Raw genomic sequence first — 118,356 nt, 5'->3', positions numbered from 1 at the left:
ACACTGTCGGCTCAATTTTGTGTTTGCTAGTCTTTTGGGACTATCACAAAGCTACCTTCTCTGTTCAGATCATATTCTAAGGGGAAAAAAGCAAATCGGATGGCCTTTTCTTAAGATACAGACTGGACTTCTATTCAGTTAATGACAATGATGGTAATGATGTTTAGCCGCAATAGCACAGATGGCAGGAAGTAGGGCCTGTCTTGTAACAAAAAAACAGCTAAATCTGCTCCTTCACATAATATGCATAATCTAATTACACACTGCAATCCATTTTAAAAACTAGCAATTTACCAACATAGCACTGAACAGAGGAGCTGAAGGATAAAAATGGCCCCACATAATGGAGCTTATTTGGGTCTATACTCACAATTATGTGTTAAGGACAGAATAAATAATCAAATTTGCTTCCAGCAAGAACTACAAATTGATCATTCAGGTGCAAGCACTTTTTGTGGGCTTTCTCTGATTTACGTTCTCCTTTGTGGTAAGCAGAGTACTTTTTCTATTGCAGGGGACAGGCAATCATTCAGTAAAGATAGTCTGTGAGCTATGGAATGGTTGTGTGTGAAGGGAAAGTCAGATTAGTTTAATTCAGTTCCGATACTCAAGACGAAATCCTGAGCTCAGGAGTTCTGAGTTAATGTTTTTTTTGTACCAAGTATTGATGGATTTTGTAATTACAGTAAACAGATGAAATTGTCCCCAGAGTCTGTCTACCTCCAATTTACCCAAGGCATAAATAATAATGGCGATGTTTGGTTCGGCGCAAAAGAACTGACTGAGCCACTTCTAGAATCTGTTTCAAGGGGAGAATGCAACTGAGGTTTGCACACAACCCTATGGACTTCAGGGGAGACTGTGGACACCTGAGCAGACACGGCCTGGCAGGTTCAGAAGGAACTGCACACTTGGCCTAACCCAAGCGGAATTTACACTGAAAGGTATAATTTGCTCCGGATGTCTTCTAGGGTTGAGCTGTAGCACCAAAAGCAGGCACCATAGCTGATGGCCCTTGTTAAGCTCCTGTTGCTGGGACTTACAGAAGAGAATGACCAATTAGATCAGTCAGTCACTACTTAGGAAAAGCAAAAGTAGAAGTCCTCCAGTTATTTAATACTGATATGCTGCATGTTCTCATTAGAGAACACGATTCATGTGGGTACTTACTACAAAGAACTCAAGAACTTGTTAAATACAACAAAATGTGTATATTTTAAGAATTCTCCCTGAGTGCCACATTTGCACTCCTTTATTAAATTACACATCAGCAATCCCAATTTAAAAAAATCATAAAAGCTGATAAAATCTAAAACTTTTCAGATTCATAATGAGGCAGATGTATTCATTCCTGACAAAGTAGAACCAAGACAGAAGTTCTAAATGTACAGGTTGCTTTCAATGGAGGCTCCATTAGCATTAATTTTGCAGCATCAGGGGATAGGAGCCATGGTGAGGAGTCATCCTCCCCAATTGGAAAACCAGGGGCCAGTGACAAGAACATGAGGACTGAATACTGAGCATTCCTCTCCCAACAGAGCCGCAAGAAGGAAAAAGCGTACAGCAACACATCTAAGAACCCATCACATGTTAGTATGGCTCCATGGTCAGTGGCATCTGATGGACAGCAAAGCAGGATGTCAGGTTCAGAGACAGGATAACCCCAGGTGGGAATATGCTGCGGAAGGCTTCTTTGGGGCAAGTTCTCAATTGGAACTCTCCATGGTGCTGCAACCCCTGACCTGCCATCTCCACCCCACCTCCTGGGCTTGAAATCTGGGAGCATCATCCTGTTGAGAACCCAACACAGGCATAAGGGAGATTTAAAGGAACTCATTTCCAATAATGTTCTGGATGCTAATTAAACCTTTTCAGGAACATAGTTGAATGTCCATTTTCTTGCCCTAAGGGTTAAAAAAAAAGGTAAAAATATTTGAAGAATTTCCAACAAATGAGATTCCTGGCATTGTCTTCATTTGCTGTACTTCAGTTAACTTACTAAACTTTCAGACTCAGGTTTTGTCATAAACTTTATTTTGCCACGATGTAACCTGGCATGGTTAGTTTACCCAAACAGTACATAAGCAGGCATTTCCACATAAATCTGTCTGCAGTGATTTAGGCAACAATGCAAGACAGAAGCACTAGAAAACATGAAGTCCTTTCTGTTGTGATGTGAAACTCTTTCAGGCCCTGAGGTAATTTCCTCCAGTGGCAACCAATGCTAATGGCAATGTCCATTTTCATAGCTGCAAGGAGAGAAGCTTAAAGGAAGAGGAACACAAACCTAATAAAATACAGCCTTGCACATTTATTTTTGCAATTCTTCAACTGGTTGCTGATTGGAGGAAAAAAAGCAGTTAAGGTTCCATGGAGAGATGTGATCAGGGAATGTGGTCTGCAATGTTTGGAGCATCGCAAACAAACCCCAAAATAACAAAAGACATACTTCCCATAGGATCAGAATTGAGCAGGGCTTCTTATTCTACTATGACTAAAATGCTGCAAAGCCAGAAGAGTGCAGGTCTTATGCTAATGCTGAATTTATTATAAAACAAATGCAGGTCTTTGTTTTCATGCATGAACTGGTGATGCTTTTGGCCATCTCAGCTTCTAGAACAGCAGCCTTCAATCTGACCATCTTTACATGGTGGTAACCAAAGGTGGCTGTAATCCAACAGGTCTGAATGTTTGGAGAAGCTGGATAGATAGTTGAGCTCTATGATTTCCACAGTCACCAATTTTTGAAGCGGGGGCAATGATTAACTAGGAAAAGGACCCACATCAGTGCACCAGGAGGGTAGCTGATAGCTTTACAATTCTCTGAGAACGGCCAAGCATTACCATCAAAAACCTGCAATCTTATCTATTTCTCCTACACACTAGAGCAGATCAAGAGCTACACGGAGCCTTCTGTGGTCAAGTCACCAGAGCAGTATTTCTACTAAATGCAGCTGCTGTTTGGGAGGCGCATTACAGTAGCACAGAACAGTATCCCTTAGGTTTAAAATGTGGGCATAAGGCATTCATCGGTACATGGTGCTGTAAGGGCAGGAGAACAGGATTGGTCACAAAGGCCACATTTTAAAAAATATGTTAATTGTCCATGAGCATGCAGATCGTAAGGAAAACAATGTTTAAAACTTGTGTGCTTATTCACAAAAGATCCATTCTTTAGTCAATTACACAACCTAATTTTCATTAATTTAATTTACTCAAATTCATGATTTACTTGTATAATCCAGTTACAGGCAGGATCTGTTCCTCTGTTTCCCCCTAAACTCTGAAACTGCTCCCACACGGAAACCTAAAATAATACAATTTTGAAACCATTTTATACCTAGTGGCACAGCACAGTGGTGATTCCCCAAAGGCCCAACAAACAGCTATTGGGGAAACAACAAGAACAACAGAATCTGGAAAGAAAACAACATTAAGACTTGGGGGAATCTTTGTCATGTATTTTGCAAATGAGAAGCTGTCACCCTGAAGAAATGTGATATCCCACTTCAGAGATGGATTAAAGAGCTTGTAGGTCCTGGACAGTCTCATAACTGCAGGCCCTCAAGATAAAACCACGAATTGTATGCAATATATGGTTCCTGTAATAACGTGATGTAATCCAATTATGTATATTATAATTCAGATTTGGAGATAGTGAAAAATTTATTGGCTTCAGGCAAGTTTGGACAATGGATAATCCAGTTGGATCCTGCTTTCCAATTTTAATTCTTACTTCTCTTTCTGATGCTTTGCAAGATGCCTCCATGACCAGCCACTAGGTGGGACGCTTGGAGAAATAAAGAAAAGGACAGCCCAACACATCGCAGCTTCCGTGGCTGTTTTTCCTCAACGCTGAAGTTTGTTGTTGCTAAATCCACAGCATCTGGTATGTCTTCACTGGATAATCATGCTGAAAAGGGTCATCACAGTCCAGGTGATGTGGGGCTTTGTATCTCCTGATACCGAGTTCTGAAAAACGAGCTGATTTGTTAGTTTGTGTGCCTTGATGGGAATTTACACACAGTGGACTTTTGATGGTTCTTCTTCTCTCTCTCCCACTGAAGCCACCATTAAACCAAATGCTAAACAAAAAAGCCTGAGAAAGAAGGGGTGCCCTTTCTGTTGTGGTTCAGAAGGCTTCAAAGAGCCCATGTCTTGCATGCACAGATGGGAGCGACCTGCCTTCTTAATCTGCAGTGCTGGAGAGGGGAAAATCCAAACAAACGTAGGATGCTTCTTTACCATATCAACACAACTTTAACGCTGACTCAGACTAAAGCTGAGGCGGGGATGAGCAATGTGTGATCCTCCTGAAGACAATAAACCGCACTTCCCAGCATGTTTGCTATTGGCCTGTTGTGAGTTGTGATTCACTGTATTTGGCAATTTATCCACTCACACTTGGGAATCAGTAAGAGAGCCTTGAAACCACCATGGGGGTTTCAGGTGGGATATGGACCAAATGTTGGGAAAGAAACATTGAACACCAGTGTTCAAAATGAGAGTTCACCCAGCTCACTTTCCTAGGGCTGCCGTGTCTCAGCTGCAGAGATCTGAACAACCACTAGAAGGCTACAAAGTGTTTGAGAGTCGGTGTCCCTCTGCTGCCTTCTTGTGGTCATCCAGATTTCCACAGCCTGGATAAGGTAGCCCTGCACTTCCTCCACCACAGTATCATTTTCAGTAACAGGAATAATGCCAGGGACTTCCTGTTTCAAAAGGGCTCTTTCCCTGTGGCTGTTCCTTCTGTCAGGAAACACTGCGGTTCTCTTCACAGAGAACAGCTCCAGCTTGCTGGCTACGCTCACCCAGGAAAGGTGGCCTTCTGCAAATGCTGGCAATGGAGACTTTAGATCAGGGTTTCTCAACCTTAGCAACTTTAAGATGTGTGGACTTCAATTCCCAGAATCCCCCAAAGTGAAAGAAAGGCACTGAAGTGTTTTGATTATATAGGTTTGATTATATAGAGCAAATGAAGAAGGATTGATCCGAATAGTGAAAGGAATGAAGGACTGTTGTGGGATGAAGTTGAAGAGATCCATCTCATGCACTGTATGTACATATGTGTTTATCCCTCGAATAAACTTGGAACAGATTATGATACTGCTCTCCAAATAAAACCTGGTTTCGCTGCAGTGCAAGCAGCACTGTGCCGCCTTTGGAAACTCTTCTTCTCTTGCTGAGTGGGGTTCTTGAGTTGTGCCCCCCCCCCCAAATAGATGTCTGTGGCCCCATCAGCCTCCCTATGAATATCCCAGAGGTACCTGCCTGGGAAGCTGCTGGAAACGCATTCCTGGCACCATGGAACCTGGGCAATGGCTCCATCTTGGTGAACGTGAGCTGGGAGCCGATGGGTTAAACATGACACTGGTTGGCTCCAAAATGCATTTTTGCCTAAAGAAATATGAGCAAGCTTTGCCTGGTAGCACATCATGCTTTTATGTTGTAAATAATTGATGATCACTGAGGCTGTTTATTGGTCTTCAGGGTATTGCTGAGGTGATGGATCGTTCCTTCCTATGCAGCCTTTACATAATTTGGCATGTACATCTTGCTCGAGCAGATAATATACATATCAAAAGTGGGAAGTTATTTTTCCCTTCCTCCCCTCCCCCTCCTCCTCTTTCTTGCATAGGACACATTTTCTCTTAAATTTAGAGCTTGATTATTTTAGATTAGAACTAGAAACACAATACACTGCATGGCTTTGAGTCCATGGTTCTGTAACAGTATGTGGGAAAGACCTTGGGAGACAGGCGAAGAGATGCTGCCTAGGGAATGGTCAGATAACAGAGGGCCTAGCCCTCAGCTGGATAGTGGGTGGGGCAAGAGGCTCAGGAGGGACCCTCCCTAATTTCCTGGGGGTAAAGGAGACATTGGGGAGGATTGTATTTTCAGACTTGCAAGATTCTGTTAATGCAGCCTTGCAATAAAGTAGAATTAGCTTGCCAGGCTGTGTTTCCTGTCTGGTCTACCTGGGAAGGCTGACAGGTTCTGATGCAATCCCAGAAGGGTTACTAGCTGATTTTTCTTGCAGGAGGCATGGGCAACATTTGAAGGCCACCGAAGACGTTCTGTGGCACGATGGCTCTCAAGTGTCTCAATCTTCCTCTGAATCGTCCAACCCTCTTCTCCACCAAGATCCCCAAATTGTAACCTTGAAATTCAGTGATTTTGCTGGGAGAATGATCTGGGTGTTCTGGTAGGGCCATTACCACCTCACAGACTGATCTGCAAGTTGGCAACCCAGTTCCAGCACAGATATTGTATTTAGAGTTTCTTTGGATCAGATGTTATTAAAACCTGACACCTACAATTTGAAAGGCATTTGTCTAGGTAAGTGCCAATTTTTTTTGCACACTGCAGGGCAGTCAACCCTTGCTACTAGTTTACCCTCAACCCCAAATTGTACCCAATTCCACCTGTGAATGATGGCCAGGAATGGCAGAATTCAAGCCTGATGCCTTTGGCCCTTTCTACAGTGGTCATAACCTTCAGAATTTTAATCAGGAGTCTCTGTTAGGCAATGAAGATCGTTACATTCTGGTCTGGATCCATCCATCAATCCCGCTGTCAGCTATCCCCAGCCAGGAAGTATAAAACCTTTCCTGTCTGAGTGGAGATGCTGCACGAGCAGTAGTGGTTTCCTGACTCCACTCCACTGCTCTTCTGGCCAGACTCATATATTATGCTAGGGGATAATGTGCCTTATTCTGTTTTGGGCTAGTCTGGTGTGATCATACATTGCATTGCACATGACGAAATTTGCATCATTTGTGCAACGGCATCACAATGCATGTCCCGGTGGTGCCCCGGTGGACATTCTTGCTCCCTTCATATTTACACCATGTTAAATCTCCATGTTGCATTACACGTGACACCAGAGGCTTCTCCGTCCCTCACTGGGGTTCAACCACCACGCCACGCAGCAGGTTTCTCTCACCTGAACAGCTGCACGGAGCTTTAGCACTGTGTTTGGAAAGACCACGTTTTGCACGATTCTTGAGCAAGTCTTCTGCGGCCAAGACAGAATGACGCCGCTCACTTGCCTGGCACAGACGGAGGCATGAATTGCACAGAGCACAGGTGCCTCTGGATCAGGGCTGAGGGCTAGGAGGAAGCCCTATTAATTCAACAGATCTGGCCACCTTGCGGTGGGGGCTGCATTCTGCCCCCAAAGCAGGCAGGGCAGGTGTGCCTCAGGGAGATACGTGAAGGGTGCTGATGGAAGAGCCTCAGAAGGTGGGGAGAGAAATGAATTCTTGGCATTTTTAGGGAGCTGCCTTTGTTCAGCGATTGCAGTTCCACGTCTCTCTGCGCCTCTGGGTGCAACATTTGAGTGACGCGGACTTTGTGCCCGGCATACCTACCGACACCCCTGCAATGCATCTCATTAAGTCGCTCATGTCCCCAAGGCCTCTCCCCTGCCCAACAGCCCAACAATCAGGCACACCTTCTCCTCATTTGAAGAAACGGATGTTAAAAAAGCGAATTCAGCAGCTGAGCTGACAAACGGAATAAAGAGCTGGGTGCAACACGGGCAAAGCTTTTTATGGATTCACAGCCTAGCCCAGCCAGCAGTCCCTTCACACTGCAGGCACAGGAGATCTTTGAGGGTCGATGACATCTGCCAAAATCACAGACAAAGAGGTGGATGAGTTTCTTCTTTAGGAGCCTTTAGATACTCTTTTGAAGGGAACACTGAAAGTTTTGATTTCTTTGGCCGGATGAAATTTGCAGACCCAGTTGCCCTTCTTAAGAAAACTGAATTTTTCAACTTATTAATGCAGAATCTTTATTATTTGATTTGGGGACCATCTGGGGAGAATGTTGCATTGTCCATCACCTTGTTCTGTTTCTGTTTAAAATAGTCCAGAAGGCAATGAAAAATGCTTCATCGCTGATGGAATGGATAGATAATAATGTACCCAGTAATCTGGGTATCCTCGGCATTTGGGGCTGGGGCTGGGGTGAGGGCCGGGGGCCCAGCTGGAGTGTTGGGAGCCTTCTCGTGGGCACCCTCGCAAGCCAGCTGCCCAGATGTGGGTGATGAATCACCACCCGTTCAGTGCTGGTGGAAGGCAAACTGCTGCGGCTGCTTCCAACCACTTCCCTTTTTTCAGTCAGTGGGCTCCCTTCCAGATCAGGCACTGAGCTGCCGCTACGCCACAAATTTGCTTGCCTAAGAATTTCTCCAGGAATGTGGTGGAAATGTAACTGCTTGAAGCTAGTGCTTTGCTTTGCAGCAGAGTGTCTTCCTGTTCATATACAATACTGATTCATTTAAGAGAACCTAAGAGAATTAAAAGATCGGGCGTGACGGGAGCCTGGGAGACACAAAGGCCCGTGGGCAGCTTCGCACCTTTGCACTGCCTCCTTCCCGGACGTGGCGTTTGTGTGATGATGCACCTCAGAGATTGGGGGAGAGGTGTGAGGGTGGTGGTGGTTTCTAAATTGAGTTCTCTTCTCACCTTTTCCAGGCAGAGGATAGGCTTCCTTTTCACACCCTGCTGGGAATAACTCAGGCTTTTCAAGCGGAATAACCCTGCAACTGTGCTCCTAAATATTTCTGCACACAAATCCGGCGCAGACGGCTTCCGAGCGCCTTGCTTCAGAGACCGCTCCTGGGGCTTTAAGGAGGAAGCAGCAGAGGGAGAGGTGACAGAGTCCCGCTCCCCAACAGGACTTCTGATGGCACCTGCCACCCGGTTGAGCATAGCCATGGTCGAATGTCAGAGGTGGTTCTCCAGTTCTGCGCTGAGGACTCAGCCCTGAGTCCAGATGACAGCAGTGGCAAATGGTTGCCAAGAAGATGACCTGGATAGGCCATGAAGTCACCAGAAGGGATTGGATTCAAAAGAGAGCTTGCTATTTTGGCTCCCACTGAGCTGTCAGCAGGAAGTTTCTTTGGATGAAATGCTTTTGCACGTCCTCGCATCCTTCTTCTTCATGTTTCCATGGCAAAGATGACTTGTTTCTCTGCAAAAGGTCATTTCCCTCTTACCCCCATCACCACCACCACTTCTTCCTCCTCCTCTCTTCCTTCTGTCAATACTAAGCAGAAATGTGAGCAAGCATCCTCAGAAAGACGGTGTGGTCAGAACTCCTGTTAACAACTGGGAAGTGAATCCCACGGTAGCTCTCCAGAATCATAATGCGACGGAATCCAATACTCTCCGCAGGGCCAGAACCATTAATCACTTGATCTGTGTGATCATTAATGGTGGGTTTTCAAACTGGGTCTTTCACCAGAACTTCCCCTGCATAGGACTGAACAGTTTTCTAGCAGTTGCTCCTCTGGTTCAGAAAAAGTGGGGGCAGAGAGGGCGAGATGCCAGGACCTGATGCCCACCTGCCCATAGCTGGAGAGGTGATTCTGATGCGGGTTCACCCCAGCCTGGACCGTTCTCTTCAGAAATGGGGGATGATCTTCGGCTTTGCCCCTTAAGCTGCTACGGCCTTTTGATCGCTCAGTTAGTATCCATCGATCAGGGCTACCATATCTGAGCTGCAGAAAGCTAGACAGCCACGAGATGGCAGCAAGGGGATACAGACACTCAAGCTCCTGTCAGGGAGGTTTGGAAACACAATCGATTTGTATATTTGTAGTAGCAGCACCAACCACTCCCCGCTTGGAGGAAAGTGGCGGTGGGTGAGAAGGGCCTCCCTGTGGTCCTCCAGCTCTGCACTGTCTGCAGAGGAGCATGGAGAGCGCCATGAAGAAAGCTCAGCAGCTTGTATGCTGCAGGATGGAGGACATTCATGACTGTCCTGGAAGGAACAGAGGTGGGGGGCCAGCCTAGACCCTGGAGAAAATAAAATGCACAGAGAGGGTCAGTGTGGTCAATGCTGACCATGGCTTGCCAGATCAACAGCAAATCTCTCAAGACCCACCAGGAATGATCCTTGCGCTTCCCAACACCAGGGAAGGTATATTTCATCAGAATCAGCTGTGGTGCCTTTGAGCAAGCTGAGCAAATATTTAATTCCCTGCGACTACAAACATCGTTATTCTGTGGCTAAAGATGGAGGTCCTCGTTTGCTTTAGAGAAACGTTCCTTAGAAAAGCATGTGGCTGCTTCACCAGGCAGTGCAAGTACGATGAACACAGAGAGCCTGCCAGCCATGGATTCTCCCCAAGAAACAAAGTACACTTCATTTTCACTGCCACCCAGAGCAGCTCACAGCCTCTTGTTTCCATTTCGGTTGGTGTTTTGGTACCAACCAATTAGGAATCCCACGTGGATTAGGATGACATCACTGGGCCCCACAACCCCTCAGGTTAGCTAAGCACATCTGTCGGAGCAAACAAAGCCGAGCCTTTGTTTCCTGCTCAAGTTGGCGTGGCAAGGGGGTGGGGGGAATGGCCTTGCGGCTTCATCCTGCTTTCTCAAAAGCACTGCGCCATAGAGAAGCTGACAGCTAACCAACTGGAGCTGAGCAGCTGTTGTATTTCCATCCATCGCAGTTCCTTGGGGTAAGCCTGCCCACTTGGCAAATACGATGATGCCAGGCCGGGGCAGGCCCAGTGCTGCTGCTGAGAGGGACTGGAGATGGCAACAGCAGTGAGATGGGGCCCAGGTGGCACCAGTGGAAAGCAACGGCCAAGACCAATGCCGGTGTTCCTGTCTGCCCCAATGAGATTACGTAGTCCTGGCAGAGGAGAATCCCTAACTTCTTAGGGGTATCTCCACCCCTCTGTGGGCCTTCCCCAGTCTCCCTCCAAGCTGGGTGGGCTGCAAATTCTCTTCCAGAGGCTCAAAGGGACTTGGGATCCAACCTGTCCAGACAGCATCAGCCAGGGGAGGCCTCTGGTGGCCCAGCTCATGGGATGGAGTCAGCCCAATGAACAGGGCTTTACTACCATCATTGCTTTCTTCTGGGTAATGCTTTTTTCTTTTTCTCAAGACACAAGTTCTGTTCGGGGGTACTGTTTCCACAGAAATGATTTACAGCATCTGGTAGCATCACCCAGCTGTCCCTGAGTAAGCAATATAAATCCTGTCTCCACCGGGTTCACCCTCAGGTTCCCACTAACTCTGGCAAGAAGATGTCCCACCAACCATTTGTGGAGGACACATCCTCACGATCCCAGCTCTGGCCCACCTCAGAGGCAGCTGAAGTCCACCCTTAGCAGGTATGGTCTTAAGATTACACTTTCTGGTTTCCCCTGACAGAGGTCTTTTGGCCTATCCACAATCTCAACATCTCATTCATGGCCTTGGGGACGGGCAGCAGCTGGCACTGCCTGGTTCCCTTGGGACGCTGTTCAGGCCAGCCTTGCAAACACCGGGCCCTGCTGGTCTGGAAGGCAGGAGACGCCGGATGCCTCAGTCCCCAGGGGGCATCTGCTCACCTAAAGCCCCACTCAAGCATTAGGGCAGCGTTTCTCAACCTTGGGAAGCGAAGCTGTGTGGACTTCCACTCCCAGAATTATGCTGGCTGGGGAATTCTGGGCGACTCCCCCCCATCTTCCAGTTCCCAAGGGTCAGCAACACTGCATTAGGGGATTCTTCAGAAGAGGCGCCGGTCTTCTGGAAGACCTAAGTCCCGGTTCAACGACCTGTGAAGGAAGAGCGGCGGCCGAGCCCGCCTGGAAACGGCTCTCCTTGGCTCCCTCCCAAAGGAGTCCCGGGCCGGTTGGCTGCTGCTGGCGCCCGCAAGAGGCTTCCTTGGGCTCCTGCTCACGAGCCGCATGTCTCCGGCAGGGGGGGCGGGAGGCCGGGGCGGGCTGCGCCCTCCCGCTCCAGGGCCCGGCTCCGGGGACACCCCGGGGGTGCCCCCGCGGCGTCGCTCTTCCCCTGCGCCGCGGAGGGCGCGGCCGTTTGGGAGCTGCGGGGGGGGGGCGCTGGCAAGAGTCCCGCGCGCCCCTCGGGCAGGACCGGCTCCGGCTCCAGCTCCGGCGCCCGCCCCGCCCTGCTTTGTACGCTGCCAGGGGGCGGGCGGGGCGGCCGGCCCTCCCCGCGCAGCGCCGTGGCCGTCCTCCGCGCGCTCCCCTCCAGGGCTCCGGCGAGGCCCGGCCGGCGCGAAGGCAGGGCCCGACCGGGGGACGCATCGGCGGCGACCTGAGCCGGCCCCCGCGCCGAACCGGCCCCGCGCCCGACGTGCGGCCGGCCGGCCGTCGCGCGGCGCTCGCGGGCGCCGCTCCCTCCCTGCCTCGCTCCCCCGCCCCCTCCCTGCCCCGCTCGCTGGCGGCCGCTCGGCTCCTCCGCGCCCGCGCCGCGCGGCGGCGATGCCGGAGAGGCCGCCCGCCCCCGCGGGAGGCTGGCGCGGCGCCCCCCCGGCGGCTCCGCGGAGGCCGGGCGCGTGCAGCGGGGGCCGGGCGCCGCGCCGGCGGAGGGCGAGCTGGCCGAGCGCCGCCTGAGGGGCTTCGTCTGCCGCGGCCGGCCATGCCCCTGGCCGGGCTGCGGGCGCGGAGAGGGACCGGGGGAGGCGGCGGCCGCCCGCGCTGAGCCGGCGCCCATGTTCTCCTGCTTCTGCTTCAGCGTCCAGCCGCGCTCGCTCGGCGGTCCCGCGCTGCCCGGGTAAGCACACACCGCGCCGGGCGCTGACGGCGAGGGCGCTGGACAGCTCCGCGGGGTTCGCGTGCCCGCGGGCGGGGCCCGGGAGCGGCGGGGGACGAGGGGAGCGGGCCCCCTCGGGCGGCGCGCGGTGCGCGGAGGGGGCGGGCGGGCGGCCCGCGGCAGTTCCGGGCGTCGTCTCGAAATGCGGGCGCTCCCGGGGGAGGCGGCGGCGGCGCTGGAGTGCGGGGGACCCGCCGGCGCTCCTGGGGTGGAGGCCACGCAGGGCGGCTTCCCTCCCGGTGCAGTTTTTTGACCGGAGAGGAATAGCGTGGAGTTGTTGGTTTCCGGGGCTCCCTCCACTCCTAAAGTGTGTGTGTGTGTGTCTGTGTGTCTGTGTGTCCGTGCGTGCGTTTGTCCCGGAGCTGGGGAAAAAACAAAGCGAGTCCAGCGTGGTCCGCCGAAGGAGACGCTTCGCGTTGCGGGTCGGGGCTGAAATGCATTTGCCCCTTGGAGGAAGGAGACGAGCCAAGAACGGCAAAGATGGTTTCCGAGCGGTCGGAGAAATAAGAGGCTGCGGAGAGCGATTCCGCGCTGCTTTTCATGGCTCAGCCTCTGTACGGAGGAATCGGAAAAATGGGGGGAGGGGGCGCCGTAGTCTCATCCATCGGCATATCTGCCGCTCGAGCCCTGCCCACAGCTCAGTGGAACCTCTGTGTTCAGAGGCAGTCTACCGCTAATGACATGTGCTGCGGCCAGCGTTAGAACGGGCCAGCTGGCTCAGGCCAGGCAGAAGACAGGGAGGTGGGGATCTGAGGGCATCTTCTCCTTCCTTAACGGAGGAGGGGGGTGGGGAGACCCCCAAGTACAGTGCAGCGCTTGGACTCGGTTCCGTGGCACCCCTCCTGGCTCTGACTCTGCGACCCTTTTCTCCCTGGGCCATTTTTAGGTTTGATTTCTCATCCCTGACCTCACCTCTCCAAGAGGAGAGCCTGCAGAAATGCCACCGCAGGGTCAAATCAGGAAAACGATGCGAAGAGGAAGGAATTAGCCCTCCTTCCTGAACAGGGACCCAGCAGGGTCCGCCACTTTCCAGAAATCCAGAGGACTGCAAATGCTGGCATTCTCAGAGAGCAGGCAGTGCAGAGGCTGTCCAAAAGATGCAGCCTGGGGCTGTCTCAGGGCTTTAATTGTGGTCGTTAAATGATGCACTGGGGCCAGAGGCGGCCCCTCTGAAGCACCATCCTCTGTCAGCTAACGCTCCCTGTCCCCATCTCGGCCCCTGTGCTAGTGCTCAGTCGCCTTCCCTTAGAAATCTTCCAAAGCTTTTCACGGGCTCAGCAGGAAGAATAAATTCAAGTACTTTCTGCACGAGCTTTGGGCTCACTGTATCTACTGACCTTCTGATCTTCTTTTAAAATTCACTCTGAATTTGTTCTAGAGGGACACTCCCTTTCCTACCTTCATGCCTTGGTTGAGGGTGTTGTGGAAATGTTATATTTCTATGCCACCCCAAATATGCAAATATTGATTTGGGGGGCTTATTAATGCATGTGGGGACAGCACAGGGAAAGGGTCCAGCTCCCTCTGCAATTTCCACTATGGCCAAGTCTGTAGATCCACTATCGCTTTAGAAGTTTTTTGCCTTTGTCTTTCCAGGGAGGATCACTCCTGGGGGATCTCTTTATAAATAGAGTCAGAAAGTTCCCTCCAGGGCACACAACAGCTTGCCACCCAGGATTTTGTCAGGATCCTGGCAGGAGAGGGAAACTTTAAATTCAGAAGTTCAGTTTTGTTTTGTTTTGTTTTTTTTAAAGAATCCTGTACGCCTCTTTGGTGATGACTCATTTTTGCTTCTAAACCAGATCCTAATTGATTTCTGGAGTTGCAGAGGGATATGGCCAATGTCTTCTCTGGGGGTTCTCTGTTCCACAAGAAGGGGATCCTTAACAGAAAATCTGTGCTAAGAGGGGTGGCAACATTCCCCTGGGGATCAGGACTGCAGGCAACTTCTGCGTGGGACCTTACTGGATGGGCAGCATCCACCAAAAGAAGATTGCTTGAGCCATGAAGGGCTTTAGAGGTGACAACCAGCATTGTGGGTAATATCTAGAAGACCTCTGGTAGCCAGTGCAGATCCCATAGAGATGATGTTACGTGGGTGAACCATGATGCACCTGTTAGGATCTGGGCTCCTGCATTCTGGACAAGGTGGAGCTTCTGCATAGTCTTCAAGAGTGCGTGGGCATTAAGAATGACTTGCAACAGTCTAACTGTGAGATGACAACCCCTCAACCCCTCCCCGCAGCTTAAACATAACTTTATTCTGATACAGGTAAAACACATCCACTCAGTTTTCAAATGCAGCATTAAATCTTAACCACACTATTCTTTCTGTTGAATTTAACTCATCTTAAGATCATAACATACTTAATATTCTCTAAATCCCTTGATCATTGATTGGTTTATATGGGGTATTCAACTCCTTGTTCCAAATTCTTTCAGGTAAATAATATCTATCGTAACAATCCTCTTTAGCTGTCTGTAAAAGAAGATTGTAGATTTAGATTCCTTCAACACACATTTCATTCTAGGACTTATTATTAATTCAGGAGTTTTGGATGCAGCGAATACATCTAGAAAACTGCGAAATCAGAAGAGGCTTTGATCCAGATTCTTCTTGCAACAGCTTAAACGGTTGAAGAACCTGATGTCTGTTCGCCCCCGCAAATTGGTACAATTCATTCCCAATGGCTGTTCCTGTCTTTTCCTTCCTGGAAGGGGACAAATGAAGGAGCCAGCCGGAAATTAGGAACAGAAGTGATGACCTCGCAACTCCACTCAGGACCTCTGAAGCCAGTAAGGCTGCTGAGGAAAAGCGAGGGAGTAGAAAGGGCGATGTTTCTATCTTCATAAGAAGAATTGAAAATTTTCTGGAAAGAGACCGTCTCTTGGCACTGCTTAAAACATTTGTGAAAAACTGAAAACAGTGTTGGCTGAAGTCTAATTCATAGTTTCTCTTATGTTAAAAAAATTAAACACTTCTGGAATCTGGGACATAGCGAAGACACCATCAGGAGATACTTTTGTCCCTGACTGTTTAGTTTTTAATGAAGGAAAACTCAGATTTGCTGCAGAATCAAATGGATCTCTAGAACACAGCTATTTTGAGCGTAAGGCTCAGAATTAACAACCCCAGACTTGGAACTTGCATGAGGAGCCCTGTGAAACAGGCAGGCAGTGCAGCCTATTTCTTTTACCTGAGTATGTGGACTCCTGCATGACATGTGCCGGTGTGTGTCATGATCCTGACGCAGAGGGACCTGCTGCTGAAGTGTAATGTATGCATAATGCATTTCACAATTTATTTTGACCAAAATAGGATCTTCAACTCTTTGATAAAGACTAAACATCCTTTGATTTTGCCAAGAGGCTATACATAAATAAATGTTGGCTGGGCTGGAAGGCTGATTTGTGGTAATATCCGTTGCAACTGAGTTAGAAGAAGAGATGTAGGCTCGGATTCCTGGCTGGATCTAGAGGCTTGGAAGTTTCAGTGGGTGCGAACCGATGTTTAATGGCTCCATAGTGCTCCATCCCAGGGGTCCGAATCGCGGGGTTAACCTTTCAGCACAGAAGAAGGCAAGGGCGGACCGTTGACTGGCTGTACTTTATAGTCCCACAACGTGTGTGTGATCCGATCCTATAATAGAAGGTGGAGTGGGGTGCTTTGAAGCAAATGTTCTCCGTAGAGTCTGGGAAGCATTTTTAACTCAGAGATTCAGAATGGAGGAGTTTGAGGCAAGAGAGGGAAGTTCTTTTGTGCCAGCTTGAGATCTAAAAATATTGTGGCTCAGAATAGCCCTCGTTGTGAAAGCCTAAATAAAAGTTGCCACGTCACAATGGGATTAATTTCCTGCCCACCTCAAGGCACTGCCCCCTGGAACCCTGAAAGCAATGGGGCCTGCCGGCTGACGGGCATCGGTAAAGGAATAGTGAGAATGAGAATAGATACAACAACTAAAAGCACGATGTGACGGGCATCAGAAGGAGCAGAGCAACAAAGGAAGATGGAAGAAAATAATCTAGTCAGCTGAGATTAGCCATATGACCTCTAAAGCAAAAACTAAGCCCAAACCTTCTAATGCCCATGGCGACTGAGCAGAACTTGACAACGTTCCCAGAAACCTTCAAGGAACAGTCCCATGGGAATTCTGGGAACTTACAATGCTTTCGGTATTGCCATGTCTGGGGTCTATAGAAGCTGGTCAGTTTTTCCTGTACAGAATGCACTGGAGTATTGGTGGCGTACGATAACATTTGTCTCATTGGCCGGTGATCAGGTGTATAAACCCTTTTCTTGTGAGTGATATTATGAGGCCTTAAAATAGTTGTTACGGACAGGGAGGGTCTGCATCTGCTGCGGCATTTGCTTCCCGTTTATGGGTCACTAGGTCTGGATGGCTGGTTGGGCAGTTGGCCTGATGACAGTCACTTCCTAATGCTTGGCCGCTATAGGAGTTATCCATTCGATAAGCCTTTCCGTGCGGTAGAGCTGAGGAGCAAACGGGGAGATCTTCTCGGATATGTTTTCTAGGGCAGTGGGCTGTTTGCTCTGGTTCCGGGGGACCCGTTTTACTCTTCAGAGTGCTGCTGCAACAGCAGGTGATATTCTGCCTGCTGAGGCTTTCCCCTGTCCGGGGAGAGGAAAAACAGAGGATGCCTCTCCTGTCCAACTCTGCCAGAGTGTTTACAAGCCTGCACTGTAGTAACCTTCCCAACATTACTTTGCTGCCAACACAAACATTTAGAAATAGTTTTGGCATGTGATTGGCCAGCCGTGGGGTTGCCAGAACCCAGGCAGTTGCTCTACAGGGTCAGGAAATATGGGGAAGAAGGAGGAGAAGGAGGAGAAGAAGGGGAAGAAGGGGAAGAGGAAGAAGAAGATGACCACCATGGTTCCTGAAAGCTGAGAGACCCATCTACCCCTTCGCAGTACCATAGTTGCTCCCTGCAAGGATCTACAAGTGTCTGATCTGGAAGATAATTCAGGCTAGGCTCCAGGCCTGGAGGATGAAATCCGGCAGTTAATTCCAAAGCTGTGCAGCAGCAGACCCCGGGGAATTCTTCACTTGGCCACCGTGAACAAGCCGGCTGTAGAAGTTAATCTTCAGAGTCGTAGGATTGGGTGGTAGATTCCTTTACACTCTAAGATAAAGAGTGCTGGCGTATAAAGAAGCGTTAGTGTTGGCTTGGATAATTTGATGGGAAGGTTTTTCTGGGTGGGCTCTATTTAGGACACACGAAAAGGGGATTTTGTATTTTTCAAATAACCCCCTGGGACCTAAAATGAAATATCCAAAATGTTGCTTCCTGAAATGCTGAGGAACCCAGCCAGTAGAAAGTCAGTAATGATTCTACATCATGCTCAAGTTGTGGTGAGGCCATACAGGCAATACCATTCATAGGTATATTATTATTGTATTTTATATTTTAAGCAGAACTCGTTTTTCATTCCTCTTTTTAAAAACACTGGAGGGAGATGCAGGTCTTAGCAGAGATCTTGACACTTTGGACTCAAGCATAAGAAGTACAACTCTAAAACTCTGTCTTAATAAGAGATCCCTCCCTGGCAGTGTCACAATGCACTGCAAAAGGTGAAGCAAATCCTGCTGTTTGGGCAGAAAATGTGAGGAATGCTAAAAACAAGCCGGAGCATCTTAGGCAATTTTTCAGATAACTTGTGTGCATCCCTAGTTAAAAAAGAGAAGGAAAAGGAAAAACTGTCAGGTTGTTGCCTTGAGTCAAGGCAGGGATAGCAAGAAAGAAGTGGTGGATTCCTGCCAGAAATGTGATGCAGCTGGCCAATTTTCCAGAGCAATGTCTTCATTCTGAAAGGTTTCCAGAGGGGGGTTTGAGGCTGGCCATTAACCGTTCATATTCAGCAGACTGAACAAGCCTGCAGGTCACCCAGTCACAGTCCTCCCCCCCCTCCCCATTTCTATCTCATTCACTCCTCATCGTTTCTAAGTCTGCAGCTTGAGATTTAAAATAGCAGGGTTGTAACTCCTTTTTGGGTGCGTGGGTGGGAAGATGTATTTCCCCTTTTTCATGATGAGTCCGTGGCCATAAAAGGAGCTCTAAGGGGAGAATTCAGCCGAATTCCTCCGAAGGATTGAATGCATTTGTGAAGGCAAGTCCTACTTCTCAGCCTCATCTGTTGCTGCAGAAGGTTTCCTGGAACTACTCCATACTGCTGTCGAAATGGCTTGAGGGCCTGCAATACTATTTTGTAATGCTAAAATGGACTTGACCTGGTGAGTGGAGGGAGTGGATATTTGGAGCTAGTAGCCAGCCATTCTTGGAGCGATGGTGGACAATACTGCCCATGACGGAAGAACATCTATCTATCCATGCTACAAAGATGGACACCCCCGTTTGATCATATGACAAAATGTTTTGGGCTGATCCTGGTTGTGTAGGAACATCTACATAGTAACGGATAAAAGTAGCGTAGGCTTGCTCATCTCATGACCTAGAATGGTAGATAATCTGCCTGCTAAAATACCTGTATTTTGGGGGGTGGCCTCAGGCAACCGAACTAGGGAGCTTACAAGCACCTGGTGAGTAACTCCAGCTGGTTTTGGGGCTCTTTTTGGCTCAGTGGGCCATAAATTGGAGGGACTGTATATGGTCAAGCACCTGCTGCGACCACCTTCAGCCACTGGTTCCATCTCAGCCCAAAGGCTCAGGCAGCAGAGGACAGCAAAGGACGTTTGCTTGACCCCAGGAAAAGTCAACTGTCAGGTCCAGCCAGATGGCATCTTAACTGAGCTGGAATGAAACAGCTTTCAAACCGTCTCACCTTGGAGGTGATATTTAGTAACTTTTAAAATATTACACAGTCCTGCCCGGAAATGTTATTTAAAAAGGAACAATTTAGCCTTCTTTACCTCTAAAATAAATTTAACCTAAAAAGAAACAGTGAATGCATTGTTTCAAGCATCACCATTTTGCTCCCTGTTTTGGCAACTTAAAATTAGTTATAGTACCTTTTAAAATGTGTCTTTATTGTTTTATTTATTTTTCCCCCCAGAGATGAAAACAAGGAAAACTACCCAGACAAAGCTGTGGTCTTAGAGGAAAAGCAGGCAGTGTTCCAAGACACGCAGACCCCCTGCGATGGCACCTTAAGAGTTGGAATGGGGAACTTAAAATCCAGGAAGCCCACCTCTTTGCCAAAAACAGAAAATGGGAAAAACCACGAAGAAAGTCAGGTAATCATGAGCTTGCATGTTGATGCTGTAATTTCATCAATAACAGAAGAAAAGTCTCTGGATTAGATTTTTATTTCTATGACTTGTTACTGTCCTCTGGCACATGGGCTGCCGTACAGCAAAATGCAGCTAAGAAGCCTATACGGTAAATATTGAAAAAAGATAAAGACAATGGAAACCTTAAATTGAAAGCAGTGGAGATAAAACAAACCACCTTCATGCAGCAGAAGTGCATAGAAGTGAGAATGGTGTGTGACTGAGCAATTCTATGCACGCTTTCTAGGCCAGGAAATAAGTCTAATTAACTTCCAAACATTTCAGATCAATCTGGATGAGATGAGATGCATGTTTGTAAAATCCATTAAGACTACAAGACTTCTCTAGCCATTTTGGGATTTGACAGGCTGGAAATTGACTTGTTTGTGGGCTGATATTTTAGTCTCTTTTGCTCAGTGCTAAGCAGCAGTTTTTGTCTCGGGTAGAAGATCCTGAGCAGGAACTCTGATTGTATTGTGGCCAAATCGTAGTTTACTAGTAAGGCCAGTTATGGGAAGTATCTGAGAAAAACAACTCTGCAAAAAAAAAAAAAGCCGTGATTGACTTGTTTCTGTACCATGCTTGTTCGTGTTTTCATCACTCTTAGCGTGGCCATGTGACATTTGAATCTTTAAATCCTTCTTGCTTTTTCTAATCCTGATCAGCGCTGTTGGGGTTGAAAGGGCTCATTGCCTTTCATTAGCGAAGTGAAGGAGAGAGATTGATGACAGCTTATGTTTCTTAGCCTTTCCTACTGTGCCACAGAAAATGCCATTTCCAACAGTTACAGGCTGAGTTGACCATTCTGGTAGTTCTCCTTCCATCAGGATCCCCCTGAAACTTAGGCCATCTTCAGAGGCAGCCCTGCAGAAGTCAGAAATGGGGAGTTTTGCTGTTGTCACTCTGTGGCATGTGATGGCGTCTCTTGGGTCCTTTATTGGAAGGACTTTCATCCGTTCTTGCTTCTTGGGCTTTCAGGTTCAGCCTTGGTGCTAAGACTGGTGAGCTTTTCCCTTAGAGGAAGCTTATCCGTCCCACAACAGAGCTTGAGTGAGGTTGCAGAAAAAGCATGATACCTTGTGAAAAAGGTGGATGGACCAAGAAACCCTCTTTCTAAGGGACGGCCCTCTGAGGAGCCCAGATTTGGGCCGTTGGGTGACCCAAAAGAGGAGGGGGCGTTTGTTGCTTGAGTAGGTGCCCCTTGACCGAGGGAACATGGTGCCCAACCATTGTGTTCCTTGGCCAGATGTGCTGGACTACAGCCCCTGTCGAACCCAAGGTGACATGGGGCCAGGCGGTCAGGGTTTTCTTTGGAGGCTGCATAGAGCGCTGCAGTTGAAGTGAAGCCATCATGTTAAAGAAATTGGGTCTTCCTGACCTGGGTTACGACATTTGACACTCCTGTTCTTGAGGAGGTAGATGGGGAGAAAATAATTAATGATTAAAGCCACCAAGAAGGCGATTGTCACAGGGCTTGGGTGTGAGCATGGTTTGCTTTGAATCCTTGGCGAAGATAGCGGGTAAATAAGTGTGTTAAATTAGCTTCTGTTCTTTTGCGAAGTGGAAGGGTCTCCCCCTTCCTTCTCCTCTTACTGGAGCTCAGTATGAACATGTTGGGAGGAAGTTTCCTACCCTGCAAGACCCAGTCTGGAAGAGCTGCTGGACGCAACCAACTCCCTTGGCGGTCGGGGGCTCAGTCTTGATTTTCCAAGGAAGTTTGACCTATGATCAGTTGTGAACAGAGAGAACTAAGCCTGCAGGTCATGCTCTGACCTGCTTTATTTCTGTTTCACTTATCACTTAAGATTCTTAAGTCTCCAGCTGGATACTGTGCTGTTTTAACTTCTTTTTTTTGGGTGCGAAGATGCACTTCCCCTTTCTGAAGATGAGTAAGTGGCCACACGATGTGGAAGGAGAATCCAGCAGCATCCTTCCGAAGGAAGACCGGGTTGGTGAAGGCAAGTCCTAGTTCTCAGTTCCACCACTTCTTGCAGAAGGTTTCTTGAAACCAACCGTACTGCTGCGGACATGACTTGAGGGCTGTTAATGCTAGAAAGGACCGGCTCTGGTCAGTGGGTGGACAGGAGGTTATTTGGGAGGCAGCAGCTGGCCATTCGTGGAGGGATGGGGGGACTGCATATTGTTACCCTCATCCAGATGGAAGATCCCCGGTCTGTGAACTTTACCTTTGGCTTTAACTTCCTAGTAAGTTTGATCTGTGATTATTGAAGGGTAAATCGCCATGGAACTTACGATAGCAAAAGAGGGGTTGGAGAATATTTTAAGTAAACATGAGCAGAGAATAAGGGTTTATGTTCAGGTTCACATGTCATCCTGAGAAGTTCACAGATTCAGTATCAATTTATGGGGAATATGTAGATATACATCTGACTGCTTGATGAATGGTTGAGCATCATTTAAAAAATGACATTTGATCAGTGCTGTGTGCATGCCATAATTCCACAGGAAAAGAACAGAGAAAAAGCCAGAAAAAGCTCAGTTTACTACTGGGGGAAGAATATACTTTCTTCAAAGTCACATGCTTCATGTCAAAAAATGTAACTTGCCCACATGGCTGTGAAGAGATATTTGCAAGTGGGTGGGCAATGCCTACTGAAATATCTTAAGTTAGACAGAGGAGGTGAAGAATGGTTTCCACTGCTGAACAGCCAACTTCAGTATGTTGTGCAGCACTTGGATTTTTTGATTGATTTGCCACCTTGGAATAAATTATGCACCATGGGATTTGCAGAACCAAGAGTCATGTGCTAATTTGCAAGCTCTCTACAAATTGTAGCACTGAACTTCTGCTGATAGAGGAATTTGATCACAGAGACAAGGCTGGCAATCTCTTTCTTGTCTGGTACAAAATACACACAGGCCCTGTTCCCATAGTGTGCTTAACCTCTGACCCAATCACATCTCCTTAATGGTGGTTCAGCCAGCACACAAACACAGGCTCTAACTGGGTATGCAAGGTGGGTCCATTAACCAGGTTTAAGTGTTCTCACAACGCAACTGCCAGGGTAGTGTTAGTTCCACCTGGTGTAGGATTGGGTCTATCTGGAGTTTGATTTAACTCTGGAAATTAGTTGAGTGGTGTCAATTCCAAAAGAGCTAATAACAATTAAATGGACATAAATGCCCAACTGTAGTAAAAGATATCATGGTATAAAATGAGAGCAGATAAAACAAGTCAGCGAATTGTCAGTCAAGTACAACCAACCAATCCATGGTTGTTTTGAGCTAGAATCATGTGTGTACATTTCCTCTTTCCAGCTGGGTGATCCCACAGGTGTTTTGGCAATACAGCACTAGGAATGCTGAGAATGTATTTATTTATTTGCTTCTTTTTCAGGTTTTGCCACTGCCCATCTCCCCCGAAGAGAGGGACTCTGGGTGGTTTACAATAAAACTAGCACATTAGAGCAATAGCCACAAATAACGTCTAAAACATACATACAATTACCAAATATAAATATAAAATAAATATAAAACCCAAGCGGCCATAAGCCATTGTGACCCCCATGTAGGCTGCAATGAATGTGGTTCCCACTGATCTTCTTTCTCTGGATGGATTTCCTTCCCCCACTCCTTTGCACTGATTTGTTCTCTCTGGAATCCCTGCAACTGGAGGGGGTCACTAGACAACAGTGTTTACACATAACACCTTTTAGAATAACGCAACTCCTGATACTTAGAAATTATAGCTGAGCATTTTCTTTATGGGTTATATTTTCTATGCATGGCCGTGAATATGGGTCATGAAACGATTTGCTCTTAAGCTCTTAACTGGCACAGAGAAGCACTTCTAATAGGGAATAAGACTTCCTGGTTTGAAAAAGAGAGCAAATAGAATCTGCTCATTTTGGAACTAACTGTCAGGAGAGGGAGTTAAGACAGTAAAGAGACAAGCTTATGCAGATCGCTTAAGGCCGAGAGGTGAAGGACCTCTGTGTGAAAAGTTGTTGATTGATTCCAGCTAGATCGAATAAAGGTTTCCTAATGTTCAGTGGCTCAGCATTAAGGCTGCATCTGAGCCATGCCAAGGCATTATGGTCTGGAAGACTAGTGCATTCAGGTCCTGATCAAGGCATGTATTCAGATGAGATAATCCCTGAAACTTTCCTACCCACACTGTCTTCCTAGTTTCTCCAGTAAAGATGCAGAAGAAAAGTCTGGCTCCACGAAAACCACCAAAGGAAGTACAAACTATGTATGAACTTCGTCTCAGCACGTAACATGCATGATATAAGCTGCAGTTCTAGGGCTGAGCCATGTAAAATGATAATTCCTCCTCCCGGGCATGAAGCTTTCCTTGCAGAGGTTGACCTTCTTTCTTCAGTGCATGAAAATGATGTGCACATAAGAGAACTCTCAGTTTGGGGAAATCTGTATGTTGTGTGAATAACTAGTGCATTTTGGTTCCTGTCAACTAAGAATGTTGAACACTCAGATTTGCTAATGCTGGAAGAATGAAGGTAAGCGCAAAGCCAACCCAAACGTCAGGCCAAATGAACTTATGGTTGATCTTCAGCTTACACATAAACCAAACCTCTCCACGATGAATCATGCTGATTAACACTTTTGGCCTGACAAATAGAAGAGCAATATCCATGGAAGGGCGAAACCAACCTCTGTCTTTCAAGAGCATTGTTGTTTATTTGTTCAGTCACTTCCAACTCTTCATGACTTCATGGACCAGCCCACGCCAGAGCTTCCTGTCAGCCGTCAACACCCCCAGCTCCCCCAGGGACGAGTCCGCCACCCCTAGAATATCATCCATCCATCTTGCCCTTGGTCGGCCCCTCTTTCTTTTGTCCTCCACTCTCCCCAGCATCAGCATCTTCTCCAGGGTGTCCTGTCTTCTCATTATGTGGCCAAAGTACTTCAGTTTGGCCTTTAGTATCATTCCCTCCAGTGAGCAGTCTGGCTTTATTTCCTGGATGATGGACTGGTTTGATCTTCTTGCAGTCCAAGACATGCTCAGAATTTTCCTCTAACACCACAGTTCCAAAGCATCGATCTTCCTTCGCTCAGCCTTCCCTGTGGTCCAGCTCTTGCAGCCATAAGTTACTACGGGGAACACCATCGCTTTAACTACACGGACCTTTGTTGTCAAGAGCATACTTGCCTATTTTATGGGACCCATTTTTCTGTGCTAATAAACTGTGTGAATGGGAGGACAGACAACCTGGTGCCTTCCCATCAGCTTCATTTAGCGTGGCCAGTGGCAATGCCTGTGGGAGTTGTTAAAGGACCTCGATGCAGGGAAGACTCTTCTCATGCTGATTTCACCAACCTGTCTCTTTCCAGGTGAGCTGGGCTCCACTCACAGAATTCCCCATCAGCACAGGAGTGAATGGGTGGACACATCTGGAAAGCCGCAAGTTGCGAACACTACCCTAACATCCCTTCTTACACCTCTGCAATGTGTAAAGATCTCTAGCGGGTGGATGAATGTGGACGGGATGAAAGTGGTAATACAGAAGGCTTGAAAAAAGGGCTGAGTAAATTTAGATATATAGTCTTCTAACTGTTGTAAAGGTGTTTTGTTCTGAGGAATGAAAAGAGCACCGATGTTGCATACAAGTATGCGCTGAGAGGGCTCCCCACCACCTGCACATGATGATCTTCACATTTGTACCGAGCAAACAGGGAATGCACTTCTGATTTCCTTCCTGGTCTTCTTTCTTCTCCTCCCCTAGGCCCATTCAATTTTCTGTCCTCTCCCAAAATAGATAGTCGGCGTCAGTCTGGCACCCAATTAATTGAATGTATTTTTGTCCCCCCCCGCCCCTCTTTTCACAGGAGATGGGAAGTGCTGCGTCATGGCTGTCAGACTGTCAGAGGAAAACAGGGACATCAACTCGGGATTATGCTGAGAACGAAACTCTCAGATACCAGGAAACAGTCCTCAGGATTCAACCCAGGTATTCTTTTTTGCGTAAACGAGTCTGATGGCTTCTGTATACAGTAGACGAGGGCTGCATTTTTAGAGGCTCGCACACCATGATTCACCAAACTGAAAGTAGGTCGCCACTCACTCAGGTGGGCCTCTTGGGCGGCTGACAGCGTCAACCCCCTCCCCGTTCTCTCAGTTTTACCTTAGCGGCAAATGAGGTGGCATATTACGCTCTTGGTAGGTCACCACACAGAAATGTGGAATCATGTTACACTGACTTTTCCATTAGAACCAGAGCGGTAGATATTGTGCCCTTGAAAGAAAAAGCAAGGGGAAAAAAGATGAAAACTCAGACTCTGAATTAAGAGGAAAAAATGGTCTTTGAACATAGTGTGCAGGCATAATGCTACCTCACAGAAGAACGGGGGGAATCTTGATTTCTTTCAGAACCGTCTGGGAGTTTGAAGGGGATGGGGTGCTGGGGTGCTGATTTACCCTCAGACAGTATACACCAGTGTTTTTCAAACTTGGCAACTTTAAAATGGGTGGACTTCAACTCCCAGAATTCTCCAGCCAGCATGCTGGCTATGCCCATTCAGAAACCATTTATTAGCCTGCCAGACATTTTCAGGGCATTGCAATTCCTGCTGTGTTAAAATGTAACTGAGCTGGGTGATCAGTGAGAATTGCAGACTCTTCTGGATCCCTTAAGAAAAAAAATTATGCAAGGCAGCTCCACATCAGCCTTTCCTGCACTGGCAAAGCTTGCCTTCCTTTCACCAATCCAAGACTTCTTCCGTTTACTGAGGGAAGCAAGCCGAATATGATTTATGGGGTAGATAATGAGGATTAAGAAACCGCAGAGCAGATCAGACTGTTCTGTAATTTTAGCTGGTGCAGGCGTATCTAATCCAAAGTGCAACTTTTAATTTTTAGCTGGTATTCATTGAAACACTTACGTACATATGCCTTGCATTTGTTTCGGAAAGTACTGGCTTACCACTTTTGATCAGGGGAAACATCTCCCAGCATCATTCCTCAGTTCATCTATGACATTACAGAGCAGGACCTTTATTAATATTAGATTAATAATGTAATGAACAATTACTGTGAATGGATTTCTGTAAACTTTTAAACACTCTACATGCATTACAGAGGTACAGGTAATAACACTGGTTTCCCATCAACTAGCATTCCTATCCCATATTTTTTGAGCCAATCCCATTCTATCCTACTTGTCCTTTTAAAGAGCTATGCACAATCCAGAAATGGGTTAACTTAATGAATGCAGTGGAATTTCACCACAGTTACGCTGGTTTGCTGAAATGTCTGTTCGAGTGTGATTCTCTGCTTCTCCAATTCACATTTTGCAGGACAGATCAAAGTGCATTCATTTCACCAAACGATGCTGCTGGACATTTGCAAAAGCTCACTGAGGTAAGTCTATCAGGAGCCCTAAGATGCTTGGCCTGAGACGCTGTTACCATCCTTGTTTAAGCAAGTAAGAGTGATGCACGAGTGAGCACACGTGTGTTCTTCAAGCATCAAGTAATGACCTTGCTGTGCTAGGAGTCTGTCAAAGACAGGTTGGCAGGGAGGGTGATGGATGTCTCTAGGATGCATGTGGGTGTGTTAATGTTGCTGTGGTTACTGGGAGTTTGTGATTTTATGATATTTTTAATTAATATTATATATAGTGTGTAATTTATTTTATATCACTTTTCTAAACTGGTCCATTTCTTGGCTAAAGTGGCATAAAAGCACTTGGAGGTAAGTAAGTAAATAGGAGGCACACAGAGACCGTAATCTCACACTTTATAGAGTTGCTTCTAGCCAGAAGAGGTAAAACTGGACAAATCAGAGATCCAGAAACTCAGAATGCTGGTTTGGTGCACATTTCAGCTTGAGGCTGAGTGTCTCATACTGCATAATGGAAGAATCTTCTAAAAGCCACAGTCTCTACAAAATTAATGAGCAGATAAACAAAACCTTTTTTTCAGATTGGACTGGGTCATAAATATTGGAAATGTAATTTTAGCCTAGATAAACACAAGAAATGATGATTGGTTAGTGTCTGAATATTCATGCTTTCATAAAGGTCTGAAAAAGGTAGTGGGGTTGGTGCTGTACAGTTGATCATCTTTGTACTTTATAATAAGATTTATAAAAAATAATACTTTATAATAAAGTACAAATTGATGGTCTCCTTTTTGGGGTGTGTATTTAGCTGCATGGTGTATGACATGCTTGTGTGCCCATAGTTTAATTTTCATTCTGTTCTGAATATTGAAATGCTTTTGAAAACTCTGAAACTTTTTCAGTCTCTGAAGGTTTTATGGGATGCATAAGAAGAGTTTTGTGAATTTGAGTGAAGGGCAGAAGGATATGATGTGCAAAACTGGAAGAGATATCAGCATTTCTGGCCAGTAGAATAATAGCAAGATAAATATGTTGCTGAAAAGGTTTTCCAAGCGAGAATTTTTAGGAGAGTTTTCCTGGATTGACTGAATAGGGAAGAACCAACTGGAGATGATTGAGGGAACCTATCAGATGAGATCATAACTGACCCCGTCTTGTTTTCCTGGGCATAGCATAGTACCCTCAGTAACTTTCTAAAAATATATCTGCAGGATTCTCTGGGAAACATGTATAACAAAAATGGTATTGCCTTAGAATTGCTCTGCTATTGCAGGGCAGCAAAGATTAACGAGCGTAGATCACGAGGGCTGCAGAATGAATGTTCCCTCTGGACAAACACTCCTCCTTTGCTCCTCTCCAAAGTCTTCTCCATGGCACTGCAAATATTCTTCTTGAATTTAGGGCTTGAGAAGAAAATCCAGATTATGTCCCATGGTAACCTCAGTACTGTGCCAAGGGAAACAAAATCGTTCTGTATCTTGCATGAACTGTGAGATTATATGCATGTGCTTGCTTTGTAGACTTTATTCTGGTGGCCCAAACTGTCGGCAACAGCATGAAAGCACCCAAGTACATTTATAATTGCTGGAAGTGGAACCATACTTTTCTTATGTTCTTGAAATTTCGAAGGGGCATCAACAGTCTAGCCCATGTCTCTTAACTTAAAGACTGGAGGCTTTCAATATTTTTCTTAAACACTGAGAATCTTAGACTGATTATATCCAACCCTGATGACTTTCTATGCTTGTTTAGGTAGGATTATGGAATACAGGCGTGCAAGGACCATTTGGCCTGTGAATACGACTCTGAGGGTTTCCCCTTAAGAGCGTTAGAGTCTCTGCAGTTACGTCTGCTGAAAAGTCTCTCCCTTCAGACTATTCTTTATTTGAACCAGCCGTTCTGTTCAAGATGTTGTTTATCAGCATCAGTGGTGGAAGTCCAGAAAAGTTTTCCTCTAAACAGCTGCTAGTATCTGGAAGAAATGTGCCCAGCTGGTGGGGTGGGGTGGGGGTGGGGGTGGCGGGCATATCAGAGACAAAATAGAGCTTATTAAAGGACAGAGAATCATCCAAGGTGCCCACAAAGTGCTTGGACAATCCAGTTTGGTTATTTCACCAAACCATGCTTGGGGAAGCTCCACCACAAATCTGAAGCGTGGAGATTCACATTCCAGGGGTGGGAATCTGTAGAGTGGAGTGGGTTGTCAGTATGGAGTATGGGCTCTGGGAAAGGGACTAGGGATGCTCATTCAGTTGCAGGTATGATATATGTTTGAAGATGCATATGCTACATATGGTCAAAGACACACATGCATACGTGCTACAGAGCCTGTAGGCTTGTTGGGATCTAAACATGTAGAAGAACCCCTTCCAAGTCCATTTAAAGCAGCTCCTAAAGTCTCTGACTTGTGTTCCTTTTACAAATCTCCTTTGCCATTTCTTCATCCATTCTTCTTTTTTTTAAAAAATGTGCATACACATTTTCATTTAAATAAACATATTTTCTCTCAAAATAGACATTCTTATAATGCAGCTTTGCATATTTTTTGATCCTAACCCTGCATAAGGTATTTAGAGAACTGTGAATGCTGAATAAATAACAAATGTTTGATTTGCAAATTAATCTGGGAGTCGTGGATTGCCTTTGTTCACAGGGAAATTGATAAAGATCTAGTTCTTCCTATTTTCCCATCTCAGAATAGTGGTCCAGACTTGGTTTGTTTAGATTAAAGGTCTGGCAGAGTAAATGGGTGCAGATTCGACTTTCAAAGGTTCCCACAGGAACAAAAATATTGAGAGTCAGTCAGGGAGCTGTGGATGGCACCCTTCGAAGATGTCAGCCTCTCCGTCCTTACCCTTCATCATAATAAACTCTTCTTTATCAAAACAACAGTAGTTAGGATCATCATGATAGGCTTGAATTAAAAACAAAACAAAAACCCAAATCACTGTCTCCACAGTGGCCAGAATCAATAAAACATGCCTCTCTTTGTTTTATATTGCTGTTGATTTGTTTCAAACACAAAGGTAACTGCTAACTGAAAATATTTCCTTTCCTTCCATCTTTACAGATATTGACAGCATTCTTGATGATCGTGTTAGAAACCATAGCAGTTTCTTTCCAGATCAATCAAAATGTCTAAGGCTGCATTCTTTTTTATTTTATCTCCCAGGGTTACTTCTTTTTTCATTCTCCCTTGTTCTGAAAGGATGCTGTAGATTTTAATAAAGGCTGTGCAAATAGAGTCACTGATACATATTTTAGTGTACGCTGGCTTTACTGAAACCATGCTAATAAGACAATAGAGTTAAAAGACACTTAAGATCAAGTTCTTCCTGAGATCACTGTGCTTGGAGAAGAGAGCTAGATTTGACTTCTACCTTCTCCATAAACTTAGACAGGAATGGGAAGCCTGCTGCTCTCTTCACCGCAAGTCCCATTGTTCAGTGCCATTGATTCTGCTGGAAGTGAGGCTCTCAACTGTGGCTGAGTGGCAAGTTCTCATTGATAGGGCAGTTTCTCATTGTTTGCCCTAATACAGTGAATTTATTAACCATGCACCTGAGAAAGTCATAAAAAACAGTGAGACAAATATACTCAGACTGTGTTGGGCAAAAGGTGACTGGAGAGAGGTGGGATAGGATAATGATACTGGAGAGACATCAGTGAGGTTGGAGGTGAGCTGGGCCAAGGGACCTCCTCCAGGAGTTGCTGAACCCCCAGCCTCCTGGAGTTCCATCACATGTTTTGCTTCTGTCACACTCTTACGTTGAGAAGCTCAAGAGGTCTGCATGCATTTCCTGTGGCTTTATCCTTGCAACAACCTTGTGACACAGAAGTGATTGAAGGTCCCCCACTAAAATCCATAACTGAGGAATTTGCATTGAAGCTGGTTGTCCCCAGATTTGTGATAGGCACTCTGTCACACTCACTTTCCCTTTCACGAAGAGTTTGAGTCAGGCTGGTACTCCTGATGGTATAACATTAACATTCCTATTAAATCTATTCTGACAAGTAATCCAGAAGTGACTATAAAAATAACAGATGATGCTACGCCCCCTTAAAACTGCATTAGACTAATTGAAGTTATGTAAAATTTGTGTTGGGGGTGGCAATCCCATTATATAAAACATATTGCCAACTCTGGTGGCAGTGCCCAATTAGTTCTTTATCTGGGCTGAGGAAAGTAGAAATATTTCTGAGGAAATTAGAAAAGTTGTGCAACAACCCTTAGTAATTCATTCTAGTGTAGCTCTTCCTCCATTTCCATCGTATATGAGATGATGCAGCACGAGAAATGAAACCAGTATTTGTTAGCCAACAGATGTACTGCAGCAAAATGATGGAAAACAGACCCTCAACTTCCTTCAGATCAAACTATTCAGAAGTCTATGAAATGGTTGAAAAATTAAGATCGCAGAGACTCTTGAAGCATGTTTTGGTTTTCCTGCTTTAGTTATATTAATGAGGAAATTCCTCACAGATTACCTCGATCTACGCACACAGATATGCTCAGTGAGGAAGTATAGCATTTGTAACTCCTAAGATCACACGTGAGTTTAATGTATCCCCAAATTACACCTTCTTTTCCTCTTCCTTCCTGTGTTGCCTGTGTTCTCTTTTGAGGTTTGTTTTTTTTTAAAGGTAGTGATTTCTTGTGATGGTGGCTTCATTTTAATGCTTTTTCGATCACTATTCATTTATTTTAAAAAGGGATTATATAATGATACAATCTGTCTCCGCTCTTCTTAACATTGTTAGGGAACTTCAGACATAAAATAACAATGAACATTAAGGGAACCGGCATGTTTTCAAAGTTTTTGATCAATAAATCTTTCTTCACCTTTCGAAAGGGCTTTATCATTTGTCTTACGTGTGGTAGTCATGAAACAGAGTAAGACCTGAGAGAATTCTAGCCTGGCAGGTCTAAATTCAGTGTTTTGATCACTTTGGCTGGGTAATGGCCAAATTCATCTTAAAATAGTGTCAATGCATTTTTTATTATTATATCAACGTTCTCACTTTTTACCAGGTGGTGAAAGATACTCAGAGCTTATGAATTTTCAAAAAATGGAACATTACTGAATTAGTACTGTTAAAGCAAGCATTGTTCTTTTTTTATCAGAGTATTCTACTGGGGTATGGTTTTGTACCATAGTTCATAGAGTGACAGTGTTAATTATGGATCAAACATATGCAGGAAGTATATCTAATAAAGGAATGTATTTTCTGTTGATGGAGAACTTAATCATCGTATCTATCTCCATTCCCCTACTGTTAATTTCTGAATTTGCTCCTCATCATTTTCTTGGGATTTATGGGAGCAATGACACCTTTTTTTATGGAATGACCAATGATATCGTCCAATCTGGACCTATCACAAGATTGCACTTGTGAAGACAACCCTATTTCTTCAGTCTGTGTGGAATTCCTTAGTATCCTGACTTCTTTGGGAAGGAATGATAGACATGCAGGCCTCACTCAGGGACTCATAACAACCCCGCTGTCAGCCCTATGAGGCAGTCCTAATGGCTTCTGGATGGCTTCTTCAAGGTCATCTCCATAGCTCTCCACACTTGCTTGCACATAAAAAGGCAAGATTTTTTTGCTGAACTATACCGGTGGAATAATTTGTTCTGTGTTGAACCTGGGGCATGACAGCCAGAGAAGCTACAAAGAGATAGCTTCTGGATTTGCCTGTAGAAAGGGATGACAATCTGCTTATTTTGCTCTGGAGGCTGATGGGAAGGGGAAACCGTGCCTTAGTACTTCCAAAAATGGAGCATCTCTACCGAAGCAAACACAAATGGAATCTTTCCTTTCCTACCCTACCCTACCCTATGAAGGTGGCTGAAAATTTAACCGTTGGCTTTCTGCAAAACATTTCACAACATGCTAGAAAAAGGAATTTCATTTCCATATTTTATTGAATGGCAAGGGGTGGGCTTTACATCCTTAGCTTTAAGCGGTTGGAACAAAGAATTGCTGAAATTGTTCAGTAAGTTTTCAGTGTTTTTACTCTGAGACTGAGCATAGCTTCCAGCTTCTCAGATTGGCTTTTCAAAACAGATACTGGGCTAATTAAATCATCCTTCCTTTGGGTTATAAGTAATCTAGTTCAAGTTAATGGGATGGGGATGATGAAAGTTCATAAACAACATGGGGGAAGAGCACTTGTCTTGAGCTGAGACCAAAAGCAGCTGTTTCTGCTGGTGATGCTGGAAAGGCCTTGAGGAAGGAAGATGGGATCCTTGGGTTGCTCTAATCAAAGCCTGGTCCAGCATTCCAGTTTTTCCGGGTGTTGCAGCTCTGCAAACTGACTTCTCTGCATTTTTGCCAAACCAGGAAGACAGTCCTCAGCTGGCGGCTTCAGAGGAACCAGCCTCTTCCTCCACCTCAACCAGCATGCATGCTGACAGGGATTATTGTGGTGGTAAGAAAGTCTTTGGTTACTGCATGCCCTCGGGTTTTCATCGTAAAAGATCCCTCAGGACTTTGGTGTGATTCAGTATAATGGTAGATCTCTTAAAAGAGTGCCAAAAGAGAATGAGTTCAGGCATTATCTGAGAATAGAAGATCTATCACACTGTAAGCTTGGGGCATAATAAGGAAAAAAAGGGTATCTTATTTTATTTTGGGTCATATAAATATTGGGGGCTTGGGAAAAACAGTGTGTTGTAAAGGCTCAATTCCATCGTTTTCAAACACAATTACAATATATTTGAAGATTCTTAACTGTCTGGTGTCAGCTTCATAGTGTTACTTCCTCCCACCCTTTATGATGGACATTTCAGTTCCACCCATTTCTTATTTTTCAAACCATAAATTAAGTCTGGACCATTTCTAGATCTCCTTGGAGGAAAAAGACCCTAAACGTTTTCATTTCTCATTTGTCTTAATATCTGCACCTTGATTTTGTCACCTAAGCATGCTCCAGTTTGCATAGCGTTTCTGGAGATATCAGTTAGATAAATTCGTAGAAAAATTATGATTGAACAAATTTCCCTCCATCCCTGTTCCCAACATGAGTTTTCCCCAAAACTCTGTTACTTCAGTGCAACTATTGATTTCAGCCTGATCGCCTCAGCAGAGAATACAGAACCGAAGCATCAATTTTTGTAAACTTACTGACTGGGCCTTTTAATTCTGTACACAAGTTCAGTAGAATTGAGTGTCAGGAATTAATAGATTTTTTTGAGGGGGGTGCTTACTTTTCAAGAACTTGCAGTCACACAGATGGCATGATTGGCCTTCTGGATTCAGGCAAAAGCACATCACTGTGTGTGAAAAATAGATCATAGTTAATGATGTGGCAAGTACAGGCAGACAGGCTTAAAGTATGCCAGCAGTGCCTGGTTTCCATTGCTCTTTGGTGGCCTTTGAAGGCCAGGTCCAGACTCGGGCATGGCAGGTATTCCATGGCCTTTTCTCCTCTCTTAGTGGTTCTTCGCTCCTTTCTTTCTTCCAGGCCCATGTTCTTTCACACACAGAAACACCGAGAGATAAGTAAAATGGCCATAGGAGAATAGCTGATTTGCAATGCTTCCCTTCCTCAAAAACTGATCTACTTTCTCCCTAAGAATCCTTCAAATACATTTAGCAATTGTGCCATCTAGGAATGGATTTTCACACCTTAAAGTAAAAAGATCCAAGTGTGTTTCTTAGAGCAGCCTTGAATAGAGAGATTAAGACACCAAAATCCATTGCTGTCCTTTGTATTTGGGAGATCCTATTTTTATCCCAAATGTTCAAGGTAAGTATTGGTCAAACTTAATACTTCTGTTCCTGTTGATGTCATTGGCCATTCTCTCTCTCTGTTTTTAATAATGGTGGGTGTATCAGCCAAGAAAAAAAATGGGAAGGGAAATATTTAAGGCTCTCCAAATCATGCCCAGTTTTGAGGCTAAATGAAGTAATAACAGTAACAATAAAAAGTCAAGGGGTGAGCTGGGCACTGGGTGTCTAATGTATGGCGACCCTGTACTTTAATTAAAAAGGTCTGGAAAAAACATAATAATTCCCACTGAATGGATGGGCAGCAGTGTCTGGGTGATGCTCAAGACCCTTGGCCTTTCCCACCAAAGAGCCAAGTTGGCAATGCTGAGAACATCTGTGCTGGAAAGAACTTTGCATGTAGCGGTAAGCTCTGGATCTGGGCCTTTATGAAAACATCATGGTTTTCATGTAATTGTATTATCCCTTCCATACCGATTTTCAATTTATCTCTTGCATACAACGTTCTCTTCCAGTGCTTACTTCAATTATGGCAGGAGCGGAGTGCCAGCAAAGCCTATGCTTGTGTGCCAAAGACCCATCACTCAATCCTTCACATCTTAAAAGAGCACTAACAGAGGTCTGGGCAGAAGTCCTAAGAATTGCCATTTGCCATTGGATGTTTTTCTCTTGGCATTTACATACAGGAAAATATTTATTTGAAAGAAAGGAACTTGGCGTACTTTTTAATTTAAGGAATAAATCCACCTTACTGTATGTGAATTGTGCAGAGTTGATTGATCCAAATTATAAAAGCCATCAATTTTGAAATCAGGGGAATGGAAACTAGGTCAGATGCATTGTTATGCCTGCCAAAATGTAGAAGCATTAAGTATTTTAGTTTCTTTAAAAAGACTTATTAATAGCTCTACTTCTTTCATAAATGCTAGCTATTTAGTTTAATAAATCATTCTGGTGTACAAATTTAATATCATGAACAATTTGTTTTGCATGCTTTATACATTTTGGATAAATGGTTACAAGCTTTGCTTCTCTTCAAATTCATGGTCATGGGTTTGATATTTTGATTGGATCAGAAGAAAGGGATGTGCCTTTCCAACTTTTTACAGAACTCACGTATGCGTGTGTATGTATGTGTGTAAACAACACAAAATGCGAAATAATAAAAGTGGTGAAGAAAGAAAGAGGAAAGAAGAAGGAAAAGAAAGAAAGGAAGGAAGGCATAGAATTCAAATAAGAGGGTATTAATCACAATGGCCATTGGATGTCGTTCTCTGCGGTACAAATTAGTAGAAAGGAGAGAACAATTAAACCTAAAAATCTGCAAAGGCAATAAATACCCATCTGCTGCTGCGTCTGATAATAGCACAAATAGGGGGAAAACGTTTATTTATTTATTTATTATTCAAATTTTGCTACCGCCCATCTCTCTTCCTCCTAGATGGAAAACCAGAACGTGGCAATGCCTTCTTCGAGCATGTAGCCTGGCTATATATTTGGTAACAATAAGTGAACCAGCTGAGACGCGTTCTAAATCTACAGGTCGATTCCGAGAGTTGTGTCAATGTCAGTTTGTCACTTGTATCAATGCTGACCTGTGTTTATTCTCCTTAACTGACCTGATCGTAGGACAGGGTACATTTTTATTCTAGTCTGTTACGACAGGGTTTTCTCCTGGGCGTGGTGGTGGACCTTGAGTTCTCTGATGCTGAATTTGCCCTTAGCAACCTCTTGATTCTTGACCTTCCAGAGCCTGCACAGGACTACCAAGAAGGCCTGGCCGAGGCAGACCCCGGACGGGAAGACCAGGACACTTTAGGGACTTGCAGGCTGCTGCATCACATCACGGATGGAGATTATCCTCTATTGTCTCCTCGCTGCTCTATTTTCAGCCAAAGCCAGAGGTTTAACTTAGATCCTGAATCGGCTCCTTCCCCGCCAAGCGCTCAGCAATTCATGTTGTAAGCTGCATCAACCTTTTCCATCTTCCAAGTACAGTACAAGCAACCTTGTTTTTCTCTGGGGAAAAAAACTGTTTTCTTTTGGAAGGACTACTCTGGGGCAAGCAGAAGCTTCCTTGAAAAGAGACTGGAGTCCATGTGGGTGCCCCGGATTCTGTGAAGGCCCCCAGCCTCTTCTCCCAAAGCCACAATTCTTTATGGGGCTGGAGAACGGCTGCTAATTCAGGCTACACTGAGTTTTATAGAGGGGATTCTGCTGCCGCAAAGCCACTGCTCGTGCACCACTTCTGGCAGCTACCAAAGCTTGTTTTAATCAGCCAATAGTTACGAATTGGTTTCTCTTTACCCAAGGGAACAAGGTCTCAATAAGAATCAAACCGATGAACACCTCTACTGTAATGATTCCTTCAGCTGCCGACTGTGCTTGATCTGGTGACAGTCCTTACCATAACCTTACAAGGGAGCCAGTGCTGTGATTCCTGTTCTAAATCCCCGGAGTGCACAGTGTGAGAGCAGGGAGCAGGCAGCTGGAAGTTTCAGAAAAGGGTGGCTGAGATGATGATGCTGGCAATGGAAAAAGGGGTGTTGTAAAGGTTTTCTCATGTTCATTTGTGAAATGTGGGAGACAGAAATGATCCATTGTAAAAGAGCTGGTTATTTAAAATAAGTCATTCAATAGGCAGCAATATGCCAAATACTTTTACATTTATTTATGAATGTATGAACTGCTTTACTTGAGGAGACTCTAAGCAGTGTACAAAATCAGTGGAACAGTAAAACAAGAGTGTGCAATGATATGCAATAAAAGAAATGCAATATGTAATTACGGATTAATGCTCTTGCATCTCCCCGGTCCTACTGATTGAAGCTAAGACAAACCTAGAAATGTCTTGGATGCTCTTAGGTGCAACCAGGGAGGCTTCAACTTTGTTGAAGCTCCTACCTTCAGAATTCTCTCTGGAGTAGTTTTCTCCAGTAGAGATTCATACAGAGGTCCCACTTCAGGCCAAAGCATCCCTGTTCCAGCGTCTCAGCAGAGCCACCTGTCCAGAGAAGGCTTCTGCTGATAGTCACACACTTGACCACTCCAGGACTTGTGGCCGTTGGGGAGCTTTTGAGCATTCCATGTAGGCTGCCCGACCTGTGACTGGGGATGCTGTGGCTCAGCTGGCCACCATAATTATGTCTTTAGCTCTAGCTAAACCCTTTACTGAGTGATTGTATCTTCCTGGTCCTGCTATGAAATCACTTGCTGGCTTCTGGAGGTCACGTACAGTAGCTCTTCATGAAACAAGGGCAGGGCCAGTCTTCCCCTTCCGTATTTTTCCTCTGCTCTCCTCTCTCTCCCTCTTTCTTTCCCATCTCCCCATATAGTCATAGCACTCCTTGGTAGCTGGAGCCCTTTGGTAGAATGGCACCATAAATCAGCGTTTTCATAATTTCTAATGTTCCAGGCCAAGGAGTTCCTCCAGAGGCAGCTGTGAGGACAGCGAAGTGCCCCAGACCGTGGTACAACTTACAAAACACTTGCAAAGCCTGAAGAGGAAAATCAGGAAATATGAAGAGAAGTTTGAGCAAGAGAAGAATTATCGGGTAAGGAGCCAAATCCTGCTTAGGGGTTATGAGGGACTGAGTTGCTGCCTCTAAATGCAACGAGAGAGGAAGGAGACATTGGCCTGGTGGGTCCCAGGGCGTGCAGGATGGCTCCAGTCATTCCTGATGTTCTCAAGCACTAAAGCAACCTTTCTCAACCTTCTGACCCTGGAAGAACCCTTGAAATATTTTTCAGGCCTCGAGGAAGGAACCCCTGCCCATTCAGGCTCAAACAGAGGTCAGAAGTTACAAAATTATTATATTCGTTTCATGGGTAGGCCTGTATATATGCACTAACAGGGTTCTTAAACTAAAAATAAAGAATGAAACTTACCTCTTTAATGTAAAGTGGCCTGAATTTGAACTAATAATCCCCCAGGGAACCCCTAGTGACCTCTTGCGGAACCCAAGGGTGCCATGGAACCCTGGTTGAGAAACCCTGCACTGAAGCAAAGGCAGGTTTGAATTCTCTGAATATGTATCGTTGGAGACAGGACTCCTGCTGGTGTGTCAGCTGTGGGAGACGAGAGAGTGGCTATGAGTGACCTTATGCTAAATATGTGACCTTATGAAGGCTTAGCTAGCTAAGCAGTGATGTCACAGATGCCTAAGACTGGGTCATCAGCACATCTTACTACACCCAACACAGCGGTCAGCAACAGCCAGTTACCAGCAAAATTAGGAAGTAGCGGACTGTCTTCTTACTATGGAGACTGGCAAAAATCCCAATAATTAGTTTTCAGCCATTACACAGGGCCAAAGGGAAAAGCGCATGCTAACCGTATTGACTCATCTGGTAAGTGAGACTAAATGTTTTTAAACAAGGGTTGAAAAAAACAATTCATACTTAGGCTTAGTATGGCATATTTAAAGAGCTACAGTTGGCTGGATTCACACAGCATAGCAAGTAAATTGTGCTGGGGAATCATAATGGCTAGTTCCTGCTTCAGGTTACGTCAAAACCAAATTGACATTCTGTCTTACAGCAATCGGTAAATTCAACAAGAATGCCAGGTCCTTACAGACACCTATAGTAACGTTATCTGTAAAAACATATACATGGTTAAAATGTGGTGGGTAATATATTCTCAGCCTGGTTTTTAAAATGCAGTTTATCTAAGACCTCACTAATCCTAATGTGCAGATGTTTGCCTGGCAAATACAGAACGTTTCAGAAGAAGCATCATCTGGCCGCCCATTATCTTTCAGAAGTGCGGTGCTCCAGACGTCTTCCTTTGTTAGTTTCCCCTATATTTGATGTTTAGGTGGCACCACTACAAGTAGGAGGCACTACATAGTAAGAAGCATCATCTGGCCGCCCATTATCTTTCAGAAGTGCGGTGCTCCAGACGTCTTCCTTTGTTAGTTTCCCCTATATTTGATGTTTAGGTGGCACCACTACAAGTAGGAGGCAGCTGGGTATCCCCTTGACTTTTTAGACTTCTGCTCCTGTTAGCTGTGTCTGTGGGATGGGAAGGAGGACGTCAAGGAGAAAGAGTTTTCTGCTGCTGAACTGAAGTGTTCTCCACCCATTCTTGAAACAGTAGAAAACGAGACTGCCCCAAAATTTGATACTCCTGTAACAGATCCCCATTCTGCCTCTGTTCCCAGTCATTTCCATCCGAGGTCATGGGTGACAAGGGTTTCCCTGGACTGTGTAGGAAGAAGGAAGAAGGAATTACTGTAGCAGTGATACAGCTAAAGAGTGCTGAAATTGGTCTCACTCCTGGGCTGGGAACAAGATAAAGCAATGTCAGGGTGACCTACAGGAAATGTTTGTTCTGCAAGATGGGCAGCTACTGTATATAAGATAGATGATAGATAGATAGATAGATAGATAGATAGATAGATAGATAGATAGATGAAAGAAAGAGAGAGCGAGAGAAGAGGAGTAGCGGATAGAAGAAAGCATTTCTTGCTTTGATCCAGCAAGTCATACCTCCTTAACAGGTTGTCCTACAAGAGTATGGCTGTTGGCAAAGAAAAGGATCTTCACCCAGCCCTTCTTCAACCCTTAGAATGATTAGGTTGGCATCAGTGTACAGCAGAGGTGAGCAGTCAATCCAATTTTGATCTAACCTAGATCACCATCCAATATTATCTGGAAAGTTATTATCTGGCTCTCTAGACTAATAATACCAAAATGTACCTTGGCAGTGATATGTATGATTTAAATATTGATGTTGATAAGAGTAACATTAAAATCCAGTGTCTGAAGGTTGTATTTTTCTTCTCATTTCTCTGCAGCCTTCCCATGCTGACAAAATATCAAATCCTGAAGTATTGAAATGGATGAATGACCTGGCCAAAAGTCGTAAACAGCTGAAAGGTACATACGGCCACTGAGTCTAATCTGTTTCTCTGAGACCAGAAGCTGTAAATGTATCGTATCCAGCCTAATGGATGGAAAAAGGAAGAAATCTTTCTTGGTGCACTTGCATTCTCCACCCCATCCCCCAGGCTGGAAGAGAGGCCAGGTTCAACCCTATCCATGCAGAAAGGCATTTCATACCTATGTGATGTTAAACAACTTCTTGGGGAACCTCAATGCTAGCTACAACTGATTCTACATGAATCTTAGGTTCCATTTTAAGGGATCCTGGGAAATGCTATTTTCTCTCACTGATTTGCAGGCTTCCCTTTGAAGAGAAAAGAATTAAGTGCCCCTTAAACCCACACTGTCCTAGAGATGCAACCTGAAAGACCTGGTTCCAGAAGCCTTAAATGCCATCTGCTTCCAGGATCAGCCCAGCTCTCCATTGATGGAGCTACTGCAGAGCTAATAGCTTCATTATGCAGATGCCTTTCATGCATTAATCATAAAATGCTAAGTTTGATCCTGTGATACCAAATTAACTTTAAAAATGTGTTATTTCCCCATTCAATATGTCCCAAGTGTCAGATTTCCACCAGACAATAGGCTTTCTACATTTTCATTATAACCTGCATTGGACGCAGTCGGAGATCAAATATATTCCTCAAAAAACAGTGTGTCAGAAGACACGTAGTGTGGCTTTTTAATGACATCTTTTAAAACCTTTAAAAGCCTAGTAATCTGATCCATACTATTACTCCTTCCATTTGATTACAAAGGCCTGTAAAAAATAGATAAAGTGCAAAGAAGGAAATTAATGAGCAAAGCAGGAAGCTGAGTTGCTAAATTGGTTCCACCCTGCTGGTGCCACCACATTGGGAGATGGGGGGCACTGAAAGAGGCTTCAGACAGGATTAGTTACTCCCCTCCATTCCAGGTTCTTGATCTGTACTTCCCCTCTGAAGCCACAGTTTGCTCCACACAGGAAAACTGTAGGAAGAATCACAGGACATTGTCTATTGTTTGGCTATAAAGTGAATGGATTAAATATTGGGCTATTAGGTTTGATAAAACAGACAAGGTTTTAAGAAAGAACTGCAACAGCACAGTTCTCCAAAGTCTTTGGGGGGAATCTCTCCTAGCACCCCATAAAACTTCCTCTTATGCTGGAAGTTGGATTGGCAGCTGAACACGGAGTGTTTCCAGAGGCCATTTGGGAGTTGTAAGTTTTTGCATTTTTGATTTTTTATTATCATGTATTGTTCTGTCCTGTGTTGTGAGCCATTGAGAGTCTACTCATGGTCGCAGTGTGGGATAAATGTGATAAATAAATAACATGGCCCTGCTCTTGGACAAAATTGCAGAAATAGCAGGTATCTGCCCATATCATTAGGACCAATAGGACTGAAGTTAAACTACCAGTTCCGTCCTTGTCCCTCACTGTTCCCAGGAGCCTTGCCTACTCCCCACCCTCCCTTCTTCTCTGATGTCTTGCATTTGCCTCTCTGCCCTCCCCTCAGAAGTTTTGCTTGGTTGCTCCCTGTGGAGAAAACACAGCAAGAAGTTTCAACCCAGTTGAATCTTTGATGGAAAAACATAAAATATAATTAGAGCTTCACTCCCTAGCAAGTTCCGTTTTTCCCAGACGCCCATTTGTGGTCGTCAACTCAAGGAGGCCCATGACTCACGCAGCTTCAGGCTGTGGCTTCCATTGTGTAAAGGGACCTCTGTGTGTTTGCTTTCCAGTTGCCACACATGACTTCTAATGGCCCACAGTGAGCTTGGCTTACCCAATCATAGAATTATAGCGTTAAGAGGGACCTCGAAGGTCATGTAACTGGACTATAGAGAGATAGGAGAGAGGCTCATACTGGTGTGGGTCAGGATTGGGACAGTTTTCTTCTGCCTTCTCTGTGCCTTTAACAAGATTGTCCAAATACAGAAAGACGAGGCCAAAGGCAATGGCCCTGTTGTAAACCAGTGTGTAGGTAGTATTATCACGTTGCCCAAATATGGACCATGGCCGAGGTACAGAACCTTCACCACCATCTATGGAACTGTGCCTTCTTTTAGGTTAACTGACTTGAGCCTGGAGACCTCATATGGTCCGAAACTGAACAGGGGTTAAGCAAAGCCTTCTTCCCCCGGTAAATGTACAGTGCTTTGTGGAGAAGCGAAAGGGCTGTGGGAAGGATTAGACTTTTCTTACCCTATGTGGGGTGACAACCCCATCAGGCCACTGTGCTGATTTTCCCCCTTGTAATAGTCTCCAGTGGGTGAGGAGCAAGTGGCTGGTTGTGCTATAGGGGTAGGCATCATGAGTAAATTCTCCAGGCATTCCTAACCTTATTGCCTGACCTTTTCCTGAGGTCACGTTACATAGGAAGAGCAGGCTGACCAGAACAAGAGGCTGAAGCAGGTTCATGAGAGATCAGAACTCTCTCCTCTCTGCCCTGGGGGGCAACCAAAATAAGCAGTTTCCTGACTTGCTGCCACCTCCAGAGCATTGTTTTAGATCCTGTGGGTCACTGCGTGTCTCAGGTCTCTATGTGAGCAACCCGGGTCAGTGAGAGGGTGCAGCGTGTGCAGAAGCTGTAGGTTTCAGGTACTTGCTCAGGGAGGTGCTACATGAATTTTTCTCACAGAGCTGAAACTCAGAATGTCGGAAGAACAAAGCTTTCCCCTCAAAAGAACCCAAAGGAACTTTCATCGTGAGAGCTCCAAAGAGACCAGGAAGCCGGATTCAGCCGATTCCCCCACCAGCCCTTCCGTGGAGGAAACCATGGGTGCGGTGATGAAACAACTGAAGGAGAAGCGACAGCAGTTCAACCTCCCTGAGAACATTAAGGTACCTGGTCCTTGCCCAGCGCTGAGGTTTGCTAAGCCAGTCAGGTTCAGATCTTTCACTGCTGGACGTGCTTGACAGGCACATGGTGGCTTCTGCCATGTCCTGGCCCTTCACGAGGCTCCTGCGGAAGGCTCCCCTTGACTTGCAGACAGCATGTTGTGCACAAGCCTCCCAAGAGTGAAGACCCACAGTGGTATAGATTACATGAAACATCTGTGCAGAAAACTGCATGTTAGTGGTCTTCATGTGGCGGTTATAATGTTTGCTACGTTGGCACAGTGGGTTTCAAATCATCATTGTGTGGCCTATCTTGTGTCCAAAGCTGCATCTGGAGATTCTGGGGTTTAGGCAGAAACTCTTTGGTGCCTGGTAGAAGCCGTCATGATGTCAAAATGATGTTGCGTGCTCTGCAAAATGAGATGAGTATGTCATTGGTGGCACGATGCTACATCACATGTACCAGCACTTGCTTCTCCTGTGGTGCTTTCCCAATCAGAGTCATGCCTGTGATGTAGAACTGGAGAGGACAGGGGAGCTCAAAAGGTGATTAAAAGTCTTCATCCTCAAGCCATTAACTGAGCTAGCTGCCTCAGCGCCTCCCCGTCCCCCATTTAATCCTCTGTTTAGTCAATTCACAAGCTGTATTAGAAGCATGAATGTGAGGCTGGTTGTTTTGCAGCTGAGATATGGTACTGCTACATAAAAAGATGTCCTGCAAGTCTGACCAGTTATGGAATCACGTATGGTTCTCTTAGACGCCTCAACAATCATGCTGGCTTTTGGTATAACTGATGAAAACCCGCTGGCTAGGCAGAATAACTGAGTTGCAGCTTCCCTCCAGATTTGAGCTGCAAAAATATCGGTGGCCAGCAGAGAGAGCTAAAGGGATTCAGAAAACTCTACCTCTGTACTGCCACCACCTGGCTGTAGAGATTTGTGCAGCTCAGATTTAGTGGCCCCTGCGAAGTTACCATTTATCACTCCTGTACAACATCCCCTATTTAAGCACACATTCAACTCTCTTCTTGAAATCAGGAAGTTTTTTGGGGGGACCTACCTAGACTTCCACCTTGCATTTTCCTTACAGATAGAGATGCTTAAGTAACAAACCATATCTGTGGAATTTATTTGAGAGGGGGCTGCTGATGATATACACACCCATCTCCTTCCAAAAGATAACACTTGATTCTTAATTTTTATATAAATCATTCTTTTTTAATTAGGCTATGACAAAAAAGCAAATGGCTTTGGAAAAACTCAGTCTCCAGAAAAGCCTACTCTATTTTGAAAGTATTCACGGACGGCCTGTAAGTATTCCTTAGAAAGAGAGGTCAACCTCAGGTTAGCAATTACAAAGAGTTTTCAACAGGAGATGGCTTCTGAGCTTCCCCACCCAACATGCCAAGGTCAGTTTGAAGTTAGGCCCAGTATTTCAAGCATCTTTGGACCATGTCCTGTTCCAGAGGTTCTTGAACTATGTTTATTATCTATCTCTATCAACTCTATATAGCTATCATCTATCTATCTATCTATCTATCTATCTATCTATCTATCTATCTATCTATCTATCTATCTATCACCTATCACCTATCACCTATCTATCATCTATCATCTATCATCTATCATCTATCATCTATCTATCTATCACAGTTTCAAAGCTACCCAACTCTGGATGACTATGGACAACTTTCTGAACATCACCAGAGTGGGAGCCATATGGATCTCTGGGGGGATGCTGCTCCAGAGGATGGGCACAGCAACAGAGAAGGCACCCTTCCTCAGTCCCAATATATGAGACTGTTTTATTGAATGGTCCTGAAGCCCATCCACTCTGCTCAATCTCATCACTTCCTTGAAGAAGCGTGTTGTGTTCCACAAGTATAGGGCCACCAGATGTTAGTACATTTTTTTTCAGTTAGCCTGAAAAAGGTGTGCAGTTGATATACCCATTCACACTAATCAAAGATACCCACTCATTCACTGATGGCTCAGATGAAAGGGCCAGAAAATACTTAAATTAGTTAACTAATTAATTCTACAAATTAAAGCCAGTTCCTTAACATTTGAAAAGCATGCTATAGAGCAGTGTTTCTCAACCTTGGCAACTTGAAGCCCACACATCTTCAAGCTGCCAGGGTTGAGAAACACTGCTATAGAGTGAACAGTTCTGTTATCTCAGGGAAAAAGTGAACAATCGCACATGGTTGGTGTCTTGAGAAAAATCCCATACAGAGATTCCTCTTTCCTTTTCCCCCCTGCATCAACTTTTGTCTATTTAGTCTCTCTCTTTCCTTCTCTCTTTCTCTCGCAGACAGATTTGCCTAAAGACATACTTCTTCCTTCCTCAGGAAGGCAGAGCAATAAAAACATCTTCAAACTGAACTTGATTCTGATGACGATATGGACGCACCCTTGTAGTCCCGTGCCTTCTTCCTATAATATTTTTTTCAGCTGCCCAGCTGTGGTTCTATACTTAATATGCCAAGGAAGGGAAGAAGACACTAGTTTCCTTCTAGATTTGTTCTGGTGATTTCATGGATACCTCCCTGTGCTTTCCATGAAAATAATATTTAAGTGCTTGGCCATTGCCACCTTCTGGGATTTTCCCCTTTTTAGTAAAAAATCTGGGATTTCCTGGCAGTCTCCATCCAAGACCTAACCAGGTCCAACTTATCTTTCAAGATCAGCAAAGGTCAACTAGGAGCTGCCCTCTGATGTGATGAGGTAGAGCAATCCAGTCTAAAACATTGGGTTGCCTTCTCTTGCCTTGATCTTTCTCCTTTTTGCCATCCAAACATATTCACAACCATTCATCCAGCCCCACAATTCCCATAATTTCCTTCCATCTACATCCTTCCATTCATACATAACCCCTGAGTCTTGTTGCTGGCCTGGAGAGATGATTCTCTTCTCGCGGACCAAGCAAGACAAGCTGTGTGGGCTGCTTTGAGATGTGCAGAAGATGCTATTTTCGTGGTCCCCTGTGCCTGGAAGCAGCTTTTGGAGCTTGCGTCCAAAGTGCTGCACAACCAGCAAGAAAAGAAAAACAGTTGGAGAGGGGAGGAAAGGTCAATTTGACCTACTTTTTCATCTACTGCAAATCACACTAAAGGCTTCTCTGGGCTGCATTTCACCTATAGGCCAACGGCTTATGTGTTTTTTCTTAGCTCTTCCTCTGATCTGTTTCTTGTCTACTGGATCTTGCTCACTGACTACATTCTTCAGCAATGTCATTTTGACCTTTTAGGGGTTGTCTAGCACAGCTTGTTTCTTTGTCTATTCTTTGGTGTTGTGTCTCCTAGTGTGGCAACCCTCAGTGCATTATTGTACGTTCTACACTGAGGATGGATTATAGTTGAGGATTGACAGCCAAGAAGGACACCCCAGCCTGGTCTGGGTCCATGTCCCGTTGGTGCATGCTTATTGACAAGTCCATTTCCACATTAATCTGCAGATGTTTTCATACACAAAAAATGCATTTGAATATTTATATTCTTACTGAATTTTCTCTCAGTGTTTGTATATTTTCCCCCAAAATATGTTTTAAAATGCATGATACATCTTTGAGTTAAGAACAGAGCAGAACGTTCAGAGATGTGCAGAGTTTCATGTATAACTAGCTTGTGATTGGCACATTTGTCTAGGAATATTAAATGTCTCTTGTAAACAGTTCGCTTTTAACCTTTTGGGGCAGAGAATCTGCCCCGCTCTCCTCAGTACCAAGCCCGTTTTTCTGCCTAGAACAGCACAGCTGGTGCTCTGAAGATAAAAGCTCTATGAGGGAGTGGGACATCTTTGAAACCTCTTCCAACAGTTTTGAGGATATGACATGATCTAAGTCAAGCTGGCATAAATATACCATTCATCTCTCCGGGAAGTCCCATCCCTTTAGCTTTAGCACTTGCTTGGTTCTCTCCTGAGATGCTGAGACGGTAGCAAATCATGTCCTAAGCTTGCAGAGTGTGATAGGAGACAGTAGGAGAATGACGAAGGGCTGCCAGTCCTAATGCTGCCTGGCTGGCATTTGGTGCTGCAGTTGCCAGAGGCAAAGAGTAGGCGGGGAATGTGAATTATACAGCAGTGCTCCAGTTTGCAGCTAAGGAATGGTGGAGCACCAATCCAAGTTCTAATTGGAAGTGGTGCTTCTCTAAAACAAGGTGCTAAAGGTAAAGGTTTCCTTTGACGTAAAGTCCAGTCGTGTCCGACTCTAGGGGGCGGTGCTCATCTCCGTTTCAAAGCCTTGGAGCCGGCGTTTGTCTGTAGACACTTCCGTGGTCATGTGGCCAGCATGACGTCACAGAATGCCGTTACCTTCCCGCCGAAGCAGTACCTATTAATCTACTCACATTTGCATGTTTTCGAACTGCTAGGTGAGCAGGAGCTGGGACGAGCAACGGGAGCTCACCCCGCCGCGTGGTTTCGAACCGCCAACCTTCCGATCGGCAGCTCAGCGGTTTAACCCGCAGATCACAAATATATTTCTTAACTTTTAACTTCTTGGAGGAAAAAACCACAGTGTCCAAGGGAAATATAGAAGCAGTTCTGATCATTGTTTCTCTTACAGAAGTGTAAAACAACACTGAAATTAGGGAAAATGATATTCCATCAGCATAGAATTATCATTGGGTTTTGTGCTTCATGTTCCTCATGTTAAATTCCTAATGCAACTTAAAAGCTCAGAGAGAGACCTCTACTGATGGACTGTGACTGTTAAGAAGAAACCTCAGATGTTTGTCCAGAGTCAACTGATGCTACTTTTTCTTTCTAGGTTAGCCAGCAAGACAGGACTCTGATGAAGCCTCTTTATGAAAGATACAGAATTATAAAGCAGCTTCTGTCGACACCATCTTTGATTACAACTATTGTAAGTCTCAAGAGGATTGTGTGACAAAACGCACCGCACCAGGCTATGTTTCTTGCAGGCTCTTTTCAAGTTGTGCATTGTCTTTTGTTTCATGTATGAGGCTGTCATTACAACATTTATTCTTCAGGAAATAAATCCTACTGGACTTATTTGGATATACTTTCAAGTCCAGTTGGATTAGGGTTATTGGTTCATACTATCAAAGTACTCTCTGTCAAATTCTTATGGTTATGGAAGTTGTGCATGCTGTTGGTGACCACTGGGGTTTAGACATAAGTGTGGTTACCTGCAAGGAGAGAGAACATCATTCAGTGATTCTTTCTTCTGAAGGAATTCCATTAAGGATAGTTGGTCTTTACTAAGGGGTTCCAATGAAAAACAAACATACATCTCAGAAGGTGTTAGACAATGTTCTAAAGTGTGGCTTATTTACACCTCACTTCTGATAATGAGCACTAAATCCTTGAATAAGTGTCTGCAGATTCTAACCTGAGGAAAGCCTTGGCCAACCGACTTTTCTAATACTTAAAGCAAACAAATAAACCAAGCCAATCTGTTTATTCGTTTAATTTCTGCCTCTGGAATTAATGTGTTAGTCTTCTTCATTTTGAAAGATGCGTGGGCAGGGAGAGACTCTGATACCCACTGTTCCCTGTTCCAAGCAGGAGGAGGAAGATTCTGATGAAGAACCTCCACAGAGTAGCTCCACTGGGTCTCTCCATTGGCCTCCTGAAGGACACAGGGGTTACTCGGATGAGGAGAACGAGCCTGCCTTTGTTTCACCTCTGGATGAAAAGAAAGTGATCAGACAGCCTACCCTCTCAATGTCCAATTTACACGAGGCCACTATGTGAGTGCTAACTTTCCCTTCTTGAAATTATGATGCATGAGAGTATTTTAGGAAAGATGCCAAAGAGTAGGGAAAAGAAGTGTAATCAACTGCTTTTGGGATTGTGAGTTCGAAGTGATCATAGGGCACAGTGCAAATCTGCACAATTGGTATAAATACATCTTCTCCTGCTGCTTTTGCACAAGTACTCATAGATGTTGGCTGTACCAACTGTAATACACATTTTACTACACAGTTTTGAACTTACTAGGAACTTGATAAGCAAAATTTTCTCATGCACAGTTGGGTGCATCCTGCTCAAGGAGAGTCTACGGGGGGTATCCTTTCATGTTGCATGCATATTCTGGACCCTGATTTGCTCAACCATCTATCACCTTGTGAGTTTCCAAATCACTCAGATCTTGAAATTCCAGTTCTTCTTTTGTAGGCCTGTGCTTCTAGAACACCTCCGAGAAACTAGAGCTGACAAGAAAAGGATAAGGAAAGTGCTGCGGGAATTTGAGGAAGAATTCTTTAGACAAACAGGAAGGTAAGATAGTTGTATGCATGTTGAATCTCCACACCATGGGTGGGCAGGTCCTGATCTAAGCCATTGTAAACCTCCCCAGGATAAGGGTTCACCACAGGAGCTTTTCTCTGGGTCTGAGGCATAACTGCAGAGACCAAGACGTGTTAGTATTTTCCAGCCTTATGATAGCAAAGCAAAACATCCCTTTTTGCTTTGTTGAAACTGTAGGTAGGCTGCGTCTTTAGATTCCAAAAATTTTGATTCCTGAACCATATTAGGTCACCTTGTGTGAGATGGGCAGCCATATAAATGCCAGCAATAAATAGATAGATAGATAGATAGATAAATAAATAATGTCAAATAGGAAGGATGCTATACCAAGTGATGATTTTTATAGAAAGGTGCTTCCAGTATAGGTACTTGGTGCTCCTGGAAATGATAAAAGGTTTTATCCCCAGAGCACATGAGCAACTGTTAGGAGGGCACTGAAGACACACTTTGGAGACTGTCCTAATCATTCTGCCTTACAAACGAGGGCAACTTAAAGAAGCGAGATGAAAATAGCTTCTTGCTTCAATTTCTACCCCACTTTTTGTACCATTAGGGCCTTCAAGTAGAAAAAAAAAAAGGGAACAGTTGAAATCCATAAGTAATATAACATCATCACCCACCAACTAAAAAGATCGAATAGAAGAGAAATTCTTAACTTCTTCCTAGCTTTGCAGCAATGTGTGCAACATCCAAGAGCATGGGAGCAGTTGAGGAGAAGACCTTTTGTGTGCTTGACCAATGGGCTTCAGAAATTGGGGCACCAATGAGAAAGAATATAATTCTATCTCTATCTATCTATCTATCTATCTATCTATCTATCTATCTATCTATCTATCTATCTATCTATCTATCATCTATCTATCAATCAATCATATTTTTATCACTGTCCATCTCCCCCACACAGGGGACCATGGGTGGTTCACAATAAAAACAATTTAAAATTCAATAAAATTATAAATAATACCAATAATCAATAAATATAAAATACAATAAAATCCAAGTAAGGGCAGATCAAATTCAGCCCATAAAGGGGTAAGACCGGTCCCGGCAGGGCTGGGGAACTAACCAGCCCCAAGAATGGCTCTTACTCTCCCCATTCCAAGCCAGGTTACACAACCAGGTCTTCAACTGTTTTCTGAAGTCCAGGAGGGAGGACGCTAACCTCACTTCCAGGGGAAGGATGTTCCAAGGGCGGGAGCTGCTGCAGAGAAGGCCCGCCTCCTGGAGCCCGCCAGATGAAATTCTCTTATGGACGGGGTCCGCAACATGCCCTCTCCGCATGACCGGGTGGGATGGGTTGATGTAACAGGTATGAGACAGTCCCTCAGATAACCTGGCCCCATGCCATGTAGGGCTTTAAAGGTCATAACCAACACCTTGAATTGGACCCAGAAGCAAACTGGCACCCAGGGCAGCTTGCGGAGCAGCGGAGTTATATGTGTTGATCTTGAAGCACCTAAAATCGTCCGCACAGCTGCATTTTGGACCAGCTGAAGCTTCTGGATACTCTTCAAGGGTAGCCCCATGTAGAGTGCATTGCAGTAGTCTATATGGGAGATGAACAGGGCGTGAGTGACCGTTCGAAGGGCCGCTCGCTTCAGGAAGGGGCGTAACTGGCGCACAGCATGAAGTTGGGCAAAGGCCCTCCTGGCCACGACTGCCACCTGCTCTTTGAGCAGGAGTTGCGAGTCCAAGAGGACCCCCTGATTCCACACTGGGTCTGTCTGGGGCAGTGCGACCCCATCCAGGACTAGAGATGGCAAATTCATGGAACCTGAGGGGCCATTAACCCACAGCCACTTCGTCTTACCAGGGTTCAGCTGAAGCCTGTTCTTCCCCATCCAGGCCCCACAGCCCCCAGGCACCAGGATAGGATGGTCACAGCATCACTTACTTCACCCAGGACGGAGATGTATAGTTGGGTATCATCTGCATATTGATGATACCTCACCCCGTGGAGACAGATGATCTTGCCCAGCGGTTTCATTAGACATTAAAAAGGAGAGAGGAGAGGAGATAATGCCAAATATAATGCCTAGACAGAATCATATTAAGTAGGTGCATGACATTTATATCTAGGACAGATAGCTCTTTTGCAAACTATGGGTGGCTCTGTTTACTTACCCCAAAAGAAATCAGTTTCACTTGGTGCCCATGTGTAGCATCAGTCCTTACGCCTACTTCAGTGAGAACTGATTCTCCCACCATCATCTCTGGTGGAGGAAAAAAGCTGCCCAAATCGTTTCCTGTTTACTTACCCCAAAAGAAATCAGTTTCACTTGGTGCCCATGTGTAGCATCAGTCCTTACGCCTACTTCAGTGAGAACTGATTCTCCCACCATCATCTCTGGTGGAGGAAAAAAGCTGCCCAAATCGTTTCCAGTGTATGGTGAGTTTTGAGGATATCGTTAGCATAATGATGGCTTTGTTTCCACCTTCCTATTCTCTCCAGGCGACACCTGTTCCCCCTCGGGGATAGCAGGGGGTAGAGGTTGGTCAGGAATTGTCCCCTTGTGGGTTCAGCAGACACTCAATTTAGCTCTCCTGAGGATTTGCAGTCTTTGTTACCAACATCACCAAAAGAAAGGAAAGGAAAAGGAGAGGAAAAAGAAAGCTGCCCCTGAGGGAAAAACACTAGGAAGAAAAAAAATAAAAAGAAAGGAAAGAAGGTCTCAGGCAATGAAACTAGCATGATAAAAGAAGAAGCTGGGTTGTGTGCCATCAGGGCATAGCCTTTTAATATCCTGGGCGTGGCTTTTGCAGATGAGCACCTAAGCCTCCTGTGCCTGGAGGGATTGCAGGTACTTACCTGGCTCTGTTTTGGATTTTGCCTACATCTCTAAATTCCTCTGACTGAAAAATGAGCCATCACTGAAAGTAATAAAAGCTCAGGGCCCTGGTCAGGAGGACATTGTGAATCCTTGCTGCCTTGTCCCTGAAGTCTGAATGTCCATTCTGCTGTCTTACAGGAGTCCCCAGAAGGAAGACCGGGTCCCCATGTCAGAAGAATACTTGGAGTACAAGCACATCAAGGCCAAGCTCCGCCTCCTGGAGGTGCTCATCAGCAAGCACGATGTCTCCAAAACCATCTGAAGCCAGTGGTTTGCCACAGTAAAACTTCCTGATGAAAGGAAAGGGAACCCCGGGCTCTTTACTACACAGTGCTTCTCTGTTGCGCTTCCTTATGGTGATAATGCTGGAGGTGAGCGCAGGAGAAGGGTCTGCTCAAGGAAGGAGGGACTGAATGGATGGCAGGAGCTTCCCTGTGAATTGTCCCTGTTTTCACCTGGACGTTTGCCTCTTGCTGAGCCAAAGGGAAGCGCAGCCCTATGCAGTTTCAGGAAGGTGGCTTGGGGAGCCCCCTGGGTCTCTCAAAGCGCTGCTGGAACATAGTTTGGATGCCTGATGTCCAAACTATCTGGACACTGTGGTTTGGGTCACTATGCTCAAAACATTGGAAGGGCAAAGGAGCAAACAAGATGAGCTGTTTCTTTGACCTGTGCTTCCCAAAGGGAAGCCTATGCCTATACAGCTGGGCTACGCTGGTATGCCTGAAATATCAATTCTTGAAGGGCAGAATCTCATAATAATGAAATCCCTGTTCAATTCACCTTTTAAAGCCTCAGAAGAATTCATTGCACAGTCTTGCACAACGGCCTGGGCCTCTCCCCTCCAATTTCCCCCAATCCTGTGATATTCCGGCAATCTCACCCTGAGGTCTCATGAGATTTCACACAAGAACCACAAAATGACAAATCTCTTGTGAGATTTTTGCCGTTCTGGCATTGAAATCTCATGAGATTTTGTATGGGATTGTTGAAATTTTCCAAGATTCGGCAATCTTGTGAAAGGGCCAATTCAGGAGTCTTGGCATCACCCACTGCCTGCCTCTCACCAATGCTGTGGGTATGAATGCTGTAATTCCATGCCAGTAACAACAGCAAGCAGCGACATCTGGTAGAAGCTGTAATGATGTCCTTCTCATCATGATGTCACGAATTATGTAATTTGGGTCAGTCACCTGATGCAAATTAAATAATTCAGACCTCTTCTGTGGTGATGTCACTTCCTGTCTTGTCCCACTGGGGATACCCATGGCAGCAACTGCAAGCCAGAATATATGGTGCTAAAGTATGGAATCCAGCTGTTGAGAATCTCAACCTTTTCTCCATCTCCCTTTCCCTCTTTGGTAAAGATAAGAAGGCAGCGCTTGGTGCTCTTGATGCCAAGATCTGAGTGTGCTCAGTGACATTTTCACAATAATTCAGCGTTCAAGGGCCAGTTGTGAGGATTCGGGCCATGAGACTATTTCTCAGTCCCCAGGACTAAATTATGCAATAATTTTTAAAAGGGTGGATGGACTGTTGTTCTGTGCACACTGAAAGATGCTTTGGAAATGCAGTTATTTGCAGAGTTCAGCTTGCTGTAGAGAAAAGGTTGCGGTGGGGCTGTTGCGAAAGCTGGATCGGTTTTGTGTTGATCCAGCTGAAGTGTTTATATTGCAACTTCCATCTCTGTCACGGGCATCTGGATATCCGTGTTCCACCCCTTCCTCTGACTTTTCTGACCATTAAAGAGGGAGGGAGGGAGGGAGGGATTCGGACACGATGCCTTTTGAGTGGCTGTACTGAGAAGCCCAGCATTTGGAAACTCATCTCTACAGACCTTCCCTGCCCTGCAGAGGCATAGGACTTCGTTAGACCATGGATCATTCAGCGAGCAAGAGACGTCTCCTTCCCAAAGTGAAAATGGGTGGTCTTGGGAGACGGTTCTGCTCTGCCACTCAGGAACTGTGGGGGCGGTTTTGGGTGCGGCAAAGTTACCTAGAATGACAGTGCAGGCTGTGAAAGTGGCAGAGAAGCACTGAGAACAGGAACTGTTCAGTTCAGGCTGGAAGGGCACCCTTTGGAAAACAGCTGGATGGGCTTCTCTGCTACTTCTTGCTGAAGGAACTGATTATCTTCTGAAATACGACCTCTGCAGGCACTTGACTAGATTAGTGGTAGCCCGTTAGCCCAGGTACCTGAATTTGCACAAAACTGTACCGGTAGTCCTTGACTTACGACCACCCTTGGGACTGAAACTTCTGTCTCTAAGCGATGCAGTCGTTAGGTGAGTTGCACCCGATTTTATTACCTTTTTTGCTGCAATCATTAAGCAAATCCAGCTTCCCCCATTGACTTTGCTTGTTGGAAGCCCCTTGGGAAGATTGCAAAATGGCAATCATGTGACCCCGGAACGCTGCAACTGACAGAAATACTTGCTGTTTGCCAAGTGCCTGAATTTTGATCGTGTGACTGTGGGGATACCGTGACAGTCGTAAGTGCGAGGACCGGTTGTAAGTCACTTTGTTCAGTGCTCTCATAACTTTGAACGGTCGTTAAATGGATGGTCGTAAGTCGAGGACCACCTGTACAACTACTTTTGGCTGAGTGCTGTGAAGTTCAACATAGGAGTTCTCTTTGAATTGCACTGTGATGGTTACTAAGAGAATATGAACGTGGACTTATGGGAAAAATGTGGTGAAAAGAGGACCGGTTTCTCTCTTGTTCACCCCAACACTGCTTTTTGGCTTTATAGAATTGGCCCAAGCTTATAGCAGAAGCTCCTCTGCTGAAGCAAAAGCACTAGAAGGGTAGCTTGTCTAGCCTCCATGATGACATGGGGGGTCTAGAAATATGTTTGCATACGTGTGTGGGTTCAAGTGTGCATGTAGGTGTGCTGACTGATTCTCTTCCATCCCAGAGCCAAGGCTTGGGGAAACCCTACCTCCCCATCTATTCCATAAAACTAGGGAGGAGCCACGCTCCTCTGGGCTTAAGCTGCATGTGGGAAGCTTCTGGGTACCAAACGCCATCAGCCCCATGCACTGTACAAATGGCCAGAGATGCTCTAATGCCCTCTGAAGGACTATACTTTAGATTCTTCACCTGTGGTTTAGAAGATCCCGCCTGGGGATTGTTGAGTATGGATTTTCCCTCTTCTCTTCCCACCTTATCCTCTCCCTGCCCTCCTTATCCAAGTCCTTGCTCGCCCTTCTTTCATTTTCTCTTCCTCTTGTTCTGAAAATTGGCCATGGGAAAGGAATGACTGAAAGGCAATTCTGGAAGTCCCAAGACATCATAGTGGGGAAGGGGATTCCCTGTGGAGAGAAAAGTTTCTCCTCTTTATGAGGTCAGAGATGGAAGTGAAGCAAGGGGGCAACCAGTCATTTCCCCTCCAGCTTCATTGCTGCCAGTTGCCAGCCAAGGGCTACGTGCCCACGGGTCAGCCCTTTGAGGTAGGCCAGGTCAGGAAACAGACTCCAAGTTTGACTGGAACCCTCCTTTATTGAGATAGGCTTGAGTTACAGAATTTTGAATACTGACTGAGTCTTCCCCTCTCACCCTTCCCCTTATACTTCAGTGCAGTGTTTCTTAATCTTGGCAGCTTTAAGATGTGTGGACTTCAACTCCCAGAATTCCCCAGCCTGTCAAGGCTGAGAAACACTGCACTAATGAAATAGGGAAGCATCAGTCTAACTCTCTTTCTAGGCTTGGTCTGTTTCCCAGGCTTAATGCATGTTTTCCGAACCATCCTCTCCGTCCAGCCTCCACAGGGTCATTTCTGTGACTCTCTGCACCACATCCTGTTCCAAGTCCTGGGGCTCCATAGAAGCAGGAGGTCAGCAGGAGGTTTCGGAGAAGGGTTGCTTGGAGTTTTAAAACAATTCGTGCAAGTTCGGAAGGTTCATCCCCCACCCCCAACTGTAGAAATGTTCCCTTTTGGCACTGCGCATGTTGGCATGCATGTTGCTCCCTTTATAATTGGGGATCATTAAGTTATTGGCTGCTTTTGAATGGCTCAGGGCTAACCTTTGATATTACATTAGGAGAAGGTTATTCAGATATGGAAGGGTAAGGGAGGGAGGGATTTAACTGCTCTATCAAGCATGTTAGTGGGGCTATTTTAGGTATGAAGACATACATGGCAAAGTTGTGATACTAGTCTACTACTACTAGTCTACTACTTCCCCATCCTTGTGTCTTGATGATGGGTTGGATTAAACTCCCATTATTCCTAAATACTATGACAGTTGTAGACCAAGATGTCAAGAAGATACTTGTTTAGAGTATCTTTGGAACTTTAGACCTGTGCCTTAAGATCTGTCTTGGTACCCATAACTAGTGATAATCAGAAAACAATGTGAACTAAAGACACAAATAATAAAGTCATATATACAGTCTTCCACTACATGAGAACACCCCACCCCAGATATTTTCAGTTCCCAGAATTTCCCACCTAACAGGGGCATTGCTGAGAATTCTTTCAGGAGAAGCCCATATATGGAGAAGGTGCGCAAGATGAGAACGACTGTAAGAACAGAACAGAACAAAAGTTGGTATATCCCATTACTTTAAAGTTCTTTTAAACTAGGTTTTACCTTGCATCTTCCAGAACAAATCTCTCAACAATGATGGCTGGAATTAGTTTGGTGGGTAAATGTGTTTTGATGTAGATACTTTTTTTTTTAAAAAAGCAACAAAACAGTTTTTAAGACACAGCAACTTTGTCTGCCTTACTGGTGGGAGCTCTTCCCTCTTGGGGCAGATCATGGGAAAGGTGCTGTCGGTTTCTTGATACTTAGATTGTAACGTAGTTGAAAGCAACAGCAAGAGAACTTCACTGTCACAAGTGATATGCTCCTCATCAGTCAAGTCTTTTGAACGGCTACGCAACTCAAATCCTGCACTGTGGTTGGCTTTCCACACTTGGTGGAAAGATACTTCAACGTGGTTCTTCTCATTTTCATTACCCTTCATCATGACCTTGGACCTTATTCCGCCATGCTTCCCTTTTGCCCTGTTGGGTGTGTCCATCTGTGTGTGTTTTCTGGTTAATGTTATAATGCTACTTTGCTCATAAGTGAAACAGAAACACACTGGCTGCCACAGCCCATAGGATGACCATGGAGCCAGTGAGGTCCCTGGATAACAAAAAAAGCATCAAGAAATAGCTGTGCCAGGGGAACAAGGGAGAAGCCACGGTAGCAGAACAATAGAGATATTTGTTTAGCTGCATACTATTTCTGAAGCAAGTGTTGAAATGAGAGGTGATTTGGTACAACTCTGGTTGTATATTACCCCAGTCCTATTCCCAGGATATGTTTATCTTAGGAAGGAAAGAGAAGTGCTCTATTGGCCAGAAGTGTGTGGATCTGAAGAATGATGGCCCATCCTATATTTAAATAACAACACACACACACACACACATATGATCAAAAATAAATAAATTGAACACATTTTGACCCACATGTCAGATGTTACGGCCTGCCATCCATTTCCAAAGTAATGTATTTTGCAAGCAGCTAAAAAAAATGCTGTCTACACAGTGGCCTTCCTTTCTGATATCTGTGAAAGATGGAGTATTCATTCACCAAAGTAATGACTTTCAAGCTATTGCAAGGAATGTGCAACAGATACTGAGACAGTAGGAAAGGTTTCATAAAAGGAGTTTAAACTCCACTGAGGAATGGCAAGGTTTTGTGAGGCTCTGTGCCAAAATGAAGACAGTAGCTGCTTGTCCCCTTCTGATCACTCTTGGCCCAATAAGATTTAATAAGATTAACAGAGATAAGACCAAACACTTCTCTCGTTTTAATTCCTGTGGCATTTCTGTTTTGACCTTTCCATGCACGCCAAACCCAAGGGGTGAGTTCAAAAGGATGCAAATTAATCAGGAAAAGGTCATGGGGCTAAGCAGATTTGTTTAGCATAAGGTTACTGCAGAAAGTAAGTAGTAAAAATCAGTTTATTTTGAAAAGGCAGTTTCAACAAGGAAAATTGGGCATTTATGGGGAAAAGAACCCTTAAACAGGAAATAGTAGCTAATACATTTCAAGGTAAGGAATTGTAAACTACCCCATCCTCTTAAGGAGGTATCTCCAGGACTTGGTTGATAGTTACCAAAATGAAACAAAATGAACGATGGTACATTCTAATCTTTATTTGTGTAGCACTTTTCTGTAGCACAATGCTATAAAACGTTGCTTTTTATGATTACCAAAGCTTGTTTGAAAGCATGCACTTTGTAGGATTTTAATATTTCACGTGTGATGATCGCCAAGGTACTCTGTTATAGTGATAATAGTTTATTGCATTATGATGTAAGCAGATATTTAATCTAAGTGTCATGGTTATGAATGATGGATGGTTGGGTTTCTGTTTTTTTATTTGGTTTCTATAGGACAGAATATATACATGGCTGGTTTTCTGCCATCTTGATGTTAGAAAGGAACGTACTTTATAAGTGAAAAGTCATTATTCTTGCAGCTTTCAGTAGATCACTTCTGAATGGAGCATGGTTGAGTCAGAGGTCGACAGTCAGGACTCTTACCAAGAAACACAAGGTTAATGGCAACCAGATTTAAAGAAGACCTCCTGGAAGAGATGCAGACTGTCTTTAGCATTTTGGGTTGGTCTTTTTGTGATAATGACACAAAAAACAGAGGCATAGACCTTAGTCTTCCAGCTCTGGTGCATGGATGAATGATAATTCCCATGGGTAGAGATGTCTGCCAGGACAGGCGCCAGGTGAGAAGCTCAGATGTGGAGGGGGATGATTTCACACTATCAGAAATGGTGAGAGAAGCCCAGGGAGAAGCTCTTCCAGGAGACAGGGCTGCATGCAAAAGGTAAAGATGGCCCCTTCTGCTGCAGTGTAATAAAGGAAGGCATTTGATGAATTCTGTCATCCACCAACTTTGTCTGTAGGTCACTATATGTACAGTTGAAGCATGATTTCTAAAAAAAGGGGGAAAATCTTTTAATGGTTTGGGAAAGGACCCTGGCCCATTACTAAACCAAGTGGATTTTTTTGTTTGTATGTTTGTTTGTTTCTATGACAATTGATGTTTCAGTGTTGTTGGCTGCATCATTTATAACTGAATCAGAATGATCTCCTTCATAAATCTGTTTTAATTAAAACTCATGTAAGAGCAACAGGAACAGATACACAAGTATTTGAAGTTTACAAACTACATCTTTGATAAGGAAAAATGGTTTCATGACATGTGTACAGTTGCTATTAAAATGCCATCTATATATTCTATATGATTGTATAATATTTTATACAACAGTACAAATAAAATATTTTTCTATTATGATGAAACACAGGTCTCTTGTTCGTTTGTTAGCTCATATAAATAACATAAATAACACTGTCAAACAACACATTGGAAGTGCTGACATTTTTTTTCCTAGGCTGTGAGAGTTAATCATGCTGCAATTACACCTGTTCATGCTGTTTAGAAATATTCCAGTTAAGTTGTTCAGTAGGTTAAAATGAACGCATATTTAAACACCATTTAAGAAGCCAGGAATTTTTATTTTACTCAAGCTTGTTTATATAGATTTGTTACATTTGGCAGTATGTGTGTGTGTGGGGGGGGACAAATTAACACCAATTGCAGCACCTAGATATATGAGTGGTTGCTAGAAAGAAACCCGAAACCAAAAAAACCCCCAAGATTTTGAACAGTTGAAAGCAGTGGTGGACCAGAAGGGAAGGAAGGTGGGAAGAAGTACCAAGGGCAGAACTACATGCTACACAGGGTGGCCGCAGATAATAGTGTGTCCATGCTACGCTCTCTTCCTTCCTTTCTCCCCCATCACGCAGGGACATGCTGACTCGCACGGTGATACTCTCCCATCCTGTTTCCCCACCAGCAACATCCAACTGGAACAGGGAAAGCACACAAATGGAGGGTGCGCACATCACATGGGCCAGCATGCTTGCCTTAAATGCTGTAGGGCACAATTGGGAAAAGATACTTCACAGGATGCCATTTAGGGAGCTGCCCCCCCAGTTGGCTGGAACATGTAGCTCTGCTCATAGAACAATTGTTGAAGAACTGGATCACCGGTGCTTGCTTCTGGGAAGAATGGCACTATTCATGCGTCTGATGGGAATGGCTGACGATGGGAAGAGACAACAGAGGCGGTTCCTAAGGAAGGGTGGAGGTTGAAATTAACGACCCACACTGATGTTACACGTCTTGCAGCTTGGGTCTTTCTTAGCGTTGGCAGTCGACAAGCTCATTAGCTGATGGCCAGTGATTTCTGCCACTGTGCCAAGGGAGAGATTTACCGGGTCAGTGTAAATCACTTCCAAGATGACATCCTGCGCATGGTGGTAAACCATGGCCCCGTCTTCTTCAGTGCAGGTCAGAAATTTGTTATCCTGCAAGTTCAGCTGAGGGAGGCGCTGCTTACAGAATTCATCCCCCAGCGAGCCCACCGGGGCAAGCACCAGAATGACGTAGTGGTAGGCTGTGTACATGCAGTAGAAGTCCCCAAAGTACAAATTAGTGTTTGGGTTGAAAAGTTTCTCGGCCGCAATCTCAAACCGGTACCTTCCATAAGGCGAATCTTGTGGGGGCTTTCCGGTGTTGAATTCAGTGTTGCAACTAAAGAAGATCCCCTCCAGCTTCCCACTGATGGGAGAGCCGTGGCTGCCGCTGTTGTCCTTAACCGAAGGCTGCAGGACACTCCCGTGCTGCTCTCTAGAAATAAAGGACGGGAATGTTTTATTTCCACTGTGGCATTAGGGAGCGCTGACTACAGAGGAACATGCAGACACCCTTGTGCCACACCCCACACCCCTCTAAAACCAAATCTCCTTCAGTCACCTCCTTTCCTAAGAGTCACTGGATTAGGACAGATGGCTACAGGTTGTGCCACATCAATAGATGCTGGTCAACCAAGCTAAGTGTTCCCATAAAGGCAAAGGAGGAGGATTTGAAGGCACAGGACAATTCCTAGTTCTATCCTAGCCTTCTTCTACACTTTCCATGTGTAGATGTGAAACAGAGGTTGATCTGCTTGAAACGTGTGCCTTTTTAATTTTTCAGAAACAAGGTTGTGGATTTTATATCTCAGAGGAACAGCTTGTAAGCATGCTAATTGTAAAACTTGAGATGAACATCATTAAGACTTGAGATGAACCACTTCAGACCACAAGGAGGGGCAGAGAGTCTGTTCTGAATGGCGGCACAGTGACTCCCAGTGGCCAATTGAGCTAATCCCCTGCCAGCGTTTTTCAGAGCTGATGGTCTGGCATCTAGACTCAGTTGCAGGATGGGGAAGAAACCAGCTGTACTTCTGAGGAGCACGGAGTCTACCTATGAATTATGTTCTGCATTCCTACTTGTAGGAAGCAACTTAGTTATGCATTTATCCAAAAACTGGAGTAATGTCTTGGATGCAGAGGGATAGTTGTAAATAACAGGGGGATGCCGAGAAGCTGAGCATCTTCTAATGCAGGGGTTCTCAACCACGGTTCCACGGAGCCCTTGGGTTCCACAAGAGGTCGCTAGTGGTTCCCTGGGAGATCACGATTTATTTAAAAATTTATTTCAAATTTGGGCAACTTCACATTAAAGAGGCAAGTTTCCTTCTTTATTTTTAGTTTAAGAACTCTGTTAATGCATATGTACAGGCCTACTCATGAAACGAATATAATTATTTTGTAACTTCTGGCCTCTATCTGAGCCTGCGTGGGCAGGGGTTCCCGGTGGCCTGAAAAATATTTCAAGGGTTCCTCCAGGGTCGGAAGGCTGAGAAAGGCTATTCGAATGAGAAAGCTGTGCTGTATATAGCAGTGGGATGCTCACCACCTCACTTCTAACTGTCTTTGTGAAGCAACATTCAGCTCCCTCCAAATCTTCCAAGTTGGCACCAACAAGAGAGATGAATATCCAGATGAACAACCCTTGTTGAGAAGATGGCTAACAGGCCCCCAGAAAGATGTACAACACCTCATCCACTTGCCGATTGGGCCAGAAAATGCCTGCGCAATGCATGCTTGTCCTTCATTTCATTCTAGATGTTTGTTTCCGCCACAACGATGGTTTTAATGCTCCAACCATTGCTGGACTCAGGCTAGGTCAACCCATTTTAAAACGAAAGGGGCCCACAGAGAAGCAACAGGGAGGAACCTGTTACTAGGATGAGTTAGCAAGGGTTTTAATAATTATTTGATAGAACAAAAGTCTTTAAGTCCAAGGGGTTGAAGACAAGGAAGAGGAAGAGGAGGAGCAGGGAGGGAACAGATCCATTCAGCCAGGCCGCTACATTTAGAACAACTCTGCTGTGTCTCCCAGCTAGTCTGTAAGAAAGAGGAGGAAGCAAGAGGCATGGAAGGGACAAGGCTAGAAGAAAGGAATATGTCTCTGGGCAACAGCTGAAGGAGGAATAGAACATGAAGGGGATGCAGAATTCAGGGGATAGGATGACAGAAGCCAAGGGCAGAAGAGCGTTAGACAGAGTGCAGGGAAGGAGGAAGGCATGAAGTGGGCCATGAAGCTACTCCAAGGCTATAGATTGTTGTTGATTCTTTCCCGGACATCAGAGTTGCTATATTATGAATACTTGCCTTTCATATTTTTAAAGTGGTATCTAGTAAAACTGTTTTGCTTTTTTAGATTCCAGGGACAGCAGAACTCAATCTACAAAAGAACACAACTCGCTACTTACTTATAGATAACTGACACTATTTAATGACACGTTGCTACTAGTTCTGGGGCGACTGTCGAGGGCTTCCTTGTTCCTGATCAATGGAGAAGACCAGATTCTTGTCTGCTCTGCATGGAATGATGCCCTTTGAAAAGCTGGAACTCTTTGGTCCTCTTACCTGATGTAGTCAAAGTATTCTTTGTGCTGATTCCGATAAAAGACTGAAAATTTAAGCATGCGCCCTGCAATCACTTCTGCTTTTTCCAAAAGTTGTGTTAAGTGGACCTTGGAATAATCTGTGAACACAAAAGGTTTTGCTGGTGAGGACAAAACCCGTCGCTTCGAAAGAGAAGACTGATGGTGCTCTTACCCACAGGGACCAGCAAGCCAGCAGCTTACATATATGCCGACACGCAGCCCTATTAAACCATTGCACTATTCTCTTCCAGGGTAAGCCGCATTATGCGAAGTGCAGAAGGAGAGTTAAGGCACAGTAAGGAAAAAAAGAAAAAGAAAGGAGGAAAGAAAGGGGAACCTTAACAGCAACATTATTTATTATATTTCTCCAAATCTTCCCCTACTTGCAAACTGCCTTGCTTCTGTCATGCCCATAGACGGATTCATACATTGCCTTTTGTTCTCTAAATTTCTCAGCTCTCTCTCTGTCTCTCTCTCACCTATCTCTGTGAAATGCTGTGCGATAGAAAATCGGAAACACCCTTCTTCAACTTTTTTGCCACTCATTCCGATTGAGGGATGTGCGGGCGCTGAGGCAGGTCACATCCAGGGATACTTTGCACTTCTGCACCCACAGTTCATCTATCTCCATCATCTCCATCTCCATCTCAGGATTTCATCAACTTTGTCCAAGTATGACTTCCTTGGTCTTCCTTTTGTTTCTTCTTTTCTTCTTTCTTTTTCCTCTTCTTTCTTCTGTTTGTTTTGTGGTTCCATCCTCGTCATTCTCCCTCTGTGAGCAAACCACCTCCATGCAGTTCTTTCATCCGGTCACTCACTTTTGCCCTCAGTCCACGTTAATCCAGCCCCCTTCATCCTTGACCCTCTTTCTACCTGCGTGCCACACGCTCTCCACAAGCATCCCACTCCTGTGTAGCTCCTGACACCCTCAGTTCTCACTCCCCTGCCACAGAGCGGGCACTCTGATGCCCAGCCATTCTTGCTTCTTTCAGCTGTTCCTTGCTCACCAGTCGCATCTTTGTCACGGGCTGGATCTGAAAAGCAGATGGCTCACCTGCTGTGCAGAATTCTATAATCTCGCTCCATTCTGAAACCGTGTAATCACCATCAACTTGCTTCGATGCTGTCTGGACAGCCACTGTGTATTCGGTCCGTGGGCTCAGGAACCAGTGACCACGAACAGTCATGGGCAAGGGAACTGCTTTTGCCACCAGCTTCGTAGGCACGTCCTAATTGGGCAGGAAAAGGGGGGGACAGAAATAGCACCAGAAGATAAGTGAGTCTCCCAACCATCGAACACACAGCAGACTTCCCCAGCTTGGCGTTCTCCAGCTGCATGGGGAGCATCCATGGGGTGGACAAGTGACATCCTGTGTTAGGACACCACCAGACAAACGATATGAATTATGTAAGTCATGTCAAATGACATACCTCATATAATTTGCACAATGGTGCCCATGATATTTATCATGGCTTGTTCCAGATACCTGTGATTGGGGTTTGAGGATCAGGTCAGCTTCTTCCTAGAATTCAAAGGTTTTGAAATATTATTTATTCTTGTTAGTGTGACTAATAGAAATATTCAGGGGATAGTCCATGAAATATCTGCACAAGAAAGAGGAACAAAGGAAGGAAGGGAGGGAGGGAGGGAGGGAGGAAGGAAGGAAGGAAGGAAGGAAAGAAGGGAGGGAGGGAGGGAGGGAGGGATAGAAAAAGGAAGGAGGGAGGGAGGGAAGAAGGAAGGAAGGAAGGAAACCCTGTCTCTGAATGCTTCTCTTATGTTAGTCACACTAACAAAAGCAGTAGAATGGCTAGCTGGGACAAGAACAATTATCCGCCAGAGCTGGTGCTACATTAGGCTAGAATGGCATTAGCTGCTGATATGCAGAGGTCCAGTGTGTGGACCAGGGGACTGATTAACATTCCAGAGCACAAGCACCGTTAAAGGGAAAATATATATTCTGTTACTTCTCTCACAAGATGAAAAGGAATCTTTCCAGCCCTAAAGCTGTAACAATAGAACAAAAGATAGAAATACTGTAAATTCTAGGCTTTAGGAGCTCCCAGTGTTCCTTAATTGTTGTGAGCTGCCCATATACTTGAGGTGGGCAGCTACAGAAAGGAAGAAAGAAAGAAAGAAAGAAAGAAAGAAAGAAAGAAAGAAAGAAAGAAAGAAAGAAAGAAAGAAAAGCCACAAAGTCATGTCTCATTTTGAAGGCTCGCACTTCCCAAAAAGGAGGGGATCAGAATAATGAAAAATGCATGGGAAAGGCAACCCTATTAAGGCCCTCCAGGATGTTGTATGGAGGAGAAGATAAAGAAGCACAAACTTTGGAAAAAAGAAATTCAAAAATTGGGGGCAGGGCACAAAGAATACTAAGGCAAACAACAAAAACTTCTTCAGGCTCAAAATAAAAAGTTGACCCAGGAGTCTCTGGGGTCGTTGGACTGGAGGGTCCTTAAAGAAATATAGGGAAATTGCAGGGAAATTGCAGAGATGGGTTCTTTGCTTCTGCCTTCCCAAAAAAGAATATTAGACTGGGGAATAATAGACTGGAGGAAAAGAATAATAGACTGGGAAAAGTTGCAAAGAAGGGCAACTAAAATGCTGAGGTATTTAGAAAAGCTCTCGCACTAAAAAAAGGGTCTGTAGTTAGTCTCTTTTCAGTCCAGAACAAAGGTGGATAATAAAAAACAGGACTGAGGTCTCTATGTTTATGCAGACAAAATCAGAATGGATAATTCATGAAAACTCAATACAGGAAGATCCAGGACCCACAAAAGTCCCGGTTTTATTGTAAACGCCCAGAGTACCTCCTCGGGGGGAGATGGGCAGTGATATATATATATATTTATTTATTTATCAAATTTGTCACCGCCCATCTCCTCCAACCGGAGGGGCTCTGGGCGGTTTACAATATAAAACAATATATATATATAATAGAATTCCAATAAAATCCCTCTAAAACAATTTCTCAACTACTATTATTTATTAATCTCAATTTGATTAATAAATAAATAAATAAAATAAATAAAAGTCGGTCTTTCTTTACAGAATTGCATGGTTAAACTGTGGACTTCGCTGACCCACGTGGGTGATGGTAATTACCAACCGGGTTCATTTTAAAAAGGAACAGGGCCATTTCATAGAAAATCAGGCCTCTCATCCATGATAGGCAGCTCCCTAAAAGTGTGCCTGGTTGGCTGCTGTGGGACCCAGACACCAGCAAGCTGGTAGCCCAGGGTTTCTCAACCTGCACAACTTTAAGACATGTGGACTTCAACTCCCAGAATCCCCCCAGGTTGAGAAACACTGTGGCAGCCTGATGCAAAAGGGCTTCAGGTCTGTAGTAACCAACTGGTGTTCGTTTGCTAGAAGTGAGCCACCAAGGGACGTGTTTCTCTGAGCTCTGACTAAGGAAAGGGCTAAGGAGACTGTACAGGGACTCCAGCCAGCACCTTTGCTTATAAATGCGAACCTGATATACGTACAGGATGCCGTTCAAAGCCACTCATGTCTAATCTCCTGTCTCCTGCATTTTCTGTGGAGGAGGTATGAAGCCCGCTGCTTCCAGGAATGTAAGAGTCTTGCAGCTGGGCAGGATTTACATAATGCTTGCCAGCCCCCTAATCAGGGTGTGAATCCTCTTTCGCACCATTTTTTTTAAGTTCTAGTGTTTGTTTTCGGTGTTTCCCTGAAAATATTAAGAATGTTAATTGCAAAATTACAAATGTGGTCAACAGATCCAAATCCTTTGTCTGTGTTAGCCTCAAGTGAGAAGGCTTAATTATTCGTTTGTTTTTTGGTGTGGTGAACAATGCAGTATAGGACTAAAGAGAATTAAAGAGATAAATCTGGAAAAAAACAGGAATAAGTCACAGAATACAGAATATTTGCAAGGCAGGTGAAGTAGCAATCAGAGATGCAGCACATTCACTGGGTGCAGGATGCATCTTCTAAAACAGCTTAAAAGTCCAGCTTAAAGGACTATTGAAAGTGTCTTCAGACTAAGATTCAGGCAGAAAATCAAGCCTGAATGCTCCGTTACAAAGAAAAATGGCCCTCACACGTAAGTTAGAGTACTGGGTGTAGTCTACCTCATCTCAGGCCAGTTAGAACATGCATTGCTGCAATCCACATAATCCTTTTGTTGAAAATACTGGAAACAGTAAAGGGATAGGGACATTTGGTGGCACACTCGTGAAAGTGTCAGGACTCTTTTCCCACTCTTGAAGGTACAGGTAGTCCTCATTTAACAACCATTCATTTAGTGATGGTTCGGACTTAAGATGGTGCTGAAAAACCTGACTTACAACTGGTCCTCACACTTACGACCGTCAGAGCATCCCTGCCATCACATGATTATGATTTGGGCACTTGGCATCCTATTCACATTTATGCCATTGCAGCGTCCTGTGGTCATGTGATTGTCATTTTCGACCTTCCCAGATGGCTCTGGCAAGCGAAATCAGTGGGGAACCATGTGATTCACTTAACAACCATGTGATCACTTAATGATCCCAATTGTGGTTGTTATGTGAGGACTACATGCACAGAAAATCTTGGATGAAGATAATGGGAGGAGCTAAAATCTATTTCCCTAGGACAAAAAGGGTCAATTTCTTACTTTTTTTTTTAAAAGGCCACCCTCAGATTGAATTGGCTCTCTACCAAGCAAGTGATATTTGGAATTCCATGTTGGTGGTAGGAAAACATGAGATACCCCACCACTGCTTAATGAATCCATGAACAACTGGGCACTGCCAGAAAGGCAGAAATGCAGAGGTTGGGAAACTGAAGAGGTGCACAATATTGTACAGGAACAAAAGAGAAGGGTTTTTGGACAGGTCAGCATGCTGGATATTATAGTTCTGTAAGTTTAATCACTTCAGAAGGCCACGTGAGCACTTAAGCACCTACTGCAAGTGGGGGAACTGCGATTATCAATGCTACCAAGAAATCTTATCTTAATGGCATTAAATTAATTAAATCAGTGAACTGCTGTTCTCATCCTCTCTCCCCATAAGTCTAGGGTAAATCTGTAATGCTGACTTCTATGTGAAGGTCTTCAATAGCTTAAAATTAGGAAAATAAGCATTCTTCTGTCTCCCTGAAGCTTAGAAAATGAGAACAGATCAGCTACTTTGTGAAAAACAATATAATACAAAGGCTCATATACGCAATCTGATCTAGAGAGCTTCCTGAATGGAAAGAATCTGGGCTGCAAACATCCAGTAGTCCACTAGATGGCAGCAAGGCAATATTGCAAATTCCAATTCTGATGTTTTGCCATCTTGTGGCAATTTGAATTATTGCAGCCCAGATACAGTACACCCAAATATAGCGCTAAATATAGTAGATGGAGGACTATAAACTGGAGGTCTTTGCTCTCTACAGCTTCTTGAGGAGAATGTCTAAATAGGTGGAAGAGGTGGAATCAGAATAACGGGGCAAGTATTATTGCAATTCCACATTTGGGGGAAGTTTCATAAGCAATGAATTAACCTCTAAACCAAGAGTTTAAGTATTTCAGGTTTACTGTTTGGCTGCTGGGATTCTGCAAAAGGAGATTATCAGGATGTTCCTTATATCGGATAGGATTTCCAAGGCTCTTCATATTGTAAGACAGCTCTTTCAGGTGTGCCATTTGCTATCCGTAACAAAGAAAGCTCCTTGGAAGCTATTTATGGCATGCCCACCAGCAAAGTAATCCTAAACAGATGAAGGCAAATCAGAGTAAATACCCAGGATAACGTATCAGTGGAAAAGTGAGCCTCCACACCAGTCTCAAAACATATTCTAGAAGCACAAATGCAATACAATAAATAGAATATTGTACAGGAAAAACTGCAGTTAATAAAATATACAACCACTGCTCCTTTCCCCCTCTAGTGACATATTGTTAGACAGTATCATAAATGAAGAATAAGAATACAAGATGACTGTATTTAGTATGCCTCAATAATAGGAAAAAGGCCATTCTTCTTGAGTTCCTCTCCTCCTCTGTTTAGAATAATATGGCATAAATAAATCTCAAGTGCAAAATACAAGAATAATTAAAATAAACAGGAATAGCTGTGTATTAAACAGCCACCAGTGAGGGAGCCTGGCTTGTATGTAATGTTAAACAAATCGTGATTCAGTGAGCCTTCCCGGTTTCTCTTGCTGGTCTAGCTGGAAGCAAAAGGAAAGACCCCAAGCCCTCACTGGGAAGTGAAAATGCAGCCTCTTCAGCAGAGCAGGTCAAAACCTTCTCAGGCTGCACCTCCTTATTCTGTAATTACTGAAATATCACCCTTATTCAGACTCAATGACATTCATAGATATAACCCCTTTCACTCTCAGTATCCAATTCTCCAGGCAGAAGTGCCCATAAGTAGCTACTTATAAAAGACATTCACTAAGTATGTACTCCATCAGCATGCTGTAAGAGGTAGCAAAATGGTCTGGGGGAAAAAACGGGGACAGGTGAAGAGGGTGTAATAGATATCCTGGACACATTCACGCTATGAATGTCATCCAAAGGGACATATTCTCGGGGAACAGAGTGGCAGGCTAAATCATGAAGGGGGAGATGGATTTTTAAGAATATATGTCAGCTATTTGCAACCAGAGGACAAAAGGCCAAACTGCCTGGGGATTTTGAGAGTTGAAACCCACCACATCAGAAGCGCAGGGAAGGTTGGTAGATACTCTAGGGCTGTGTTTCTCAACCGCAACCACTTTAAGATGGGTGGACTTCAACGCCCAGAATTGCTGGCTGGGTAATTCTGGGAGTTGAAGTCCACCCATCTTAAAAGTGGCTGAGGTTGAGAAATACTGCTCTGGGGCCTAGTAAGTGCTTCAGAAGTGATAGACCATTTGGTGTCCATGAAGTTCATTGGGGTGGAATGACTCACTTGGACTGGAGGTATACATGGAAGCTGCTATTGGAAGTGGACATAACTAAGAAGTGATTCTTCTTGTCAGAGATAATATAGCCCTGTGGGATGCAGGACAACAGAAGAGGAGAAAGCTGCAAAGGATTTCTCTAGTTTTGTCTCAAGAACCAGGCAGGCAAGATCAGGGAAGCAAGGACCATACAGATTTCAGTAAGGAACCTTTAACGCTAGTCTAGAGTAAGTACGGGACGCGGTGGCGCTGCGGGTTAAACCGCTGAGCTGCTGAGCTTGCCGATCGGAAGGTCGGCGGTTCGAATCCGCGTGATGGGGTGAGCTCCCATTGCTAGTCCCAGCTCCTGCCAACCTAGCAGTTCGAAAACATGCAAATGTGAGTAGATTAATAGGTACCGCTTCGGCGGGCAGGTAACAGCGTTCCGTGTAGTCATGCTGGCCACATGACCGCGGAAGTGTCTACGGACAAACGCCGGCTCTCCGGCTTTGAAACGCAGATGAGCACCGCCCCCTAGAGTCGGACACGACTGGACTTCATGTCAAGGGAAACCTTTACCTTTACCTAGAGTAAGTACAGAAACTTGGAAACTGCAGGAGGGTTTTCTCTTCCTTATTTATAGTGAGTTCATTAAGATGGAGTCTCTGGATGACCTGAAATGATCCTTCCCACCTGGGCTGAGCTGCCATTTATGAGCTAAGCCATCAACTGTCTCTTGATTGTTTATGCCTAGTAGCCCTTCCATTCCTTTCCTAGCTTCCCCACAGTCTCTCACTTTCCATCACACATCAGGGCGAATGCAGTCTCCACTTCTGATGGGCAGGGAGGAAGTGAGAACATGCGTGGGTGTGCAAGAGCAGGAATAGTGCCCGTTGCTCATTTGCTTGCCAGACCAGTTCAGAACAATGATGGCTGATGCCAGGTCTGTTCCCAAGATCAGCTCTCCATCCTCTCCAGTTCCTTTCAGGACTGAAAGATCCTTATCACCTAAGAGAAAGGATTCTTTTGTGTCTGTGGAATTGCCTTCCAGAGAGAGGTTTTCCTTCTTTCCCCTTGAAAGGAATTTAAGATTTATCTGTGCAGGAGCAGGGCACATTCTAAATGGAGATCTGCATATGATTTCGCACTGTGGTCTCTCAATACAACAACAACAATAACAATAATATCATCAGTCTATTGCAAAAGGCAGCTTTACTTGGAACAGCTTGCATCCTGTGATGATACCTTTAATATTATTAAACCACAACATCTGCCTATCCCAGGTCCTTGGGAAGGAATCAGTAGGTGGACAAAAATGCCAAATCCAGTCTAAACATCTGGCTGACTGTGCTACCAACCATAATAATAATAATTTATATGCTGCCCGACTCCCAGAGACACTGGGCGGTTATGCCCTAATGCTGCTGCTGCTGTTATTATTATTACATTTAGTCTTGTGATGCTAGACTGAAATAAATCCATGAGTCCAAGGTTTGGGGGGTTCAAATTTGCACCTGGAACCCTGTTGTTGGCTGAACACATTCCCACCATCACTGGAGTCAGAACAGGGGAAGACTAATAATTTTCAGAGCACATTGTTTGAAGGCAGTCTAAGTTGGAGTAAATAATTTTCATTGCTTTTATAACAGCCACTGATCTAACCTACTCACATCTTCAGGGTCAGGATTTTTTTTTAAAAAAACTATTAGCTTTCAAATGCTTATGTGTCCTTTAAATGCATATTTCATTTTTTTCAAAGTGCTTTACTGGGCAAATACATGACATCTTGATATTTACTGCCTTTCTTTTTAATTAACACCTTTTCCTCTATTTGAAAGCACAAAGCTATGCAACGTTGGTGTAAAAATTATCCAGACTGAATTAGATTCAGTAACAAAGTGATATACTTGGCCATTTAAACAATAACAGCCTGATAACAATGGAGAAGCCATTTTACTATTGCAATAATTACTTACAGAGAAACAAATAGAATCTTAAGAATACAAGAACACAATGGTTCACATTGCTTTTCCATTCTCTTTCTCTATATCAGTGTTCCTCAACCTTGGTGACTGGAAGATATGTGGACTTCAGCTTCTAGAATTCCCCAGCCAGCCATGCTGGCTGGGGAATTCTGGGAGTTGAAGTCCACATATCTTCCAGTCGCCAAAGTTGAGAAACATTGCTGTATATAATTAATTTCTGTAAATTCAGGAACTGCTGAGATATTTAAGTAGATAATATCTAAGTAGGTTTCAAAACCAGTTGGACTACTTCCTAAAAACAATTCATGATGGCCAGCTTTTGTCCATACTGTTACTGTCTATACTGTTGACTTGATGGTATCTACCTAACTATGGAATCATAGCAGAAATAGATCGGCACGAATTGATCTGAAGCTTCTGACATATTGGACCTCCTGTAGTTTCTGGAATTGGCTACTGTCCTAATGACTTGAGTCACAGCTATTTTGATGGCTTCATGCATGCTATTGCCAATTCCACCCATAATATCTCTTTTCTTTCCACTTGTCAATAGCACTGCCTCAGTTTCATCTACTGCTTTACTGGCTCAATCAGGGCCCAACATCTCACAAGAGAGAACTAAATGCAGCATTCTGGCTAGATATAATAAATGCATTATATTAGGAAAGCAACCTGAATAAAATACTAGAAGAATAGCCAGTCTTGGGGGTGGTTGGCACCTTGACAAGGCCCTCAGAAATTTTACTGAGACTGTTGTTTCTTTCTCCATCTTGGATTTTATATTTTATATTTATATTTTTATGATGAATCTGTTTTTATGGTATTTTAATCTTTTATTATTTTAATCTGATTGTAAACCACTCAGAGTCGCTTTGGTGAGAAGGGCGGTGAAGAAATGTGAGGAATGAATGAATGAATAAATAAATAAATACACACAAATCTATGTGTTAGGAGAAATGCATGTGAAAATGCACATTTTCAAGCAAACCATGCAAATGTTAATCTCAAAGGTGACATAGAAATGATAGCTATACTATCCATCTCTATCTATCATCTATCTATCTATCTATCTATCTATCTATCTATCTATCTGTCTGTCTGTCTGTCTGTCTGTCTGTCTGTCTATCTGTCTATCTGTCTATCATCTATCATCTATCATCTATCTGTATCTATCTCTGATATACTCTGAATTAAACCCAGTAAACATAATGGGGTTTCCTCTGTGATAAGTGGGCAGAGGATTGCTACTGAAAATTGGAAAAGTGCCAGGGGAAAATCCAGCATGATTTTCGGTATATATCCACTGCTAACCTTCCCTACCTCTGCAGTCCTTGGAAGACAACAAAGTCAAGTGCCTATTAAGCAGGCTGACCATATTTCTTTGAGAGAAAAACGGGACATTGGGATGACAAAACAGGACAGGGTTAAAGTTATGTAATGTTCTGTATTCATGAAAAAGACGCTAACAAAAGTTAACGACGGTAAGCTGAGAAGGTGCAGGAGGGGGAGGTGCGGCTCCTTCTGCCAAGCAGAAGACTCACCTTGTGCTTAAACTTGTTGGAATTCTTGTTTTCTTTCTTGTTTAGATCGATGAAATAGTGAGTGATGCGCTCCTTGGATTTGGAATCCATGTCCCAGGCAATCTTGAAGGAGTCGCAAGTGATGTTGCTAATCGTGATGTTGTGTGGGACTGGCAGCTCCTCCATCTCTGCAATCCCACTGTCTTGCGATTTATTCCCTGCACAGGGGTGGATAAACCATGGTTAGCAAGAGCACAGCTCTTGGAGAGTTTTGCTCAATGCACCTTCTTCAGGAAACGAGAGGGAAGAGACGATCGCTCTGGGGGAGACACAAGGTTACCTTGCTGAACACAAGATTTGCAAAATACAGCGGAGATCAGGAGCCATGCCCTCCCTAGCAACGGGCAGAGGGAGGCAGCCACCGTCGAAGCAGATCTGGGGTTTCACGGTTGGCAGCAGCATGTTAATTGTGTCATATCTCACAACTGGATTTTTCTAGGCAAGGAACAGAAGAGGCAATTGTGGGTTTGCACCCAGTAACACAGGGTGTATTGGTAACTGGAGGTGGGTCCTGTCACTGCTCCACGTCCCACAGCAGAGCATCGTGGGCCCTGTGGCGTCAGGGAAGGGCAGTGGCCCAGTCCAAACAGGCAGGCAATGCGAGTGGGGCTGTGGCTGTGATGCCTTTCAAATGTTGAAGCTTGGCTCACCCATTCGGTAAAACAATGTCCCACCTAAAATGTAAGATACCTCCATCGTATCTGGACAGGGTTGCTATGACATTGAATTTCTCAGGATAAGAATATCTAGATGTGGCGCCTCTCTCCTCTATTCAAATGAATTCACTGGAAGAGAAGCTTCCTAAAGTCTGCGCAACTGAACATCTCCGCAGCCCATACAATTCATGCAAGTGAAACCAATCTAAGCGAAGGGTTCAAGCTCAAGCTTTCTCCTCAAGATTTTCCATTAATTGTTAGGTTTTTTTAAAAAAATCTGTTCAATCGTGTCTGATTCTTGGAGACTGCTTGGACAAGTCCCTGCAGGTTTCTTGGCAAGGTTTTCCAGAAGTGGTTTGCCATTGCCTCCTTCCTAGGGCTGAGAGAGAGGGACTGGCCCAGGGTCACCCAGCTGGCTTTCATGGCTAAGCTGGGACTAGAACTCTCCAACTTCTGGTTTCTAGCTTGGTGCCTTCACCATGACACCAAACTGGCTCTCAGCTGTCAGTTAGTATTCAAAAATGTTTCAGATGACCACCCATCCAAAATCTGGAGTGCTGCAGTCTGCTCTATCGCAAATTTTGGTGATAGAGTCTACATGGTTACCTGGGTAAACATCTTAGAATATGATCTACTATTGGTTACCAAACAACTCCACAATGTACAGTGTGGATGAAGCACAGACATAGCTAAGTAGGGCCTAGAAAATGTGCTTCTTTGCACACAGATCACGAGCACACTAGTTGTACCTGCCGGCAAGGGCCACATAATTGTCTTCCATGATTAAGGGTTCATCAATGTTGGTTAAGACTGAACAGTCTAGTTCAAAGACAATCACAGAAAAAGTAGGGCTGAGCCACTGTGATTTTTAAAGCTATCCGAAGAGAATTATGAAGTAATTAAAGTCAGATAGAACATTTATTATTCAAAAAACGACTCCTTTGCTAATTTAACTTCAACCTACTAATTGTCAACCAGGGAAAAATGAGCACAAAAATTAATTGCAGATTTTGAATATGGATATTTCGAAGGGTCTTGAATTCTTACAAGCAGAAATATCAACGTTGGATAATAATAATCATGGTTGGAATTCAGGGTACCCAGGCCCACAACTAGGGTCCGTGCCACCTGGGACAAATATGGATTCCACGTGCATTTTGGTGCCCCCCAGTGCTCATTTTGGCACCCCCCCATTGCGGCGCCCAGGGCACATGCCCCACTTGCCCCCACCCCAGTTGCAGCCCTGAGGGTATCTTTGCTGGTGGAGTGTCTTTGCTGAACCTTGGAGAGAACAGGTCTCCATTCTACCTGAAATTCTTCACCAACGCTCAGCATTTTTGACAACCCAACAGATGTTTCTCAAGTGAGGAGGCTTCAAGAAGTGGGAGGCAATGGAAAACCCCATTGCATGAGGACAGCTCAGGCACACAACACTGGATGCTTCCTGAAAGCAGCAGCAATGATGGCCAATAGCATTTTTATGGTGCCGCTCTATCAGACCAGAGCTCTGCTAGGTAGCATTCCTTATCAGCTCACCTTGAACAATCTGAAAAGCTAAGCATGGTCACACCTGGTTAATGCTTGGATGAGAGACTGTCAGGAAAGCCCTGGGCTATAGGCTAGATGAGGAAGTCAAAAGAACATCCTAGAACAGTGTTTTTCAACCCTGGCAACTTGAGGATGTGTGGACTTCAATTCCCAGAATTCCCCATCCAGCATGGTTGCCAGGATTGAGAAACTCTGTCCTATAAGAAGACAACAGAAAAGCTAAAGAAGCAACATGGTGGTGTCCCTGAAGCCACTAGACCTGGAACTCAGCTCTAAGCAGTCTTTTTTTCTATTGCAAGACTAGAACAGTCAGACTTTGTCCAAAATCATTGGTACAAGAATTGGGATGCGCCCCATAAAGGGCCACAATCCAGCCAGAGTGGAGTCTTTTGGATCTTCCTTAACCATCCGGGAGGCTGAGGACTTGACGCTTACATCTTTTCACCTGAGATCAAAGGGTCTAAAATATCTTCAGCTTTGACTAAAGCATGGCTTAATCACTTGACCCGAGCTTTGGGTCTCAGACCCACCTAACATAAAAGATGCTAAGTATGATTAAACACTTCAGCAAAGGATCGTTACCTTGTCGTGGTGCTGGAGCTTGAGCACCTCAATGATGCCATGAGCTAAACCGTGAAGGGCCACCCAAGACGGGAAGGTCATGACAGAGAGGTCAGACTAAATGCGATCCCTGGGGAAGGTAATGGCAACCCACCCCAGTATTCTTGCCGTGAAAACTAAATGGATCAGTACAACCAGAGATATGTCGGTATACCATCGGAAGATGAGACCCCCAGGTCGGAAGATGGTCAAAATGCTACTGGGGAGGAACAGAGGATGAGCTCAACTAGCCCCAGACGTGATGACGCAGCTAGCTCAAAGCCGGAAGGACGGCTAGCGGCCGACGGTGCTGGTGGTGAACGGCGAATCCGATGTTCTAAGGATCAACACACCATTGGAGCCTGGAATGTAAGATCTATGAGCCAGGGCAAATTGGATGTGGTTATTGGTGAGATGTCAAGATTAAAGATAGACATTCTGGGCGTCAGTGAACTGAAATGGACTGGAATGGGCCACTTCACATCAAATGACCACCAGATCTACTACTGTGGACAAGAGGACCACAGAAGAAATGGAGTAGCCTTCATAATTAATAGTAAAGTGGTGAAAGCAGTGCTTGGATACAATCCAAAAAACAATAGAATGATCTCAATTCGAATTCAGGGCAAGCCATCTAACATCACAGTGATCCAAATATACGCCCCAACCACAGATGCTGAAGAAGCTGAAGTAGAGCAGTTCTATGAGGATCTGCAGCACCTACTGGACAACACGCCTAAAAGAGATGTTATTTTCATCACAGGAGACTGGAATGCTAAGGTGGGCAGTCAAACGACACCTGGAATTACAGGTAAGTATGGCCTGGGAGAACAAAATGAAGCAGGACATAGGCTGATAGGATTTTGCCAAGACAATTCACTCTGCATAACAAACACTCTCTTCCAACAGCCTAAGAGACGGCTTTATACATGGACTTCACCAGATGGACAACACCGAAATCAGATTGACTACATCCTTTGCAGTCAAAGGTGGCGGACATCTGTACAGTCGGTAAAAACAAGACCTGGAGCTGACTGTAGTTCCGATCACGAACTTCTTCTTGCACAATTTAGGATCAGACTAAAGAGATTAGGGAAGACCCACAGATCAGCTAGATATGAGCTCACTAATATTCCTAAGGAATATGCAGTGGAGGTGAAGAATCGATTTAAGGGACTGGACTTAGTAGATAGGGTCCCGGAAGAACTATGGACAGAAGTTCGCAACATTGTTCAGGAGGTGGCAACAAAATACATCCCAAAGAAAGAGAAAACCAAGAAGGCAAAGTGGCTGTCTGCTGAGACACTAGAAGTAGCCCAAGAAAGAAGGAAAGCAAAAGGCAACAGTGATAGGGGGAGATATGCCCAATTAAATGCACAATTCCAGAGGTTAGCCAGAAGAGATAAGGAATTATTTTTAAACAAGCAATGTGCGGAAGTGGAAGAAGACAATAGAATAGGAAGGACAAGAGACCTCTTCCAGAAAATTAGAAACATCAGAGGTAAATTCCAGGCCAAAATGGGTATGATCAAAAACAAAGATGGCAAGGACCTAACAGAAGAAGAAGGGATCAAGAAAAGGTGGCAAGAATATACAGAAGACCTGTATAGGAAGGATAACAATATTGGGAATAGCTTTGACGGTGTGGTCAGTGAGCTAGAGCCAGACATCCTGAAGAGTGAGGTTGAATGGGCCTTAAGAAGCATTGCTAATAACAAGGCAGCAGGAGAGGATGGCATCCCAGCTGAACTGTTCAAAATCTTGCAAGATGATTCTGTCAAGGTAATGCGTGCTATATGCCAGCAAATTTGGAAAACACAAGAATGGCCATCAGACTGGAAAAAATCAACTTATATCCCCATATCAAAAAAGGGAAACACTAAAGAATGTTCAAACTATCGAACAGTGGCACTCATTTCACATGCCAGTAAGGTAATGCTCAAGATCCTGCAAGGTAGACTTCAGCAGTTCATGGAGCGAGAATTGCCAGATGTACAAGCTGGGTTTAGAAAAGGCAGAGGAACTAGAGACCAAATTGCCAATATCCGCTGGATAATGGAAAAAGCCATGGAGTTTCAGAAAAACATCTATTTCTGTTTTATTGACTATTCTAAGGTCTTTGACTGTGTGGACCATAACAAATTGTGGCAAGTTCTTAGCCATATGGGGATACCAAGTCATCTTGTCTGCCTCCTGAAGAATCTGTATAACGACCAAGTAGCAACAGTAAGAACAGACCACGGAACAACGGACTGGTTTAAGATTGGGAAAGGAGTACGGCAGGGCTGTATCCTCTCACCCTACCTATTCAACTTGTACGCAGAACACATCATGCAACATGCTGGGCTTGAGGAATCCAAGGTTGGAGTTAAAATTGCTGGAAGAAACATTAACAATCTCAGATATGCAGATGATATCACTTTGATGACTGAAAGCGAAGAGGAACTGAGGAGCCTTATGATGAAGGTGAAAGAAGAAAGTGCAAAAGCTGGCTTGCAGCTAAACCTCAAAAAAACCAAGATTATGGCAACCAGCTTGATTGATAACTGGCAAATAGAGGGAGAAAATGTAGAAGCAGTGGAAGACTTTGTATTTCTAGGTGCAAAGATTATTGCAGATGCTGACTGCAGTCAGGAAATCAGAAGACGTTCAATCCTTGGGAGAAGAAAAATGACAAATCTCAATAAAATAGTTAAGAGCAGAGACATCACACTGACAACAAAGGTCCGCATAGTTAAAGCAATGGTGTTCCCCATAGTAACATATGGCTGCGAGAGCTGGACCATAAGGAAGGCTGAGAGAAGGAAGATAGATGCTTTTGAACTGTGGTGTTGGAGGAAAATTCTGAGAGTGCCTTGGACTGCCAGAAGATCAAACCAGTCCATCCTCCAGGAAATTAAGCCAGACTGATCACTTGAGGGAATGATATTAAAGGCAAAACTGAAACACTTTGGCCACATAAGGAGAAGACAGGACACCCTGGAGAAGATGCTGATGCCAGGGAGAGTGGAGGGCAAAAGGAAGAGGGGCCGACCAAGGGCAAGGTGGATGGATGATATTCTAGAGGTGACGGACTTGTCCCTGGGGGGAGCTGGGGGTGTTGACGACCGGCAGTAGGCTCTGGCATGGGCTGGTCCATGAAGTCACGAAGAGTTGGAAGCGACTGAACGAATAAACAACAAATGATGAAACAAGGTCTGCCATCAAATTGAAGAGAAAAAGGAAAGAAAGGAAACATCAGCTTCAAAAGACTTCCACAAATGTGGTTTTCACCTGGGTCGGGAAAGAGAATGGAGATGTTTCCACTCAAGTTTTTGGACGTGGAAAGTCCCTGCCTGGAGCTGTATCTCAAGACAGGTCAAAACAGCAAACAAAATCAGAATGTACTACCTTACTGAAAAAAAACAGAAAAGAAACCTTATAAACAGGAGAAGAATAAAACACAATAAACTGGCGTCGAATGTGTGGAGGCATCTGATTCTCTTCCCCTTTGACTGATATTTTCATTTTTGTTTTCATTGTAATTGTCTGCCTTACTGGCACTTTAGGGTAGTTTAGCCTGGAACACTACCTTTAATGGAAATAAAATACTGTATTTTTAATGCAATAAACCAGGAGCATCCACAGGCGGGATCAGAAATGTCATGATGGCGGCCATGACTGTGGGATCATGACATTTCTGCCTCTATTTTGCAGATGTGCTGCAAGGGTGACACCCTCAGGAAAGAGGAGGGGCCTCGATTGCAGGCTGCTTCCCCTTGTGACGGTTTTGAACACACACAAACGAATCTGGCCGCTCCCTGGGTTGCATCCTGTCCACGGAAAGGTGTGGGTGGCTAATGGAGGGCTCCCTTCCTTGGCCTCCCTCTTCCCCTCGGAGGATCCAGTACATTTCTGCACCTTCTGCAGGACTCCAGAGCCAGCTCTCTCAGCCAAAAAGAGGGAGAACCACCGATTCAGGGCCAGGCCACTTGCTGCATTACAGGCAGTCCTCGCTTATTGGGACCGGAATTTTGGTTGCTACGTGAAGCAGTCATTAAGCGAGTCTGACCCATTTTACAACTTTTTGTGGCAGTTGTTAAGCAAGCCACATGGCCGCTAATCAAATCATGCGGTTCCCCATTGATTTTGCTTGCCAGAAGCTGGCCGGGAAGGTTGAAAATGGCGATCACGTGACCACGGGACGCTGCGACGGTCATCAATGTGAGCCGGTTGCCAAGCACCCAAATTGTGATCACGTGACCGTGGGGATGCTGCAACTGTCATAAGTGTGAGGACCAGTCATAAGTTGGTTTTTCCAGCACCGTTTTAAGTACAAACTATCACTAAACGAATGGTTGTTAAGCGAGGACTACCTGTACATCTTTGAGCAGTTAAGGAAATGGGTAGCCCCAAATGCCCCCTGGAAGCGATAATGGGGGAAAGGAATAATAGAAGGCCATCTACCAGGCCGCTGGGGCAAAGAGGAAAGACAGGGGTGGCAAGGAAGATCTCTCTGACCACCAACAGTCAGGGCTGGCTTTCCGCTTGCCGCTGCGAATAGTTCTGGGGCTGCACACAGAAATGCAGTCAGCCGTGCTGATTTGCAGTGGAGCAGAACCGCAGCCAGTACCTGCCTGTTCCGAAAGCATCACCTCAATTGACAGTGACCTCCCCACCTGAAGATGAGGCAGGAGGCTCAGCAGCCTCCGTTTCCATCCTCCCAGTGAAGCTAAGGGAGCCCTCCCATTGCGAAAGGAAATTATTTGGAGGGGGCTGGTCTTCTTTTCAGGCAGGTGCAGCGTCCAGGTATCAGCTCCATTATTGCATAACCCCCCTCCTTAATTTATGGATGAGTTCAACCGGGGAATAAAGAGCACGTTTAATGCTTCATTACAACCACCTGGGACCTAATGTTTCAGCTGGACAGTAGACAACCCTTTCTACAATTTTATGCCCAATTTCAGCAGAAGCTCTTTTTTCAATGGACCGTAGACAATGGTGGAGGAGCTTGTTTTAGCCCAAGCTGAATTTCCTTGCAGTTATTTATTCATTTATTTTTTTGGAGGGTCCCATGCCAGTTGTGAGTGAGGACAAAGCCACAAATAAACATTTGGGTGAAATGCAGAAATATCCCAACCATGGCAGCTTTCACCCTCCTGCTCCCCCCTTGGAAAACCCAAATCCATTACTCCCCAGGCTCTGCAGCTCCACCCTAGGGGAGGTGGGACAAGATTGCTAGAGGAAAATGTTACACTTTGTGATCAAAATGATGGGTTAGAAGTCCCCCTTAGTTGCTTTTCCAGCAGAAAACAGTTAATGAACACTGGGAGGAAAGTCTGAAAAATAGGATTTCAAAACTTACCCCTCTTCTCCTGAAATAACATCTTCCAAATCTTTGGGGTGCTGTTGTGGTGGTGGTTGTTGCTATTGTAGTTCTTGATGATGATAATGATGATGGAAACAGACATGGAAAAACAAGGAAAGTCTTTGAGAAGATCTCTGAATTCAGAAGGTGGCTTCAACTTTGAATCGGAATGCTAAAGGATGCCAATGGACAGATAGTAGCCAATTTAAAGAAGATCGAACAAAGACAGAAGAAGTACACTGAAATACTGTACTGCAAGATGTCAACATCCAAGAAACTTTAGAAGGTATTCCCTACTTACGAGAACCTAGGAATACTAGAAAATGAAGGTAGATCAGCAGCCAAAAGAGGGAAGCGCCAAAGCTATTGTGTGGTGGGAGAAAGTGGCACGAGAATTTAAACCCAGATTTCAGATAGAGTATGTCATATGTCAGGAACCTCTAGTACTAGAAGATCAGCACTCTGGTCATTACCAAGTCGGACAGCTACAGGAACTGATGGAATTCCCACTGAAATAGGGCAAGCAACAGAAGAAGAATCAGTCAAGCTTCTAACCAAGCTATGCCAGCAAATCTGGAGAATGACACAGTGGCCAACAGATGGGAAGAGGCCAATCTACGTTCCAATACCAATCCTAAGCATTATTTTGCTAGCATGGAAATTAAGGTTATTTACAATGGTTTGCACACTCTGTTAAGTCTCCTTTGTTTGGTACCGGAATGTAGATTAGCTTCTTTTAATCAGTTGGTCACTGTGTCACTGGATGTTGACATCTCTACTGTACAGTATTTCAGCATACTCCTTCTATCCTCATTGATCTCCTTTGAATTGGTTACTGTCTGCCTGGCAGTGTCCTTTAGCACACCAGTTCAAAGAGGGAACCTCCTTCTGAGTTCTGGCATCTTTAAAACAATTTTCTTGTTTTTCCATGTCTGTTTCCAAAGAGCAGAATTACAACAGTTTAAAATTTTGTAATGAAGGTTAACTACTCAGAACTCTGCAGGCAACTTCCTTAGTTATTTATAAAAAAATCTAAAGAGAGGGGAAAGAAATTAATTATGTTGTTATTTTAATAAAAACTTAGCTAGTTAGTTACTTTTTAAGACTAATATATGACCAGAACAGTAGTGTTTCAGAAAACATACTCCTGAACTTTGTGAAGTGGTTTCCTTTTATGTATTTGGTTTTTTTTTGAAGTACATTTGGGAAAAAGGTATGCACCAAAATGTTTAGGTAACAATAATCTACAGTAATTGTGGGTGGAACTGATGACAAAACTGATCTATTGGGCCCAATCAAAGTGAACGTTGGACTTTGAAGAAGCAGGATAGGAAGAGTGTTGACGCCTTTGAACTTGTGTGTTGGGGAAGACTCCAAGAAAACAAACAAGTGGATCGTTGAACAAATCAACCCAGAGTTCTCACTCAAGGCACAAATGACCAGGCTCAAATTATCCTACACCGAACACATGATTTGAAGACCCAGCTCTCTGGAGAAGGCTCTGATGCTGGGAAGGTGGAAGGAGAGGACCAGCAGCAACAAGGTGGGTGGACTCAGTTATAGTGGCGATAAGGGCACCATTGGGAGGCTTGAAAGAGGGGTCAGGGATAGATTCTTATGGAGAAAAACTATCTATGCGGTCACTAGGAGCTAAAAACACTTGATGGCACAAAATCAAATTAAGTCATATTAGGAGAATTACACACACAAAATGGCTTAAAAATCATGCAACCTTATCTAAAAGTGTGTACATGAATAAAAACTGAAGGAAATCTATATTGACCTATTTAGTGCAACTCTGGTAAGAATCTTCAGTAACCGAGGACCCCTAATTTGGAGGAATCCCTTAAGTGAAGGAATCCTTGACAGACCTTTTTGTAACATCTCTGCCATCTCCACGTCTTCAGGGACCTCCTGCCTGAGGACTTACAGTTAAGCGTTCAAACTTCAAGCCCTTGTTAGAGACCACTGGGGAGCTGTAATGCAATAATACAGTACAAAAAATGTGTCTGACAACTCAGACTTTTTTGAGTGAGTTCCGAGAAGAAAGAAAAGAACTCCTCTCTACTCATTCTCTGGTCTGTTCAAAAACTTGTAAGGCTATTTTGTGTTCGCTGCTACCCATCTTTTTCTTCAAGTAAAGAACCACACAACTTCTTTTTAAAGTTAATTTGCCTTGATCATTTTGCAGTTATGGAACACTAAATATGAATTTGGAAAATTCAGGGCCAACCCAGTTAAAACAACAGCTTCTCTCTACATTTTGTTCCTGAAGAGTTCACATTTAGGTGAATAAGATGATTATACTGGCATTTGGGTATGCTTTACCCTCCATTTTTAAAGGTCTTTTAAAACTACATTTTGTACTAAAAATTAATCCAGATGCAAGTGTTTTATTAGCTGAATTATTTCATATACCCCGATGGTATCATACCAACTCTTAATCAAACTTCCTGGTTAAGCATGTTCTTCGACAAGGTCAAGCAACCCTTCAGCCCAATGAAATCCCATTCCTAGACAGGCATCATCACACTTCCAATTCACACTCCCTTTTTTGGATCGCTCACAAAGATCACAGGCCCACGTAGCTCAACAATCAGTGGGTACAACTGAGACCTGTTCACAATTGTCAGTTTTTTGAAGTTACTACTTGTACTATCCATGGCGCATTTCAGTAAACATGCTTTCCACCAGTGCTTCCATCTTGTAGATCTGCTGTGAATGACAGGAGACCGGCCCTGGAACCCTGAGCAACTCCTGGCTGGCTGGCAGGTAGTGGGGAATACAACCACATCGTGGTTTTAGGGCTACCACATCTGGGCTGCCTGCTCCACACAGTCACCCGAGTGGTTCTCTGGATTCTTGCAGGCTGGAGATTGTTAACTCCAGATGTGTTGAGCTGCATTTCCCAGAATTCCAAATAGCAAGGTTGGTTCAGAACAGTTGTGGCACCATCCCATGCTTGTGCACCCAGAAATCAGCCTCAAAGGGAAGTGTGCATGGAATTCTAGTTCTTTACAAGGCCTTTTTAGTGGACAAGGCATCCCAAACCCCAAAAACTGATTTAATCATCAGGCCAACTAATCTCAATTGTTTTATACTGAAATTAATTTCCTTAAATACTAAATCTGCCTTGTTCCTGTTTAGCTAATATTCTGGGTTCTCAATTGACACAAAAATCCACCTGGTTTGAAGAACATATTTACCACACGTTCAGAAAAATGTTTTCCTCCCTCCCCATCTTCTTTTTAATGAAAGCACAATGTTTTTCATGGTCTGGTACTTTTGATGGGTGCCTTCTTTCTTTGTTTAATGAGCCATTTCTTTGCTTAGCGCGCACACACATCTGATTTGATTCATGCAAATGGCCGTTTTAGCAAGTACAAGAGAACAGAATGCCTAAGATGGGACTTGATTTTTTTTTCAGAGGGAAGTATTTATAATGTTTATGGCTATACTGCCAACCAAACCAAACCAAACCAACGAAATGTATCATATTTCCCAAGTCCTTCACCGTGTTCCCAACTGAGGGCTAAATCACACTATCTCTCAAGCCGGGCTGAACTAATTCCTTCCCATTGTTTGCAGAGGAGGATAACGTATGGAGAGAGGTTCGGAGTTAGGAAAGCTGGAGAAGTGCAGCCTTTCTCTGCCCCCCCCCCTTTTCTTTGCCTTGCCTTTCCACCTTTCCACCAGCAAAGTGGGATTCCCTGGAGTCTCTGGTGAAGAGGCTTGCCCTGCACATTCTTTTTCAGCCTGTAAAGACACAAAAAATACAAATATGGAAAATGCATCTTTTGAGAGGTGGTTATCGGTCATCCTGATTTGCAGGGGAAAAGGTGGCCTGGACACAAATATCACAACTCTTGGCAATACCTCCAGCTCTCCCAATCTGGTTCTATATGATGGGTGAATTGGTCCCAAGAGGTTGAACCTAGAGGGAATTTTGTTTAAAAAAAAAAAAGAACTTGTGGGATTCTGAGAAGGAAAAGGGATTGTTTCAAAATATGGCAAATGAAGAGCAGATGGCTGTTTCAGTCTTATCTGGCCAAAGACCTGTTAGCCCTTCAGTTAAACAGTCTGGGAGAAAGAAGTTCAAACAATTCATAGGGACCCCATCATAGTGAGCTCCCCCCCCACAAAAAAAAAAGAAAAAAAGAGGGCTGGAGTTTTGATTGCTCAGCATCCAGGATTCTGTATCCCGAACTTTTTGCTGCTGGCATGCAACCTGATTTATGAAATTCTGTGGGCACCTGGCATCCTTAGCCCTGTGTTGGTATTCAGGAGCTTGACAATTAAAGACACGAAGGGTTTTCACAGGAAATTAGAATTTTGTTAAGAGCAGTCCCACCCCAAATCAGGGCAGAACTACCTTCTTCACAAATATATCCTAACATCTGTACACATGTGTATATTTAACCTTTCCCTCTCTGTTGACTTACATGTACTTCAGCTGAGGCTGTTGTCACCCCCAGGATCAAATATGGAACATCTTTTAAGTGCTGTGCTAATTTAAAATATATTACAACTGCCCAGTATGGCTTGCAAAATGCCTGAGAAACTTTAGATGGCAGCAAAGAGTTGGTATTGTCTGTAGCTCTTCGCTGCCTTCTTCTAATACTCCTCTGGATTTTTGCATCCCAGATTGGGTAGCCCTCAAAATATTGCCAAATGGCTTCAGTCTCATGGGGAACAACAGGCGTACATAATCTAAACCCACAGCTCTGTGTGTGGCAAGTCTATGTCTGAGTCACTCTACTTGGAGAAAGCTGTAAGCAATTGTTTCTCCGTGCCCTACCTCCACCCCTTTCCTATCAGATGCTTGATTCACAAATGGCTAATTGTATAATTAAATTATTATCCATATGAGCAGTGACTAAAAAGAACCACAGTTGTCAAACACAGTGTTAGTTCCATGTTGTGCTAGCAGACTCCTACTCTTCATTACTGCCTTCCCTTGCAGAACAAACATCCCAAGGCTTGCAAAATTTTAATTGCAGAAAGAGCAATCCTTTGGAAACTGGCAGTTATAGCCCATTTTCTACTCATTTTCCTGCCTAGAAAACCAAATTGTTTTACATATCCCTCATTTCCAACTGGAACTGTAAAAACTTAAAGACCTGGACAGTAGCGTTTACCAATACTTATCTGACACCTTCTTTAGCCCAGCTGTTTTCTCACAAACATATTGGGATTAAATTATATGGACGTTATAGCACATTCGTATGGAAGTTTTAAAGGGTGGTGGTGGTGGTGGATAGCAATTCAAAGAAGCTGACAAGGAAAAATAGATCAAACATGGAGAACTTCACATGCATTATCTAACCTACCAGTCTGCTTCTGAGCTGGTCTCCTCCATTGCTTAGCAGCAGAATATAGACACAACTATCTTTTACTCTTTATCCCTAGCAAATGGCAAAGGGATTGTGGGAAACAGTGGTCCTCAAACCCATTCACCACACATGTGTCAACCCTTCCTAAAGTCAACTAAGCTCAGCAGGACACCACTGGATTTACGAATTTGCATCTGCTTGAATTCCAGTGATCACTGGTTGTGATGGGGCCATGGCAGTTCTTTTAATAAATTTAAGGGGTCTCTGGGATCTAGGATTGCAAGATTTGATCTAGAGGACCAAATGCTTTTCAGAAGCCTTCTTTACAGTATCCTGTCAGTGACTATGTCAGCCTGCATTATTTAAGATAGATGTGAACAGGGATGTAAAAGAATTCTGCCATGAAATCCATTGGAAGGGAATATGCTTGCAACTGGACCTTGCCATGGGGCAAACACTAGCTTCAAAGTCTACCCTTGGTCATTTCTCAGTATATTCCTGAAAGTTACATGCAAAGGGCTGGAGTTACACGTAAATAGGTTTTTATGCTGGGAGAATTTTGGATTAAAAGCAAATTGCAAGGTTACCAGCAATTAAAGTAGGGCCTGTTTTTACATTTAAAAATGGGTTTGGGGGCAATTTACATTAATAGTTACATAAATTAGAGGAGGATGTTTAGAAAGCTTCTGCATGTTAGGTGTTACTGCAACGATAAATTGTTGATAATTCTCCTATAGTTAAAATCCGTATAGGCAAAAATGCATGGCTACAATGCTGCCCAACTAGTGTAGATGGTCAAGCAGACCCCTGACTAGCCTTCTAAACATGCAGCAGCAAACAGGATAGGATCTGGCCTAACAACAGTGGCTACTGGCTACAAGGTCAGGATCTTCAAATAAAAATGTCACCCCTGATTACAAAAGAAGGCTAGCCTACTTCCCTGGGGCTGTTCCAAAGATGACAGGGAGGTGACCTGTCCATTGTCCCAAGTGTCCTACAGTAGGGTGAAATATTTAAAAACGCAATACAAATAATTTCCCTACAATATTTTAAAGCCCTCGGTGTGTTATAATGCCCCCTCCTTTGTAATTTAGGCTTGTGTCAAAACTGATTTGCTACTTTGTGGTTTTCAAAATGTTAATGCTTAAAAAATATGACCCATTTGCCATTTCAGCTCTTCTGGAGGACATCAGCAAGACGTGGCTCTCAATTACCAATGTGACTTTCACATTCCTGGGTTTTACGCATGAGCCTGTGCCTGTTCACCAGTGCTATGGGCTTTTGTCTGAAAGAGATGCCACGAATGTGCCCGAGGGATGGAAATTATTTTCCCAGGTAGTGCAGCTGTTACTTCAGGTTCTCTGCAAAATAGCAGTGGCTTGTGCTGCCACGCACACTTTTCACGTGCAAAGAAGAATTATCACCAGTACAGAGCTGAGTAAATGGGTTCTCCAAGTAGGTTTCTGTTCCCTAAACCTCTGCAAGATAATATCCCTAGCAGAGAAGGTGGATGTCTTAAATAGGAAAAACAAGCAGCCGAGGAAAGCAAAAATAAATCAAGGCAGTGTTAATCATTTTGACGGTGTGTAACTTCAGAAAATTTTGCATATTATACTGTAAGAGCTTTAACGATTTTCATAAATAACGATATCTGGTCCATGGCTAAGAATATCTACTATTTGCTCAAACAAATGCTAGTTTTATTTGTGAATATTAAGGTAGTGTGAAATATTGAAATTCAAATTCTGTTTCAATTTACCCTCCCCTCCCCTCAATTTTCTAGTCTTATTTTGCAAGGCAAAACCATCCTTGGTTTTACTGTACTGCACTTACGCTTCAAGAAAGGACCTTGAGAAAGGAGAAGGGCAAGTGGAAGATGCAGGCGCAAACTGAATGCTTTCCCCATTTCAAATATTGCCTCCTACGGCTGGGCAAAGCACTCCAAGGGCCTCTTGCAAACTGCAGGCAAAACAAGGAGGCAGCCCTGCATCCTCCTGAAAGCCCCCCACAGCTGCTTGGCTACCTCCTAGCATGCACAGACAAGGCTTCTGGGACTGCTGTAATGCCCAGTGTGCAGCTCTTCTCCCTACGCCATGGGGTGACTTCAGACCAGTTGTCCCCTCTCAGCCCCACCCACTTCGCAGGGTTGTGCTATGGTGACAAAATGAAGCGAGATCCCCATGGAGGGTGCCCTGAGCAACTGGAGGAAAGGCAAGATGGAATGCCCACAGGAATACTTGATACATGCGTGCATACTGAACAGCACACCAGAATGAAAAGTCTAGGTTGGTCAATTCACCAACAGGCTACTTTTGAGACTGTAAAAAGATGTGTTAAAAGATGATGGTCATGGTGATGGTGAATGCCAGAGAGCATCCAAACATTCAATTCTTATTACAGATGTAAAAGGCTTTCCCATAGATCTTGCTGGGAGTAGATTGGAGTTTATTGCTTCTAATGGATTCATGGCAGGAGGGACGCATGCCGAAGGCAGTAAAAGGGAAGGGAGGTGCGCCAATCTATACACATCGCTAGGCCCAATCTGCTGCCTTGAGCAGATTGGATCAGCAAGAAATAGCCTCAGATGATGTTTCTGCTCTCTCCTTTAGATCTCAGTAATTTAATTTATTCAATTTAATATGGTCATCTCTTCCAGAAGACTCTGGGTAGCTTACAAAATTTAAAATAATTAAAACAATGAAAGTCCACAAAAACAGGCAGCCCAGACTAAAGCAACTTGTTGGACCAGCTCCTGGCTTTTGAATTCTCATTGGGATTTCAAAATTCTGCCTAGACCACAGGGAGGAAATTTTAACAGCTGATGACCTGGAATGCGAACAATCGTCCAGGATGACCCCTCCAAGTTAGATAATTCTTCTTGCTCAAGAATGGTATAACATGGATGGACAAGGTCAATCTTTAGACGGACTTCTGCTGGAAAAAGGAGAAGTGCCTAATGGACCTGCAGAGTGTTAAATGCCAGTATGGATTGCATCTTGTCTCCCATTAGTTTTCTCAGCCATGAAATTCATAGTGCTTGGGGGAAAAAAGCACTTCTCAGCTAGTTTAAAGAATGGGCATTTGTGCTGCAGGCAAGACGGATGAGGAAAAAGGTCTCCCATTTGGGGAGACAACTAATAGGTTTTCCAACGTTCCCAGAAAAGTTAAAACTACAGTAAAGTACAGGTAGTCTTCACTTAACAACAACAATTGGGACTGGAATTTCGGTTGCTAAGTGAAGTGGTCATTAAGCAAATCTGACCTGATTTTACCACCTTTTTTGTGGTGGCCACTAAATGAATCACTGTGGGCATTAAATGAACCACATGGTTGTTAAGTGAATCATATGGTTCCCAATTGATATTGCTTGCCAGAAGCTGGCCAGGAAAGTCGAAAATGACGATCATGTGACCGTGGAATGCTGTGATGGTCATAAATATGAACTAGTTGCCAAGTGCCAAAATCATGATCATGTGGGGATACTATGATGGTCATACATGTGAGGACTGGCTGTAAGTGGCTTGGCTTTTCCAGCACTGTTGTAAGTCTGAACCATCACTAAACGAATGGTTGTCAAGTGAGGACTACCTGAAATCAGGATTCACTTGGGCACTCAGATGGAGGTTCCAGGTAATAGGATGAAAGTTAGGAGGTGTATCTAGGTGTATGTGAGGGTGGGGATGTTTCTCAGGTCATATTAGGGTGCAGTGGAAGCTGAAACAGGTCTCAAGGTTAGAGCCTCCCCACCTCTGTTCCTGTTCCCTGGGCTCGACCGGTCTGCCATTTTGGTTCCAGTAATGCCTAGAATCGAATCCTGCAAACCTTGATGGTGGACTTTTTTCCATGAAAGCTTGCAACACTGGAAGCAAAGCAAAAGCACCTTGAGGGCCTAATCTCTGCCACACCATTCAGGCCTCTTAGTTCTAACAGCATGTCCATTGCCAACACAGTAATTCAGCTCTCAATCAATCAAAATCTTGCTCTAGTTATTGGCAAGGTGTCCTACTCTGGGAGCGTAGTGGAACCATTCATCACCAAGCAATTTGCATTTCAGTGGGCATCTCCATACAGATTTAGGGGAGAAAGGTTTTAGAATCCATAGGTATGAAAGTTTAATGTTCAAACCACCACAAAACCAAGTATCCTGGGTCATGCTGACACAGGAAAGGAGTGGGGGGGATCTATCACACACTGCTGCATAGCAGAAAACCCCTGGAGGGAAAGGCAATTGCACTGTGAATAGAACAAAATCAAAATACTGTAATGATTAAAAATGATTAAAGATAAAAAGTGCCTGAAATCTACAATGCAGATATTCTTTTAAAACGCATGTCGTATATTTGTCTTCAAGGGCTTCATGTTTGCTGAACGTCCTTCATAAACCAAACATCTCAGTTCTTTTCAAAAACAGTGAGGGTGCTTCATCTCTAACACAGAGTTCTCTACTTTCTGCAGGAACTCATGACCCCAAATATTTAGGGGTTTATGTTCTTCCCCTTCAAAACATCCTTCTCTACCTTCCCAAAAACCTCAGTACACCAGAACTGCGTTGTAGCTTCTCTTTCTCTTGTGGGTTATAAAGAAAGATCCCCCAACAGTATTTTTCAATCTTACTGCCTAAGATAACTGCAGAAAATCCTATTAATAAAGTTGCATTTATCTGAAAGTTAAGCTTCATAGATTTCAAAACAAGCTTGCCATCAAAGACAGGCGTATGTACTGTATATGGCAAGCAGAAACAGGGTGTGTGTGTGGGGGCAGGGATAATACCTAGAGTCAGGGTGGACTAGTTGAACTGCAATGCTTTCTTCAATGGGATCCCCTAAATCTCTAGTTTGGCCTAGAAAATCTGTGCTGCAACTGGAGTTTTTACATTTAGTGAAGACAAGCTATTACAGTTAAACCAATATCCTTGCTGCCTCAAGGGAATATGGCGCCTCTAGGCAACACTGACTGATGGAGCCATCTCCAGCCAATGCGAAAATCTGCATTTTTAGAAAGATGTGGAAGGAGGTTCGGCTCCCTAGGCCAGCGCATACTTGGCCTTAGCCCAAAGCCAGCCTGCTTGCGCCATGTGTGTGTGTAGCAGGAATGTTTAGAATCCCACCCTAAGATGCAGAACCCCCAATCCAAATGGGGAGTGATCTCAGCAGCGTTCTCTAAAAGGCTGCTCTGCATCTTGAGGTAGCAAAGACATTAACTCCAGATACAAGACCGAGAATCCAGTCCCCCCCCCCACAAATTATGAACATGTCTGTTGCCTCCAAAGCAGTCTGGATGAGGCATTTAACATCTGTGTGTGTGTGTCTGTGTGCCTTTGAGTCATTCTTGACTCCTGGCAACAGCCTGGGCAAGTCCCTCTGGTTTTCTTGGTGACCTTTTTGGAAGTGGTTTGCCCTGGCCTTCTTCTTCCTTGGTCCAAGAGAGTGGCTGGTCCCAAGCCGCCCATCTGCCTTCACAGCTAAGGGAGGACTAGAACTCATGGCTGCTCAGTTTCTTGCCTGGTGCCGTAACTATTGCACCTGACTGGCTCTCATACTTAAAAACAATCCCCAACATTATGCAAATGTTGCAAATCATATGATGCACTTTGTGATTTAATGGGTAGTCACCCCAGCACATGGCGCAAGACCGAACGGCATTTCGTTCTGTTATGCGGAGGGTCGCCATGAGTTGTAAATGACTCGACAGCAACTAACAACAACAACAAACACCCCCTCCCCCAAACTCTGTTTAGGCCAAGGAGAAATTTGAGGACAGTCCCACATATACACAACAGTAGAATTGGGCCCTGATGGGATCTTCTGGATTCACACATCATGGTTTAATTAATCTTGGTTTAATTAAACTATAGTTGGCTGGGTTTTGATAACACACTAAGCCATAAGCCATGGTTTACAAAGCACAACAGCCAGCGTCATGTAACGACATGAAGCTAAAATGGAACAACAGAGATTATAGCTGAGTCTGATTTGTGAACCAGCCAAGATCATGGTCCTTGATATAACAAACATGGTTTCAAAAGCTCTGGGTCTAGAAAAATAGGGAACAGGGTAGGTAGATTTTTGTACTTTGCATAACTCCAAAGAACACACAGGCACACACACAATTTTCTAAAACACTTTTCTAAGATGTTGTCGTAATAATAAAAAGAACGATTCTGATTGTTTGATTCCTTTCTGGAAACTGGTTGGCTGCTTGAAACAATCACTGACAGCTTCAACTTGGCAAGCAGGCTTGACACACACTTTTCCAAGATTAAATTTTAAAAATGAGATGCAACAGTGTGAGGGCCATCTGCTGAGGTTTAGATGAAGAAAAATGACTTCATTTTTTCTTTTTAATGAAGCCCAGAAAAGTGCAAGTAAAGTGAAACTTACATTTAGAGAGCGAACATAAGGTGACCTTATACCGAATAATGCTATCCATGGGCCTCCACACACCTCCCCCTTCTACCAAGTTTCTTTTCATAACTGCAGCAAGAAGGACCTTGGGCACTTCTATTCACGACAATTCTATTCTAGGCTAGTGCAGGCAGGAGATGCCCATACGCTGCACGTCTAAATGTGTGAAGGAGGAGGATGCATGGATTGAGCGTCTCTTGACACCACGGCTCATCTTGAGCTTGGAGTAAGACAGGAACTTGCATATGAATTCTGACCGAGGCAGGCTGCCTCCATCAGGGAGATGTGAACCTGGGGGGTTGAGAGCAATGGTGCAGACCAGTCTGTTTACAACTAATACAACAACCTCTTCCAGCATTTGGTTGCAGCTGGATCCAAGGGATCAATGCTTATAAGTAGATTTTGCAACAGAACAAATAAGTCCTGGGCACGGCAACAAATAATCATTCTTCAGGGATGGAAGTCAGAAAACCTAAGTTAGTGGAGTAATACACAAAATCACGGCAGGAATGCCATTTTTTCTATTCAGCTGGATGACTTGCCCTAAAGAAATAGTTACTAAAATATGTTTTATTGAATATTTGAAGGTATGAATGGTTCCTAGGACAAGTGACATGATTTGAGGGTGCAGCTGTGTCAGGCTGCCAGACTTCTGCATTGTGTGAATTCATTGCCAGCTTTCCAACAGCTGCAGATTGTGCAAAATTAAGATAGATGATCATCAAATGAGAGGCACAATTTTCACTCCACACCTGACATTCTCTGAATGAGCAACGAATGTTTACTCAGTCCATTCTCAAATTTCCTTCTGCTGGCAATCTAGTGGCTGCCTTGTAAGATGCTTTCTCCAGCCCCAAGTGGCTTGTTCTGACATGGAAGCATTTAGAGATGCTTTGTAGATATGTAAATTGTCTCCTCTGGGTTATATTGTGACAGGAGAGGACATCTAAAAGATAATGAGAAAAGTTATGAAACAGGAAGGTGAGAAGGAAAAGTTTTAAACTACAGTGGAAATATTTGGAGATTACATGAAGGCATGAAAGAGGGCATTGATTCCCTGCATTTTTCTTTAGGACACCACTAAATCCACCTGAAAAGCTTTTGCAGGCCACTAGGTAAGCCAGGAGTTGACAGTTAAAAATGTTAAACAAATCCTGGAAGATTCTTGAATCTTAATGACTTGGCAGTCTTGTAAAACTTCATATGTACCTTAGGAGAAGAGCTATGTTAGATAAACAATGAAATTTTATGATAGGACTACAGCTCACTTCATCAGATGCACTGCAGTGGCCAAACTGATGTAAGATTTAAATTGGGGCACTGTACTTCTGTCCAAGTGTGAGAAAAGCCCCTCGCTGAATAAATTTGATGAAGTCTTGAGAAGCAGCAGAAGCAAACTTTATTAATACGTTCTTGCAAGGACGGGGGGCTAGCAAAGTAGGCACCCCACATTAACGCAAAGCACACAGTTTTATCCCCTATCCTGGCCAGTAGAGCCCTCCTCCTGTTCCCCATTGAATAGGTACTGAGGAGTGCACAGCCTATCAGAAACGCCTAAAAATATCGCGTGAAGTCCCGCCTTTTTTTATATCTCCCATTCCCCCCTTTTCACCTCCCCTGGGCCCTTGTTTACTTCTTCCCTTATAAGGCAGCTAGCTTCCTTGGAGCAAGTAGGTCGGGGTCGTTTTTGACTGCAAAGCTTGCTAGAACTGGCTCTGAGCATATTTTCAGCATTGGTTAAGCATCTTATTTCCTTTACACGTGTCAAGGTAGGGAAACAGTCTCCTGTTCACCCAACTACATCCCACATCCTCTGCACTACACGTCTTTGTTTTACAAAACTATTTACTGAAAAAGCCAGTTTAGTTTTACAATTTACCGGAAAAGCCAGCTTTCTTCCATTGCAAAAACAACATCCCATCATTCCGCACACAAGGAACCTATTTCAAAGGGGAGTACTTGATTTCATGATCAGTCCTTTATGAGAAGCCACTGCAAGCTCACATGCCTGAGTTTGGAAGGTCAGTGATATGATTCCAGCCACAAATGTACCAGACCGATCTCTCGCTTCCGCCCCTCATGAAAGACGTGAGGGAAACCCACTGGCTTAATGGCATGCTGTGAGGATTCCTACAGGAATGTGTGTGCAGGGGTTTTGAACACTTGGAATAGGCTGTGTAAATGGTCAGGCAAGAGGCAATTGGGTTCTCCCTGTTTCTGAAATTAGCCTGTGTAGAACCATCAGCAGGAAAGCGTTTTTAATAAAATAAAATAAAAATACAATTACCAAGAATGCCCAGCGCACTCAAGTAATGTCTTCCTAAGCCTGCCCAAGATTCCATCGGCTCCAGCTTCTTATTTCCATGCTTTAGGAAGCCTAAAATATGGAGTGCACTGATGAAGTTACCCAGCTGGGTAATGAAATGTCTGCAAGGAAATTATCAAGCTCAGACAGCACCCAGGACTCCACAGTCCAGCCCTGAGCTACAGAGATTCTCTTCTGTTGGAATCTAAAATATTTCATTCACCAAGTGCTGGTATTAGAATAAGTTCCGATTTTTTTTTAAGCTAATTTTAACGTATCTTGGACAGGTAGATTCCTTAAGCAGCTAAACCAAGAGGAGGATGCTGCGGGGTGGCACCCCAGATGAAAAGACAAATAAATCATTTGTGTAGAGCCAACCCCTGTGTTCTGAAAGATCACAGAAGAATGTGTGGTTGGAATACAGGTGGTATTTCGCTCAGTCCGTGATTACCTCTAGGTAGGGCTGGAAAAGATTCTGCTTATAAATATTGAAATGCGAGGGAGTCAATGCCCCTTAGTCTTGAAGATGAGGCAGTTTCTGTTGGTCCTACTTTTCTTCCTTAATTGTAGCTTGGCCAAGTCTATTCCAGACACAGTTGGCTGAATGCAGACTCCGTTAATGAAAGGTGGATTGCACTGAAGTCAGTGGGCCACATCAGCCATGTCTTAAGTCCCAGCGGCTTCGGTGAGAACAGCACCAGGTTGGCAAAACACTGGCCTTTCATTCAGGAACACTTGCAAAGATTTTTCTGCACTATTCAGATTTGGGGGTGGATGATTTTATTTATAAGGCAGTCTTTAAGCAAGAAACAACTTAACCAGAATCTATCAAGCAAAGCAAAAGATCAGTCTGTTTAACATAAAAACAAATCAGTGTTTGCAAAACTGTACAGTTCCCAACTAATATTCTTAAAAACAACAGCAACAGAAAAAGTCAATGGCATCTTTAACAATTGCCGTGCCATCTTATTTTGGGCCTTGCATTTTAATTTCAGGATATTTATCTGGATGGGGAGAAACAGGGTAAGACTCAGCTCACGCAAGATGGAGTGGCTGTTCATTCCATTAATGATCCTATCGTGGACTTTCATTGAAGTTGTACTCCCCGGAGAGAGCACGCTCACAACCTGGGAGAGCAAGTGGAGGCCGTGGCCAGGAGGCCCTCTGCTCGGCTTCAGCTTGTGCATCAGAGGCAGCCTTACTTAGCGCAAGACGCGAAGAGGACAGTCACTCATATCCCTGTCATCCCTTATGAAGAGTTCGGTACTTTGTTGCATCTGGGGCTGCCCTTGAGGGCCACCCAGAAACTTCAGCTGGTACAAAAGTCGGCAGTCTGCATCCTTACTGGTCAGTTCCAATGCTGCCATGTTACCCTGTTACTGTGGCAGCAGCTTTGGTTACCAGGTTATTTCTGATTGCAGCTCAGCATGCCGGTTGCTACCTTCAAAACCCTTAATGACTCAGAAATCAGCCATCTAAGAGACCGCCTTTTCCTAATCAAATCTGCTTACCTAATCCAAACAGTTGGAGAATGTCTGCTTGGGGTCCCCCAAGCAGACATTATATGTTGTTTATATTTTATATCATTGCATTATTAGTGTTCTGTTTTATTATATACCTTGTAAATTGCCTAGAAGAGAGCTAGTTGGGTCTAGTGATTAGGATGCTGGGCTCAGGGTAGAAAAACCCAAGTTCTAATCCTTCCTCTGGGAGACTCTTCCTCTCCAACATGAAGGGGAAGGCAAGGGCAAACCATCTCTGAAAATCTTGGCAAGGAAATGACATGGACCTGTCCCTGTTGTCTCCAGGAGCAAATCTTGTTGGAAGTCCTGGCAAATCCAGCATGCCTCATTTGCATGTGAATTAGTACATAAACTGAGTTGTCCCACAATGCAACTCTGGGGAAGCTGTTTGTTGCCACTCCCACTTCCTCTTTCTCTCTTCCTTCTTCTCCCCCGGAAGCAAGCACAGGGATGTGTGCTGCTCTCCTCCATTCTGGGCACCACGTGGTGGGCCTGGAATCCCCCTTTCTTCCAGGCAGCTCTTGGCAGCGGTAGGGCTGGGAGTTTAGGGCAAAACTAAATATTTAGAAAGGAAAGAAGAACAAAGGAACCTCATCTTTTCCACCAAGATGGATGTAATAAAAGCAACAATAAAGTCAGTAAGAAATTCCTTTTTACTTCTTAACCTAATATGTCTGAGCGTGTAATTCTTTATGCTTGGAAGGGCTGAATGTGTAAGATCCATAACCTGTGTTTGGCATGCTCACTGAAGCTATTTTAAAGATAATCTTTTTCTGTGCCAGCTTCTCAGCTGTGTTATAAGCTCTGCTCCAGTTCAGTGGTTCTAGCAGGCCACTAAATTGGCTTCAAATCTGACTCAAAGGCACAATCCACAAACTGTCTAGAGTCCAGCTGGACTGAGGCAGTGCATAGATCTCATCAAACCAACAAGTATATGTGCTCCTGCAGTATCAGATGAATGCTATATGCCATTTTGCTTTGCAGCAGAGCTTGAACTGTGCACGTGCTTGCTCCTTGGAGTTTCGACTCGCTGTGAGATGAAGGGGAAGAGGTGCCTTCATGAAAAATGATGTTTCACCACTTAAAAGGTAGAAGCTATTTCAGGCATTAATAAATTCCGCATCATTTTTTTTTGTTAAAGATATAAATATAGCAAGACTGAATCAGATGTCCAATAATTATGGGTATATAAGACTTTGATTCAGAGATTTGATTCCATTTTTTTTCCCCAATCAAATCTCTAATGGACTGACCTTTCCACATACTCAAAGCCCTTTTCCTGACTTGTTCTGGACATCTTAGTCACAGTGACCTAATTTGACACTTTGAATTGAACCACTGAATCAATCTGATTCAAATCTGAATCAGATCAGAGTTGAATTGGTTAGCTGAACTGGAATCAGCCACCCTCCAACTAAGAATACCCAGAGATATAGGTTGGCTCTGTTATTTCTCTGCAGTAACAGAGAATGCAGAATAAGTGGTAGTATTTGATGAAGAATTCTGCTTCATATGAATCTAAAAGTCAAGTGAAGAGTCATGGCAAAAACATCTGAACACTTTGGCACATCTGTTCCTGCATCTCAGCTTTCAGTTATTTTCTCAGTATGCATGCTTTTGCGACCAGATAAAGCAATGTGGGGCTCACCAGATGTGCAGAACTGCCACCAGTCCTCAGCCTGGCTAGTAGTGAGAAATGACTACAGTCCAAAAACACCTGGGGAGCCATCTGTTGCCCAGATGTTGCAAGAGAAAAGTATATTTTCATTTGCACACACATCAACATTACTTGAAAATATATCACAGTATGATGTGCAAAGTACCAAACCCTGCGGATGGAACACTATATTTGGTGCAGTCCTCGATACAAAGTGTTTCCATAGGAATATAGATTTGGTACAAGTAAATGGCTGAGTTAGAAAACTCCCACCTCTTTTAATGTTGAAGGACCCTTCCAGATTCTTCCTCCTCACTGTAGTCCAAGAAAAACGACCAAAGAGCTAGAAGAGTGTTGGGAAGCTATAGCAGAGGCACAAAGAAGAAATGTTCCTCTCAAGAGGAAAGAAGCTGAAGAACAGCAGGCTGGCATCCTGCAATGAACTGTCAGAGAGATTCTTGTCGTTTGGACACAGAGCTCCTTCAGTCAATCTACTATCTACCACATCCAAGTTACCACCATCATTTTCAGATTTAGTACTGTTTGTAGATCCTCATCCAATGTGTTTCTGACCTAAGAGGGCAAAGAAACCTCATCAAGATCAGATGGTAAAGAGGAGCAGAAGTGAATGTCTTCAAAATATTGATGACACCTCACTCAACATCTCAGGCCAGCAGCATCTGAAGATCATGGGCAACCCCAGTGCCAGAGGACCAAACAGTTCAGTTCCCATCATGGAGGTTCTGCTCCTGCCATTACTTGGAAAGGAAGCTCATCCCCAGGCTGCTGCATAAGGATTGGCCAATATCTTCACCCAAACATCTTTGCTTATGCCTTCAATTTCTGCTTTTATTTTCTTTCTCAGGGAAGACTGTAAAAAGGCACAGTCCAGAGATCAATCAACAGACAAAGGTCAGAAAGGGCTGTTGAGATCTGGAAATGCACTTTGTCATTTCTTCAGACATTTGATACACAAAGTAGCTAAAGTAGGTCATTTTAGAGTATTCTAGCAAAATACATTTTCCCTAAGCTTGGAGTAACTTTGCCAAGGTTCACTGAAGCCTTCAGCAGATTTTTTTTTTGAAATGCAATTATTATTTTCAAAACCATCTATGCAAAGTAGTGTTTGCATTCAAGCATGAAGAGAGACAGGAACACTTTGTGATAACAATAAAACTAACATTGATTAATGATTCAGCTACAAACACCACAATGGAAATTGATTCAGCCACCAACACGCCAGTTAACAAGTGAAAACTTATTATTTCAAGGTCAGTCAAGAGATGTGACAAAACACATTGCTTCAAAGCTCATGGAGTGAACTTCTAGCTATGCCTGCCTGCCTGCCTGCCTGCCTGCCCGCCCGCCCGCCCGCCCGCCTGCCTTCCATCCATCCATCCATCCATCCATCCATCCATCTATCCATCTATCCATCCATCCATCTTTCATTGTATCATCTCTATCCCTCTATCCCTCCATCCCTCCATCCATCCTCAATGAGAAACTTTTCACACAGTATTATCATCATTAAATTTGCCTAGATTCCTAAAAATAAAAGGGCTGAAAGCAAGTTTTGTGTACAGACAGATGAAGAACCACCAAAACAAGCACACCTACTCATTTACCCCCAGAATACTTGACAATGAAGACCTGCAGAAGATGCTAGGCCTGTAGGTGACACTGGGAACCTAAAAGAACAGAAGATGACAAAGGCAGACCATGTCTGGATTATGGCCAAGAATGCTACATGGATGGGTCTGTGAGGCTACCAGAGTAGAGCTTGACTTGAAGGAGATTTTATCTTTGTATTCTGGTTACACTCAGCCTAGTAAAAACCTTACACACCCTAGAACCAAATGAGCAGTGCAATATTGTGCCTCCTCCTGGCTGAGGTGCCTATCCACTCGAGAAGCAAGTGAGATTCCGCTGCTCTGCACTGTACCACCAGCGTAAGGGCTCTGCCAAGAACAGAGGCTTCTCCTGTGGGTAGTCAACCTCCAGGGTCCATGAAATCCAGACTGTTGGCAGAGGAAGCGGAAGACATTTTGCTGCCTGAACAGGAGCTCATCAACAATTCATTTACTACCAACTCTACCTATTTATGGTGTTGGGCGAACAGGTACTTTACCCAGTAATGTAGCATCCTATTGATTATGATACAGGAGTTACCAATCACATGTCATTTGGACATTGTAAGGCACTATATACTGTAAATACCAAGAATTATTAATTTTATATACACCAAGTATTCCAAGCCCCTGCCTATGGAGGAACAAAGAAGAGTTGGCATTTATAACTACCTTGTGAAATTGTAGAAAACAATTGCCCAAAAGCAATGGAAGATCTCTTAGAAACCATTAAAGTGGTACTGGTCCTACTGTATAATAACTGCAGAGATGGGCTCCCTTGTCAAATGGAAGACTTCTGGCAGTCAGGTGGAAAAGATGTGAAGAAAGGCCTTGGATAATTTTGCATTATCCATAGCCCTGATGGGCATCGGTGACCAACCTAAGAGTAGAAAGCAAAAACTTTTTGCCTGATCATTCCTCACTCCCAGCTCTCAACATGACCACCATGCCAGAGCCCACCCAATTCCACTGCGATTATCTCCCTACGCTGGAGCCAAGGACGACCCCACCCTAATCTTTAGTTATCACATTGGTAGCTCAGCATTGCTCCTAGAATTTCAGTTCTATATAAACAAGAGTATTAATATATGTTATTCTCACCCTTATGTAGATTAAAGTGAGGATGGGTGAGTAGCCCAAAGTCAGATATAGAGAGCATGGATTTTGCATCCCATAAGCATGACTGCCTTTTAGAGATGCTGCCCTCCAATTTAACTATAGAGGAACTCAACAGGATGGGAGCTCTGCCTTCTGAGGCATATTGAGGGTTGCTGATCATCTATTAATTGTTACTATTGTTGTTTAGTTGTATTTGGATTTTTGTTTCATATTGACGTATGCCGTCCCTCCTGAGTCACATCTCTGTGACGTGGGTGGGCATATAAATGTCATAAATAAGTGAATAAAATCCAAGCTAGTTTCCAAATTAATAAAATATGTGGAAGAAAACCACGTGCTTAACTGGCACTGTGTTTGCTGAGTGACCTGTCTCATTAGCAGAGAAAATAAAGCTATGACTTAATCAGATTTTTTTCCCTCTGGCAGTTAATTGTTTCTCCTCCAGGTGCTAAGGGTAAAGACATCCTCAAGTTGAGTATGACTCTTGTGACTGTGTCCATGCAGCTTTCTTGGCAGTGATATTGAAGTGATTTGCTATTGCAGGTTCTAGGGTGTTTTTTGATTTCCCAAACTAGCTGACAGTCGTGGAAATTCACACAATCCCCATCCAAATATTAACCAGGCCCAACTCTGCTTAGATCAGCCAAGGTCAGCTAAGTGTTGCCACCTGCTGGGTCAAAAAAAATATGCTACATGAATCTGCATTTCACTGACCAGAAGCTGGTGGATGCAGATGAATGGGAACAGTATTCTCTTCTGTAAGCATGCTGCTAAGATACTTCCCCATGGTGTTAATGATGTGAAAAGGGGCAGTAGAATTAAAATGAGCAAGCCAAGGAGAAGAAAAATTGCTTTGGATACAAAAAGCAAAGGAGAATTAATGAGGTAGGAACACAACAAACCAAGAATGTGAAAAAGGAGAGTTGGGAACAAGAGTCAGAGGGATGGACAAAGATTCAAGGCTAAAAAGGCAGATTAGACAGATATGTGGAAAAAGTGAAAACCAAAGATGGCTGTTTTGCACTGGACCTTTCTTAGGAAGGCATCTGTTTTGAGCCAGGTTTTCTAGTGATGGCATGAAACTATCTTCTCTACCAGATGCTTGGAAGCAGGAAGGCTCACCCAAGGCACTCTGCTGCCTGAGCCAAGGGGAAAACTTGCACCTGCAGTGCTTTAGAGCCAATGGACTGGAAGAGACTGTGACTTTGAGGCAGGATCCTGCACTGACCTCAGGATAGCAGGCTAGTTGGCTTACGTGGTACATACAGCTGTGTGTTCCAACCCTTCACTGCTTCTTGCACACTGCCCTGCTGAAACATGCTGCAATGCAGCAACAGTGGCACCCATGTGCATCACAGAAGCCAAGCTCTCTTTTGCACACCAGACCATGATGCTTCCTGGATCACATGGCCTGTTTTGGCTAACTCGCTGCCTCTTTGCCCAGTCTGGGGCTAACCCTCAGTGTCTAAAACTAAAACTATGGCCCAGCCATAGTTTGCAAAGCCAAGAAATCTAGGAAGCCAAAAGGGCCAGGAGAGAGCCGATGTGAAAGAATGCATGCAAGAGCAAAGGTCTATTGGGAAAAGTGTCCAGTGCCAAGTGGTACACTTATGCAGACATATACACCATATCTTACAGTGAGAAAGCCCATCAAGTTCTGTTTAAGTATCTGGTTCATTCAATTAAGGAACAATGCTTGTGGACCAAAAATATGGACACCACAGGGTAATGCATGGACATAATGGCTGTGATAAATCAAAACAATGGTCAAACTGAGTCACCAAATATTAGTTAATCAAAGATACTCCAGTCCCTAGATCTGGTAGTCAGAGGTGTGCAGCTTTGGAAAACAGAGGCTCTGTTCCTAGCTCTCATTTCATGGACTAGGGACAGATCTATTGTCCATTAATTAATCCTTTCTACAGTTATTTCTGCTGAAGCAACAAATTCTATCTTGCCGAGAAGAATTTTATAAACTCATCAGACTTTATATGCGCTTTCTGTTGATCAGCTGTTTTGAAGATGTGCAAAAGATAAGCAAACAAAGTCCACTAGAGACCAAGGTTGTTGGTAAAGACCTTCTCTGTAGCAGTCTCCTTTCTTCCCCAAAGCCTTATTTGCTAACTTGGAACTGAACATCATCTCTGAGAGGGTGGAACAAAGGACCATGACAAATGGATTCCAGCAGAACCAGGGGTTTGTTAAGGCACCGTAGATGTGGGACATAGTGCTCAGTGCAGTTTAAGAGTTAATTAACAGTTCAGAAAAAGTAGAAGACAGAATGGTGAATTTGCCAACAAGATTAAATTAGAATGAGTTGCTGGATGGTGCAAATGATGGGGTGTTTTATACAACTTTTTTTTCGGAAGGACAGTTGAATGGTTGCTAGGCAATTAAGGGAAATAACCTAGACAAAACAAAGCACCAAATGAAAAAGAGAGACATAAAAAGTTACGTGTTAGAAAATAGACTGGGAAAGAATCGAATAAAACCTCACAAGGAAAGTTTGGAAGACGAAATCTGCATTGAAGTATTCCTGTGAGTGTTATTTGTTGATGGGAAAGTGGGGTATAAATTAAATTAGCAATTAAAAATATATCCTACTGAAATGAATGGGCATTACAAAAGCCACCCGTAAGGCTTTAAAGAACACTTTCAGAGAACACTGCCACGGTTCTGGAGGGGAGATCGCATTCACCTGACTCCATGGTGCAGCCAATCATGGCTCATGAACCAACTGCAATATAACTACATCATGAAAAAATATAGAAGCACCAGAAAGCAAGCTGGATGATCTGCAGCAAGACCTGGGGAACGACACCTGAACATTTGTTTTTTAGAAGTTCAGAACAGCTACTGAAAATTCCAGACTGAATGTCATTTGTAACTGCTCCACAGAATCCCCAGTCAATAATGTTCCAAGATGTTGCTGTGGCAATTCCATGATCCATGGCATATGCCATGGAACAAAATGGAACGATGGGCCCAGGGTCAGTGTCACTCTCAGTCCCTGCTGAGAAGCAAGAGTGGGGAAGTGCTGCTGTGTTCATGGGCTACGCACGGCCTGTCTAAGAAGGATTTAGCAAGATGTGGTGGGCCATAATATGCTGGCTTTCATAACATACTTAAGAGCCACACTTCCATAGTTGCGATACAGGGAAAGTGTTCTCATGCACACACCATTACATAAAATCCAACTAATAATTCTAGATTTCTTTCAACCCTGTTTTATATATGTGTGTACACAAAGATGTGCTTCACAGGTAATATGATAATCATGCCTGGGGATGAACTTATTATGAATTTAGAGGTATTTATGATCAGAAGAAAAAACAGGATTAAATAAGTGAATACTTCTGCACCTTCAGGATAATGCTAAGTTGGGTATCCTACTGATTTTTGAAATATAAGTGGTGTATCCTACTCTACTAAATATTTGCATTTCATCTTCTATAGAGGAAAAATTGCTTTGCAATTCACATTTCCAAAAATAAAAATAATATAGTGCCCCTCTGCCTGTGAGATGTACTCAGGAATAAGCACTCGGGGATGTGTGTGTATCTCAGAAAATGATAGGTTTAGACTGCAAAATAACCAAACAAATGGGAATAATTTGAAACTATCTAGACAGTTCCAATTTCCATACAGCTAGAAAAACTAATGCAATTGAACAACAGAAGATATCTAAAGTAGAGGCCACAGATATCGGTGAGTTAGAAGAAGGAGTAGTTGAATGGAACAAAAACATTTTAGACTGGGTTCAGCAAAATAACAGGAGCTGGACTGCAGCTGATTGCAACAAGAAGAGCATTAAGGAGGAGAATGTAAGACAGATGGGAAATTGAGCTGGAACAGTTTTGCTTCATCTTCCCGTTCACTTTCTCTAGAGCAGGGTTTCTCCACCGGGGTTCCATGGCACCCTCGGGTTCCATGAGAGGTCACTAGGGGTTCCCTGGGAGATGGTGATTTATTTAAAAAAATGTTTCAAATTTGGGCAACTTCACATTAAAAAGATGTCATTATTTATGTTTAGTTTAAGAACACTGTTAGTGCATACTGTATATATAGGTCTACACATGAAATGAATATAATAATTTTATAACGTCTGGACTATATTTCAACCTGAATATGGAGGGGTTCCCTGAAGCCTGAAAAATATTTCTAGGGCTCCTCCAGGGTCAAAAGGTTGAGAAAGGCTGCTCTAGAGTCTTCTTTTTTTAAACCAGGATGAACCGCTTGTGAGCAGGAAAACTCCATGTGAAATTACAGCCTGCCCATAAACATAATAGTTGTGGCCTGGGATTGAAAGTATCACTCAATTTCTAGTGGAAGTTCTGACTGATATCCCCCTAAAGCAGCAAGGGATGGGACATAAGCCAGGGGGTTTCCAGAAGTGGCCCCAGCATATCTGAATTACCAAGACCAACAACTTTCTAGTTGAAGTGAACAGAATTACAGAATGAGCCATTATATATGAGAAATATTGATTGTTCACTGCAGAATCATCCTATTTCTAGATAGCTTTCACATTTTCCCCTGTATCATTGTCAATATGCAAGATTACTATTGCCTGGTTAGATTTATGTTGTGCAAGTTAAAAGAAAGTTAATCAATTCCAAATCATACATATTCTCTTGGGTGAAAGATCCTTGAAATACAAAATCAAATACCGACTGCATTGCTGAATTCTGTACCCTTGATATTAGTGAGGCTTGCATAGATTTACTGGCTGAAAAACTGTGAAATGAAATCATTAGTCCATTTGAGAGGAGCTGAACCCACAAGTGATTTCTAAGGAGTACAGATTTCACTGATCAAACTCACATTCTCCTTCCAAAGGCTGTTGTGAAATAACCATTCATTTCAACGCAGTTTTCACAGAGCTGAGAACCCCAGAAGTGCTCTTTGTACCCCAGCACACTTGACAAATTGCACCCCTTATTTAAAAAACAAGTGCTGTTTATGTACTATTAGGGATTATGGCCAAATGAAGCTGTATCTTCCTGCCAAAGGGGACATTCACTGCTCTTCTTGTGCTTCCCACATAGAGTGAATCCTCAATGGCACCTGCTGGAAACTAAATAGGTTTCCAGGACTGTCCATCACCTCATCCAACACACTACTGGCAAATGGTCAACGCACAGCATGTGAATCCATGTTCTTTTCTTCTTTCCAATTTCCCTGGGAAGACTTGAAATAATGCTCCCAAAGAAATGCACCACCTCTTTTTTGTCCTTATTTTAACCAAGAAGGGAGAACACACCAATGAGGGTATTATTAGGATTGTGCTTGATGAACTAGACTATGCTGAACCAATTAGCAGCCTACCCCAATTAACTTCATAAGCTTCACATCCCTTTGATTGAGACAGGCCAAAAGAAAGTTGCACAATGTGTCTTCAAGACATTGCATCTCCAAATCTACTTTACCAATAGAGCAATGGTGAAAACACACATTCTGTCTCTCTCTCACACACATTATGTTGGTATTTGAGGGAAACACCAATCAAATCAAATGTAGGGAAAGGTATTACATAATCAATACACTAGTGACTGAAATGAAGTGTTACTGCCATGTCACTGCCCACTCTGATCTAGGAAGCTTTCTGCAGCCAAGACTTAAAAGTAATTGCAGTTGCAATCTAAAATACTTGGTAATTATCCCATTAAATCTAGCCAGTAATGGTGGACTGCCATGCAAATACTTAAAAGGCTGTTTAAATTCAGAGGCTGCATAAATGTCCAACATTCAAATGGTTAAGTGCTTGATCCTCCCTCTAAAACTGCTGGCTGTAGGAAGCATTCTTCATTGCATTACTTCATCTGCAGCCCTGAAAACCTCAGGATCCATCTCAAGTGTACATTTCAAAATATGCTTAGTATTTAGAGAAAAAGAAATTTCACATTAAATTGCCACATGTTCAGAAGACCACTAAAGCCATTTGACAAATACGTTAAACAAAAAGAGAGAGAAGGAAAGCGGATTAGCAGAAAACTAAATGGCACTCTGGAAGATAATCCTCTAAAACGCTAAATTCTGAGCACAGGTTTTAGGTTTTATGCAGAGAGAGACATAAATACAGAGAACTAATACATGCCATAATCACTACAAGCCTTTGGCACAGATGCATCTGTAACATGAGACTGATTGCTAGAGATCCGTCTACGTTTGTGAGGACAACTAACCCTTTTACATGTGAAAACCAAACTTGATTTGTTAGGCATGGTTAACTTTCTGGCTCATTAATAAGCGATGGCTGAGCTGCCGCCCCTTGGTTTCGAAGAGAAGACCCTCCTTGCCAGAGCCGCTCCGTTTCCCAAGATGCAAACACGTGTAACTGGGCGGGTGCAGAACAAAGGGCGGAATAGTGGACCGGGCGAGACATCCGCGGCGTTGGGTCCCCCCGCAAAGAGGCCATTGGAGAGCGAGCCCTGTCCAGGGTGCTGAAGTGCCCGCCCCGCCCGCCGACTTGCCCTGCTCCGCTCCCCGCGCGAGCTCCGTCGCTCCCCGCCCGACGTCTTCGGTCGGTCGCCACCCGGTTCGGCGGGGCTGGCTGCTCGGTGGGGCCGCGCCGCGTGTCGGGGCGGGTCCGCAACAGGTTTTCGGCTGAAGCAGAGCCGCCTTTCCGCTCCCCTTCTCTTCCCAGGAATCCCCCCCGCCCAGCACACACCTCCGCCCCCTCCTCCAGGGCGCCGCGACGGGCGCTTCGTCCGAAGGCAGCACCGCCAGGAGCCCGCCGGCCGGGCCCAGGTCTGCACCCGCGGCCTGCGCGCGCATCGGGACTCTCGTTCCGGGTCGAAAAGGGTCCGCGCGACTCAGCAGCCGCTGCCCCTCCTTGCAATCCCTGGAAGGAGCAGCGCGAGGCTCTGCAAGGCAGGGAAAACCGTGGCCGCGGCTGCCTTTCCTTCCTCCTCAGGCAGGCGGACCCTTCCTGGCCAGGAGAGTTACCCCTCCCTCTAAGAGATTCTTTTGTTAGCAGCAAATTGCAAGGACCGGCTGCACAGGGCGGGGGGGTGGGGGGGGGCGGGGGTGGTCCATGGCCGGCGGCGCAGAAGGCCGGGGAACCAGGCGCCGAGCGGGGGCCCTTTGGCATCAGCCCGCCGCGCTCCGTTGCGCGGCGCGGCGCGGCGCGGCGCTGCGCTGCGCAGGGCGGGCGAGGCGAGGCGAGGCGAGGCTGCAAGCAGCGGCACCCCGCGCAAGGCCCGGAGAGAAGCGCCAACTCACCGTCCCGGTCGCAGAGCTGAATCGCCTCCAGGCTGAGGTTCTTGAGGACATCCTCGCAGGGGCTGGCCGGGCTGCTCCGGGGATGGTCCAGGCGAGGCACCTCCATCCTCCCGACTCGTCGTCTTCCTGGGCTGGGCGGGCTGGGCTGGGCTGACGAGGGGCGCAGGTCTTGCCCCCTCCTCGAAGCCGCGGGCGGGCAGCGGGGCAAGGAGGGTGGGAGAGGGCGCCCTCTGCGACAGCCTCGCGGCGCCTGCTGCCTCTGCCCAGGCTGGCTGTAAACTGCGCGGTGCAGCAGAGGCGCGCGCGCTCCCTCCTCCCTCCCTCCCGCCTTCCCTCCCCGGGGCTGGCTGGCTGGCTGGCGGCGGGCGGGGATTAGCGGGCGGGAGGGGCGGCGCGCTGGCGGGCCCTGCGCTGGCGCGGGAAGGGGGCGGGGAGGAGGAGGAGGAGGAGGAGAGGAGGAGGGCAGCGCGGCGGCTCACCTCGCTCCGCGGGAAGGGGCTCACCGTTCGCAGCTCTGCGGCCAGGCCAGCGCGAGCCCCCGCCAGGGAGTGCGCGGCCGCGTGCAGTCCCTGACGCCCCCCCCCGGCCGCCGCCCCCTCCCCCCCCCCGCGGCTGCTTACGTAAGGCTTGACCCGCGGCCGCGGGGGCGCTGCCATCTTGGGCTGCGGCGATCCTGCCGACCGCTGGAAGGCAGGTGGAGGCTCCCGGCGTCTCCTGGCTGGCCCCAGCGCCCCCTCGGATCGTTTCAGCCCGGATCCGGCGAGGCTCCGGCGAGGCTCCGCCGCGGCTCCCCGGCTTCCGTGTCTGGATCGCCGGCGGCTCGGTGCTGAGTTTGCAGGCAGAGCCTTTCAAGAGACCCCGTGGCTGCCTCGGTCTTGGACTGGCCGAGCCGGTTCGTCTCGCGCCTTTCCTCTGCCAACAGCCAAGCGGGCACCCAGGCGATTTCTCTGAGGCCCATCCAAGCCCCAGGTGAACATGGAGCAGGTGCTGAAATCCGAGGTCGGGGCAAGCAGGTGGGAAGAACTAGTTAGACCAGTGTTTCTCAACCTTGGCAATTTTAAGCTGTGTGGATTACAACTCCCAGAATTCCCCAGCAAACACTGAAGTCCACACAGCTTAAAGTTGCCAAGGTTGAGAAACACTAAGTTAGGCCAACTGCAGAGTGTAGACCTTCCTTAGTTTTTCTGTCAGCTCATGTGAACAGAGTTCCTTGAAGGAAGCTCAGAATTCCACAGTTGGTCAACTAGGTCGTTCTGAGAGGTTCAGCCTGGCTGGTGGCCACTTAGTACACTATAATCTTCATTCCTAATGTTCTGCTTTCCACAAGCATCATTTTCCTCCCTCCCTTTCCTGGACCCAATTCTTAGCAGCTTCATATTTCTTCTTTGATCTACCAAATATTGTAGTTCACAGTAGCTTTTCCCAACCAGACACCCCCCAGAGGTTTTGGACTATAAGTCCCTTAATTCCCTGCCAGTGGCATGAGGCTTATCATCCAGTGCATGAAGAGGGCCCTATATTCATTCAGACGACACAGAAATTGTCCAACTTTCTCCATGTACGGTAGATGCGTTTTTATCTATCTCAATCAACCATGAGAGGCCATGCTGTTATTAATTGCTCATCCAATAAAGTCATGTGGAGCTCCATACTATGCTGAAGTAAGCCCTAGCAAGTTCAGTTGGGTTTACTTCCAATTTAAGTATGGCTAAAATAATCCTTTAGATTAATAGGATTTAGTACTAAACAGACGTTTACAGGACTTCAGTGTGTCTGCGTGGAGGACTAGTCATTTTCAGATGTGTAAAAATTAACAAAGCAGATACGTTTTCTTGCTCAGAACATATGAATATTTGGAATTAATTTATAGTGTAATCCCATTCAAATCAGTTTAAAACAAAAGAGATTAAATTCAGTGGGATTTACTCCCAGATAAGTATCTATGGAGTTGTAAAGATAAAAGCAAAGATGTCCTCAAGTTTGGTTGGACTCCTCATAATTTCATCCATGCAGTTTTCTTGACAAAGGTGAGAAAGTGGTTTGTCCCCACCTCCTCCTCCTCCTCCTCCTTTTCTTTCTAATCTCCCAGTTTAGCCAATATACCCCATTACAAGGTAACCCCCATTCAAAAACTGGCAAGGGCTGACCCTCCCTTCCACCCCTTAGTTCTCAAGATCAACCAAAGTCAGTAACTGAATCAGTTTATTGAGTGGTGACTTTTCAAGCTGAATCAGCTATCCTAGTGGTGACTTCTCCATGAACTTTTCTGCCTGAGAAAAAACCAGGGTATGTAAGGTGTTTCCAATAATTTTCCATGAAATATGTCCAGGAAGCCTACAAGCAAGGTGCCTTAAGTGCACTGGAAAGCCACAGGTAGAAATAGTAATGCAGAAGCACCAGCCCCCCTCACATTGACTCCCCCAAACTGCGTATGAATTCATAATTTCAGTAACTGACAGATCAGAACAGGGTTTATCAACCAGGGTTCCATGGAGAGATCACAATTTATTTAAAGGATTATTTCAAATTCGGGCCACTTCACATTAAAGAGGTAAATTTCATTCTTTCTTTTTAATTTAAGAACACTGTTCATGCATATATACAGGCCTACACATGAAATTAATATAATGATTTTGTAACTTCTGGCCTATATTTGAGCCCAAATGTGCAGGGGCTCCCCAAGGCCTGAAAAATATTTCATGGGTTTCTCCAGGGTCAAAAGATTGAGAAAGGTTGGATCAGAGGGTATTGGTGGTTTGCAAAAATTAACAGCAATATGGCATTAACAAGAAAATAAAGTAGAACTTCAAATTGTAGCTCTATGTTGCAAGATGCCACATTGGCTAACCACAGACCACGAACTTGAGTGGCCATACATTGCTGATGTAGATTAAAGGTCTAACAAGAAGAAGCTGACAACTGTAAGATAAATAGTCAAGCAGACTTCAAACTGTCGAGATAAAACACTCTTCCAAAAATCCCAAATTGCTTCTAAGAAGCCAAGAGACAGGAAATGTTGTTTCGGGGGAATGTGATGCTCTGTTAATAGCCTTCTGCACCTGGTTCTGGGGGAGGACCAACCTCTCATTTCATTGCTCCTCTTTCAGAGGAGCATTTCTACAAGAAGGCCACAGCAGGGGGCCAGGAGGACCTCTCTGTGAAGCTGAGAAAGTTCTTTCTGAGGTAGCCCCTTCCCCACCTCCTTTGGTAGTGGCGAGGTTCTTAGAAAATGATCTTAGGCTTCAAGAACGAGTAATGCAAACCAATCAAAGTGACTAAGTATTCCTCTACTGGCAAGGCTGCTAGTTTATGAGATAAACCAAAAAATCTCTTAAAAAGCAGGTTGAAATATTCTTCATGCATTTTCAGAGTTCAAGACAAAACTTTGTGGTAGGGGTGACTCATATGAGGCATATGAGTCACTTTTCCCTACTCCCTACAGGAATGATCCCATTATTCCCAGGAATGATGGAATAACGCTAATCTGGTATATTCCTCATAGTTCCAGTGCCCACAGAAATTACTGTTAGAAAACCACAGTGATGTCCAAAGGTGTTTGGGGCAAGCTATTTCCATCTGCACCCATCTGTGTTTTCAGGACCGCCTTGACTAACCTTTGTAGAAAATACATCAAATCCAAAACTGAAAACTAAAGAAATAAGATGCCAGGTGATTACCTATAAAGCTTACAAGCATGAATGAACCCATCCTGATAAAATGTCAAAGGGGTGTTGATGGTGAGAAAGCTAAGGAGTAATAAAACTAAACAAATCCCACAAAAACAATTTAACAACATATCCAAGAACATAAACATAAAAAATCATGACAGCTGCATTACTACACAAATCATATGAGTATAGAATTTACTGGAATTTGCATATCTTAATATATTGTATTGCAAAACAGAATACATACAAGCAGCAGAATATGATTGTAATGAAAGGTTGCGTTAATTCTTACGATCTTTTGTTGAAAATGCATCTCCAGTTTCAGAGTTACTTATTTATGGCTTGCTTTGGAAGAAGACTGATCACAGAATTCCAGGAATAACTACAAGGACAGAAGAACACAAATATAGAGAGTTACCAGTAAAGACATAGATAGACATTCGTATGCGGATGCTCACAATATTTTAGTCTTCTCCCAATTAAAAATCAATACATGCAGATTAAAGATGGCTGATTCTAAAATGCAGCTCTATGGGTTAATGGATGACAACAAGATGGGGCATTATCATCTCCAGGTTGCTGGTTTCAATGCTGGTCAGAGGCTCAGTTGTGCTAACCAGCAGCTGTACTGTAGGCACCACTGAAATGAGTTGGTTTGGGTCCATGTCCTAGCAAAGAGCAATTAACTTTCCAATCAATATGTTTGGCATCTTTCATTGGCAATTCTCCCCTTAGGCTTGGAACCAGTGTGACGTTTTGTAAGTTGATGATTTTATCTTGCATATTATTTATTTGTTGCTATCTTTTTTCCCTTCAGCAAAGGATCATTACCTTGTGGTGCTGGAGCTTGAGCACCTCAATGACGCCATGAGCTAAACCGTGAAGGGCCACCCAAGACGGGAAGGTCGTGACAGAGAGGTCAGACTAAATGCAATCTCTGGGGAAGGTAATGGCAACCCACCCCAGTGTTCTTGCTGTGAAAACTAAATGGATCAGTACAACCAGAGAGATGCCGGTGGAAGCTCTGGCGTGGGCTGGTCCATAAAGTCACGAAGAGTCAGAAGCGACTGAACGAATAAACAACAACAATCTTTTTTCCTCTTGTAGAATTACAAGAAATTAACAGAATAAAGGAAAAGCCATCATATAGGAACATTATTACAAGGAAGAAATTCAGGGAACAGGGAACAGCCCTGCCAACAACCTACCTGCATTTAAAAGCTAAATGGTAAAACCTAGGATGCCACATTCCAGGAAGGAGAAGATTGTGTCTGCCTGATGCTGAAAATATATCAGGTATGATGCGCCTCCTTGGGAAGCCAGAGAGGCCCAGCAAAGACACTTTTCTCTTGGAGTCACCCACAAACATATTTGATGGAGGACCTAGCCAGATGGTTTCTGAAGATGACCCCCATCTTCAGTACCAATTTTTGGAAGGTAGTGTTGCTTTTGAAAGGTCATTCTGCTTTTCAGAGATCTGCAGTGTTTTGATTAAAGAAAGTTATTTACTCAGGGTCAAGCAGCAGCAAAGAGACAAACAGTAGGAATCCTACATCTTGCAAAATAGATAAATTAATGTATACTGTCTGCTTTCTAAGGATGTTCCTGCCAGGATTTCAGGAGAAGAGGCAAACAGGTAACATGAATTCACCTCTCTTAAATACAGGGTACTCCATTCTCAAGTGTCCATGGTGTGTTTAAAATTAAACTTTATTTAATTATTAAAATTAGTAAATTGATATGAATTAATGAAATGCAAGGGATGCAGCCCCTCCCTCCCTCCTTCCCTTTTCCTTCCTTCCTTCCTTCCCTAGATTTTTGAATCATAAAACGGGTTTGTGGGAAAAGAAGAGGAAGAGTAACAGGAATGAAAATTAAAAGGAACAGTGAGAGAGTGGAAGATGAGTGACAGACAAAATGCAGTTGATGAGCTACAGGCTGAGAGGACCCACCTGGAGTCAATGAAGGCAGGGAGAAAAAATAATAAATGAAAGAAGCAAGTGAAATAGAGTCTAAGAAGGCAACAGAGGCAAGGAACGAGACTGGGAGAGAATTTAATTGATGCTTCGGCAATGATTGATCATAGTCACATCACAGGACTGAAGGCTGGGGATGGAGCAAGAAATGGGAAAGGACAAGACGATACACACATGTGCACGGTTCTCTCATGCCCAAAACATCCTTCTTCCTAGCATTTTCCCATCATCACGGGGTCTGTTTTTCGGATCCTGAAGCCCCACTTTGCCCGATCGTCCGCATCCTCAGGGCACAGACCCTCCATCTGCATGTCCTTATTGATGGTGTCTTGCAAAACATTCCTTTGCCCAAACTGAGTTTGACTTTCTGGAAGGTGTTCCCTGTGGGGGCCCAGAGGCAGCTCTAGGTTATTCAATTCATGGCACCCAGAAGGTCTGGGTTCAGTTCTTAACATCTCCAGGAAGGGCTAGTAAATCTCCTGCTGAAGTCCTGAAAGCTGCTCTTGCACTGTTGGGTTAGATAAGCTAATCATCTGCTTCATTAGGATGAAGCCTTCTGTATGACGGGATCACATTTTGTCATGATGTGATCAAGTAACCAATATTTTAACAATTGCCTGTATGAATGCTGATGATCATTTTCTAAAAACCCCATGTTAAGGAAAGGCACCCATTGCTTCAAGATTTTTTCATGACAAGGTCCATAATCAGGAACCACAAATTCCCCTGAGCTGGATTTATAGGAGTGGTAATTCAAAGCACTGGGCAAATATCAGTTACCCACAGCTTTTCTATTATGGTTCCCCATGCAAATGAAATAGAGGCTATGCTTTAATGTGGCTTTAGAGCTTGATGACTTCCTGATGTGCTGTAATAACATCTGGAGATCGTCACTTGTCACATCCATACATTTTTCCTGGCAACAGTATGAAAACGGATTGCCTTCTCCTGGAATATTTTTTGACTTTCCAGTCTACTGTATTACCCAGATTGCTGATAGTCTCCCATCCATCTGTTAACCAGGTCTGATCCTGCTTAGCTTCCAAGCCAAGACCATCTTTGTCCTGGATTCCTCTTTCATCTATGTCTGTACAAGAAACTTGCAGTAGTTCAGTAATCTCAATACTATCATTTGAAGGATCCTTTCACAGAGAAAGTGAAGAGGTACTGGGCTAATGTAAAACCAAGGCACATCTGTAAGGTTGATGTGCAGAGGCATAGAGCCACAAAACTATATCAAAGCCTCCATTTGTCCTGCACTTCACTGATTCTTTCTTTTGTGATTAATTCTTCATCAGATGGAAGCAAGGAATCCAGAAGTCAATGTTATAGTATGAATTTTGGAAAAAAAAATCCCTTGTTAATATATATTAAAGCTGCTCTCATTGTTAACTTTTTTTTATTCATGTCAAGGTCAGTATTGTTTTTAGCTTCAAAGGTAGTCCTTCCCTTAGAGGCATTTTTCAGAATACTCCTGAGGTCAATGAAATGAGAAAATAGAGGGAAACAATCCTATTGTTTTGGTTCATTTGTTTTCAAAGACCCAGTGAGCCCAGAGTTCATTAGAGGTCATGCTATTCTTCCAGTATGTTTGGCAGGATTGGAAAGCTAGGATAATCCTGCATTCAGGCAAGATAAAATAATGTTGTTGGTCTTGTCTGTTGATGCTAGCAGAACCGGTAATCCCAGAGGATAACAGAAATATGGAATGCCATTCAAGAGTCATGAGCAATTATGTTACACCCAAACAATAATCAGAAATTCTGGTCATGATTCATAACGTACAAAACCTGAATACAAAATGCAGTACAATTTCATGTGAATACTCTCTAAACCAGATGAATTTCATGAGATGACTCCCAATGGAGAGAAGTTAGAAGTAAGAAAACTGTGTGCTGTTGTATCTGCAGACTCTCTTTCATTTGCTAACAATCTGTGCTAATTAACATTCCAAGGTCTTTATCGATATTTAAGATGACAGACCTGTCTATAGTGTTGGACAAGTGAATGCAAAACTATGGATTTTAATGACACTTACCACATTGCATCCTTATCTCATTTGCTTCACGCTTGGAGGCCTGCCTTTTCCAAGCATTTAAGATGCCAGACCTGTCCATATTTTTTTATTGTTATGCTAGAAGAGAGTTGCTGTGTTTTCAAGAAGTAGGATTATTATACTTGATTGCCGAGTAGAGAAGGGCAGTGCAGGTCTGCCCAGTTCCAAGATGCACCAAACCAAGCTCAGCCACCATCCCTACTTTCAAGTCTCCGAAGAGTTTATCAGGACTCAACAGATTACTATTAACAACAGGGTAGCAATGCTTGATTTTCTGTTTGCAAGTCATGCAAAACTGCTGCTGATAATGCCTGCTGCACAAGGTCCCTCTTGATCTACTCATGGTCATCCGCCATTCCAGTAAACTTTTCTTCCGCACTTTTTTTGTCTGCTCTACACTTTACATCCAGTATCATTGCAGACGTGACTAGAAATAAAAGTCGGAGTCATATTTCCTGTTCTACTCCATTCTGTAGGAAGAAAGAAAACCCTACATTTGGCTCTGATCAGTTAGTGTGGGTGCCTGGGGAATGGGCAGGGTGAACAAGGGATGCTTTGCATGTTATGATGTCATCACACAAATGATGTCACAAGGCATATGGCATCATTGTGGCTTCCACTGGCGGCCTAGGGGTTAAAGTGGTAGATGTCATGAGTAAGGATGGCAAGCAGGGGGCTCCCATCCAGACTGTCAAGCGCATGCGTAGCACTGAGGAACTGTTCAGCCATTCAAAGAGTCACAGATCGGGACCGCCTTAACCCTTGGGGGTTATATGTCTGGGTTTTTCCCACGCTTCTTCAGTTTGTTAGGATTCCTGTTAAGTACTAGCAATAAATATTAGAGACCAGTTCATTGTCTCAGTGTGTTTCCTGGTTGTTAGGACAGTAGCCCCTGAAAGCTCCAGATCAAGTATCCAACAATGGGATTCATCCAAGTTGCTACAGCCTGAAATAATAAACTCCTTCAGCTGAATCTCTACGAACCTCAGAAGGGAATATCCCTCTGAAATATATTCCCTAGAAACTGCAAAGAATACAGAAATCCTGGGTATGCAGCAAGTCTTCTGAAGCCAGAACTTGCAGCCAGAAAGTTTACTGCTTGATGGAGAGCATCTGAGAACCTTTGTCAAAAGGCAACGCATATCCAAGATCACAAACAATAATGATGGAGAAATGATGCAGAAAGAGACTCAAAGGCCAGCACACCCGTTGGGGAAAACTGTGCCTGAGAAGCCTATCCCTATCCCTCTGTGCTTCCCCTCTTCGATAACCCTTGACAGCCACTTCTAGGGCCCCCACAAAACCTGGGCCAAGAAAATTAT

General features: G+C 44.3%; 2 protein-coding genes across 2 annotated transcripts; one reads left to right on the top strand and one right to left on the bottom strand.

The window, feature by feature from the left end:
• The first annotated feature begins 12,337 nt into the window (after window positions 1-12,337).
• FAM13C (family with sequence similarity 13 member C) lies at window positions 12,338-57,371 on the top strand. The gene is made up of 13 exons (XM_063307750.1): window positions 12,338-12,527; window positions 19,600-19,780; window positions 25,628-25,749; window positions 27,095-27,158; window positions 33,486-33,573; window positions 36,625-36,835; window positions 38,290-38,428; window positions 40,676-40,757; window positions 43,388-43,590; window positions 48,359-48,454; window positions 49,120-49,304; window positions 49,732-49,833; window positions 52,833-57,371. Exons 1-13 carry the CDS (start codon window positions 12,466-12,468, stop codon window positions 52,954-52,956), a joined length of 1,659 nt encoding a protein of 552 aa, XP_063163820.1. The 5' UTR covers window positions 12,338-12,465; the 3' UTR covers window positions 52,957-57,371.
• Window positions 57,372-60,005: 2,634 nt separating this feature from the next.
• PHYHIPL (phytanoyl-CoA 2-hydroxylase interacting protein like) lies at window positions 60,006-109,601 on the bottom strand. Its single transcript, XM_063307751.1, has 5 exons — window positions 109,335-109,601; window positions 73,952-74,148; window positions 64,609-64,783; window positions 63,535-63,652; window positions 60,006-61,405 (listed from the first exon to the last, which is right to left on the bottom strand). Exons 1-5 carry the CDS (start codon window positions 109,438-109,440, stop codon window positions 60,871-60,873), a joined length of 1,131 nt encoding a protein of 376 aa, XP_063163821.1. The 5' UTR covers window positions 109,441-109,601; the 3' UTR covers window positions 60,006-60,870.
• Between the last annotated feature and the right edge of the window lie 8,755 nt (window positions 109,602-118,356).

Source organism: Candoia aspera, chromosome 6 (genome assembly GCF_035149785.1).
Source record: "Candoia aspera isolate rCanAsp1 chromosome 6, rCanAsp1.hap2, whole genome shotgun sequence".
Taxonomy (NCBI): domain Eukaryota; kingdom Metazoa; phylum Chordata; class Lepidosauria; order Squamata; family Boidae; genus Candoia; species Candoia aspera.
This window is presented reverse-complemented; position numbering and strand designations above follow the sequence as displayed.

Excerpts from the sequence above, each read along its gene's own strand:
- PHYHIPL (XM_063307751.1), bottom strand. The coding sequence starts at position 109,440 with ATGGAGGTGCCTCGCCTGGACCATCCCCGGAGCAGCCCGGCCAGCCCC. Across the intron at positions 64,784-73,951 it reads CCAACAAGTTTAAGCACAAG|GACGTGCCTACGAAGCTGGT; the intron begins GTGAGTCTTCTG and ends CTGCCCAATTAG. Across the intron at positions 61,406-63,534 it reads GAATACTTTGACTACATCAG|AGAGCAGCACGGGAGTGTCC; the intron begins GTAAGAGGACCA and ends CTTTATTTCTAG.
- FAM13C (XM_063307750.1), top strand. The coding sequence starts at position 12,466 with ATGTTCTCCTGCTTCTGCTTCAGCGTCCAGCCGCGCTCGCTCGGCGGT. Across the intron at positions 25,750-27,094 it reads GTCCTCAGGATTCAACCCAG|GACAGATCAAAGTGCATTCA; the intron begins GTATTCTTTTTT and ends CACATTTTGCAG. Across the intron at positions 43,591-48,358 it reads ACCTCCCTGAGAACATTAAG|GTTAGCCAGCAAGACAGGAC; the intron begins GTACCTGGTCCT and ends TTTTCTTTCTAG.